At 43.5% G+C, this 144,179-nt stretch overlaps 1 protein-coding gene and 1 long non-coding RNA gene across 2 annotated transcripts; one reads left to right on the plus strand and one right to left on the minus strand.

Moving 5' to 3' along the window:
- The first annotated feature begins 2,752 nt into the window (after positions 1-2,752).
- UBTD2 (ubiquitin domain containing 2) lies at positions 2,753-116,000 on the plus strand. Its single transcript, XM_068272882.1, has 3 exons — positions 2,753-2,923; positions 65,446-65,682; positions 115,203-116,000. The coding sequence occupies exons 1-3, from the start codon at positions 2,854-2,856 to the stop codon at positions 115,598-115,600; spliced, it is 705 nt and encodes a 234-aa protein (XP_068128983.1). The 5' UTR covers positions 2,753-2,853; the 3' UTR covers positions 115,601-116,000.
- Positions 81,478-94,944, minus strand: LOC137561576 (uncharacterized). The gene is made up of 3 exons (XR_011030059.1): positions 94,894-94,944; positions 84,705-84,810; positions 81,478-81,762 (listed from the first exon to the last, which is right to left on the minus strand). It is a non-coding gene; the product is annotated as an uncharacterized lncRNA (long non-coding RNA).
- Positions 116,001-144,179: the final 28,179 nt, after the last annotated feature.

The following is a 144,179-nucleotide window of genomic DNA, read 5'->3' on the forward strand; positions in this document are numbered from 1 at the left end:
GTGTATATATATATATATATATATATATATATTTATATATATATATATATATATATATATATATATATATATATATATATATATATATATATATATATATAATGTTACAGTATACTACATGTTTTTATTACATAGTGAATTATCTGCACTCCAGTCTGGGATTCTCACAGTTTCTCAGCATGTGACAGGCAGCTCCCTCCCTCCTCAGCCTCACAACTTGCATCACAGAAAAGCTAAAACTGAGAGCAGAGGCACTGTCTATGAGGAGTAAACAAAGCACACAGAGCCTGCAGGGGGCGTGCATAACTTATATTCATTACAAAAGAGGCAGCTCCTTCCTCCCTGGGTCGACATAGCTTGACAAAGAAAAGAAGATTAGATATATTACAGAGACAGTGCAACTAGAAAAGGCTGCTGTAATCCAGACCACATTAGAACAGGTATAGGAACTTATAGGATCAGAGAAATAAGGCTGAAAATTGTGTTACAGTCTCTTTAAGTCAGATAAATTAGTGTACATGTTATGTATTAGCAGAGGAGGTTCACAGGACCAGTATAAAGCATCATCTATACATACACTGTATAGTAGAGAACATGCAAAGGATAGAACCTAACCCCATATAGACAAAGTTAGCAGAGTCTATAGATAGCATCATCCATATGTGTACTATATAATTGTCATACTCACCTTCTTAATTCCCAGAAGTGGCGTCCTGTCTCGTGCGTGCGCACGTCTCTGGCTGCAGTATGAAGGCTGTGACTGGGGGCATGCGCATGCGTGCGTGTGACCGAACGCGGCTTTACATATGCATGCGCGGAGTCTTGCATTCTCATCTGCGCACGCGTGGCATGCGTACGTTGGCGCCAATCTGCTGTGCTCACAGTATAAAAGGCCAGTCACCCCCTGTAACAGGTGCTGCTCGTTCTGACAGCTAGTGTTGATTCCTGGTGACTGTCTGTCTGCTGACCAGCCCTGCTCTTCACCTGTTCTCCTGATCTCGACCCGGCCTGCCTGACTACTCTCAATCTGCTTCCCTCAATACTGACTACTCTTGCCTGCTGCCTGCCCTGAACCTTGCTTGGATACTGACTACTCTTGCCTGCCGCCTGCCCTGAACCTTGCCTGGATACTGACTACTCTTGCCTGCCACCTGCCCTGGACCTTGCCTGGATACTGACTACTCTTTCCTGCCGCCTGCCCTGAACCTTGCCTGGATACTGACCACATCTGAAAGCCGCCTACCCTGACCTTTGCAACTCGGAATCTCCTAACTAGGGTGTTGCCGTTCTCCAGACCACTTTGCCGGAGTTATCCTAGGTGTGACCTGGTAAACACTAGGCCGCAACAAGTCCATCATCCCTTGTGGGATGCTCTGGTGAACACCCATGGTCACTTAGATTCCACAAATGGGCAACACTCCGTCTCCAGGTGGAAAGGTCAGGATTTTCAAGGAGGGAATTCCTGAAAGGTCTCCCTCGGCCACGCACAATACAGTATAATAATATGATGAGTACACATAATGCAATTTCCCCTCCGATTGACAGGATCTGACAATTATTTCCAACATGTCCAATCTGCCCCTAAACGATCATACAATTCATATAATATAAAGCCTTATTTTGTTAAATTTATTTACACACTAAGCTGCATGGGGCAGGAGTGCATGCGCCATCCCACCCACATGCACATGTCATCCCATTATACGCCATTCAATTAGTGCCACAACCAATCCTGGAGGCCAATCACAGCAAGGCAGAAGGGGGCGTGTCCAGGGTGGACGGGCACACATAAATACAGTGGACGGGTTAGAAATTATTATTTTTATAGGTGTCTAAAATATTACAAAAGAAAAACTCAGTGGTGTAGCTAAGCAGCTGTGGGCCCCGATGCAAGTTTTACAATGGGCCCCCCCAAGCACTCTATGCATAACATTTGATACTAAAACCTGCTAACGGCAACTACAGTGTGAGAGGTGCAAGAAGGGGATGGGGAACAGTTTGTTAAAGATTACTATTCAAAGTATCTATAGAAGTGATTATTATGAGCACAGGACCAATAGAGAGTTAATACTGTAGTTGAGGGAGGGTTCTCAGGACCCCTCTGGCCCCCATGCGGTCGCTACCCCTGCAACCCCTATTGCTATGCTCTGGAGAAACTACTGAAGACAAAGGGTCAGGGGAAACTGGTCCATGAAATGGTACTGTCCTTCTAAAAAGACAACTGGAGGCTATCTATGTACCTAGATCTCAATTACCTATTCTCACAAAAAATGAGGGTGGAGTTTGGACTCTATAGTATGCTAAGTGCATGCCCATCATTTTAGGACTATAGAGAGCAATGTCAGTTATGTGTCCACTGATGCTATTCACAAAATAAAGGTATTTCCTTACAATTTTAAAAAGTTAAGCCTGTACTGGTGCTGGGAGGGAGGGGGGGTAGCAGTCATTACATTCATTTATTATTTTGCCTGTACAGACTAGACTTGAAAACTGATGAAATACACCAGCTGAGGTGGAATGAGCAGTGGTCTTGGCAGAAGTGAAAGCACATGCTGGGACCCATCCTTCCAACACATCCAATGGGAATAGTGGAAACACAGACAGGCACAGTTTCTGTTCAATAACTACAAGGGAATCAGAGCCGCCTGCGACGTCATCCACACAGCAGGAGGAGGCCGCTGCTACCGTCTCCATTCTGATGGGGAGTGGAGCTTCTGTGACGTCAGCTGCGCGCTCCCGAGCTCTTCTCCTTTGCCCTCCTCGTCCCAGCGCTCGGTGCCGCGCAGCGTGAGCGCGCCCGCCCGTGAGAAGGCTAGAGAGAGATAACGGCCGAGGCTGCCCCCGCCGGCACCCATGGGAGGGTGTGTGGGCACTCACCACGACTCCTCGGGTAGCCTGAACGAGAACTCGGACGGGACCGGAGGTGAGGAAGGAAGGATGGTGTGGAAGAGGAGGAGAGAAAGGGGGAGGAGGGGAGATAGAAAGGGATTCGCTGTTCTTTTGTCTGATACTGGCCCGGTGCAGATCATACCCCCCTGTAGGGATGCCAGGCACAACCAAGATGAGAGCAGCGAAGTGGTGATGGGAAGGGGTGAGGGGACCACATGGAGGGCAGCCCTGCTCTCTGCTCCCCTGCTGGCTGCCTGGCACACAAGTATAGCAGGCTTGGGGGGCACAGGTCAGCTTGGCATAGACATGGGGCATAGGCTGCTCTGTGGAATGGACTATGATCCATATTGAACACCTTTCTATTACACTCACATCCCACTTGGAAGGATGCTGACATGTACAGGTACAATGGAGAGCCACACACTGACAGTCTTTCTGATAGGATTACTGCCAACCAGTCACTTTACAGCTGGGGGCAACACAACTGCTACAGTGTATCAGTCATCACTTGCTACTTCATCTATTCATAAAATGTTACTTTAGTGTTGTTATACAGCTTGAACAATCATGCAATGAGAAAGTTGCATTGTTGCAAGTTTTAATTTGTAGCTTATACAAATGTAATTATGATAAACCTCTCAGGAGACACAAGTTGCAAATTACTATCTTATGGGCTTTAGGTTTCTTTATTTTTTTTTACACAGCAAGATGCACCTACTAATATCAGTGTTTGTCTTTGGCTGTCTTATGTAAATAAGATTTTCATGTCATCTCTATTTTTTTCCTTTTCATTTGTGTTCAGTATAGCAGTGCTTTATGTACACAATATACAAACTGTGTCATTAATATATATTACACTTGAAATTGGTAGAGCCAATTTCATCTTTTAATTAAAATATCACAACCCAATTTATATTGAATGAAATATTCCATATCATTTTCACCAGTGTTACAGTTTTTCCAAAAATGTTGGAGCTAGTCTAGTTTAGGGGACCTAGCAGGAAACCTCAGTATTCAGCTGTGATTGGGTGGACAGCACCCTCTCAAACTGCTAGTTTTCCAATAGGTTGTAGTAAACTACGCCCACACTATTTGCCCAGTCACAACGCTTTGTGCTGTAAGTGTGATTGGAGAGCTGTTGGAGGTTTCCTGCTGGGTACTCTAAAGTAGACTAGCTCCAAATGTTCATGGTCCTCACAGCTTTGGGTTAAAAAAAAAAAATCTCAGATCAGTTTATTTAGGTGCCTCGATCAGCAGACCTCTAATGAATGCTTGTGTTAATCTTCAGAGGTTTAGGGGGCACACAGTTGGTCATTTGGGCGCATGATGCAGTTAGTAGCCGATACGCTACTACATAGTATTAAATGGTTGTAGACAATTGGCTACAGCTATCGATCGTTTGGGCGCCAGATTTCTGAGTTAATGGTAGGCATTACTGGGGGCATGAAGGTTGGGCACATACGGTAGGGGTTAATGTAGGTCATTAGGTAGTGGGCACTCTTTTTAGGCACTTACGGGGAAAGGTTAGGGTTAGGCATTAGGTGTGGAGGTTAGAGATAGGCACGTAGGCTGAAGGGTTAAGGTGAGGACAAGCGCCGGGTAGTGCATAGTAACATTGGTAATATTCATTAACAATATTTTATTATTAGCAGCACCGCCCACAATACGCACTCAAAAAGACCTTACTGTATTTAACATTTTGGAGACCAGAGGAATCGCACACGCCTCCCTTGCCTTTAGACCTAGAACTTCTTGTTTATTCTCACACTCAAATGAATCTGTGCTCATCTCTCAGGGACATTAGACAAGGGCAGGTGCTGAAAAGGTGTGTCCCAATTCAATAACCTGTAAGAATATTTTGGAATGCACATGGTTGATATTGGTATGTCCTGTACATGTGCATTGGGCCCTCTACTTTTTGGCTCGATTGTGCTGCTCAGTATCACCCACATATAATCCAAAACCCAGAAATTTCAGATGTGAAATATGCAAGTTGACACTTGCAGTGGTTATGAGGGATTCATGGCCATAGAGTTTGCTTTTCTCCCCATATTGGGGGCAGAAGTTTGTGTGTTTTTTTTTTTTTGAGGGACCGTGAATGATGAAGGTATACTCTATAAGGGCTGGTTCACACTTACAGCCACAAAAATGCAGTAGCCTAGAGATTGCGATTTTTCGGCAATTGCACTTTGTGAGTTTGTTCGGGTCACAACAGACTTGTTGCGATTGCTCCAAAAATGCCTCATGGACGGTGTTTGCTATTTTATAAAAATTGCAATGCTACAGTCAGAACACTGCCTTTGAAATACATTGTCATAGCTCTTTGCCGATCGCTACTGATCAGCAAAGCGCTGGAGAAAAACAAAAATGCACTCCAGTGTGAACTATCCCTAAAACCCTTCGTACTATTATGTTCCTGCCAGCTGTGCATTCTAGCAAAGTTGGTTATGAAGGTAATTTTTGATTTGTTTTCAAGTACCATTAATTTCGCATTAAGGTTGTGATCATGTGGTCTCTGGTGTAAGGTCTTCCTTCACTTTACTTGATGCTGGAAGATGATCGATAGCAGTGCTACATTACTGGCTTATGACATTCATTCTTGAGTTGTACTGGTTGAGCCAGTGTTGGAGGGGTACCAATTGCTTACACACTATTCCATACATTCGACACAGAGTCCCCCTCCATCACTCACCTCAGTAATCTCCAGTGACAGTCCTGGAGAGTGGTACAGGAAAGTAGGTATTACGATGAGTACCTGTCTCTGTGCACATTGCATTTAGTATTCTTCTCCTGCTTGCCTTGCTTTAACAGTGGACACCTTTAACATCATTCTCCATTTCCTCTTGGGGTGACATGGCGATATGCAGTCATTGCTATGGAGGAAAAAAAAGGTTGTCCTGGTGATCACCCCTCCTGTAGGTGAGGGAATCTTGTTGACTTGTACACTCTTGTGAGGGCATATGGTGGCCAAACTGTATATGACTGGCTGTTGGCTTCTGGGATGAGTGTTTTGCAGTTGAATCTGTGTGTGTGTAAACTTTTGCCAGAGGCATCATGATTTTCTACTTCTTGCTGTGTCTTGCTTTTAGGCACAAATCACATGATTACAACTATGACTGAATCTAAAGGTATAAAATGAGTCAGGGATCACTTTCTTTGTAGTGTTTCAAGAAAACTCATCATCATCATGGGGATGACTGCCGAATCAAATGCCTTGAAAGTGCACACTTACTTGGCCAAATAAATTGATTTTGATGAATGCAAACACAATATACTTTTCATACTGATTTCTATCATATGATTGCAAAGTATAGATAATCCAGAAAATTCTTCCCACCAGGCAAAACGTGTCTGTAAATGCATGCTAAAATGCCAAAGAAATGGAAACAAACTCTTTAGTAAAAAATAATAATAATAATTTTAGAGAACAGATGTAAGGGCTTGTTCACACCTTGAGCGTTTTCGGATTTTTTTAAGCTCCGGCGATGTTTAAAATGGCCCTAAAAACGCTTGTGCAATAAATCCCTATGAGAGTGTTCACATATGAGCGGTTCGATTGCGATCCGCTTGCCCAAAGTGCTGCCTGTACCATTTTCGTGGTGACTTGGCTATAATGGAAGGTATAGGTAAATTGCAAAGCACTTGAAAAAGCGCTTTGTATAGCAATTACCCCAGCGCTTTCATGAATACATTGTATTTATTCATTTCCGGGGGAAAGTGTTCACTTTCTCACTGACGACCAGAAATGAAAAAGAAAATGTTACTGCAAAAGCGCTTATAAAAGCGTAGGGATAGACAATTTTAAAAATTGCTCAGCGCCTGAAGTAGCGCTGGCAATCAATTTATAATGTGAACATAGCCTTAGGCCCGGTTCACGTTAGCGTACCCTGTCCGGATCTGCCGGGCCGGATCCGGACCGTATACTGTATAAACGGAACGTACGACTCCGGACACTTTTCCAACATTTTTTTGGTCCGGCTCATCCGGCCGACGCACCTGGAGCGGAGCCTGACTGCACCATCCGGAATCAGAAAACCAATGGGAAACGGAAGCACAGAACACACTGGCTACAAACACCTGACGTTCTACCCCACTTCCTATGCGTATTCTAGCGGCAATTTTGGATGGGGACACAGTGACTTTTATCATGCTGGAGCTGTTGGCAGTATGTCGTAGGTGGAGGTGAGGCCTATACAGCGGAGGACCTGATTACACAGGTGCACCTTCTGCTGACCTCCCAGACCCCAAAAATTGTATTTATTTCTACTCTCTTTTTGCCAAACGGATCCGGATCGCATCCTGATGTACACCTGATGCAACCTGACCGGATCCGGATCGGAACCGTACGGTTCCGATCCAGTCAGGTCATCCGGTCCGTTTGGCAGAGAAACGCAAGTGTGAACGGGGCCTTAGTGTTGATGTACTTACTTTGACTCCTAGAATAAATTTGATAGGGTATTGGTATTTGTGCTGTTTGTCAAATAAGAAATACAGTAAACAAAGCTTTATTTTTCTGGTTGATGTGCAGATGGGGTAAGTTACATGTGGAAAAATTAGTATGCTAGTTTTGATGAGCAGCCTGAATTGTTTTGACACTGATATGAAAGAGCAACAGGGGAAATCCTGACCTTCTATAAGGCTGAGATTCTCTAAACTTTGTAAAGAGACATCTTGTTGTGTGACAGCTGTGTAGACCTCCTGCTGATCTTTGCTCCAGCACCACCCTGGTGTAACATCCTACATCTGTTCTTTGTCCTGTGCGCACTCAGGCTGCACTTCACTCTCTCACAGTATTGGGCCATCATCACAGTTGCTGCTTTCATCACTGAACTTGCCAATTTTACACCCAACTGTCCAGTATCATTAGGGGCAGATGGACAAGATTGTCATCATTCACAGGTTTCAAGAATCGGCCATTGTTGCCCTTAGTAGCACATGTCCACTGAGTAAGCTGCAACATTTTAGCTTATTTTTCAGTTAGAAACGGAGAAGCGTTAGGTGGTATAAAATATCTAGCCATGTAATGCATGAATGTCATTTTATCTTAAAGGACAACTGTAGTGAGAAGACTATAAAGGCTGCCATATTTATTTCCTTTTAAAGAGACTCTGTAACATCAAAAAGATCCCCTGGGGGGTACTCACCTCGGGTGGGGGAAGCCTCCGGATCCTAATGAGGCTTCCCACGCCGTCCTCTGTCCCACGGGGGTCTCGCTGCAGCCCTCCGAACAGCCGGCTTCAGACCCGACTGTCAGTTCAATATTTACCTTTGCAGGCTCCAGCGGGGGCGCTCTGACGGCTCTCGACTCCGAACTACACGGAAATACCCGATCTCAGTCGGGTCCGCTCTACTGCGCAGGCGCCGACGGCGAACGGGTAGAGCAGACCCGACGGCGAACGGGTATTTCCGTGTAGTTCGGAGCCGACAGCCGTCAGAGCGCCTGCGCAGGAGCCAGGAAGGTAAATATTGACGTCATCTTTCTCGGAGGGCTGCAGGGAGACCCCTGAGGGACGGAGGACGGCGTGGGAAGCCTCATTAGGATCCGGAGGCTTCCCCCACCCGAGGTGAGTACCCCCCAGGGGATCTTTTGACGTTACAAATCCTCTTTAGACAATACCAGTTGCCTGACAGCCCTGCTGATTGATTTTGTTGCTGTAGTGTCTGATTCTCACATCTGAAACAAGCATGCAGCTATTCCAATCTGGTCTGACAATAATGTCAGGAACACCTGAATTGCATATGCTTGTTCATGGTCTATAAAGTGTTAGAGGATCAGCAGGATAGCCAGGTAACTGGTATTGCTTAAAAGGAAATACATATGGCAGCCTCCATATCTCTCATGCTTCATTTGTCCTTTTAAAGGATACCCAAGGTTAACTGACCAATACAAATACAGGCTACAGGCATGTATGGGCAGGAGTCCGCATGCTATCCCTCCCCCCATTCACTGCTGTCCCCCTCCCTTCCTGACTGTGTAAAAGGCCTTGTAAGTCTTCCAAGTTACACAGTATTGTACAAGTGCTCCCACTGCCAGGTGTACCCTGCACATGCACAATGTGAGTCTTTACGTATTGTGCATGCACAGAGCGCTCCTGGCCACGGAAGCACGATCAAGGACATGTGCCATCAGACCAGCGCTTGTGCAGTAGTGTGCAACTCTGCAGACTTGCGGGAGCTTTTATACAGGAATGGAGGGAGACAGCAGTGAATGGGGGAAGCAGAGGACATAAGGACTCCTGCCTTAACATGCCTGTAGCTAGTATCTGTACAAGTCTGTTCACCTCGGGTATCCTTTAAGGATAAACACTAGTTTATTACTAATCTCTGTTCACCTAAAGACTATTTCTGGGATTTTTATTCTTGTATTATTTCTGACTCGTATGTTCTGTACAGACTGGGTGCCCTTAACCCTCTCATACTCATTTAACCCCCTCATACTCATAAGGTCCTCAAATTTAAGGGGTCACATGACCCTACCTCTGAACAAACTGTATCCAGCTTCTTCCCACAGCAGCCTGAGGTGCAGTCCTGGTGGTGTTCCTACTCAAGGCCAATATTTATTGCTACAGCAGCTGTCCCTCTGCTAGTCAGGACTGCTCATATTTCTGCTGTCTCTGGCCTTTGTTTTTGTCTGAAAGTAATGTCATCTGTGTAAAAATCACAGTTCCCCTATGTCACAGTTCTGGAAAGCAGCCATTACATGGCTACATAGTATCCTGTTTTGTCACAGGGAGCTGCATCTAGGAAGGGGGATAGGGGCTGGGGTGTGTTGGCTGCTGTTTGCTTTTCAGGATCAGAGCAGCTGTCACATCAGCCAGTCAGATAATTTCAAACCGTTTTATTGTCTCCGGTCTATAAATCTGAGTGAATCCTTCTGCACAGCCGGAGTGGAGAGCAGTGCAGCTCCATGTCTGTGCAATCCTGTGATAAGTATATCTGGTCAATTGGATGTACCGGTGAGTCATTCCAGCTTGCAAGTAAGTCCTTCTTATTTTTATTGCCCAATGCCAGGCTGCATACAATTTACATTAAATTTGCATGCAAGTAGGAATTATTGCATGTAATTGACCATCACTAGTGATAAGGCTCTGGGTGAGGGTGAAAGTACATTTATATTGGCCATTTCAGTAGCTGTAATAGAAAACCTCATAGGGAAATTCCGTTAATGAGATTGGGTGGACAGCACCCTCTGACTGCTAGGTTTCAGATAGGTTGTAGTAAACTACACCTACACTATTCGGCCAATCACAACACTTCATGCTGTTGACGGTGCTGTGATAGAAGAGTTTCCAATGAGGTTTCCCGCTTGGTCCCCTAAACTAGACTAGTGGTGGGAAGTTTTCACATGCTATGTTCACACACTAGATTTTTCTTGCCTGAAACAATCAATCATAGTATTGTGGGGAAAATCTGGTATGAGTACAGATATGCCCCATACAACTCGTCCAATAGCTGTTTTGGTTCCTGCTCCAAGGTGCTGTCAGACGCCTGCTGCTCATTGTTCCTCTTCTCGAATTCAGAGAACAGGATGGATTGCATAGCATGAAGGCAAGCAGCACATATGTGCTCTGTTATGAAAAATATTTTTTGGTGACATTTTATCACAGGTATATACACAGCTTTTGAGCTTGTTCACACATGTAGCCGTCCTGAGCAATACACACTATTCAGCATTGCATTTATGGGTGCTGCAGCATGATTTTACAAGTAAAAGGGGTCCAACAATCCTGCATAACTAATCATCTTCTGTAGTACATTGCTGGTACAAGATTACCATACAGTCATATACTAATCAATACTTCTCATTTTTTATGATGACCCTGTGCCTTTTATAAAACGCATATGTAAAGTAAGGATATGAGCAATTCTTGTTGTAGCAATGTTGCTATGGATGCTTTAGTTCTAGTAACTTCCTCCTTTGCTTTGGGAGCAATAGTGTGTTTTTTGTGTAGTTTTGTGTGGGGTGGGGCGTTTAACGTCTTGTATTTTGTTTGGTGACAACTGCACTGCAAAGTAAAGTACTATCTCATCCATTCTGAGACAGTGTATCCCTGGACATAGTTCAGTAGGTAAGATAAGATGTATTACAGTATATTTGGAGATCTACTGTATATGCATGGCTTTTAGGGATATTCAGATGCTAGTAATTCCAAGTTGATGCTAATTTTATTCAAATATGCAGTTGTGGCATTTATTTGGTCCATTTTCAAGATGCTTACATTTGCATAAAATGTATATTGACTCTTAAGGTGCCCATACATCAGACGCTGTATGGGCAGATCGACCAAGAGACAGATCTCTCTCTGATCGAATCTGATCGGAGAGAGATCTGTTGCCTGCCCATATACTGTAAGCTGATTCCCGATCAATTTCTGCATGAAAACTCTCGGGAATAGGCTTTGTGACGCCGCCCCTGACGCTTTCTCCCCTCATGGGAAATGTGCCCTATGAAGTATACTTTACCTGTTGGTGTTCTCCACTGGCTCTGTGCTCCATCCACAAACATGAGCCCCATGTGCTTGCCAGCATAACGGTTGCGCCTGTGACGTCACACGCACCCATGCTTGTACTTCTCGGACAGCACGCTATCACTTGACAAAGAACGGTTAATCCGTTTGAAACGGCGTCTGTCCGTTGTGTGGGCAGATTGGGCTGCAATGAAGACGTAACCTATGTCTGAGGGGACCTTCATCCATCGGTATGCAGCAAAGAGCTATTACTACAACTGAGCTATAGTTACATTCTGGAAGTTTCTGGATGTCATGGCGATGTTTTGTTCACAGGTAATATTATTACAAGCTGCGCCCACTAAATTTACTCCGCACACTGTATTGAAGGTATATATGTATAAAAAACTAAGAGTGTTCGCTGTCTGTCAAGTCCCTCTTCTCATAACATGCCACCTGTAAAATCAAGCAAAACTGCACATAGTGTATTACTGTTACAATAACATGATTAAACACCCAAAAAGTGCCAAAGTGCTCCATCAGTGCTCCACTGCAAGTGCCAATAATCCACGATATACCCTTAAGAATTGCACGCTCACCAAATTCAAACCACCTCAAATCCAGGTGGATCTAGAGCTTAGGCTTAACAACCAACGACTCAGCAGCAGTTGAAATACAAGGGTTTTAATCCAATACCAAGGTCCAGCTGCAACAGATAGGGCTGTATAATGTCAGTGAGCAACACACACAAAAAAAACATCTGGAAAACATTAGCTCTCAAAAGAGCTGTTGAGGGGTGCTATTTTAGCAATTACAATCAGCCAGGAGCAAGCCAAGAGCCTAACTAATCCTTCCCTAGGAGAACAAGTCTGCAGCAGCTGTCCCTAGCCTGTCTCTAGCAGGCACTCGTGTCCAAAGGCAAAGTAATTGAGAGAGAAAAATTAAGGTAGTTGTGGTCAGCTTGTCATTCATCTGTGATGGGGCAGAGGATCGGGCATACCTGTTCATACACCTGATTGACAGTCAAAAACAATTGTTCTGGTTATCAAGTGTTTCAACTGCCTGCAGGTACCCGTACTCCCATTGAGGTTTGCCTTCATAAAGCAAACCTGTGACTGGGATGGAGGGGGAGGGGGGGGGGTGGATTGTAATACTATATACACCTTGAGTCCACTGCTGCAACCGCCTGGGATACTCTTCTTTTTTGTGGTTGAATATGTTCAGAATTTCTATTCCCAAACTACCATAGGTCATGCCGGAAGCAACTGTACTCATCACACCCACTTACAATTGTCTTTCTTCCTTGCTCTAATGTAAGTGTTATAAAACAATGTTTCCAGAGAGCCAACCACATTTCAAATCATGTTTGTCAGATGATGAACATGACAATTGTAATCAATTGTATAATTTGTACTGCCATTTGCAGGCATAGTTAAGGTCGGGAAAAGGCCTGTTTTCTTCAGTCAGTGTGTAAAAGGCTTTGGTAAAAGGACTGGCCTTCAAACCATGCAGCTTTTAAATTAGGCTGTGGCTACTCCGAGTGCAAAATAAAGCAAAGGACGGTACATCTGTAAGATGCAAGAACATGGCAGGTCTGGGATAAAGGGAAGAATCTTACATCAATGGCAATAGAAACAAGAATTCCTATACATCACATACTAAAAACAATATTACGAGATATATGGTAGATGGAGATATATACAGAAGAATGTAAAAAGTTGCATTTCTCTGTGGTTTTTGCACTGCCTCTTGTCACTGGCACTCTGTTCTGGAGTGCTACCCTTATATATTAACAGGAGAGAAGGCTCTGGACAGCATAGAGCCTTCCCATTATTGTAGCAATTTGCTCTGCTGCAGCTATTCGACCCACTGAGTTGAAGAGCTCTTCGGAAGTAGTCCTGTTTATGAGTGGTTCAGAAGACAAGCTCTTTCCTAATGGGCATGTGCATTCTGGATTCACTCATGGCGAGTAGGGATGCACTCATCCTCCAAACTACTCAGCAGTTCGAAAAGCTACACCAGAACACAGCACTGAACAGTGAGCTGAACGGAGGTACAGAAAGACTGTAGTTTATTTGATCACTTCAGGTTTGCACAGTTAGTAACGTCTGAAAAACAAAAGGATTTAAAAGGAATAATTACTAATGTTGTTCCTGGTTAATGCACAATCCATTGACTCCTCATGGGGTTTTCCTTTGACATGCATGCTGGTAAACCCAGGAACAGGAAATGAGGGAAAGCAATAAAGACAGGACTGAAATCTCTTTACTGTTTCCCCTCTACAACAAAAGGCTTTGTTTCATGCTGAGTCTGTTTAAGAGATTTACCTTCTTTCAAACAGGAAGTCTGAGACATTCCTACATATAGGCACAAAGAGAACCATAAAATCCCATAAATAATAAACGTGCAATAATAATCCCTTTCCACAATACCCAAGCGAAACCATGATTTTCCTGGAGTTTGAATTTAATCCGTTGAATCAGATGGATTTACATTTAGGTCTTTGACTAACGTTCAGTGGAATTGTGGAAAGATTGATGAAGAACTAAAGGTGGCCATGCAGCAGGTGACTTGGTAGCCAATTGACATTCCGATTCACTTACCATGACCAAATTGGATGCGTCCAATTTCGGGCCAAAATTGGTTGCAAGTATCGATCGGACATGCTGTAAGGTGTCAGGCTGACGTGCTCTATTGGGTGGGCACTGGTAACTGCATGCAACGTCTGGACGAGCAACGAAAGCGACAAAACCCCACCTCAAATACACACGCCCCCACATAGTTGCAGGTGTAACCTGGACACGTGTGACATCACACACGTGCCCACATAAGCCATGTGTACCTCTTAGCACCTTGTTTTGTCTGGAATGAGAGCAATTTTATTTTTTAGTTTAGGTAATCATTCTATGAATCTATTAGGGAAGGTGTGTGTCCGTGTGTGTGTCCGTGTGTGTGTCCGTGTGTGTGTCCGTGTGTGTGTCCGTGTGTGTGTGTCCGTGTGTCCGTGTGTGTGACCGTGTGTGTGTGTGACCCTGAAAGCTTTGTTTTACTAATCAATGAGAATGCATCATCAGATGTATATAAAAAAAAAAATGTGAGTCTGAAGTAGGGATTCAATGAGACATAACTACTTCCTAGCCTTGAGAGCAATTCATCAAATATTCGTTTTTTTTCCTCTTTGAATCACAGTACAATAAACACAAATTACTTTCTCAGCTAAAACATACATATACAAAATACACTTGAAGATGACATACAATAGCAAAATAATGAATGCAGCTACTGGAAATGTCACAGCTACATGACCATGCTTACGGTGTCATTATAACTGATGTGTCTGTAGATAAAAAAAACAAACAATATTAATCCGTCTTTTGGCTCACTTTACTTCAAGTTCATTTTATTTTGTTCAGCTAAACTTTTAACTTTCGACTCAAAATCACATGTTCTTTAAAACCACTAACTACCAACGTGCAGACATAAGTATGCAGCATTTCCCCTCCCTGGGAATTCTGTGTTGCTGCGGATGATGCGGATGATGAACTCAGTGACCGGCTCAATATAATTTCTTCTCTGTAATAATTGTGAACATTTGTGGAGACTTTGTAGTCTAGAGAATACTGAAAAACTGCTCCTGTCTTACAGGGCAGGTAAAAAACAACAAAAAAAAACACCTTTGTTGCAGTCAGTTTGGATAATGGTGCAGAGAGGAGCATCCCGCCCTAGGTAGGTAGATGAGGGATCGTTTGAGGGTTTAAAGCAGACCTGAACTCAGAAGAACTTCCTCTTTGCTCTAAAAGATAAGCAACAGCATAATAGCCCTAGGTATATAGGGGTTTTAATAGGAACAGCATCAGTCTTTATTGTTCAATAGTGCAAAACCTTCTTGATTGCAGTAGTGAAATGTAGACAGTTCATACAAAGATCCCCTATACAGAACCTTAAGCTGCCTGACACTTGTTTCATGGCCAAAAGCAGCTTCCTCAGAGGCACGAATGTATAGCTATCAGTGTAAAAACCAGAGTAAAGAGACTGCAATCTAAGATGCTGAGTGTCCAAGAATAGCACAGAGATGTGCTATCCGCAGTGATCGACTGGAAAGTGCAGAAACGTTTTGGGGTGGAACAATACTGACATATTTTATTTTAAGTTAATTAACAGCATAATAACCTTTAAAGAAAAAACATTTCTTTGTTGCAGCTGATACAAATCCTGTAATAAATCTGCAGTGTGTCTACTTCCTGCTTTCATGTAAGCAGACATAGGGTTAACCTCCTGTGCTTACAAATTAGCTGCTCTGCGAGGCAGACAGCTGGCACAGCTCATAGATCAAATTACAGTTGTGATTAGTCACAAATGAGCTGGTATTAGACACGCTCTTCTCTCTAAATACATACAGGGTGCATTGCTCTGTTTTTCTTCTGTCCTGTGCAATAGTTCAGGTCTGTTTTAAACTTTTACTGATGAGTTGTGGGGAAGGTGTTGACGAGCATAACATTAGATACAGTTGCTCTATTACTAGACAGCTGCTTAAAATATTCAGCCACTAACAATGGAGCACACATTCTCTGTTGCAGTTTATGCTCTGCCAGGCAGTGTAATACCTTTTGACCAAATTCTTGCACTCAGTTGACTACCAAGCAAGGACTTGCCTGTGTCATATATACAAACATTTCATTTATGGATTGTTGAAGTACTTCTGTAAGAAACAAAAGTTAATTTATTTTGTAATGTTTCTCTTTGATCATCTACACCATAATATATCTTATGACTTGAACAAGCCAAACACTCCTGTTACCGATAGGCCTGTGAGCCACATGTTGCTTGCATTTACCTTTGATGCTGCATAGTACAACTACTTAACATGTGGACATGTATATGTTATAATTAAGCTTTCATAGGTATGACGCAATAAAGCCTTGCTCAAAAAGAAATTCCTGGCAGTGTGTACAATTAGGACACCAGCTTTGAACACCAGCAGTTTAGCTCCAATATTTCATACCTTGGTCAGGTAATATCCTGTTCCTGATCAGGATCATCTTGCTTGCGCCATTTCTGTTGTTTGCATTAACACCCGTAGGCTTATAAAAACTCCTGTGGATAGAAAAGGTTTTGCTCACTTTACTCTTAAGAGTCCCGATGCTCTCCAGTTATTTAATTATTTTAGTATTTATATAGCGCCGACGTATTACGCAGTGCTGTACAGAGTATATTGTCTTATCCTTAACTGTCCCTCAGAGGAGATCACAATCTAATCCCTACCATAGTCATATGTCTATGTATGTGTTGTGTAGTGCATGTATCATAGTCTAGGGCTAATTTAGGGAGGAGCCAATTAACTTATCTGTATGTGGGAGGAAACCAGAGTGCCTGGAGGAAACCCACACAGACACTGGGACAACATACAAACTCCTTGCAGATGTCGACCTAGCTGGGATTCGTACCAGGGACCCAGGGCCGCAAGGCGGGAGCGATAACCACTATGCCACCGTGCTTCCCATATCGCCATTATCGCCATTGTTGCTATTTTCACAGCTGTTAAGCTGCCACCTTCTTGAAGGCAGTTGTTGGGGAGTGACCTCTTCAGCAGGCCACTGCTTCACTGCATTTCTGGTCGCATAACTTTGCTTCCCATAGCTCCTGGTAGGTACATGGATAGACATCTTGGAGTTTAGTAGCTATTCTCAACAGCCGCCATAGTGCTAGGAAGACGCTTTACATTTCTGAAGATGCTGACTGACTACAAGTGAGATTTGCAAGGGTGAGGGGTGAGCATCCCCTATTCTATCCAGTCTAAAGGCGGCCACCCACCATACAATTTTTTAAATAACTGTTCAATTTAAGAATTGTAATACATTTTTCTGACTGATTGTAACATTTAAAAAATCTGACCAATGTACCACACACCTATGTTAAATTTTTCCCCAATTATGATAAAAATGATTGGAAACTGACAAAATTGCTAGGGTGTGTATATTAAAACCACCTTAGCGGTAATGACGAGCTCAGCTCATCCATTACCGCCGCAGTGGATATCTCCGGCCCCTGTGGGCCGATTTTGATAATTTTTTTTTAATACACTTTGCTAGCTGCTTGTGGGGTACGATCGCCGCTGAGCGGCGGCGTAAGGAAGCTACCCCCCCCCCCCCCCCGCCTAGACCCCTTGCACAGCCTGGCCAATCAATGCCAGGCTGCTTTGGAGCTAGATCGGACACCCCCCGACGTCGATGACGTCATCCCAATCGTCGCCATGGCGACGAGGGAAGCCAAGCAGAACATCCCATTTACAACAGGATTTTCTGCTTGCTGTGAAAGCCGGCGGCGATCGGACTAGATGGGCAGATGCGCCCCCTATAGTGGTGAATCATGTAGCTAACTTTAAGTTAGCTACAAGGATTCAGAAATAAAAAATAAATTAAAAAACTGTCCGCACGCCACCCTGGCGATTTTAATATAACGCCAGGGTGGTTAATAAATTGACAACCTAACACACACCATACAATCTTTAGAAAGATTGAAGAAAAATACCTGGCATTCCGGATTGATAAAAATCGAAGAAAACGGGAAATCCGATCTGATTTTTCAGTCAAATGGCAAAAAAAGCTTTCGATTTTTTTTTTTTTTTTTTTTTTTTTTTTTTTTTTTTTTTTTTTTCCCCGGGAGATCCAATCGTTTTTATCGAATTCCCGTAAAATCTGATCATTTTATTGTATCGTGTGTGGCCACCTTTAAGAGAAGAAAGGTCTGATACTAAAAAGCTATGTATGGTTCAGAGAAAGTACTACTACAATTTAGCATAACAAACATGCATAGCATTCACATGAAGATACAGTATCAGTCCATGTACTTATCAGATCTGAAGTGCACAGTGATGGTAGCAGGTACCAGGGGGTGCGCAACCTAACGTCCGCTTCCCATTTGAGGTGTCCCACTAGCATGTCTGCTAAATATACAAATCATGTTACTCTATGCCAGGCATGGGCAAACTTGGCCCTCCAGCTGTTAAGGAACTACAAGTCCCACAATGCATTGCAGGAGTCTGACAGCCACAGTCATGCCTCATAAAGGCAAATGCATTGTGGGACTTGTAGTTCCTTAACAGCTGGAGGGCCAAGTTTGCCCATGCCTGCCCTATGCCATGCACTGATGTGGATCAGCCAGTCCAAAACAGTCTGTATGCATATTGGGTTAGTATGGCTCTGTAACATTAGCAGGCTGACACATCATTGCATTCCAATGGTTCTGGAGGTGGTGTTAACTATCAGGGACAACATAGGAATACTTTGCATATTCAGCAGTGATGCATCATGGGGCGTCTCATATGCTCACTCCAACCTGAATAATCATAAGTGCCTTCTTTTTTAAGTAGGCAAAATTCTATTTTACAAAGCATTTTTAGGAAGGATGCTTTGGGTCCTTTTCAGCCCCTTACACATTCCTAGGAGTTATAGTTCACCATGAGCTTTCTGTGCACTCTGTAACTGTAGTCAGACGTGACAGTGTATTTAGAGTGGTAACTAGGAATACACTGTGCAGTCATCTCATGCTCTAATATTTGATGGATATATCATATAATATACAATTATTGCCATAAATCTTTGGACAGAGACAACTTTTTTTTCTAATTTTGGTTCTGCACATTACCACAATGATTTGCATATGAGACAACTCACATGCAGTTAAAGTGCAGAAGTTCAGCTTTAATTCCCTGGGGTGAATGAAGTATTAGAAATTAATATTGTATTGTATCCCTGAAATGAAGGGATTGTGTTTTTAAAAAAAAATGCTTTAGTTGTCCCACATTTTTATGCAATCGGTTTGTTCACACCACTAACTTAAAGCTGAACGTCTGTACTTCAGCTGCATCTGAGTTATTACATTTAGCATTCATTGTGGTAATGTACAGAACCAAAATTAGAATAAACAGTTCTCTGTCCAAATATTTATGGACCTCACCTAACTGTAATATAACATTATATTTTTAAGAACCGTTATGTTTATCAATAAGGTATGTGATGTAGCATCCATTTGAACATCAGAAAGAGGTACAGATATTTTTAACAAGTATAAATAAATGTCATTCATATGCATTGATTACAACAGGACATGAAAAAGGGTTCTTGCAAGGCTCCTCATGTGTTGTGAGGTATTTATGATAAATGGGTAAAACCCCTTGTTTAATTAATCTTTTCATACCTAAAGCAGGCAATACACGCATTTTTACTGGCAGATAAAATCACTCTTATACTGTAGTGATGGGCGAACACCTGGATGTTCGGGTTCGGGAAAGTTCGCCGAACATGGCCGAGATGTTCGGCATGTTCGGGCCGAACCCAGAACTTCCCGAACATCCCGCTTTTGGGGGCCCTATGGGGTCGCAGGCATAAGGGGGGAGCATGCCCCGATCGCGGGGGGGCTAGCGCTCCCCCCTCTGCCCGCTTCCCCATACAAAAGTTTCAGGAAAGTACCTGTGGTAGTGGATGGCCTGGCAGTGGCACTGTGGAGTGAGGAGGAGGAGTCCGGAGAGTGACGTGTTGAGGGAGGCCGGGCAGCGGGCGGTTCAGCGGTAGTACCCTTGTGGTACTTCCGCCCTTTCTCTGACCTCACGCCCGCTGCCTGGCCTCCCTCAACGCGTCACTCTCCGGACTCCTCCTCCTCACTCCACAGTGCCACTGCCAGGCCATCCACTACCGCAGGTACTTTCCTTAAACTTTTGTATGGGGAAGCGGGCAGAGGGGGGAGCGCTAGCGGAGGGGGTGGGGGGAATTTCCGACACCCCCCCCCCCCCCCCCGCGATCGGGGCATGCTCCTCCCTTATGCCTGCGACCCCATAGGGGGGCCGTATTGCGGCATGTTCGGGCGAACAGGGCCCTGTTCGGCCGAACAGGGGCCCTGTTCGGCCCTGTCGGCGGCCATTCAACAGTTCGGGCCGAACCCGAACTTAAAAGGCCGAACACCATCAGGTGTTCGGCCGAACTCGAACATCACCCGAACAGGGTGATGTTCTGCAGAACCCGAACAGTGGCGAACACTGTTCGCCCAACACTATTATGCTGGGCATACACTATACGTTTCTGTGGCTCGATTAGCAGCCGGATCGACTCCCGCCGCATCCCTGTGCGCGCCTGGATTGATTCCCGCGGGCCCTTCCTTATCTTGCGCTCGTTTAGTTCCATTGTCCTGCCCGCGGGTATCGAGCGCGGAACCGGTTCGGCGGGCAATCGGACATGTCGGAACTTATCAATCGAGCCATCAGAGGCTCGATTGATAAGAAAAAACATATAGTGTATGCCTAGCAGTAGGCCTTTTTCACGGTGGGACGTTGCGTTTGATGCAACGTTAAAGTTGCACAACGTGCCCCTAACGCAGCGCATGTAGGTTATGAAATTGGACGTAATTTTGCACTGCGTTGTCTCTTGGTGCGCCATTTTTGTCGCATACTGATGGAACAAAAACGGCGCATGCGTTACATTTAAAAAAAAAAAACGAAAACATTACTGAGCATGTGCAACACACAACGCAGCAAATGTAATGCTAAAAGCACAGCATGCAGCACTCTCTAAATATTGCTACACGTTACACACAACGCAACGTGTGCACTGTGAATGTCTCACAGACTTTGTATTGCTGTGTGTTAGTCTGCATTATAAATTTTTATAACGTGCGACTTTAACGTCCCACTGGGAAAGAGGCCTTAAAGACATGAACATGATACCAGCATAATTTTTAACTACAGCAATTTCTTAATGCCAAATTTGTATTTTTTTTTTTTATTTTTTTTTAAACATAAATACAAAACATACAAACAATCTAAACATTCATCCCCCCACGCCCCCTAAAGGTTCCGTGTGTCCAACAGATAAATAATCCCAGGTGAACGGTCATATCCATTATACATGCTGACACGACCAACCACTTTATATCCAAAAAATATGTGAATCAACATAATCAATCCAGTGTTGCCAGACCAGTCAACATTTATCTTGACAATTGAGCTTGAAATAAGTTAATTTATACCATACCATTGCTTTATTTAGTCTATTACACCATGAAGAGATTGAAGGTAGAGTACCATTTCCCGTCTCCCGTAGAAACCCATCATTTGGACCAAGTTGATACGATGAGAGGAGAGGGTGGAATCTGTATATAGACCAAGTAGAAAAGTAAAAATACAGCAATTTGCCTTCTGAAGAGGAGTATGCATTGCAGTGCCGCCGCATGAGTTGAATAGTGCTGCTAATAGTAAAATATCGATAGTTTAGATTACAGATTTTTTACTATGTACTTCCCAGCAACCATTCTCAGTTGAACCCTCCACTGTAGATGCTTAACCCTAACCACCCCAACCTATTCCCTTACTCGTCTATAACCATGAATTACTATGTAGTAGCCGATTAGCTACTAGCCGCATTTGGCATCCAAATCCCCGCTTGGGCACTCAATTGCCAATTAAATACCACAGGCATCTATTGGCTTGATCAGTCTGAAGAGTACTGTCTGGTGAGAGGCTCTCTTTCCCTTATTTGGAGTCTACCTGAGTCCCTATCCCGTCTCCATAGATCCCAGTCAGTAGAAAGGACGGTTAGTGGCATTTGACCTATAAATGCTTGGAGAGCCTCCAGGACAGCCTACATTTTATTGTATTGCATGTGTGTGTATGCACCTGTTTTTTCATTAACCTTTTAACCTATCTTGCTGGAGTCTATGGCCTAGGTGAACGTTGCACACTTTTGCCACAAACCGTTCTCTCTACATCTATCCAATGATTGCTGGATCAATTGCGATCTTCACTGTTCTCCAACCCCGAGAGAGGACCTTAAAGAGAACCCGAGGTGGGTTTGAAGAATGTTATCTGCATACAGAGGCTGGATCTGCCTATACAGCCCAGCCTCTGTTGCTATCCCAAACCCCCCTAAGGTCCCCCTGCACTCTGCAATCCCTCATAAATTACAGCCACGCTGCTGACAAACAGCTTGTCAGAGCTGGCTGTGTTTATCTCTATAGTGTCAGTCTGCTGCTCTCCCCGCCTCCTGCAGAACTCCAGTCCCCGCCTGCATCCCTTCCCTCCCTGCTGATTGGAGGGAAGGGACGGGGGCAGGGACCGGAGCTATGCAGGAGGCGGGGGAGCAGCTGAGACTGACACTACAGATGTAAACACAGCCTCACAGCACGGCTGTGATTTATGAGGGATTGCAGAGTGCAGGGGGACCTTAGTGGGGTTTGGGATAGCAACAGAGGCTGGGCTGTATAGGCAGATCCAGCCTCTGTATGCAGATAACATTCTTTAAACACACCTCGGGTTCTCTTTAATAAATCTTGGCCAGAGCCACTTGAACAGGGCATATGGATTTAAAATAAATAGAAAATGTAATCTGTCTGAACCCTTCATTACAAAGGGGTTTAAAACAAACAAAAAAAAAAAAAAAAAAAGAGAGGAAAAATACGGTTATGTTTGCCTGGCTTTATAGAAGTAGCTAATGTATTTTACATGTGCTGTTAAAACTGAGAAATTCTGGGTCGCCAACACTTTGGTTGTATTCGACTGGGTCTCATAATCCTTCTGAGGTTAAGGACATCTGGATTAGATGAGAATTGCATTTACTTGAAAAGACTGTAATAACTAGGAACTTGTTTTAGCAAGCTGGTTTAGTGGAATAGATTTTACGCAGTATGAAAAGGATAGCTTTTTTCTTACATTGGAATAAAGCCGAACTCCAGGCTGGAATGTTGTTCCAGTGCTGTGTAAGCAATCAGTGATGGACATTGTTTTATCCCTGCATAGCCGGACTCTATCTGCTTAAAGGTGCTCATCAACAGTACAATTTTTTAATGAAATGCAATCTTTTTTGATGCACTTTTTGAAAGTAATCAGAAGGTGATTCTCGATTGTTCCCATAAACAGGTCGATTAGGGCGTATTTTCTCTTCAGATACGATCATAAAATCCAACTTTCGGATCGTCTGAATTGTCATTTCTAATCAACCAAGGACTGTGGATTTTCACCAAACACTGCGCTGTTTTCTGTACAATTCGATCGTGAATATTGGGTTAAAATGTCACATCTGATTAAAATAATGTACCGTTAATGGGCACCATTTCCCAAGCTGCAAGCTGTAGCCATACATCTGTAGACTTGACCGATCGACCATTAGATTTCATAATTATGGAGACTGATGAAAATCAATGCTGTCAAGAGCGTGCCCGATCAACAATTCCACCAACTGCGAGCTGATCGTATTGATCGCACATGCTAGAAAATCTTGGGGACTATATGTTCAATCGGGTGCGCTACGGTAATGACGTGCGATATATTTACAAACTATGAATGTGATGGATACCCCTGGCCACCCTAATGTAGAAGTTAACCCATCCCCCCCCCACCTATCCTTGTTTTTTTGCATCCTTGTTTCAGATGTGTGACTGAGCACAGCATGACAGCCAGGGGACTAGCATTTTTAATAAAAGAATAAAGATGGAACCCTCTGCATTTCTTTCTCGAGCAGGAATATTTTATTGGCATATAATGCTCAAAGTAGCAATGCAGGTGCATGAGGCAACAGATGTGTGTTTAAGCTAGTGGTCAAAGTGTTTGGCTCCCACCCTCAGATGCTAAGCAAATCTGCTCCACAGATGTCACTTCTGGGTGTCAGGCCACACCTCCCCTTTCATTGCCATCTACTGGAGATGCCGTATGACTTTCCATTATCTCTAGGTAAGGGACGTCACTAAGCCAGGGTGGTATTGTCAGATTAGTTCAGGAAAAAGAATGGGAAGCCAGACAGCAGCACTCTATGAAATTGAAAATGCTTTATTCCACGTTCAGGCCCGGTTCACATTAGCCTAAAAAAATGGTCTGTTTAGTGAACGGTAACAGAACGGATCCTATGATAATTAAAAGGTCTGTTCACATTGCTCTGTCCAAATGGATCTTTTTGGTTCGATCCGCAAGTTTGGCCTGTAGCATTTTTTTTCCGGACTGACTCGCATTGACTGCATGCTATCGAAATGGAGGGTCACCGATGGAAAACAGAGCCTTTTAAAAACTGATTTGTGCTATGGATCAGTTTTTACATGGATCAGTTTGCCATCCATGCCAGTGTGAACTGGGCTTAATAGAGCATTAGGAAGTCCAGAAAGGTGTTTACGATGGACTGGGTAGAGAGCAAGATGGGTGCCTGGGGATGAACAGGGCAGCTAACAGCTGTTTTTGCATCAGCACTTGTTTACAGCTGTGCCGACCAACAACTGTTTTCCATTTATTGTCAGATACTGGTGTTTCCAGTATGTGTAACAGTCAGGGCCGGCGCTACCATAGAGGCAAAGGAGGCAGCTGCCCCAGGGCCGCAGAGCTTGTAGGGGCACCCAGTGGCTACAAGAGGAAAAAAAACATTTTTGAAATCGGCCTTATAGTTTTTGAGAAAATCGATTTTAAAGTTTCGAAGGAAAAAAGTATACTTTTTTAAATGCGGTAAATGTCACTTTTAGTAGCAAACCTAACTGTAGTGTAATTTTACATGCATCAAGCGAATGCGCAATAAATTTCCTGACGGGGTTTCCAGGGGGTCTTTACGCAGCCGCAGCGCTTTGGCCAGGGATCGCTATACAGCTGCAATATGGCTGTATGAAGATCCCTGGCATTTTTTCCTAGTTTCCCCCCAAAAAATTTTATGTTTAGGGTGTGGGGTCCCACCTCCTGAAACTTTTTAACCCCTTCTCCCCCATGCAGGCTGGGATAGCCAGAGTGTGGAGCTCCGACCGATTGGGACTTCACACCCTGACTATACCAGCTGCAAAAAAGGTCCCCTAATGCCGATTTTTGTTCCGGGGTATATTTGGGGGGGGGGGGCAGGTTTATTTTGCCCTGGGGCCCCATTGTTGCTTAAACCGGCCCTGGTAACAAAGGGTTGCTTGTGAAGTGGTGCTCAGCCACCTTGCCACTCATCCTCGCTCTGTTTCTTTCCTGGTGAGGAAAGTGTGGTTTAGGTACAGCTGGAAGGAGCTCAAGGGGTTAGAAAGAGCATCAGGGTCTGAACAAGTGAATGAAACCATATAACTCATAAAGCTGATGACCCACATAGGTGGGTGTGATATAGGTAAAAAATAGTTGTTTAATTTTTCCCTGGATACTGGCTTCAGTTCTGAAGACGTCTTTGTTTTGTAACTGGAAAGAGAATACCAGAGCTAAGACTTGTAGCAGCAGTGGATAACATTGGACTAGGTAAGCAGCAGGCACAGACAGTAGCTTATCGTGCTGGCTGCAATTACAATTGGCCTTCTCATTTTTCTTTTAAGTGGATTTTTAATGTTGAGAGCATTTTATAATAGTATTGCATTGCAGCAGTTGTATGTAAACTCTGAATAGCAGAACTGCAGAGCCTGATTGCTGTTGCAGTAGGCTATTTGTGCTGTTCCTTAAATTCAGCCCTTCCTCATACCATAAAGACTGTCATGACTGCCTAGAAAATGAGTCACAGGGACTCTTCCACCTCTGACAGGTATGAGATGTGCAGCATACAAATGCAGATGTCAGTTAAAGATTAATATGATAAACCTGGGCAAAACTCCACAGCTAAAAAAGGAGCTGACACTAAGGGCTTTCATTTGTAACAAGCATAAAATATGAATGCCTAGGTAGTTATCTGGATACACATACATTTAAAATCCGCAGCTTAAAGTCCTCTTAATTGAGGAAAGTAAGTTTATCTCCCATCTTCATATACTGAAATAAAGAATGATTATAGTAAAAAAAAAAAAAAAAAAAACTTTTAAACCGAGCTACAAAATACACACTATTGACTTTGGAGGCAGTTGTGTGTGTATGTGTATAATAATGCATCGGTCATGGTGTGTAGCTCTGTCTCCCCACTTACTGCTGCTCAGCATCCCGATGAATAAGGTTCAGTGCTTCTAGGGTGCATGCTCGAATCCTAATACAAAATTATGTTTTCTGAATAGCCATGCTGGTAGTTGAAACGCATTGCCAGTACACTAATGGCACCACTTCTGTCTATGGGCCCGATCCAATTCACTTTTTCTCTTGATATTGGTGATATTTTCACATCTTATCAGTAAAATGTCTTTTAAGCCACCAGCAAGCAAGAACATTCCGGCACAACCTTTTCACCTATTTTTTTTGGGTACTTTTTCAATTGTAGAGCGCTGAAACGTTCTTTTTTTTTTAAACAGTAGATGAAACATTTCTGATGTGTGCTACACAGTAGGAATCGAATTTCAATAGATTTGAGAGTGAAATCTATTGAAATTTGATTGAAATGCAGGGTTGCACCATTCGATCCAATGCAACCCTATGGGCCATCAATCGACTGCCAGCAGCCGATCGATCCAGATTTTCCGTCCAGACCGATCGATCAAATCGATGGAAATCGATCTATCTGACGATCGATCATGCTTTCTGCTGCATCGATTTCTAGCCGATTCGATCAAAACTGTCGATGGCTAAAATCGACCAGTGTATGGGCCCCTTAAGTAATTTTTTTGTAGAATAAGAAGAGGGTACCCAAAAAATGTTAAGGGAAAGCAACCAAGTAGGTTGGTGGAGAAAATAAACTTTGATCTTCTTGGGATGCTTGCTTTTTGATGAAAATTAGGGGCACCAGCTGAGCCGGTTGGGGGCTGGGGACCACCAGCTCCCAAATGGTAGTACAACAAAGCAAGTGGTTTAAAAAGGTGCCCAGGCATATATAAATCTGTTTAAAAAAAGTAGGTGGCTTACCTCAAAAAATGATAAATTGCAGTATAAACAACAAGATTTTATTAGACAATGACAACGCATTTTGTGGGCTCAACCCACTTCCTCAGGCCAAGTATTCATGCCAAAACAATAATGCAGCCAAGCTTGAACAGCCAAATATTAAAGCGGACCCAAACCAAACATTTTTTTAATTCAAAATATTTAGTTGCACCACTCTGACACATACAAAAATAAATAAACACTCCTTCAAGCCTATAAGCATTTCAGTGCATGCTTTTCACCCTCCTCTTTGCATAACTAGGGTTATACAGGTGGCAGCCATTAGCAATTCCTTCTTTGCTGAACACCATCTACTCCACCAGTTTGCCGGATTATTTGCCGGCAATATGAAAGGAAGGGAGTGGTTTCTCCAATAAATGTAAAATATTTTATATTTGTCATCATGTAGCTGAAAAAAGGCTGCTATTTATTATTATAATTTAGAAAATAGATTTTATTTCTGAAATCATGTATTTTTAGTTTGGGTCCACTTTAAGTGTGTACATTGATATACTTTTCAGCAAGCTAACTTTATGGTTTTATTATGTAATATTCTAATTTTCTGAGATACTGAATTTGGGGTTTTCAGAGCCTGTAGGCTGTAATCAGAAAAATGAAAATAAATAAATGCTTGAGATATATAACTCTGTGTGTAATCTATATTATATATGAGTTTCACTTTTTTAATTGAATTTAACTTTTTGAGGATTCACGTAGTCCCCAGGTTACAGGTTACATATGTTCTGACTTAAAAACAACCCGCCGATGCAAAGGGCATGCCTCTTGCGTTAATATCACTTTTGCATTAATGAGGCACGGTGACTAACAGCACTGACCGCTGCTATTGCTGCGGAGGGAGGGGATCCTGTACTGTGGCACCTGTACTGGTTAACCTGTACTGCAGGAATCTTTACTGGATAGCCTGTACTGTGGCATCTATACTAGCTAACCCATACTGCGGCACATATACTTGCTAACCTGTACTGTGGCACCTATACTGGCTAACCTGTACTGCGGCACCTATACTGGCTAAACTGTACTGCGGCACCTATACTGGCTAACCTGTACTGCGGCACCTATACTGGCTAACCTGTACTGCGGCACCTATACTGGCTAACCTGTACTGCGGCACCTATACTGGCTAACCTGTACTGCGGCACCTATACTGGCTAACCTGTACTGCGGCACCTATACTGGCTAACCTGTACTGCGGCACCTATACTGGCTAACCTGTACTGCGGCACCTATACTGGCTAACCTGTACTGCGGCACCTATGCTGGCTAACGTGTACTGCGGCACCTATGCTGGCTAACGTGTACTGCGGCACCTATGCTGGCTAACGTGTACTGCGGCACCTATGCTGGCTAACGTGTACTGCGGCACCTATGCTGGCTAACGTGTACTGCGGCACCTGCAGCTATCCCGCGCCATAACGAGGGGTCTTTACCCCCCAAATCCCCTCCGTGGTGCCCGGGGAGCGCTTCCTGTTGAGGCAGAGCTAATGGCTGTAGCCCTGCCTCCATGCGCGTATATCAGCGCGTATCTCCGCCTCTCCCCGCCCCTCTGTCTTCCTTCACTGAGAGGGGTGGGGAAGAGGCGGAGATCTGCCGCTGATAGACACGCATGGAGGCAGGGCTACAGCCGAAAGCTCTGCCTCCATGAGCAGCAAAATCTACGACCAAGTTGGTCGTGGATTTTGCAGGGGGGATTTGTGGGGTAAAGATCCCTCGTTCTGCCGTGGGATAGCGGCGTTTTAGCAGGGGCAAACAGAATATAAAGTAAAAAGCTGTTTTTAAAGTCTCTTCAGAGTCTCTAATTGTAGCCAGTATTAGGAGGCACTGTTACAGGGAGATGGAACACCAGAACAGGAAGAAGTAGTGCACGCGCTGCTGTCTGTGCGCCCGCCGAGGCGTCACACTCTTGCCGCTGTGTTCCCCCCCATAAGCTGGTAATTCGTGATTGTGCATGGTATGATTACCACGCATAATCAAACCGCGGAATACCGCAGCAACCCTAATTTGAAGTCCCCTTCAATCCACATGTAATGCAGGCCTGAAGCCAATCAAGGTACTTCAGATGGTAAGGACAAGTGGCAGGAGTCAGAGCATGACGTTGCAGTGTCTGATCTGCTACACTGCACTTGCGGATCCTTCAGCAGGAAGTTGGAGAAGAGTACCCTGGTTATGTAAACAATGGCCATTTTGGCTCCTGGGAAGAGTTATCGGGTGACACAAATACCAGCCGGGTCACCCCTGAATTACTCCCATTTTTTTTTTTTTTTTTTTTTGAAAGAAAAATCACCCATAGAATTACATTAGCAAGCCCTTTTCCAATCACAAGAGCTTAGAAAAGGTATGCTAGTGGGACCCAGGCCTTAATGCAGGGCTGTGGAGTCGGAGTCGGGCAATTTTTGGTGCCTGGAGTCGGGAAAAAATGCTCCGACTCCGACTCCTAATGAATTTGTAACTGTATTTAAAATAGAAAATATGATAAAATGTTCTATTTCTCAGATAAAAGTCATTAAAAATAATGTATATATACACTATATATACAGTAATAGCTGTGCTCAGTCCACAAAAATGAAATAAACCAATCAAAATTAGTTACTTGTGCTGCTTCAATAAAGCAGTCCCCGTATTTTTAAGGTCAGATATACATATCTGATTGTGACTGTATATATGATGTGTACATCGGAATCTCATATATACTAAATAACATCTATGCTGTAAGTATAAAGCCTGATGTGTAGCCATGTCACTAATAGAGATGGTCAATGAGATGGAAATAATTCTGCATTGATGCTGATTTATGCAAATATATGCACTCCCTTTGCTGATGAAATCAAATAATTTGATATGTTATTAAAATTTGGTTTGGTGACTACAAATTAAAGGGAAACTGAGACGGATGAAAAGTAAAGTTTTATACATACCTGGGGCTTCCTCCAGCCTTCTTCAGGCTAATCAGTCCCTCACTGTCTTCCACCACCCGGATCTTCTGCTATGAGTCCTGGTAATTCAGCCAGTCAGCGCTGTCCGGCCACATGCCGCTCCCACAGCCAGGAACATTCTGCACCTGCGCAATAGTGCTGCACAGGTGTAGTATGCTCCTGGCGGCGGAGTGTGTGCATGCGCACTACGCCTGACTGGCTCAAGTACCTGGACTCATAGCAGAAGATCCAGGTGGTGGAGGAGGACAACGAGGGACTGATTATCCTGAAGGCGGCTGGAGGAAGCCCCAGGTATGTATAAAACTTTAATTTCATCTGTATCAGGTTTACTTTGTTACACAGTAGTACTATACTCTACATATGCACTCCCCACAGAGCTGCAGGGAATCCACTGAGAATGTTGTGCACATTGAACACAGAGGTGTTGTCTGTTTACAATCTCCTCATTCCCCTGCAGAGTACCTGCACATCATTCTTACATGTACCCACACTTACATTGCCTAGGGCCTGATAGATGTTCTTTGTTCCGGTTTGTACCTTTTACAAGTACTCTTACCAAGGACTAGTTTTAGTCTAAAGGGAATAAATATAGTAGTCTACATATCCTTCTCACTTCAGTTGTCTTGTAAAATTCCTAAGCGTTGGCAGTTAAGAGACGAATTTCATGTTACATACTTTTAATCAACAAAATTGTAATATGCAAATTAGAGGAGTCGGAGTCGTGGAGTCGGAGTCGGTGGAATCCTAAACTGAGGAGTCGGAGTCGGTGGATTTTTGGACCGACTCCACAGCCCTGCCTTAATGTTGCTATACAAAGTGGAAGCGATCTTTCAGCACATGATTAGTGTTGAACTAGTTAAAAGAGAAGTGGGTTACAGTGGGATGAGGATGGATTCACAATTGTCTGTTTTTCTGTGTGTTTTCTGCGGCTGCCAGAGAGATACGCAGAGAGCACACTTCTCTTGCGCAGACTGGCCATGACTGGCCGCAGTTACGGAACCTGGTACCAGCGATACAGAAGGCTGAGGACGGCGGCGTGGGAGTGATCTGTGCACATGGGGATGGAGGAAGCCCCAGGTATGTATACAAATTTTAATGTAGATCGTATCTGGTTTCCTTTAAGTTTCCCTAAAAACGTTTACCTAAAAATCATTAGCAGTTTAGTAATGTTTTCTAGAGCTTCACTTTAATTGTACTGCTCATACTCTTCACACAGCAGAAGTCATTCCTGCCTCAAGTGCAGGGTAATCTAGAATAATCTATTAACCATCCATAATTGTCATTTGATCATATAAAGGTTACAACTGTGTTTACAATGTTAATGATATAAATACTGCAATAATTGCTAGTGCCACGACAGAACCTCTTATCTGTTAATGCATTGATTTCCCAGGTGGAAATGTGTGTCTGCAGTTATTAGCAGAGAGTGCAGATATGCTGAATGGAAAGGCTATAAAATCGTTTCTCTGCCAGGCACCATGTTGAGGCCTGGAACCCACTGCAAAACGCAATCGCTAGCGTTTTGTATGAGCAGTTTGTAAGCGATTTCATGAGCGTTTTAGGGAGCGATTTTAAAAATTGTATCATTTTGCCAGCGGTTGTGTAGCGATTAACGATTAGCATTTTAAAGTCTGATTGGTCCTTTCAATTAATTTTCATTTTGTTACAGTGTGCAGTAACTTCAAAACGCTAGCAAAATCGCTCCCTGCAGGTTTTGATGAGCGATTACGCCAGCGATTATATACTGTACATTGAAGCGCAAACGATAACAAAATGCTGCATGTCCTGCGTTTGCGATTTTGCTCATCGCAATCGCTTCTGTGGAATTTGCACCATCCATTTACATTAGCAGAGCATTTAGGGCAATCACTAGCGATTGATCACGCTCCCTAAACGCTCAAAACATCGCTCTAGTGGGTTCCAGCCAGTGGATCCGAGATGAAAAAATACCTATAGCAAGTAACTAAAGTTTAGATGTTTTACACAGCAAAACTAGCTGAAAACAGCTACAACGGTATATGATTTTTTTTTAAATGATCTGTAAAAATTGCAAAAACAAACAAAAATAAATAAATGCACTGTTATAAAAAAATAAATAAAAAGAACACATTTTGCCAAGAGCATGAGCATCCTGTAGTGGGAACTAGCACTTAGGCTATGTTCACATTATAAATCTCCAGCGCTATTTGAAGCACTGAGGATTTATTGCGATTTTTTTTTTTTTTTTTATCATTGCCTTTCTCTGCGCTGAATATTACGGTAGCCTTCTTACATATATCCATTCATGGGTGGTCTGGGCAAGGACTTCCATAAAGTGGATCCGAGACAAACTTTAGCGGGCTTCATTTTTGTGCATCTCACATATATTTTCTGGGGCATTCTTCCCCCCAAATGCTCATTTTTATTATATTAATTGCTCAATAAACAAATAAACTACTAGAGCCCCACCCCCAGCTCTTCCAGCGCCGAGGCGCTTGCAGTTAATTATGGGGTTGAGCTTTGGCGAGGAGGCACGTCACATCTTTGTTTGCATTTGCCTGCCCCACTGTTCACTGACTGGTGGAGGCAGGAAGCTGCTGATTGGTGGAGCCGATCCCGGCTGGAGCGGAGGCAGGAAGCCGCTGTCAGGGGGCCATGGGCAGCGCGCGTTAGCATCCAGCCGATTCCCCTGCATCGTCTCAATCTCCCGCCGCCAGCCGCTACTCTGACCGCATATCAAAGCGACCCGCTGCTTCGCTATGACAGGACAGCGGGTCGCCTATTAGCGCGCATACAGGAAGTCTTCCTGTATGCATGCTGATAGGCAACCCGCTGTCCTTTCATAACGGCGCATCGGGTCGCTTGGATATGCGGTCAGAGTAGCGGCTGGCGGTGGGAGATTGCTACAGTTACAGGGGAAGATAGGAGTATATACTACTGTATAATAAGATGTATATATACAGTGGGTTGCAAAAGTATTCAGCCCCCTTGAAGTTTTCCACATTTTGTCACATTACTGCCACAAACATGAATCAATTTTATTGAAATTCCACATGAAAGACCAACACAAAGTGGTGTACACATGAGAAGTGGAACGAAAATCATACATGATTCCAAACATTTTTTACAAATAAATAACTGCAAAGTAGTGTGTGCATAATTATTCGGCCCCCTTTGATCTGAGTGCAGTCAGTTGCCTATAGTCAGATGAGACCAAAATGGAACTTTTTGGCCAAAATGCAAAACGCTATGTGTGGCGGAAAACGAACACTGCACATCACTCAGAACACACCATCCCCACTGTCAAATATGGTGGAGGCAGCATCATGCTCGGGGGTGCATCTCCTCAGCAGGGGGGAAGCTGGTCAGAGTTGATGGGAAGATGGATGGAGCCAAATACAGGGCAAACTTGGAAGAAAACCTCTTGGAGACTGCAAAAGACTTGAGATTGGGGCGGAGGTTCACCTTCCAGCAGGATAATGACCCTAAACATAAAGCCAGGGCAACAATGGAATGGTTTAAAACAAAACATATCTGTGTTAGAATGGCCCAGTCAAAGTCCAGCTCTAAATCCAATCGAATCTGTGGCAAGATCTGAAAACTGCTGTTCACAAACGCTGTCCATCTAATCTGACTGAGCTAGAGCTGTTTTGCAAAGAACGGGCAAGGATTTCAGTCTCTAGATGTGCAAAGCTGGTAGAGACATATCCTGAAAGGGTGGCAGTTGTAATTGCAGCAAAAGGTGGTTCTACAAAGTATTAACTCAGGGGGCCGAATAATTACGCACACCCCACTTTGCAGTTATTTATTTGTAAAAAAAATGTGTCGAATGATGTATGATTTTCGATCCATTTCTCACATGTACACCACTTTGTATTGGTCTTTCCTTTGGAAATCCAATAAAATTGATGCATGTTTGTGGCAGTAATGTGACAAAATGTGGAAAACTTCAAGGGGGCCGAATACTTTTGCAACCCACTGTATACAGCTCTGTCAGTCAGTGTCACTGTGCCTGTCTGTGTGTGACAGGTGCACATGTAATACCCATCACTGCATATACCTACTAGCTGTTGTTCACTTCAGTGCACCCACCTACCTATGTGAGCGCACACAGTGGGATATACCACCTCATGCATACCTGGTACTGCACCTGTGTGACTGACTGCACATTGTATTAGTCAAGTCAGTGCATACCTTTCACTTCATCCCCCTCCCCCAATATGGCCAAAACAAAAGGCAGAGGCAGGCCACCTGGCAGGTCTGTTCGAGGTCGCGCTGTCGTGATTTTGTGCGGCCCTCGACTAAACTACAGTGTTCAGAAGAAGGCACGTGCCATCAACCCCCAATATTGTCAGGACGTAGTTAACTATTTAACACAGAACACCTCATCTTTCTTAACTTCCGCACGGAAGCGTGACATATCTTCCTCCTCCTGCTCTGATTTGGCACCTCAGTCGGCCACCACTAAAGTGCCATCATCCCAGGGCTCAGCGGTGTGGAAATTTTTTTGTCTGCCTCAGATGAGAGCAATGCCATCTGTACTCTCTGCCACCGAAAATTGAGCCGTGGAAAGACCAAGACCCGCGTAGGGACAACTACCTTACGAAGGCACATGATTACAAAGCACAAACTGCAATGGGATGACCACCTGAGGGAAAGCAGCACACAAAAGCAAATCCACACACCACAGTGAAAGATATGCAATTATTTATCAAACAAGGCGATACCCAAACAGTACCGTGATGTTGAAAGGCAAGTGGTGTCATCTCTGGCACACAGGGTTGGGTCAAGGGACCATCTGACCACGTGGTCTGCAAAGCACGGTCAGGCCTGCCCGAAGACTAAGTCAGTCCGCACACACAGCATCTTTGCCTGCACGCCGTGTGACTGCCTGCCCCAAGACTAAGTTGCTCCCCACACAGCATCTCTGCCTGCAGGTCGCTTGACTGCCTTCTCTGCCACCACCAACAAGGTCCAGGACTCCAGGTGGATTCCTGAATTTTTAAGGCCATAATAATTTTTATGGTGCATGTACATGCCTGTTTAATTTTTCTGGCTGCACTGCGGCTGCAACAACAAAACAAAAGGCATGTACATGTGCCAATTCCCCTTCGTGATCATTACCTTGCTGCGGTGAGGGGGCTTGCGTATCACAATGAAGTAATGACCGCTGGCTATATGAGTGTCTCGGGGCACACCCAAGATAATAAGGTCGTTGCTTCATTGTGGACAGACCAAATTTGATCAGCTGGACAGTCACTGTTCTGTCATTCAGCTACCTTAGCCCGGCGACCATATGGGCTTGAAAACCTCCATGGCCAGCACTCTGGCCATGGTGCGCACCAGTCCAGCACGGCCATCACTACACAAACTGCTGTTTGCAGTGCGTTACACAGTGAGTTTGGTGTGTCAGTGTGAAGCAGTACTCTAATTACACTCCCTGATTGATGTATACACATACAAGATGCTTTAAAGCACTTTAGGCCTCCAATTTAGCATGCAATTTGATTTCGGCCCTTAAAACGCTGCTTTGCGTCAAATCCAGATTTTTCCCTGGGACTTTTGGCATCTATCCCACTCCACCATGTCCCCCTCCAGGTGTTAGACCCCTTGAAACATCTTTTCTATCACTTTTGTGGCCAGCATAAATTGTTCTAGTTTTCCAAGTTCGCCTCCCCATTGAAGTCTATTGCGGTTCGCGAAAGTTCACGCGAACCGAATTTTCGCGGGAGGTTCGAAAATCGGAGGTTTGGGCCATCTCTACCTGACTGGAGTCAATGGTTTGAGGGCGAGTCCACGGCTACTTCATTTTGGCCAATCACTGCTCTAGCTGAGTCTCATGAGTCTACACACACACACACACACACTTACTTTTTTGGGGGAAAAGGTGCGTCTTATGGTCTGAAAGATATGGTCTTTCCTAGGAGAAAACTTGGGCGTAAAAAGTGAATTGGATTGGGCCCATGATGTGAATGTTTGCTTGTCCCCATGAAGGCTGGCATTGCCGAGGACAGTTAAACTTGCGGTGTGGGGTTCTGCAACCAAAACAAAACCAGCCTTTGTAATGGTAGTGTTCTGCAAGAGGAAAGGGAATTTCCTGTTCCTATCCAACAAAGCACCCTTGTCAAATGTTATGGACAAAGGGGTATGTTAATGCCATAGAATGAACTTAGAATCTGGAAGCCATGTGTAATTAAAGGTTCTGTGATATTTCAACCTTTTGGGCCTAGTACACTACACTAGAAAGCTAAGGGGGTGGGGTTAAAATATCTCTTTCTTGGGGTCTCATTCAGATCAGTGTTAAAGAGAGATGTACTGTAGCATTTATTTATTGTATTTATAAAGTACCAACATATTACGCAGCAGTTTGGGAGGTCCAGCAAAAACTCCTTGAAACTCCCACTTTTGCTCCCCCGTTTTGCTATTAGCCACCTCAGTAGTAAGCTCCACTTTCCCTTTAAAGAGGAGCTGTTAGGTATAAGGTCTCAGAGAAAAAAAACACATATATCAGTAGCTAAATATTGGCTGTACTTACATTACATATGCATTTCACTGTCCACGTTTGGATTTCACAGAATTTGTATATAGTATATGCAGAGATGGATGCTCCTGACAGCTCATGGCAGGCTCCATGTTTTTCTGTCAAATGTGTGGTCATGTCCTGCCTGCTTCCTGATCACAGATAAGCTTGTACTAAATAACACAGTGTGCAGTGAATATTAATGAGCCATGTGGCTAGGAACAATAGCTGACTCCTGCAGTGTAGTCTGCCCGAGATTTATCAGTGCTATGCGATTACAAGCTGCTGTAACGTCTCATTAGCAGCCGAGGGGAGAGCCCCAGAATGCTTTGCAGTATGGTATGCGGCTTGCGTCTTTTTAAGAATAACAGACTTGCTGATAAGCACACATCAAAGGTAACTGAGATTTTTATCTTCACTAATTGCTTTTGGGCTTCCTTCTAAACTGTTTAACACAGGAGAATAGAGGTTTAAATTAGCTTCTGCAGCCTGACAGTTACTCTTTAAGGGCTGTAGATTTTTTTTATTTTTTTTTACAGTTCTCACCCTGTAATCATTGGGATTGGCTCACAGTGATCACAAGATCAGGAGCCAATGAAACTGGCTCATGATTGATATATACAACTTGGCTGTTATTAAACAGCTGATTTACGGGCAGTATGTGTGCACAGTAGCAGTGGGAGTGGTTGAAGCCTGTGTAGTTAAATTTACGCTGTGACAGGATTAAACATAATGTAGATTTAACTATGCGCAGATCCAATAGGAAGCATCTCCTGTTTGAATCTCATTAACCATTTCTAGACTGCACCATCCAAAAACTTAAATATCAGCCTGGGCCCAACAGATGCAGTATCCCTTCCCAACTTAATGTTAACCTAAGAAAGTTTTGAATACTGCTCTGCTTTTATCATTGATTATTAAACAGGTCCACAATTATGCAGAGGTTTTGAAGATATATTTATTAAAATAGAGTTTTCACTGGCTACCTTCTGCACCTGCCTGTTTATGGACAGAAATTCACAATAAACTGGGCAACACGACACATTCATTATTATTCCGAAAGCATTGTAGATGTGTGTACATAGCAACAGGACACTTTATCTAGGTCATGGGTCTAGCAGTGAGACCTAGTATGAATCCAGATCTGCTGTTTTTCTGATTGCAAAAGACAGTGAAAGGTACTGTCAGCGGCTACCCGCCTGTCCTGCAGTTCTCAGGCCATTAATCTTTGCTTAAATGTGACATTTTTTTGTGCTGAAAATGTTCTGTAAGCATGCATAGTCTGTGTAGTTGTGAATGGCACATGGCATGGAAAATAAACACTTTTGTGGAATTATCAATATTGCTGGTCAACCTTCCAACTAGTTTAAGTCCAAAGACAAATACGTCTTATTTAGCTGTAACACAGTTCAAGCGATTGAGGAGCTTTAGTGACCTGGTCATGTAGCGCTGAAAAATCAATAGCCTGGCTAAAGGTCCAGGTAGGCTTACACATCATGAAGCTGTGCATAGTGAGGAGAGGTCAGGGAGAGCCTTATTCATCTCTGCTGTTTGTCTGAAATTGCCTAACGCCCATAAGATGTTCTTCTCAGACAAGTCGCACACACAGATGGATTTGTGTGCTCATCACTGCAGTAAAGAAGATTTCTGTCTGGCTGTTTCCACCAGGAGGTAAACAGACCTCCTCTAGGCTATTTTAGTAAAACCAAACCAAAAGAGCAGGCATAAAAGTTAAACAGTTAGCCAGATCAAGCAGGTTAAAATGTAAAATTGCTGTCAACTTGCGTTGTACAAGTTTTTATTTTTATTTTTTTATTTATTTTTTTTAAATTGAAAGTCATAAATAACTGTCTTTCTGATTCAGCTTATGGTTAGCTAGAAGTTTCCAAAAACGTAATTTACACTCAAATTGCACTGTTTAGAAACCGTGACAGCAAGACTCTGTTTGGAAAACAGTTTACAGTGATGTGAAAAACTATTTGCCCCCTTCCTGATTTCTTATTCTTTTGCATATTTGTCACACTTAAATGTTTCTGCTCATCAAAAACCGTTAACTATTAGTCAAAGATAACATAATTGAACACAAAATACAGTTTTAAATGATGGTTTTCAATATTTAGTGAGAAAAAAAACTCAAAACCTACATTGCCCTGTGTGAAAAAGTGATTGCCCTTCTTACTAAAAAATAACTTAACTGTGGTTTATCACACCTGAGTTCAATTTCTGTAGTCACCCCCAGGCCTGATTACTGCCACACCTGTTTCAATCAAGAAATCACATAAATAGGAGCTATCTGACACAGAGAAGTAGACCAAAAGCACCTCAAAAGCTAGACATCATGCCAAGATCCAAAGAAATTCAGGAACAAATGAGAACAAAAGTAATTGAGATCTATCAGCCTGGTAAAGGTTATAAAGCCATTTCTAAAGCTTTGGGACTCCAGCGAACCACAATAGAGCCATTATCCACAAATGGCAAAAACATGGAACAGTGATGAACCTTCCCAGGAGTGGCTGGCCGACCAAAATTACCCCAAGAGCGCAGAGAAAACTCATCCGAGAGGCCACAAAAGACTCCAGGACAACATCTAAAGAACTGCAGGCCTCACTTGCCTCAATTAAGGTTAGTGTTCACGACTCCACCATAAGAAAGAGACTGGGCAAAAACGGCATGCATGGCAGATATCCAAGGCGCAAACCACTTTTAAGCAAAAAGAACATTAAAGAGAATCTGTATTGTTAAAATCGCACAAAAGTAAACATACCAGTGCGTTAGGGGACATCTCCTATTACCCTCTGTCACAATTTCGCCGCTCCTCGCCGCATTAAAAGTGGTTAAAAACAGTTTTAAAAAGTTTGTTTATAAACAAACAAAATGGCCACCAAAACAGGAAGTAGGTTGATGTACTGTATGTCCACACATAGAAAATACAACCATACACAAGCAGGCTGTATACAGCCTTCCTTTTGAATCTCAAGAGATCATTTGTGTGTTTCTTTCTCCCTGCAGTTCTCATGCACTGAAGTTTCAGGCTGCTCTTTTTTCTCCTGCAAACAGCTTTGCCCTTGTCTGTAATTCTTCAGTATGTGAAAGCCCAGCCAGCTCAGAGGACGATTTATCCAGCTTGTAAAAGATAAGAGAGAAGAGAGAAGCTGCTCTAATCTAAATAATACACAGGCAGTGTGCATAGATGGGCCTGGAATGGGGAATTCATAGCAGAACCACAACACTGAAGAACTTGGCAGCCTTCCAGACACAGGCTGACAAGTCTGACAAGGGAAAGATACATTGATTTATTACAGAGACTGTGATAGCAGAAAGTGCTGCAGTAAGCCAGAACACATTAGAATAGCTTTTGGAACTTGTAGGATGATAAAAAACAGGATGCAATTTTTGTTACGGAGTCTCTTTAAAGAGACTCTGTAACGTCAAAAAGATCCCCTGGGGGGCACTCACCTCGGGTGGGGGAAGCCTCCGGATCCTAATGAGGCTTCCCACGCCGTCCTCTGTCCCACGGGGGTCTCGCTGCAGCCCTCCGAACAGCCGGTGACAGAGCCGACTGTCAGTTCAATATTTACCTTTGCAGGCTCCAGCGGGGGCGCTGTGGCTACTTTCCGCTCCGAACTACACGGAAATACCCGATCTCAGTCGGGTCCGCTCTACTGCGCAAGCGCCGGAAACATGCGCCTGCGCAGTAGAGCAGACCCGACGGCGATCGGGTATTTCTGTGTAGTTCGGAGCCGACAGCCGTCAGAGCGCCTGCGCAGGAGCCGGGAAGGTAGATAATGACGTAATCTTGTATGGAGGGCTGCAGCGAGACCCCCGTGGGACAGAGGACGGCGTGGGAAGCCTCATTATGATCCGGAGGCTTCCCCCACCCGAGGTGAGTACCCCCCAGGGGATCTTTTGATGTTACAGATCCTCTTTAAGGCTTGTCTCAATTTCGCTAAAAAACATCTCAATGATTGTAAAGACTTTTGGGAAAATACTTTGTGGACCGACGAGACAAAAGTTGAACTTTTTGGAAGGTGCGTGTCCCGTTACATCTGGCGTAGAAGTAACACAGTATATCAGCAAAAGAACATCATACCAACAGTAAAATATGGTGGTGGTAGTGTGATGGTCTGGGGTTGTTTTGCTGCTTCAGGACCTGGAAGGCTTGCTGTGATAGATGGAATCATGAATTCTACTGTCTACCAAAAAATCCTGAAGGAGAATGTCCGGCCATCTGTTCGTCAACTCAAGCTGAAGCGATCTTGGGTGCTGCAGCAGGACAATAACCCAAAACACACCAGGAAATCCACCTCTGAATGGCTGAAGAAAAACAAAATGAAGACTTTGGAGTGGCCTAGTCAAAGTCCTGACCTGAATCCTATTGAGATGTTGTGGCATGACCTTAAAAAGGCGGCTCATGCTAGAAAACCCTCAAATAAAGCTGAATTACAACAATTCTGCAAAGATGAGTGGGCCAAAATACCTTCAGAGCGCTGTAAAAGACTCGTTGCAAGTTATCGCAAACGCTTGATTGCAGTTATTGCTGCTAAAGGTGGCCCAACCAGTTATTAGGTTCAGGGGGCAATTTCTTTCTCACACAGGCCCATGTAGGTTTTGAGGGTTTTTTTCTCACTAAATAATAATAACCATCATTTAAAACTGCATTTTGTGTTCAATTATGTTATCTTTGACTAATAGTTAACGGTTTTTGATGAGCAGAAACATTTAAGTGTGACAAACATGCAAAAGAATAAGAAATCAGGAAGGGGGCAAATAGTTTTTCACATCACTGTATCCAGAAAATCCTGTATACCTGCATGAGTTATCAACTCCACAGTGCAGACAATATAATCGCATTGGTAATTATATTGTAATGGTACGTTCACATCAGCACATTAGCGATGTTGCGGTGGAATCTGTCGGCATAACACAGTGCATGCACCACGTAACATGCGCGCTTACACGTGTAGGGATGCGTACTTTGCATGCACTGTATGACACATACAGTGCATGCAAAGTACGCATCACTACACGTGTAAGTGCGCATGTTACGTGGTGCATGCACTGTGTTATGCCGACAGATTCCACCGCAACATCGCTAATGTGCTGATGTGAACGTACCATTACACACACCTGATTTATAACATACAATGATGTATATGAACACACCTGACGTATAACACACAATGTGGCTTTTCCCCTCCATAACATTGCAATCCTGCTTTTACAGGATATGCACCACAGCATGTTACTGTAAACATAGCCTCAGTCTCTGTCTTAAAGGGATACTGTAGGGGGTTCGGGGGGAAATGAGTTGAAGTTACCTGGGGCTTCTAATGGTCCCACGCAGGCATCCTGTGCCCACGCAGCCACTCACCGATGCTCTGGCCCCGCCTCTGGTTCACTTCTGGAATTTCAGACTTTAAAGTCTGAAAACCACTGTGCCTGCGTTGCCGTGTCCTCGTTTCCCCGGATGTCACCAGGAGCGCATGGCGCAGGCACAGACCATACTGGGACTTCGCAGTACACTCCTGGTGACATCAGCGGGAGTGCGGACACGGCAACGCAGGCGTAGTGGTTTTTTAGACTTTAAAGACTGAAATTCCAGAAGTGAACCAGAGGCGGGGCCGGAGCATTGGGGAGTGGCTGTGCGGGCACAGGATGTCTGTGGGGGACCATTAGAAGCCCCGGGTAACTTCAACTCCTTTTCCCCTGACCCCCCTACAGTGTCCCTTTAAGGGGCCCATACACCTAACCATTTTCCCGCCGATATACAGCAGATTCGATCACTGTGATCGAATCTGCTGTGAAATCATTGCGCAAACGCTGACAGAACTATAGATTTCCTTCTGAAATCAATCGTTCCCGTCGATTCATCCGTGCGGAAGATTTTTACTCGTTCGCCGGCGGGTCGGGAGTGCGTCGATAGCGGCATTCAAATGTTCGACAAAAACGGCAATACATTACTTGATCCGGCCGGCGCATATCCCCGGTCTCCGCTGTCTTCTTCTCCGAGCTGGGCTCAGAGTCCGGCAGGTTTCACTGAACTTCCTGTCCCGGCAGGAAGTTTAAACAGTAGAGCGCCCTCTACTGTTTAAACTTCCCTCGGCAGGAAGTTCTGTGAAGCCAGCCGGACTCTGAGCCCAACGCGGAGAAGAAGACAGCGGAGACCGGGGATATGCGCCGGCTGGATCAGGTAATGCATGCGGGGGGGGGGGGGGGGCAGGGGATCGGGCGGCAGAGGAAGCTTCACAAATTGTGATCGGTTTCATGCTGAAATCGATTCACAATCTGCAGTAAAGGCAGCCATTCAATCCCTCTCTAATCAGATTCGATCAGAGAGGGATCTATCTGTTGGTCGATCTGATGGCAAATCGACCAGTGTATGGCCACCTTTAGCCTGTTGCTGATCATTAGATAAGTCCTATGTTTAGCTTTGTAGACCTTGTTAGGAATACTGTGGAAAGGTTTTTTTTTTGTTTTTTTTATTTGTTTTGTTTTTTTATTTGTCTTTGGAGGAATGGAAGGGAAGAGTAGAAAACTTAACTCAAAGATATGGATGAGTTACTACAAGTTATTAAGGCTAGTTTTGTATATTGGACAGGAACAATCTGGCCCCTTATCTGTTCAATGTATGCCAAACAGCAATACCGAAGTAATAAGCTAATTGCAAATATTTTCCCTGTTCACAAATTAATGAACAATCTCATTTTATTTGAGTTTTAGGCTCTTTTAGAGCAGTCCTCAACTTTATGGATGACACACACCTCCTCCTTCCCCAATCAGATCGCCTGTGTGCTTCCTGGTAATTTTTTATCCAAATACACCTTCCTGATGCTGAACCCCACCCACACATACACCCTACACCCAGACTTGTCCAACAGTTCCACAATTGCCCCCCCCCCCCCCCCCATGTTATAGCAAGTAACTACATCCCCTGGCACGAGTACATGCAAAAAGGGCGTGGGGGAAAAAAAGGGCGTCGGGGGGGGGGGGGGGGAGGGCATGGGGTGTAAACGATAAGTGGCAATAACATTTATAAGCAATAATGTGTTGTATTTCGTTTACAATAATGTTTTACAAATTAAAAAACATTAAATAATGTGTATGAGTTCGCAAAAACTATAATCTTCCCTATTTTGATAGTGAAACTTATAACAATGTTTGTTAAAAAACTATAATAGATGTATAATAATTATAATTTTATAATATTGTGTATAACCTTCATTTATCGTTTCTTCATGTAATAAAATCTGAAAATATTGTTTGTAACAATGAAAAATAACTGTAATAAAACATTACTAGATATTACTAAGATTTTACTACAACTAAACCTAACCCTGCTCTCACACAGAATCCTCCCTGTACCTATCCCTAACCCCTAGACCCCCCCTCCCCCTGGTGGTGCCTAACCCTAACCACCCCCCTGGTGATGCCTAACCCTAACCTCTCCCCCTGGTGGTGCCTAACCCTAACCACTCACTGGTGCTGCATAACCCTAAAGGGGCCCATACACCTAACGATTTTCCTGCCGATATGCAGCAGATTCGATCACTGTGATCGAATCTGCTGTGAAATCGTTGCGCAAACGTTGACCGAACGATCGATTTCCGACTGAAATCTATCGTTCCTGTCCATACGGAAGATTTCGCTCGATCGCCGGCGGGTCGGGAGTGCGTCGATTGAGCCGTTCGAATGCTCGACGACCGACGCAATACAGCGTCAATACATTACCTGTTCCGCTGGCACGTGTCACAGCTGCTCCTTCTCCGCTGGGCTCCGAGTCCGGCAGGCTTCACTTCTTCCTGTCCCGGCAGGATGTTTAAATAGTAGAGCGCCCTCTACTGTTTAAACTTCCCCGGACAGGAAGTTCAGTGAAGCTGGAGCCAAGCACGGAGAAGAAGACAGCGGAGACCGGGGGACTCGCGCCGGCCGGATCATGTAATGTATGTGGGCGGGCGGCGGCAGCTCCACAGATTGTGATCGGTTTCATGCTAAAATCTATTCACAATCTGTTTGCAGTAAAGGCAGCCATACGATCCCTCTCTGATCAGATTCGATCAGAGAGGGATCTATCTGTTGGTCGACCTGAAGGCAAATCGACCAGTGTATGGCCACCTTAAGACCCCTCTGGTGGTGCCTAACCCTAAGACCCCCCTTAGTGATCACTTTATTGTGTGGATAATAATGTTTTACAAATAGTGACTGTAAAAAAATATTACGATTTACTTACTGATCGCTTTATTATGTGAATAATGTTTTACAAACAGTAAGTCATAACATTTTAAAGGGAACCTTAACTGAGAGTGATATGGATGTTTCCTGTTAAACAATACCAGTTGCCTGGCAGTCTAGCTGATCTGTGGCTGCAATAGTGGCTGAATCACACCCTGAAACAAGCATGCAGCTAATCCAGTCTGACTTCAGTCAGAGCACCTGGTCTGCATGCTTGTTCAGGGGCTGTGGTTAAAAGTATTAGAGACACAGGATCAGCAAGCGATTCAGGCAACTGGTATTATTTTAAAAGGAAAAATCCATATCCTTCTCAGTTTAGGTTCCCTTTAATTAACGTCTAGTTACATGCAATAGATATGTTTAATATATTTGTAAACGTGATTTGTCACAGGCGCAGTTATAAAACGTTAATAATCTCCGGGCGCAGTTATAAAACGTTAATAAGCTCCGGCGCCCTTTTTTCCTGTTCGGCGCCCATTAAACTATATTTATTATGGGAGTGAATGGCGGCGCCCTTTTTGTCCACTAGCTGCCGGCGCCCTTTTTTCTGCTTCCCCCTGGCACACCATGCTCAAAATGGCAGTAAAGAGAATGCAGAGTGTTCTATTAATAAATTACTGCATTCATTTCTGTGTGTAAATGTGTATTTTCATAATATTGGTATGGTATTAAAACAAAAGTGCAAATAGACCTGCACACTGACTGACTCAAAAAAAGTGTGTAAACTTGTCACATTCTTACCTGGATTGCATATTGTAGTGGGTTCCAGGCCTAAAGGAGATCTAGCTGAAAGTATCGGCAGGATGTTTTAGAAATCTGGATAATGTGCACTAGTTAAGGACAGCACCCTTGAAATAGGAGACTGGGGTTCAAATCCTGTCTGGAGCCAGTACCTAAGCAGTAAGTAGTCCTTGGGCAAGACTTTCTAATGTTCCAAGGTGCAACTTTCAATCGCTTTCAGTCCATTAAGAGAAGAGCACAATACATATCACAATACATATAATAAAAGTATTATTAGTATTATTTTTATTTTTAGCACAGCAATTCATAGTGGCAGGACGGGGCAAAAAAACTAGCTTAACTTAGACGTGACAGTGAAATTCCACCTTTAGGAAGAAATCCTATCTTTCAGCCGAACCCTATATATTGCAAAAATTAATGGCAAACATTAGTTTAGCTTGTTTATTTCGATTTGTAAGTACATATAAATCACAGAGTCATTTTATACTGGTAAAAAGACATGTCCTAGTTTGCTGCCAGTTAATGAATTATACAAGCAGCTGAAAACTACAGTATATTTAAAAAAAAAAAACTACTGCTCAGGAGTGGTACGCATTCTTTTTCATAGCTTTGGACTACATTAAGCAGCACAAAGCTAGCAGCAGTTAAAACTTGCACAAGAGAATGACTGCTGCCATCTGCTGTTTTTAGTGTGCATGGTGGTATGCGGGTAAACCAGATCACTCGGCTATTAATCATTCGCCTATTTTAAGGTCACATTTAATGATTTATTGTGGTCTTTAGGTTGAGAGATGGCCTGATTTTTCTTGAGAAGACAGGTTGGGCTTTTAAGCGTTCTGACAAGTTATGTTTATGGTTTTCAGAGTTTGTGTTAATTGTTTGTATTGTAAGCAGAAGATTTGAATGTGTTTGCATTGCCTGTTATGCCCATAGCCGTCATGCTGTGACTTAGAAGCTGAGATGTATTCCACAGCTGGACAGCTTGCAGAGATGGCCGTGTTTGTTCAGTAGCTGCTGATTCTGCAGATTATTGTCATCCACATAATACTCATTTTTTAATTTATTTTTTGTCTGCAAATACTGTTTTGTGTTATTGAAAGTGTAATGGCGGACTCCGGAAAAAGCTCCATTCAGTAAGATTAATACGAACAGTAATGCCAATTTTGGGCCTGCAAGGATTCCAGAATGGTTTTTATTATGGCCTGTGGATTTAATTAGCCGTTTCACACGCTGCACATCCTTCACTAGAGGACCTGTTCACTCCGTAAGCATATGGCTTAGTACATTCTGAATCATACTTGGCATTCTGGATGTATTCTGTAGAGGAAATTAGGAACTATAGGGACCATTAGGATTTTCTGTTTGCCCTATTATTATGAAGGTGATGTTCCAGTGGAATTAGTTTGTTAAAATGGAAGTACTTTGTTGTATTTAAATCTCCCCCACTAAGAGTAAAGTGGACAACCGTAAAAGCTAGCATGCACCTTTTGAAGGTAAAATATCAATACATTGATATTGTTGCGTGCCACAGCTATACTGCCCGCATCATCCTGAGACTAAGGCCCCGTTTATACTTAATCAGTTGATGTGCGTTAGTACGCGTAAGTATGCCTTAGTGCGCGTTTTTTTCCATTGCAGTGCATTGTGACAAAGATTTTAGTTAAAACGCTTTAAGTGTGAAAGGTGGCATAGGAAAACATGGGCATTACTACACAAAGGTGTCATAGGAAAACATGGGCATTACTTTGAAAATCAGTTTTCTTTCCGTTTTAACTGAGAGCAACTGATTACGTGTAAAAGGGCCCTCACCTAAACTCGCACTGTACACAACCTGGCCAGTTTACAGCTAACTGAGGCTGATCTGCAGTTAAATTAATGGTAAAGCAAACCATGTGATCAATTTAGATACTTACCTTGAGAGGGTAAGAGGCTTCTCCGCCCTCCGCCAGGCCATTTCAGAGCTGGGACCCTTAATAGTGCGACCGCACTGTGCCTGCACAGCTGTGCAGGTGGCTCGCGTGAGCACAGCAGCACAGACCCCATTGGGCTTGGCTTTTTCCACCAAAGCCCGAGCAGGTCCGTGTTACGGAAGCAGTAAAAAAGGGTGCATATGGCTAATGGACAAAAAGGGCGCCGCCATAGACTGCAATGCAAAATATCACCTATTGGATGCCCGACAGGAAATTAGGGCGCCCGAGGAATCGTGTTAACAAAAGTTTTCGTTTACAGAACAAGGTTTATTACAAATATCGTTTACAAATTCGTTTTGAGTCTGTGTTTTACTTATTTTAGCATTTTTAAATTTCGCTTTATAGGAGCTTTTACTTTTTTTTTCGTTTTTAAATTTCGCTTTCAGGACTGTAAAAGGTTAATTTTCGTTTACACTTATTTTATCATTTTAAAATTCGTTTTACAACTTTTTGTATTAGAAATTCACAGTTTTTGGTATTAACTGTGTTTTTTAGACTTATAATGCATCGATTATAGTTTTCATATTTATTAACTTACTAATATATTGCTTTTAATATTACCGTTATTTTAAGATTTGTTATGCGTACGTGATGGTAAAGCTATGTATTATAATATATACACACACCTTTTTCTATTTATAATATTAATGCGTACGTGATTGTAAGGCTGACTATTCTAATATATACAGTGTGTGTGTATGTATATATATATATATATATATATATATATATATATATATATATATATATATATATATATATATATATATATATATATATATATATACAGGATCTTCTTAAAAAATGCATATTGTGATAAAGTTCATTATTTTCTGTAATGTACTGATAAACAGTAGACTTTCATATATTTTAGATTCAAATACACACAACTGAAGTAGTTCAAGCCTTTTATTGTTTTAATATTGATGATTTTGGCATACAGCTCATGAAAACCCAAATTTCCTATCTCAAAAAATTAGCATTTTTCATCCGACCAATAAAAGAAGTGTTTTTAAAACAAAAAAAGTCAACCTTCAAATAATTATGTTCAGTTATGCACTTAATACTTGGTCGGGAATCCTTTTGCAGAAATGACTGCTTCAATGCGGCGTGGCATGGAGGCAATCAGCCTGTGGCACTGCTCAGGTGTTATGGAGGCCCAGGATGCTTTCGATAGCGGCCTTAAGCTCATCCAGAGTGTTGGGTCTTGCGTCTCTCAACTTTCTCTTAACAATATCCCACAGATTATCTATGGGGTTCAGGTCAGGAGAGTTGGCAGGCCAATTGAGCACAGTAATACCATGGTCAGTAAACCATTTACCAGTGGTTTTGACACTGTGAGAAGGTGCTAGGTTGTGCTGAAAAATGAAAACTTCATCTCCATAAAGCGGGGGAGAATGACAGCACCAGATGACTCACATTCACCTATTGCGATCCAAGCAAAAGAGGTCCCGTCATCCGGAGCCCATCTGTCTCCTCTAGAGTGCTGCTGCTCTGTTACTACTACTATTACTACTTCCTACTTCCTGTCTGATCTGAGAATCAGGAAGTTCAGAGTGAGCGGCTGCACTGTAGAAGAGACAGATGGGTTTCAGGTGACGTGATCTCTATCGCTTGAATCATGGATAGGTGAGTGAGCATTTGCCATCTGCTGCTATCATTCTTGCTGCAGCTGTGGTTCTCTGTGGGAAGGGAGGGAGGAGTGGGCAGCGGCAGAGTGCACAGTAGCAGGAGGGGGACCTAGGAGGAGAGCCTGGCTCTGAAGACAATCAGCAGTGCACGGCTTCATTTGACAAGACAAGACAAATAACATTTATTTTGCACTTTTCTCCTGGCGGACTCAAAGCGCCAGAGCTGCAGCCACTAGGACGCACCCTGTAGGCAGTAGCAGTGTTAGAGAGACTTGCCTAAGGTCTCCTACTGAATAGGTGCTGGCTTACTGAACAGGCAGAGCCGAGATTCTAACCCTGGTCTCCTGTGTCAGAGGCAGAGCCCTTAAAGGGACTCCGAGCAGTGCCTGTGGGTATGCCTTTAAGCATACCCACAACTAATTACATCCTCACACCTACCAGCATGATGTTAGTAATTATATCCCCCTGGGTTCCTTATATTTCATTGCATTGTGCTGAATCGAGCTGCCGACGTTGGAGAAAAGTCGTCCTGTGTAATACAATTGCCGTGGCTGCGATTTCGATCGCAAAAAAATCTATATCTAAAAGGCATAGGGCGGCATAGTTACTGCACTGCTCAGACTCCCTTTAACCATTATACCATCCAGCCTCCGCTGACAAGATGGCGAGGGCTGGTTTATGTGCTAATGGGGCCCCTTTGACTCTGAATGGGGCCCCAAGCGACTGCTTTTGTTGCCTGGTTGGTAATTCGGCCCTGACTGTGTGATAAACTTTCCATATTACTTTCTCAGTACCGTGGTGACCACGGGTAACGGCCGGGGAATCAGGGTTCGACTCCAGTCTGGAGTGGGAGCCTGAGAAACGGCTACCACCACACATCTAAGGAAGGACCCAACGTGCTGTATAAGTAATGTACCTGCCCTGACCGTGCTTTGCAGACCAGGCATCTGTGGTCAGATGGACCCTTGACCCAACGCTGTGTGCCAGAGATAACACCACTTGCCTTTCAACATCAGGGTACAGTTTGGGTATCGCCTTTTTAGAAAAATAATTGCTGCCTGGTATCTTCAACTGCGATGTCCCAATCGCCACAAATTTTCGGAAGGCCTCAGAGTCCACCTAGCGAGCTAACCGTTCCGCCAAGCCAGTTGTCAGACGCCGGGCAAGGGGGTGACTAGCAGACATTGACGTCTTCCTTTCCAAGATTTCCTTAACTGACACCTGGCTGCTGTGGGCAGAGGAGCAGGAACTGCTACCACCACACATCCAAGGAAGACAGCAGGCACGGCACGCAAGTCCCGACTCAGGGAGGTAGTGACGAAAATAGCAATACAGGAGGACTCTTTCGAGGCCCTGCTGTATAATGATGAGATTAATACACTTGAAATCCTTTAACGAGAATCTGTTATGGAGGGCAAGTCTGCCATCCATTCAAGTGAAAGGTATGCACTGACTGCCAGGTATAATACAATGTGCAGTCACAGATGCAGTGAAGGGTATGCACTGACTGGACTAATACAATGTGCAGTCACACAGATGCAGTAAAAGGTATGCATGGACTGCTGGTATAACAATGTGCAGTCACACAGGTGCAGTGAAAATGGGTGCACTGACTGCTGGTATATAAAACAGCGTGCGGTCACACAGGTGCAGTGAAAAGGTATGCTCGGACTGGTATATAAAATAGCATGCGGTCACACAGGTGCAGTTAAAGTGAGTGTTTACCATTTAAAAAATAAAAGTCGGATACTCACCTAAAGGAGAGGGAAGGCTCGGTCCTAATGAGCCTTCCCTCTCCTCTCCCGGTGCCCGGTACTGCGCAGGATCCCCCGTGGCAGTATTCGACCAGTTCGGTAAAATACTGCCACTTCCGCATGCCGAAGGGAGCCTTTGGAAGCCTTCGGGAGCACTTGGGCTCCCGAAGACGGGCCGCTCCATACTACGCATGTGCGATCACCCTCTATGACGCACTCGCGCGTGCATAGTATGGTGCGGCCCGTCTTCGGAAGCCTGAGTGCTCCCGAAGACCTCCGAAGTCCCTGCGGCGGCGGACGCAAACAGGGGGGCCAGCGCAGCACCGAGGGCACCGGGAGAGGAGAGGGAAGGCTCATTAGGACCGAGCCTTCCCTCTCCTTAGGTGAGTATCTGACTTTATTTTTAATGTGGTACCCATTGGCTTTAAAGGTATGCATGGACTGTTAGTATACAGTGGTGTGAAAAACTATTTGCCCCCTTCCTGATTTCTTATTCTTTTGCATGTTTGTCACACTTAAATGTTTCTGCTCATCAAAAACCGTTAACTATTAGTCAAAGATAACCTAATTCAACACAAAATGCAGTTTTAAATGATGGTTTTTATTATTTAGTGAGAAAAAAAACCTCCAAATCTGCATGGCCCTGTGTGAAAAAGTGATTGCCCCCCCTTAAAAAATAACTTAAAGGTGGTTTATTACACCTGAGTTCAATTTCTGTAGTCACCCCCAGGCCTGATTACTGCCACACCTGTTTCAATCAAGAAATCACTTAAATAGGAGCTATCTGACACAGAGAAGTAGACCAAAAGCACCTCAAAAGCTAGACATCAGGCCAAGATCCAAAGAAATTCAGGAACAAATGAGAACAAAAGTACTGTAATTGAAATCTATCAGTCTGGTAAAGGTTATAAAGCCATTTCTAAAGCTTTGGGACTCCAGCAAACCACAGTGAGAGCCATTATCCACAAATGGCAAACACATGGAACAGTGATGAACCTTCCCAGGAGTGGCCGGCCGACCAAAATTACCCCAAGAGCGCAGAGAAAACTCATCCGAGAGGCCACAAAAGACCCCAGGACAACATCTAAAGAACTTCAGGCCTCACTTGCCTCAATTAAGGTCAGTGTTCACGACTCCACCATAAGAAAGAGACTGGGCAAAAACAGCCTGCATGTCAGATATCCAAGGCGCAAACCACTTTTAAGCAAAAAGAACATTAAGGCTCGTCTCAATTTTGCTTAAAAAAATCTCAATGATTGCCAAGACTTTTGGGAAAATACCTTGTGGACCGACGAGACAAAAGTTGAACTTTTTGGAAGGTGCGTGTCCCGTTACATCTGGCGTAGAAGTAACACAGCATTTCAGCAGAAGAACATCATACCAACAGTAAAATATGGTGGTGGTAGTGTGATGGTCTGGGGTTGTTTTGCTGCTTCAGGACCTGGAAGGCATGCTGTGATAGATGGAACCATGAATTCTACTGTCTGCCAAAAATCCTGAAGGAGAATGTACGGCCATCTGTTCGTCAACTCAAGCTGAAGCGATCTTGGGTGCTGCAGCAGGACAATGACCCAAAACACACCAGCAAATTCACCTCTGAATGGCTGAAGAAAAACAAAATGAAGACTTTGGAGAGGCCTAGTCAAAGTCCTGACCTGAATCCTATTGAGATGTTGTGGCATGACCTTTAAAAAGGCGGTTCATGCTAGAAAACCCTCAAATAAAGCTGAATTACAACAATTCTGCAAAGATGAGTGGGCCAAAATTCCTCCAGAGCGCTGTAAAAGACTCGTTGCAAGTTATCGCAAATGCTTGATTGCAGTTATTGCTGCTAAGGGTGGTCCAACCAGTTATTAGGTTCAGGGGGCAATTTCTTTTTCACACAGGGCCATGTAGGTTTTGAGGGTTTTTTTCTCACTAAATAATAAAAACCATCATTTAAAACTGCATTTTGTGGTCAATTAGGTTATCTTTGACTAATAGTTAACGTTTTTTGATGAGCAGAAACATTTAAGTGTGACAAACATGCAAAAGAATAAGAAATCAGGAAGGGGGCAAATAGTTTTTCACACCACTGTACATACAATGTGCAGCAGTGTCACACTAGGCACTGAATGTGCTGGGCCTGGCACAGTATAGCAATTAGCAAGGGCCAGCTGCGACAGACAGGGCTGTATATGCAGTGTCAGTGGGCCACACAAAAAACAAAACACATCACAAGAACATTAGCTCTCAAAAGGGCTGTTTTGGTGGTGCTTTTCAGCATCAAATATCAGCAAGGAGCAAGCTAACAAGAGCCTAACTAAGCTTTCCCTATGTCTACAGCAACCTCTCTTCCTTCACTCACTAATACAGCAGCACACAGAGTTAAAACATGGCTGACCCTGCTGCCTTATATAAGGGGGGGGGGGGGGGGCTTATTGTCTGCCATGTGTCTGCTTACTGTGATGTAGAGGGTCAAAGTTTAGCCCAATGATGTAGTATAGGGGGCGGGTTGGACTGGCATAAAGTTTGCGATCCGATGTGAACCCACGTTGTTTGCGCGAATAAGTTCGTGTGCGAACAGTTCGGGACATCTCTAATGTTGGTTCTGTACATTACTGCAATTAATTTTTAATGAAACAACTCCGTTGCAGTTGAAGTGCAGACTTTCAGCTTTAACCACCCTGGCGATTTATTAAGATCGCCAGGGCGGCTGCGGGAGGGTTTTTTTTAAATTAAAAAAAAAACTAACTAAACTAAAACTAAAGCCCACTAGAGGGCGCTCCGGTCGCGTCATTCTGATCGGTTCCGGCAATCAGAATTAGCAAGGAAGGCCGCAATGACCGGCCTGCCTTGTTTCGCTTACCTCGTCGCCATAGCGACGAGCGGAGTGACGTCATGGACGTCAGCCGACGTCCTGACGTCAGCCGCCTCCGATCCAGCCCTTAGCGATGGCCGGAACTGATTGGTCCGGCTGCGCAGGGCTCGGGCGGCTGGGGGGACCCTCTTTCGCCGCTGCTCGCGGTGGATCGCCGCAGAGCGGCGGCGATCGGGTAGCACACGCGGCTGGCAAAGTGCCGGCTGCGTGTGCTGCTTTTTATTTGATAAAAATCCTGAGCGGCACCCTCCGGCGGTAATGGACGAGCTGAGCTCGTCCATACCTCTAAGAAGGTTAAAGAACGACTAAAGTAAGGGGGATATGGAGGCTGCCATTTTTGTTTCCTTTGCAGTCCTTCTAGCCCTTTGCCTCTGATACTTTTTTAGCCATAGACCCGGAGCAAGCTTGCAGCAGATCGGATGTTTCTAGCACTTTTGTCTGATCTGACAAGATTAGTTACATGCTGTCTGGTGTGATTCAGACACCACTGCAGCCAAATATACCAGCAGGACTGTCAGGCAACTGGTATTGCTTGTAAGTAAATAAACATGGCAGCCTCCATGGCCCTCTCACTTCAGTTGTCCTTTACTTCAGAGGAGTGAACAAAACCATTGCATAAAAATGTGAGGCAACTAAAGTGATTTTTAACAAAATCTCATTTCAGGGACTCCAAACGTTGCGCAACTAGTACAACCCCCAGTACAGGAGTAACATGAGCAGCTGCTATTGTAACATGCACAACGATACTTGCTTGTTGCAAGTTACTATAGCCACACTTGCGTTACCTATGTACCGCAGGGCAGAATGCATGCTGCACAATTGTTCCCCCTCCCATATCCATAGGGTCAGTACATAACAGTTTTGTATGCAGTAGAGATCTTTACAGAGCACATTCTCTGCAATATAATTAGCATCAACAACTCGATTCTAAAGAGCAACACTAAGGGCTCCAAGTCATTTCATTTTAGTGTGTTTTTTTTTTTCTTCTTTTTTTTTTTTTTATGGTGTAAACCTTTATATTTAACCGTTGGAAGAATAGATAAAGAATAAAGGTAGCCATAACGAGTCAACTTTTTGGGCCAATTGACCTTCTGATTCAATAATTTTTGAAAATCGGAGGAAAATTTGTGCCACAACATGTCCGCCTGATTGATATTTTGATCAGGGCTGTGGAGTCGGTACAAAAATCATCCGACTCCGCCAACTCTGTTTATGAAACCTCCGACTCCAGGTACCCAAAATTGCTCTGACTACTCGACTCAGACTCCCCACAGCCCTGGTTTCGACTGATTGGGACGAAATCTGAGAGGATTAATTGGACATGCGACAAGCCGGTAACACTGTTCGATAACACGATGACCAACATACCCCCGGCAGAATCTCACCTCTTCCACTTAACGATTCCTGGCCTCCACCTTCACCAGGCTCATGTTATGATGTCACATACCCCTGTTGCCACATGGGACAGCGTGTCCCATGTGGCAACAGGGTCATGTGACATAACATGAGCCTGGTGCATGTGGTGCAGACAATCGCGGTGGTGGAGGCCAGGAATCGCATTGGTGGAAATGTGAGATTTTATGGAACACGGGACATTTCTATGCTTGGGGGCCGCCCAAGGGAGGTGGCGGCAGCTCTAGGCTTATTTCTGATAGATTTCATGCTGAAATATTTTTGAAATCTGTGGTGTATAGGCAGGTGACAGATCCCTCTCTGATCAGATTTCATCAGAGCGGTATCTGTCTCATGGTCGATCTGCCCATACATCGCCTGATGTATGGTCACCTTAGAAGTATACCCATGGCAGCATGGTGACAACATGGCAGCAAGACAACAAAAACATTTTATGAAATTTTGAACTTGATAAATAAGCAACACCATGATACACAACCGCAGAACTGATATAGTTATCACTCTATCACAGCTGAGCCGATGGTTCTTCTTCCTTTGACTTTGCAGGATTGTACGTATTCTGAGTGTAGGAACTGTACAATGTCACATTCCCGAGGAAGTCCTCAAAAGTAGGCAAAAGCAACTATTGTTGTAGAAGTTAAATTTTTTGTTAGTTTTTTTAATGTTTGTTTTTTTTTAACTTCTCTTTAATGACACAGCGAGAGAGACAAAAATACATTACAGTTATCATATCAGAGGCCTAGTGCGCACCAGAGCGGTTCGGTCGCGTTTTCAGATCCGATTGCGGATGTGGAAACGCTAGGGTAATGTATTTCAATGGGCTGGTGCACACCAGAGCGGGAGGCGTTTTGCAGAAACTCATACTCCCGGGCTGCTGCAGATTTTGGATTGCGGAGGAGTTTCTGCCTCCAATGTAAAGTATAGGAAAACCGCAAACTGCTCTGAAAAACGGCAGTTCAGAGCGGTTTTGCAGGCGTTTTTGTTACAGAAGCTGTTCAGTAACAGCTTTACTGTAACAATATCGGAAATCTACACCAAAAACGCTTCCCAAAACAGCAAAATGCTAGCTGAAACGCTACAGAAAAATAAGAAAAAGCGTTTCAAAATCTGCTAGCATTTTGCAGATCTGCTAGCGGTTTTTGGTGAGCACCAGGCCAGAGATCACGTTTTTTCCTCACAGCTGGGCCATGAATTTTTATCATACAATAGCTGAACAAGGTAAATTACCCAGCACACTTTTCCAGGAGTCTTTGACATACTGTACATTCAAGGATTGATCACAAAAAGCTAGAAGTCAAATTGGCAGTATGATCCAAAGAAGCTAAAATGAACAGCTCATGAGAGAGAGAGAGAGAGAGAGAGAGAGAACAAACAAAATCGCCTGGAAAGCGTGATTGATACTAAAACGGTTGTAGTTACACATACCAAGTCAGAACATATACCCGTTTTTGCCTTTTTAGATGTGAACGGGGCCTTAAGGGTCTTTAAGTGGTATCACAACACCTTTCAGGGCCCCATCACACATGTGAGTCGCAAAACTGTAGTGCTACACGGGTGATTTTACCATGATTAGGACAGTAAAATCAGTGTACACTCATGATTCAGAGCGATCGCAATCGGCCCTTTTATTAGCACTGCATCGCAATTGCTCCATAATCGCAAGAAAATGCTGCAGGTGACACGTTTTGCAATTGCAGCAGTGAGATCACTGCCATAGGTTTACAATTGCGCTAGCGCTTAAAAAAAGCGTTAGCGCTTCGGCGGTTGGTGGTAATCACTCGCTCGTCGCCCTAGTTTGAATGGGCCCTCAATGTGACGTGACACTAGCATGTGTGGCTAAGATTCCATGCAATACACTAACTGCTAGGCTATATAACCCATGTGATTGGGAATTAAGACTTGAAAGTTGGCACACTCTGATACCAAAGTCATATTGCAAAATGTTCATCTATTTTGTGATTTATTTTAGTCTATCATTTCAGATGATGCTGTGAGGTCCTGGGCCAGCTGGGGATATTTTACTTGCTTCCATCTGTTCCCAGTATTGCTCTGCCATCCCTCAGCCTCAGCAGACAGGGGAGTCCCATCTATGTTTTCACTGCTAGCTCTTTGGAATTAACGTTATGGCATTAAAGCAGCAGAACTTTGTGCTTGTTCTGGACCACTTTTACAGTCTGAATTCTTTAATTCTTTTTTTTTTTTTTCTTTTTTTTTTCACGTGTATTGATTGATTGTGGCATGAAGACTCTATAAACACTTTTCTTGGTTTTGTTTTCTGACAATGCACTTTGTTAATGCAAAGTCTTGTGGCCCCCCCATACAACTTTATGGTGCTGGCTGAGTCAGGTAATGTCCATGGGATGCTGCACTTCATTTTTAATCTGCATAGCCAAACTTTTGCCAACTATTAACGCCTCTGTGGCCCTGCTTGCATGGTTGGTTATACTAAAATTGCTGAACTTGACACAACAGCAGTCATTTGGTGAAACAAATCCTAGTGAATATGTAGTTCAGCAAAAAAATTTTGAAAAATCGTGATCGTGGCTATTTTGCTGTGATTTTACCACAATTTTAAAGTGTACCTGAGACAGTCAAAATAAAAAAAAATATACATACCTCTGGGGCTTCCTCCAGCTCCCTTCAGGCTGATCAGTCCTTCGCTGTCTTCCCAGTCCACCTGGACCCTCCGGTAGGAGGAACGGTAATTCCATCATTCAGCGCAGTCGGGTCGTGCTCGCTCCCCCGTAATGCTACCGTGGCCGGGAGCATTCTGCACCTTTGCAGTAGCACTGTGGACACGCAGAACTCTCCCAGCGATGGGAGTGCGATGGGGTGGCTGGGCCGTGCACGCGCAGTGCGCAGCGTCTAGCAGAATTACCGGGCTGAATTGTGGAGGATCCAGGTGGTGCAGGAGAACTGTGAGGGACCGAGCAGCCTCAAGGTATCAATTTTTTTAATCATCTCAGGTTTACTTTAATACAAGTCAATAGGAGCGTTTTTTTTTTTTTTTTTTTTTTTTTTTATGAAAACTGATCAAAAAGTGCTTGGTGTGTCTCTGCTCTTACACAGATTCCCTTTATAATCTGTACATTTGTATAGCGCTTTTCTGCTGTCGGACTCGATGCATTCCAGAGCTGCAGCCACTGGAACACGCTCAAGAGGCCACCCTGCAATGTTAGGGAGTCTTGCCTTGAACTCCTTACTGAATAGGTACTGACCCTAGCCAGGATTTGAACCCTGGTCTCCCATATCAAAGGCAGTGCCCTTAACCTGTACACTGTCCAGCCACTTCTTTAACCAATCTGTTCATTAAAACATGCAGAGGCCACTTATTAATACATTTTGAATAACTAGTAACCATCCAACACATTTTTGCTGCACACGAAGTGGCACAGACGGAGCAGTGCTTTTCGGCGCTGCTAGATTTAGGTGCAGCCGGCGCCACCATAGGAATCACAACTGAGCAGCGCTCAGTGAGTAACGTCAGCGCCGTCAGAAGACGGAGCCGAGGTTGCTTAAACACCATAATTCAACCTTCAGCAATCGCTGTGCCGAATTATATCATTCCCCCACTATCAATTGCGGCCCGGAGGGGGAATAGTAATTAATACGGCCCGAACTTGTGCAAAAGCAGGATCAGCCATTTACCGGCTGTATCCTGCGCCCAAGTCTACCGGCGCCGATTTCATATGTATGCAGCACAGTGGCTATCCTCCATTGAGACAAGGGCACTCTGCAACAGGGGAGCCTTTGCTGTTTTGTAAGGCAAACTCCCAGAGTTGAAAGACACATGGCCTGGTATCCGTGCTGTTGGTCAATGAGATCCTAATAATTCGGCTTCCATTCAAATACAGTGTAAATTGTATGCAGCTTGGAATTTGTACCCCAAATGCATTTCTGGCCATTTTTTATTGACCCAACTTCAAGCTGCATACAGCCCATGCCCACCAGTATTAGTGCCTCGTTAACCATCTCTGCAGTAAAGGAGGTTTCACGGAAACCCTGCCCATACCTAAATTAGAGTGAAAGCAGAATGTGCGGTCTGCTGTTGAAGATACATTCCTAGTCGTTGTACTGCTAGACCTGATATGATGTTCCAGGGACATTGGTGTCTAGCATTAGTAAAATATGGACACAGCAATATATGTAATAATCTTATGCAGATCTTAATTTGGCTAGCATATTGCTGGATTTTTGCATGAGGGGTCACTTGCAGAGTTCCTCTAACAGGATCTGTGAAATTGCTTAAAATGTGTGTATTTACATTACATTTACTACAGTGTGTCTCTGTGTTACCCTTGCTATAAAATCCCTGGCCTATTCAGCATAGAAGACGTTAACAAACCCTCAGCTGTATATTTAGTCTTGGATCAGCAAGCGTGTTTGATGAAGAATTATAGATCTGTAAAGAATGGAGATAGTGATCTGGTAACAGCTTTCCTGTTGCAGAATTTACTGTCAGAGCGGCTCTATGCATGTCAGCAGGGGAGTTCTGGTTAATAAAATATTTAAAATACGTGTGACCTTCTGTTGTGGTGCATTAAAGCATGCTGTGGCTCTGACCCTCTTTTCAAATGAAAGTAGGCTCTTTCAGTGCTCTGATTTGGCTGAGGTGTAAAGAGGTCCAGCGTCCCAAGTCCTTTGTGTGCATATTTCTTTGGATCTTATCTGTGTGTACTGAGCCTATGAAGTACATAATAGGGTTACTTCAGTGAAAACTGCATGAGAAAATAGTTTGATTCAGAGATATGTTGAGGAGAATGATATGCAGAACACTGCTGCTGTTTAAGCTATGGTCACACAGTAGATCTCTTCACCCAAAACAGTGTTTTGGGATCACCTCGTGCCGGTCTAGCAGAGGTGTACAAAGTAACCTGGAATTCAGGAGTCAGTCTATCTTATTCTGGAGCCACAGGACATTTTTAGGAAGCAGTTACGCTGCCATACAGTGTCTTCCAAAGCTGTGTACACCTCCATTTTTTGTAAATATTTTATTATATCTTTTCATGGGACAATACTGAGGATATGATACTTTGATACAATGTTAACAGTGTAAATTTGCTGTCTCATCAAAATAGTTCACCACACAGCCTTTAAAGGGACACTTAAGTCAAACAAAAAAAATGAGTTTTACTCACCTAGGGCTTCCAATAGCCCCCTGCAGCTGTCCGGTGCCATCGCCATCTCCCTCCGATCCTCCTGGCCCCGCCGGCAGCCACTTCCTGTTTCGGTGACAGGAGCTGACAGGCTGGGGACGCGAGTGATTTTTCGCGTTTCCAGACACATTAGCACCCTCTATGCTGCTATATGGTATATAATATATGCTATAGCAGCATAGATGGCGCTATTGTGGCCAGGAACGCGAAGAATCACTCGCGTCCCCAGCCTGTCAGCTCCTGTCACCGAAACAGGAAGTGGCTGCCGGCGGGGCCAGAAGGATCGAAGGGAGATGGCGAGGGCACCGGACAGCTGCAGGGGGCTATTGGAAGCCCCAGGTAAGTAAAACTCATTTTTTTTTTTACTTAAGTGTCCCTTTAAAGAGACTCTGTAACAAATTTCTCAGCCTTAGTTCTTCTATCCTATAAGTTCCTATGCCTGTTCTAATGTGCTCTGGCTTACTGCAGCCTTTCCTAATTGCACTGTCTCTGTAATAAATCTTATCTCCTTTTCTCTGTCATGTCTGTCGGGCTAAGGCTTGAATGTGTGGAATGTGCAGGGCTGCTTGTGATTGGATAGAAGCGATACACACCCTCTGCAGGCCCCCTGCACACTCTGTATGTCTCACACACTCTGTTTATGTGAGCCTATCACAAGCTGGTTAGTTTGTTTAACACTGCCTAAAACTGTTAATTACAAGCCAGGATTGCAGCAGAGAGTGGCAGAAACAGCACAGAGGGGCACAGGAGAAAATAAGGAATAGAATGGTATGCTTTTTAGCGTAAGAATATTATAGTACAGATTCTCTTTAATGTCAAAACCTCTGGCAACAGAAGTGAGTACACCCATAAGTATAGAATGTATGTAGATCCAGCATGAACAATACCTCTTTGCTTACCTTAGTTAGCCTTGCCCAAAGATGGATTAAAAAGAAATGGGGCCCTAGGCAAGGTAGTAGTTTTGGGTCTCCCTCATGGTCCTTTTGAAAATCTGAGGTGAAAAAGCGGTCAGGAAGTGGCAGTTGGACCCCTTTACACCCACTAGGCCCCGGGCACCTGCTTAGGTTGCCTTATGAATGATCCTGCTCTGGCTTTGCCTCATGTCGGGTATCTTGTAATGTGATGGATGGTTTCAGTAACCAACAGGGCTTCTCGGGATACCAGCTCCCCTTTCCACATGCTGTATTACATTTTTGTCACTATTGAAAATCTAGACATGCAGTTTTCACTGTAGGTATTCTTTCAGTTATATAATTTTATAATCCTATAATCTGTTTAAGGACCTGTTTGCTTTGAGGTTGATTTATGTAATTTGGAGTTGAAGGACCAAAACTGTGTGTGAACATATATTAAGTAATGATAAACTGAACTTTCTTGTATAAAATAGGCTTCTGTAAACCTCCCCCCTCCCCCTTACATATTGCTTATACTATATCCAGCTTCCTGCTCATCTGAGAATGGCCGTAAACTCATCCTGCATCCTTCAAATTAATTATTTGCCTATTTGTACCGGTGGACAAGACAGGACTGTTACATACAAGTTGGGTGTACCTAGTGCTATTATTTATTTCTATGTACTGTATTGCATGGTGGTGCTGACTTCAAATATACAATTTGCCTGCCAACTATTCCTCATCTGCTTTTAAATAAACTCTGGCAATGACCGATTTATTTATGTATTTTTTTTGTTTTTTTAAAGCAGACAGTGGCTTCTGTCTTTGGGTTGAATCTGCTTATTGGACATGTTACAATATAAACTTTGTAGCTGTTCCCACCTGTGACACTGTAGCAGATAAGATAGTTTCTGTGCAAACTCTGTAATTTCTTCTACATTGTATAACATTAGCACTAAGTCTAGCTTGAGATTTTATAGCCCATACAAATCTATCCTGTGAAACACGAACAATGAAAAATGTATACATATATAACCTTTGCACGGCTGTTTTCATGCATACTGAACTAAAACATTCCCATCCGCATGCAGTGCAATAGATGTGATAACGTGTATTGTCCACCAACATGTAGCATTAGATGTGAATAGGGCCATTGATTAAAAAGGGTTGGCAGTGGTAATCGATTTTTGCATTACATTAACATTGTCAGCATCACATAAAGTGCATACGAGCCCTTACACAGAATTACTTCAGGTATAAAGACTTGCTTACTCAAATCATCTGAACTCCGATGTAAGAAAATCCATTAAAAACATGTTAAACCTATATTTATATACATCTAGTAGGAGTACAGTTTCCTCTTATCTCCTGCACAGCAGCGTACATTTGGGTAGCACTTTACTGCCCTCCCTCTCACCACACACTTCATTTTACAGCTTATGCCCTTCATTAGAGGAATTGACATTTCGTGAATTTTCTCTTCAGTAATTAAAAGCGATTTAAGCGTAATATAAATAATATGAAATGCTGTAGCCTGGCTTTGGACAGTGCCCAGCATGGCTTCTTGTATTATGGTCTGTAAAGAAACCTTGCAGACGGGTTGCCTTGCAAGAGCTCTTTCCTGTGAGGAATTCTTATCCTGTCATCCTTCAGTCTTAAATGTAGCTAGCAATTACTAGAGCTGCTGCTTTCAGCACATCTAGATGTGTTTCATATTTTATTGTAGTCACATTTTACCCCAGCCATTCTGACACAAGTAGAAGGGAGGACTGCTGTTCCAGACTACAGTGCTAGAAGCTCCAATTTGCTTTTACATAAGTTTACATGAACCTGAACCAAAGTGCCATCCTCTTTATCCCAGCTCTGCCATGTTCCTCATAGCTATAAAGGTGGCTACTAATGGTACAATTGTTAGCCAAGAATTGTTCGATTCTACAAGTGATCGTTCGGCAGTTTTGTTTTTCGGAAAAATTGTTCTATTATCGGTTGTGATGGACAGGAAGTACAGATTGGTTAGTTGAGGAAATAATTGATGTATTATGACTTTTTATTTCCGATCACATTTATCTAATTGCTCAAACGATTCTTCAGTAAAAATTAGTGGCGACCATAAGATTGTTTTAATAGTTTACGGTGTCATCTCACTGATGTGCAAATAACTGATTGATGTAATGGCAACCTTTGAGAACTGGCTCACAACAAAAGATAATTCAGAAGAGCTGACACATACATACATGTAGGTTGTTTTACCAGCTCATAATTCATCAATCATTGCCCGGGAAAGCAAGCGAATGATCATCTGTCTAAAGGCACATTAATGGTACATTATTTTCCTCTGATGCAATCATACGATCGGATATGCGGGATCTTAAGTAATCGGAGGGTAATTATCGATTGTTCCCATAAATGGGTCAATATGGGCGCTTTCTCGCTTCAGATATGATTGCCAACATTCTGTCTGACAAAATTCTGTATTCCAATCGATCAAAGAATAATTTCACCATTTTCTCCACATAATGTGTGGTTTTCTGTACAATTTGATTGTAAAAATCTGATCGAATTATTGCATCTGAGTAAAATATTGTACTATTAATGTGCACCAGCTTGCCAGTCAAATTAAATTGATCCTTTTAAAATATTCAGACTATTTTTTTTTTATTTTTTTTTACTCTCTTACGATTGTTTTAAAATCATTAATTCTACAAAAAGACATTAAAATTCTAGGCGCATGGCCAGCATTTGGCTACAGTCAGGGTTAGTGATCAAGCTAAAGTGGACCTGAACTCTTGCACAGGACAGAAGGAAAACCAAGAGAAATGCACCCTGTATGTATTTAGAGAGTTTAGCCTGTCTAATTCCTCATCTGTGACTAATCACCACTGTAATTTGATCTCTTCAGCTGTGTCAGCTCAGGAATCTCCTCTGCCTTGGCAGAGCAGCTAATTTGTAAACACAGGATGTTAATATGTCTGCTTCTATGAAAGCAGGAAGTAGAAATACTGAAGATTTATGGCAGGATTTGTATCGGCTGTAACAAATAAATGTTTTTCCTTTAACCACTTAAGGACCGCAGCATCTTTGGAAGATCTGTGCTGCATGGGCTCTTCAGCCCCCAGCACAGATCAGGTGGCAGGCAGGGCGATCAGATTCCCCCCCCCCCTTTTTTTCCCCACTAGAGGGATGTCCTGTTGGGGGGGTCTGATCGCTGCCGGCTATTTGTGTGTAGCGGGGGGCGCCTCAAAGCCCCCCCTCCGCAGCGCTAGTCCCCCCTCCCTCTCCTTCACAATATTCCCTATCAGATGGCGGCGATCCCCGGCCAATCAGAGGCCGGGCATCGCCGGTCTCTTTTACGGCGCTGCTGTGACAGCAGCGCCGTAAAATGTAAACACCGGGGATTATGTCCCTATCGGCGGTAGCTGGTCGTTAAGTCGTTAAAGGTTATTATGATGTTGCATATCTTTAAGAGCAGAGAGGAAGTTCTGAGTTCAGGTCCAGTTTAATGAGGGGGTCGCAATAAGTGTTTGGGTCGGTGTTCGCGTTAAGCCTCGTGCACATCATGACGGGCAGATGGCCGTACGTTCAGAACACAACGCGTACAACTGCACGCCATTTGCGTTTCCATGTGTTGCGTGGCTGATTCCATTCAGTGAAGTGAATGGGTCAGCCGTGCGTTTTCCCAAAACATGTGTGCAGCAGTACGTTTGCTCATCGCTACTGATGTTTGTGTGTATCTGCCTCCGCATGCATTGACGAAATACGGACAGCAATGTGTCTAATGTGAACCAAGGCCTTAGGCTTACATTGACTGTTTAAGTTGAGGGAGGAGAAACAATGAGGGTATTGCTGCATAAGGCTAGTTCATATTTTCGTATATTTCAGATACTACTTGAAGCAAAATCTTTGCCCCCAGAACTGGTAGATACTGCTGCTGGGAAACTGTACACTGCCAAGGAATCACTGCACAGTGGACTTCAGGATTTTAAACGGAGGATTTTACAACTAGAAAATATTTGTCACAGTAGACTGAAATGTTCTCATTTTTTATTTGTACTGGAATGAATACTGTGATCCTTTTGTGAAGAATGAACATGCTGGAACCTTGTAAATTCTGCTGTCACATACATCTCATATTTGGATCTTGCTTTGATGTTTTCATGCGCCTCAGATGACATAAAGCTTGTTGTTTATGCTTTGTTATTGGGTGCTTATTGCATGTAAATATTTCATACTAAAGCATACACCATCTCTTTTCATGTTCTAGTGGCCTTAGGACGTAATCAACCTTTGAAGAAAGATAAACCTAAATGGAAAAGTGATTACCCTATGACAGATGGACAGTTACGCAGCAAACGGGATGAATTCTGGGATACTGCACCGGCATTTGAAGGGCGTAAAGAGATTTGGGATGCTTTGAAGGCCGCCGCACATGCTTTTGAAAGCAATGACCATGAACTGGCCCAGGCAATCATTGATGGTGCAAGTATAACATTACCACATGGTAGGTCTGTTTCTCCAGAATTTAATAACTAATAAAAGGATTACTTGTTCACTTTTTGAGAAGCTGCACATGATCTCACAGGGGATTTACCTTTCAGATTTCTACTCTATTCACTTGAGATAAGGGAGAATTGGAAGTTCTCTGTTCCTTATATCATCAGACGCTAAAGATTTAGAAGACACAGGTGATGAGTAAGAAGGCTATTTAACCACTTAATCACAAGCTGACTTATAAAAATGTCCTGCTAGAGCCTCTTCATGGCTCCAGGACGTTTTTATAAAGGCCGTGTTGCGGCGACAGTTCCCCCGTGTGTATGATGCGCGCGCCCCGAACCGTCGCCCGTCGGAGCTGTCGCCAGGCGATTGACATGTTCAATCGCCGGCTACAGTCGTCGCCGCAACCTCGCCGGAACTGTCGCTAGCCCCGCATGTGTATGCGGGCTAGCGACAGCTACCCACACACACCACATGGAGCTTCCGGCAGGGGGGAGGAAACTCGGCTACAGCTTCCGCCGCATCGCTAATCCCTCTGCTGCCGTGTGGATGCAGAGGGATTTGGCGACGAGCTGTCTCCGAACTGCCGCCGAACTGTCGCGCACACGCTCCCGTGTGCGGCGACAGCTACAATTGTACCCCCGTGGGTACTTAGCTTTAGTCAGACAGTGCTGCCGCCGCTGTGCATGTGCATTCCCGTGCACGTGAAAATAGTGGGAAAAAAAACACCAAAGAAAAAATACACCTTTATTTCCGATTTACTATATTGTCACCATACTTTGTACTAGGGACATAATTAAAATGTTGTGATAACCAGAACAAATGGGCAGATAAAATGTGTGGGTTGTATGCACAGTAGCAGTGTTTATATTAAAGAAAATCTATAACGAAAAAACCTCCCCTGGGGGGTTCTCACCTCGGGTGGGGGAAGCCTCAGGATCCTATTGAGGCTTTCCCCATCCTCCTCAGTCCCGCAGCGGCGAAAATCCTGCCGGAGCAGCGGCGATGTAAATATTTACCTCCGTGGCTCCAGCGCAGGTGCAGCATGCGCTCTCTTCCCTTTAAAATGCATAGAAAATAAAGTAATTACTGAAAACAAATATCAACCCCAAAAAGCCCAATTGGTGGTGGGAAAAACAAGATAAAGATCACTTCATTGTGATTAGTAGTGATTAGGGTATTGGCAAATGAAATGGAGGAGCACTGAAAGGTGAAAATCACTTGTCCGTTAGGGTAAAAACCCCTTTGGAAAAATCAGACGTGTGTATGTACCTTAACAATTTCCCTAGTTTAACCACTTCACCCCAAACGACCGGTTGTTTAGACGTCAAATCGGGCATGTGTACAAATGATAGTTCATATTTATACTTGCCAACTGGAGTTAGCAGACAAAGTCTAAGCAATCAAGACTGAAGTCAGATTACCACATTGTAAATTGCTGAGCCATACAAGAAGTCTTCCTTTAGTCCAGTAAATAGATTTTTGCAGTCATGTCATTGTTAGAGGGTCTCCAGAGTCTAGGCATGCAGGCTTTTGGGTTTGATTTTTAGAGATACAGGTTTAATCATGTGAATTTTAGCACTATGGGTAGATAACCCTAAAAGGGCAAAAAACAAAACAAAAAAAACCTGAAATGTACATAAACAACAAACTATGGAATAAAGTTAGTTACATAAGTAGTGTGTGACAGCAATAGATCCTTCTCAGATCAGCGAATATGAATAGTTTGAATAACGTTTTCTAATTTGCATATTGACCTTTGTCATAAGCACTGTTTGGGAAGCATTTTGTATATTATTTTTCCTTTACAGTGGGTTTGGAGATATCCAAATCCCAAGCATGCAGCCATGGGCGTCCGCAGAAAATTTTCCAGGGGGGGGGCAAAAAGGCAGGGAAGAAGTGGTGCGGCGCAAATTTTTGAGAAGATGTGTGCGCCAAAAACCTGAGGGTCATGTTGCGTGGCGCGCCGCGCCTAAAAATGTGTGCAGCCATGGACCAGAATGTGGGTGTGGCCATGGGTGGTGACAAATTTTCATTAACTTAGCAATGTGGGACATTAGATTAGGACAGTGGTGGCGAAACTTTTGGAGGCCGAGTGCCCAAAATGTAACCCAAAAGTCACTTTATCTATCGCAAAGTGGCAACAGCAATTTAAACTTCATACAAACGTTTTAACTCATACATGAACATTATGGAAAGTCCAAGTTGAAAATAAACTGTGAAGATAAACAATTTCATCCATCCTTCTCCTGAAAAATGTATTCCATTTTTTAGAACCTCCCAGTTTTATTTTTTTGTTTTAAAAAGCTAAAAAGTAGGTTTAATGCTATTGTCTCATAGGATGATGATTCAGCTTTTCCCAGAGGCCCCCAACAAAACAAATTTAGCAATCATGAGGCCCCCAACAAATCATCAGGCTCCCAACAAGACAAATTCAGCAATCATGATGCCCCCAACAAATCATGAGACCCCCAACAATACATTCAGCAACCATGAGGCCCCCAACAAATCATGAGACCCCCAACAATACATTCAGCAATCTTGAGGCCCCCAAAAAATCATGAGGCCTTCAACAAGACGAATTCAGCAATCATGAGGCCCCCAACAAGACAAATTTAGCAATCATGAGGCCCCCAACAAATCATCAGGCTCCCAACAATACATTCAGCAATCATGAGGCCCCCAACAAATCATGAGACCCCCAACAATACATTCAGCAATCTTGAGGCCCCCCCAAAAATCATGAGGCCTTCAACAAGACGAATTCAGCAATCATGAGGCACATACATAGACAGCATTTCACATAAATAGGCAGAATGCCCCCTTAATATGGTAGACACCTCTCACCTGGCTTCTCAATTCTCCTCTACTGGCTGCTGTGCCTGGCAATACTGTTTTTGGCTGCATTGAGGATGACGTGCGGGCTGAAAGGCCTTGCATAATGCTGTGGCCAGGCTGGCTGGCGGTGATGCTGTGGCTGGGTTGGCTGGCGGTGATGCTGGGCTGTGCTTGGCTGGTTGAAGTAAATGCTGCCCCCTAGTTTAGGTAGCGCCAGGAACCCCCAGGTTAGGAAGTGACAAGGACCCCCCCCCAGTAAAGTAGTGACAGGGACCCCCAGTAAGGTAGTGACAGGGACCCCCAGTAAGGTAGTGACAGGGGACCCACAGGTTAGGAAGTGACAGGGGACCCCCAGGTTAGGGAGTGACAGGGACCCCTTTAGGCAGTGAGTGACAGGGACCCCTTTAGGCAGTGAGTGACAGGGAGCCCCTTTAGGCAGCGAGTGACAGGGACCCCTTAAGGCAGCTAGTGACATTGACCCCCTTTAGGCAGCGAGTGACAGGGACCCCCTTTAGGCAGTGAGTGACAGGGACCCCTTTAGGCAGTGAGTGACAGGGAGCCCCTTTAGGCAGTGAGTGACAGGGAGCCCCTTTAGGCAGTGAGTGACAGCCTGACAGGGAGCCCATTTGAGCAGTGAGTGACAGGGAGCCCATTTGAGCAGTGAGTGACAGGGAGCCCCTTTAGGCAGCGAGTGACAGGGACCCCTTTAGGCAGCGGGTGACAGGGACCCCTTTAGGCAGCGGGTGACAGGGACCCCTTTAGGCAGCGATTGACGGACCCCCCTTTAGGCAGTGAGTGACAGGGATCGCTTTAGGCAGTGAGTGACAGGGAGCCCCTTTAGCTAGTGAGTGACAGGGAGCCCCTTTAGTTAGAGTGACAGGGAGCCCCTTTAGGCAGCGAGTGACAGGGAGCCCCTTTAGGCAGCCAGTGACAGGGAGCCCCTTTAGGCAGCGGGTGACAGGGAGCCCCTTTAGGCAGCGGGTGACAGGGAGCCCCTTTAGGCAGCGGGTGACAGGGAGCCCCTCTAGGCAGCGGGTGACGGACCCCCATTTAGGCAGTGAGTGACAGGTGCTCCCTCTCTCTAGCCTCCGCTCTTCCCCCCCCCCCCCCCCCACCTTGCAGCAACTTCAGACCTCGATCAGCGGCGACCCGACCAGTAAGAGCGGGCGCCTGACGCACACGCTCTATATGCAGAATTGAGGTCACTTCCGCATATCAGTGCGGGCGCTGGGTCCTAGCGCCCTCACTATTAGTCGCCGCGGCGCCGCCTGATCGAGGTCTGACGCGGCGGCCATGAGGGGGTGAGCGGCGGCTACAGGGGGGTGAGCGGCGGCCAGGGGGGGTAGCGGGCAGCCAGGGGGAGGCAGCGGCACCCCCCTGGCTCTATGTGCGGACGCCCATGCATGCAGCTGAATTAATCTATTGGCGCAGCACTGTCTTATTCATTCTCTACTTATCCCCTTCAGATCTGATTTTGATCTCACAGGGATCTATCTGGCGGTCGAATTTGGTGGCCTTAAGTGTATAGCCACCTTAACCTCCTTGCCGGTCTAAATGCCCCGGCAAGGAGGCAGCACAGCACTTTTTTTTTTTTTTTTTAATTTTTTTTAAATCATGTAGCGAGCCCAGGGCTCGCTACATGATAGCCGCTGAGCAGCGGCAGCTCCGCAGCCACTCCGATCGCTTCCGGCGATCAGAGTAAGCAGAAAATCCCGTTCAGAACGGGATTTCCTGCTGGGCTTCCCCGGTCGCCATGGTGACGGGGCGGGATGACGTCACCGACGTCATCGGGAATCCCGGGCCACCCCTCAGCGCTGCCTGTCCCTGATTGGCCAGGCTGCGCAAGGGGTCTGGAGGGGGAGGCGGCGCGATAGCGGCGGATCGGCTGCGAGCGGCGGCGATCTGATGTTACAAGCAGCTAGCAAAGTGCTAGCTGCTTGTAAAAAAAAAAAAAAAAATATGCAAATCGTCCCAGCGGGGCTTGAGAAATCCTCCTGCGCAGGTTACCCCGAACTGAGTTCGGGATAACCGGCAAGGAGGTTAAGAAGCTAACTATTATTAACCAAAAAACAATATACATTCCTTTTTCTGAAGTTCAAATTGCTTTAAATCTGAATAACCGATTCTGTCATGGGGTTTTGTATCTATTATTATCTACTGTAAATGAGTTTGTAAAATAGTTTAGAGTTAGTAGAAAAATAAGGTATAACTACATGTGCAGCTACCACTTGTCTCGGGCGTGTTACTTTAAATCATGTTTCTGTAAGTTAACGTATTATCTGTCCAGATATGTTTGCTTACTGAGGCTTTCCTGTAACAAGAAAACATTCTTGAGGTCAGCAAGCGTAAAATAGAATCGTTTTACCATTACCATCTGGCCATACACTTGTTTAGGAGCACGCATTTGCCTTTTCTCATGTTCACAGACAAGCACATGTAACTGGATAGTCTCTAGCTGACCACACACAAACTTGGTGGTATCTGCATAACTCTGTATTTTTGTCCATAAATGATGGAAATCATAGGTACTGCCCATCTCAATGACATAACAAGGTTGTGGTCATTAAAGGGATGGAAGCTTTATATATTTTCAGAGTGATTTGCATCCTATATGTCCAGAATTAAAACAGTAACTATCCCAAGTGTAAAATAAGCACATGTACACATCGGCACATATGCAATTAACTTTTTCTCCGGAGTTTTCTCTGAGGAGATATCTTTTAATCTTCTATTTAAAATAACTTTTCAACACTTTGGAGGTGGTAAACTTGGCCTATAAAAATTGGATGTGTGTATACACCCTTATATGCATAGATCAGATAAGTGGCAATGAGGCTCAGTATTTGTGCATTGAGATGGCAGAAGCACACATGCCTAGAAATATGAGAGAGTTTGACATCTCTCAGTAATGTATATTTCTGAATGAATGATCTCTATCTAATTTCTGTAGAAAATATGTAGGAATAGTTTTGGTAGGAGCCAGTTGAGTGCGCTGACGCCGTGGGAAAAGATAGAACACCTTTAAAAACTCATCCAAACACATGGAAAATATGCAAACTACACAGCGATGGCAATATGCAAACTAATGAGGCTGGAAAGTAGATAATGCAGCATTTGGAGTCCAGCATATAAACATGTGCCAGGCTCACTGTATACACTCTGAAAGATATCACTTCATCATTCAGATATTGCTCTCATTTTCCTGTTCTACTAGGCTGCTTGAGTATTTAATATGCTAGACCAGGGGTTCTCAAACTGGGTGCTGCGGCACCCTGGTGCGCCTCATGCCCCTTTCAGGGGTGCCTCAGCATGCATCCCCGTCTTTTATGCAATACCATCAGGTAATGCAACCGCACATTGATATACAATTACCTGCTAGTTAACCTTGTAGTCCCCGCAACCATGGTTGAAGTTGAGCATGAGAGGAATCGTGGTGCCTAATATACAGTAGTTTGTTATGGAAGGCACCATCAAGTGTATCCACTCTGATCCAATTTGATCAACCAGAAGATCGTTTTGAAGGTAAAATTGGATCATTAGTGGGCACCATTACTCAAAGACAGCTGTTATGGGTGCTGTGTAGGTGACGGGTAAAAGTCATGAAAGTATAAATGAAGGCCTGTTGGCAAAGGCCATTTGTGAATAATCTCTTTACCGCTGTCATTATATTTTTTAGGGAAGATCTGTTGACTGGTATCCAAATTACTAGATTAGAGCACATCTAGTAACTATGCTAAACCGCTGCCACCTCTTGCTCAGGAACTATTTCATTTGATATATTTCAATCCAGAGTTCGGCTGCACTGTAGCCCAACTCTGGTGAACTACTGCTCCCAGCATGGATGCCGCTGCAGCGCTATTTTTTATCTGGGAACACAACACTGGGAACACAACACCCATACACACACACACACACACACACACACACACACACACACACACACCACACACACACGCGTAACTTTTTACACACACACACACACACACACACACACACACACACACACGTAACTTTTTACACACACACACACGTAACTATTTACACACACACACGTAACTATTTACACACACACACACGTAACTATTTACACACACACACACACACACACACACACACACACACACACACACACACACACACACACACACACACACACACACACACACACACACACACACGTAACTATTTACACACACACACATGTAACTTTTCACCTATAGGTATTTCACTATTTTTATAATTTTTCCCTTCCCAGCCGCCACCATGGCAGGCTTTCTAAACTTTAAGTTTATTCTTCAGGCATTATACAGAACTGGGTCAGAATATTGCTAAGCTTGCAATCAGGGCCGTGCAGAGGGTCCTTAAGTGGGGGTGCTTACATTTAAAGAAGGGGCCTGGCAACGCCTTCCCCCGCATACCCCCCCCCCCTCCTTGTTTCTGGCTAGGGGAGTATTGGTTGTCATGTGGGTGCTGAAGGCAGATGCTGGGTGCCATGTGGGTTCTGGGTGTGAGTACAGAGTGTCATGTGGGTTCTGGCTATGTTTGGGTATCGAGTGTCATGCTGGTGTTGATTGCAAGTACTTAGTGCCATGTAAGATCTGGGTGCATGTACTGGATGTCATGTGGGTGCTGGGTGCAGTTACTGGATGTGACATGGGTGCGAATACTTGGCGCCATGCCTGTACTGGGTGCTGGCTATGGGTGGGCTTTGGGCATCACATGAGTTTTAAATGCAGGTACTTTGGGTGCGGGTACGGGTTAAGTGGGTGCTTGGTGCAGGTAGTGGGGTCCATGTGGAAGCTGTGCGCAGGTGTGAGTACTGGGTGCAATTTTAGGCCTGGGTGCAGATACTTGGGGCTCGATTCACAAAGTGGTGATAACCCAGTTAAAGACTTTAGGCGTGATAACCATTTTTATCATGCCTAAACTCAGTTTAGGCATGATAAGTTTAGGCATGATAAGTTTAGGCATGATAAGTTTAGGTGTGATAAGTTTAGGCATGCTAAGTTTAGATAAGTTTATTACGCGCGCAAAATCCCGCACGCAAAGCAGCGCCATTAAACTCTATGCAAAGTGCACCAGACTTTGCTAGCGCAAAACTTTTGATCAGCTGTGCACTGCGGTGCTAACCCAGTTGGTGCTTAAACTTATCACGCCTAAAAACTTATCACACCTAAACTTATCATGCCTAAACTTATCACACCTAAACTTATCACACCTAAACTTATCATGCCTAAACAGAGTTTAGGTGTGATAAAGGGCTTTTCACCACGGCGCTAACTGTTAGCACCGCTTTGTGAATCAGGCCCCTGGTGTCATGTGAGTGTGAGTACTGGATGCCAGCTATGAGGGGAAGGGGTGGATTCAAGGAAAAATAGAGGTCAGAGTGGGTGCTGCAGGAAGGGGCAAGGCCGTGCAGAGGATCCTCAAGGGGGTGGTGCTCAAATTTGAAATCGATAAATTGTGCTAAATTGTGTATGTAATACCCTCTCTCCGGAAAGCATAAGGCAGTCTTAACCCCCCCCCCCCCCCCCAAAACACACACCTTTATAGCAGCATCAGGCAGGCTTTGTGCCTCCTTCCAACCAACTCTTTTGGTGCCACCACCCTCAAATCAGCAGTGATAGGTGCCCACTGTTAGGGTGTGGGTTAGAGTGAGCACAGTGGAGGCACAGGTTCACCTTTCATTACTGGGACCTCTGTCCCTCTTGATCAGCACCCAAGCTTTTTTTCATGCAAAGAAGAAGTGGTTACCAATATGCAGTGGTTGCTAAGCATTAGTAGATGCAAAACTACAGTCTGTGCCAAGCTGCTGTCGGTACCAAGGTCCAGTTTGTATTGGGTGTTTATTTGCAGTGGGTGCTATCCAGAATTGGGTGCTGAATGAGTAGCAGATGGTGATAAACAATAGTGGGTGCCATGTGAGTGCTAATTGGTACAGGGAGCCATGTGAGTGTTGGACATGAGTGAGTAGGGAGTGCCATGCGTGGTCTGGATGTGTGCCATGGGAGGGTACTGTGTCTCATATGGGTTCAGACCAAGGATGGGTACTGGGTACTATTTGGGTGCTGGTCATGGACTGGTACTAGGTGCATATAATGGCTTTGTAACTTGGTGATGTGTGAGTACTGTGCCATGTGGGTGTTGATTATGGGGGTATGTGGGTCTTAGGTGCAAATACTGAGTGCCAAGTGAGTACTGGGAGTGAGTACATGGTGACATATGGGTGATGGGTGCTGGCTAGTGGGGTATTTGTTGTCATGTGGGTGCTAAAGGCAGATGCTGGGTGCCATGTGGGTTCTGGGTGCTGGCACAGGGTGTCATGTGGATTCTGGCAGTATGGGTGTGTATCAACCATTATGTAGGTGTTGATGTAGGTGTTGATTGCAGGTACTCAGTCCCTTTACATGTGGTTAAATCATGTAAAGCTTGTATTCCCTTTCTGTTGTTTAAAAAGCAGCTCTGAGTTTGTTTATTTGCCCTTGGCATAGCTTATCAGACAGTAATTGGTTCCTCACATCCAGCCATGGCCCAGCATACTTGACCCTGGGCTCTGTTTCCAAATGTTCTATCATGCTTTAGAGGTCTGTAGGGTGGTTTTTGCATATAAATGAGTCACATTTGGCTCTAGACCAGCTTTATTGGATTGAAGAGAAATTAAATTGTAAACAGGATATATAGTGTATGGCAGCACAAGCTGTTTAAATGGAGTGAGGCATGAACCAGAGCGAGCATCTTCCCTGCGCCCCGTCGTAATGTCACAAATTACATTGGCAAATAGCGTTAACGTGGCACAGATTGAATCTGCTGCTGACAATTTTGGAGGAAATTGTTCCTGTCATTTCCAAAAGTAACAAGTATGATAAATGTGATCTTCAGCAAACTTTATTTTCCTGGCGAATTTGTCAGATGTTGCTTTTTACATTGCAGCGCAGCTTTCATCAAAGGTTGTTCTGAATGCTCAGGGCCTGATTGGATTTTTGCTTCTGTCTGTAATTAATGGACCAAACAGGTTGAAATAAAAGGGCTTTTTTTTTTTTTTTTTTTTTTTTTTTTTTTTTATAGTGCAGGCCTAAGAAAGCAAATGTATACATTAGGCAAGTATAGAGCGACTTTATGCTTAAAGTACATGTTCATACTGGTCATGCCTGAAATATCTTGGAATACACTTTTTTTTTTGAGGGACTGTCTGTACTGGTAATGAACTGTTCATCAGAAGTGTTGGTGTTATAATTCCGGACTGTGTGGTTTGGCAAATGGTGCTGAATGCATCTTTAGGCAGCGGGTGACAGGGAGCCCCTCTAGGCAGCGGGTGACGGACCCCCATTTAGGCAGTGAGTGACAGGTGCTCCCTCTCTCTAGCCTCCGCTCTTCCCCCCCCCCCCCCCCCCACCTTGCAGCAACTTCAGACCTCGATCAGCGGCGACCCGACCAGTAAGAGCGGGCGCCTGACGCACACGCTCTATATGCAGAATTGAGGTCACTTCCGCATATCAGTGCGGGCGCTGGGTCCTAGCGCCCTCACTATTAGTCGCCGCGGCGCCGCCTGATCGAGGTCTGACGCGGCGGCCATGAGGGGGTGAGCGGCGGCTACAGGGGGGTGAGCGGCGGCCAGGGGGGGTAGCGGGCAGCCAGGGGGAGGCAGCGGCACCCCCCTGGCTCTATGTGCGGACGCCCATGCATGCAGCTGAATTAATCTATTGGCGCAGCACTGTCTTATTCATTCTCTACTTATCCCCTTCAGATCTGATTTTGATCTCACAGGGATCTATCTGGCGGTCGAATTTGGTGGCCTTAAGTGTATAGCCACCTTAACCTCCTTGCCGGTCTAAATGCCCCGGCAAGGAGGCAGCACAGCACTTTTTTTTTTTTTTTTTAATTTTTTTTAAATCATGTAGCGAGCCCAGGGCTCGCTACATGATAGCCGCTGAGCAGCGGCAGCTCCGCAGCCACTCCGATCGCTTCCGGCGATCAGAGTAAGCAGAAAATCCCGTTCAGAACGGGATTTCCTGCTGGGCTTCCCCGGTCGCCATGGTGACGGGGCGGGATGACGTCACCGACGTCATCGGGAATCCCGGGCCACCCCTCAGCGCTGCCTGTCCCTGATTGGCCAGGCTGCGCAAGGGGTCTGGAGGGGGAGGCGGCGCGATAGCGGCGGATCGGCTGCGAGCGGCGGCGATCTGATGTTACAAGCAGCTAGCAAAGTGCTAGCTGCTTGTAAAAAAAAAAAAAAAAATATGCAAATCGTCCCAGCGGGGCTTGAGAAATCCTCCTGCGCAGGTTACCCCGAACTGAGTTCGGGATAACCGGCAAGGAGGTTAAGAAGCTAACTATTATTAACCAAAAAACAATATACATTCCTTTTTCTGAAGTTCAAATTGCTTTAAATCTGAATAACCGATTCTGTCATGGGGTTTTGTATCTATTATTATCTACTGTAAATGAGTTTGTAAAATAGTTTAGAGTTAGTAGAAAAATAAGGTATAACTACATGTGCAGCTACCACTTGTCTCGGGCGTGTTACTTTAAATCATGTTTCTGTAAGTTAACGTATTATCTGTCCAGATAAGTTTGCTTACTGAGGCTTTCCTGTAACAAGAAAACATTCTTGAGGTCAGCAAGCGTAAAATAGAATCGTTTTACCATTACCATCTGGCCATACACTTGTTTAGGAGCACGCATTTGCCTTTTCTCATGTTCACAGACAAGCACATGTAACTGGATAGTCTCTAGCTGACCACACACAAACTTGGTGGTATCTGCATAACTCTGTATTTTTGTCCATAAATGATGGAAATCATAGGTACTGCCCATCTCAATGACATAACAAGGTTGTGGTCATTAAAGGGATGGAAGCTTTATATATTTTCAGAGTGATTTGCATCCTATATGTCCAGAATTAAAACAGTAACTATCCCAAGTGTAAAATAAGCACATGTACACATCGGCACATATGCAATTAACTTTTTCTCCGGAGTTTTCTCTGAGGAGATATCTTTTAATCTTCTATTTAAAATAACTTTTCAACACTTTGGAGGTGGTAAACTTGGCCTATAAAAATTGGATGTGTGTATACACCCTTATATGCATAGATCAGATAAGTGGCAATGAGGCTCAGTATTTGTGCATTGAGATGGCAGAAGCACACATGCCTAGAAATATGAGAGAGTTTGACATCTCTCAGTAATGTATATTTCTGAATGAATGATCTCTATCTAATTTCTGTAGAAAATATGTAGGAATAGTTTTGGTAGGAGCCAGTTGAGTGCGCTGACGCCGTGGGAAAAGATAGAACACCTTTAAAAACTCATCCAAACACATGGAAAATATGCAAACTACACAGCGATGGCAATATGCAAACTAATGAGGCTGGAAAGTAGATAATGCAGCATTTGGAGTCCAGCATATAAACATGTGCCAGGCTCACTGTATACACTCTGAAAGATATCACTTCATCATTCAGATATTGCTCTCATTTTCCTGTTCTACTAGGCTGCTTGAGTATTTAATATGCTAGACCAGGGGTTCTCAAACTGGGTGCTGCGGCACCCTGGTGCGCCTCATGCCCCTTTCAGGGGTGCCTCAGCATGCATCCCCGTCTTTTATGCAATACCATCAGGTAATGCAACCGCACATTGATATACAATTACCTGCTAGTTAACCTTGTAGTCCCCGCAACCATGGTTGAAGTTGAGCATGAGAGGAATCGTGGTGCCTAATATACAGTAGTTTGTTATGGAAGGCACCATCAAGTGTATCCACTCTGATCCAATTTGATCAACCAGAAGATCGTTTTGAAGGTAAAATTGGATCATTAGTGGGCACCATTACTCAAAGACAGCTGTTATGGGTGCTGTGTAGGTGACGGGTAAAAGTCATGAAAGTATAAATGAAGGCCTGTTGGCAAAGGCCATTTGTGAATAATCTCTTTACCGCTGTCATTATATTTTTTAGGGAAGATCTGTTGACTGGTATCCAAATTACTAGATTAGAGCACATCTAGTAACTATGCTAAACCGCTGCCACCTCTTGCTCAGGAACTATTTCATTTGATATATTTCAATCCAGAGTTCGGCTGCACTGTAGCCCAACTCTGGTGAACTACTGCTCCCAGCATGGATGCCGCTGCAGCGCTATTTTTTATCTGGGAACACAACACTGGGAACACAACACCCATACACACACACACACACACACACACACACACACACACACACCACACACACACGCGTAACTTTTTACACACACACACACACACACACACACACACACACACACACACACACACGTAACTTTACACACACACACACGTAACTATTTACACACACACACGTAACTATTTACACACACACACACGTAACTATTTACACACACACACACACACACACACACACACACACACACACACACACACACACACACACACACACACACACACACGTAACTATTTACACACACACACATGTAACTTTTCACCTATAGGTATTTCACTATTTTTATAATTTTTCCCTTCCCAGCCGCCACCATGGCAGGCTTTCTAAACTTTAAGTTTATTCTTCAGGCATTATACAGAACTGGGTCAGAATATTGCTAAGCTTGCAATCAGGGCCGTGCAGAGGGTCCTTAAGTGGGGGTGCTTACATTTAAAGAAGGGGCCTGGCAACGCCTTCCCCCGCATACCCCCCCCCCCTCCTTGTTTCTGGCTAGGGGAGTATTGGTTGTCATGTGGGTGCTGAAGGCAGATGCTGGGTGCCATGTGGGTTCTGGGTGTGAGTACAGAGTGTCATGTGGGTTCTGGCTATGTTTGGGTATCGAGTGTCATGCTGGTGTTGATTGCAAGTACTTAGTGCCATGTAAGATCTGGGTGCATGTACTGGATGTCATGTGGGTGCTGGGTGCAGTTACTGGATGTGACATGGGTGCGAATACTTGGCGCCATGCCTGTACTGGGTGCTGGCTATGGGTGGGCTTTGGGCATCACATGAGTTTTAAATGCAGGTACTTTGGGTGCGGGTACGGGTTAAGTGGGTGCTTGGTGCAGGTAGTGGGGTCCATGTGGAAGCTGTGCGCAGGTGTGAGTACTGGGTGCAATTTTAGGCCTGGGTGCAGATACTTGGGGCTCGATTCACAAAGTGGTGATAACCCAGTTAAAGACTTTAGGCGTGATAACCATTTTTATCATGCCTAAACTCAGTTTAGGCATGATAAGTTTAGGCATGATAAGTTTAGGCATGATAAGTTTAGGTGTGATAAGTTTAGGCATGCTAAGTTTAGATAAGTTTATTACGCGCGCAAAATCCCGCACGCAAAGCAGCGCCATTAAACTCTATGCAAAGTGCACCAGACTTTGCTAGCGCAAAACTTTTGATCAGCTGTGCACTGCGGTGCTAACCCAGTTGGTGCTTAAACTTATCACGCCTAAAAACTTATCACACCTAAACTTATCATGCCTAAACTTATCACACCTAAACTTATCACACCTAAACTTATCATGCCTAAACAGAGTTTAGGTGTGATAAAGGGCTTTTCACCACGGCGCTAACTGTTAGCACCGCTTTGTGAATCAGGCCCCTGGTGTCATGTGAGTGTGAGTACTGGATGCCAGCTATGAGGGGAAGGGGTGGATTCAAGGAAAAATAGAGGTCAGAGTGGGTGCTGCAGGAAGGGGCAAGGCCGTGCAGAGGATCCTCAAGGGGGTGGTGCTCAAATTTGAAATCGATAAATTGTGCTAAATTGTGTATGTAATACCCTCTCTCCGGAAAGCATAAGGCAGTCTTAACCCCCCCCCCCCCCAAAACACACACCTTTATAGCAGCATCAGGCAGGCTTTGTGCCTCCTTCCAACCAACTCTTTTGGTGCCACCACCCTCAAATCAGCAGTGATAGGTGCCCACTGTTAGGGTGTGGGTTAGAGTGAGCACAGTGGAGGCACAGGTTCACCTTTCATTACTGGGACCTCTGTCCCTCTTGATCAGCACCCAAGCTTTTTTTCATGCAAAGAAGAAGTGGTTACCAATATGCAGTGGTTGCTAAGCATTAGTAGATGCAAAACTACAGTCTGTGCCAAGCTGCTGTCGGTACCAAGGTCCAGTTTGTATTGGGTGTTTATTTGCAGTGGGTGCTATCCAGAATTGGGTGCTGAATGAGTAGCAGATGGTGATAAACAATAGTGGGTGCCATGTGAGTGCTAATTGGTACAGGGAGCCATGTGAGTGTTGGACATGAGTGAGTAGGGAGTGCCATGCGTGGTCTGGATGTGTGCCATGGGAGGGTACTGTGTCTCATATGGGTTCAGACCAAGGATGGGTACTGGGTACTATTTGGGTGCTGGTCATGGACTGGTACTAGGTGCATATAATGGCTTTGTAACTTGGTGATGTGTGAGTACTGTGCCATGTGGGTGTTGATTATGGGGGTATGTGGGTCTTAGGTGCAAATACTGAGTGCCAAGTGAGTACTGGGAGTGAGTACATGGTGACATATGGGTGATGGGTGCTGGCTAGTGGGGTATTTGTTGTCATGTGGGTGCTAAAGGCAGATGCTGGGTGCCATGTGGGTTCTGGGTGCTGGCACAGGGTGTCATGTGGATTCTGGCAGTATGGGTGTGTATCAACCATTATGTAGGTGTTGATGTAGGTGTTGATTGCAGGTACTCAGTCCCTTTACATGTGGTTAAATCATGTAAAGCTTGTATTCCCTTTCTGTTGTTTAAAAAGCAGCTCTGAGTTTGTTTATTTGCCCTTGGCATAGCTTATCAGACAGTAATTGGTTCCTCACATCCAGCCATGGCCCAGCATACTTGACCCTGGGCTCTGTTTCCAAATGTTCTATCATGCTTTAGAGGTCTGTAGGGTGGTTTTTGCATATAAATGAGTCACATTTGGCTCTAGACCAGCTTTATTGGATTGAAGAGAAATTAAATTGTAAACAGGATATATAGTGTATGGCAGCACAAGCTGTTTAAATGGAGTGAGGCATGAACCAGAGCGAGCATCTTCCCTGCGCCCCGTCGTAATGTCACAAATTACATTGGCAAATAGCGTTAACGTGGCACAGATTGAATCTGCTGCTGACAATTTTGGAGGAAATTGTTCCTGTCATTTCCAAAAGTAACAAGTATGATAAATGTGATCTTCAGCAAACTTTATTTTCCTGGCGAATTTGTCAGATGTTGCTTTTTACATTGCAGCGCAGCTTTCATCAAAGGTTGTTCTGAATGCTCAGGGCCTGATTGGATTTTTGCTTCTGTCTGTAATTAATGGACCAAACAGGTTGAAATAAAAGGGCTTTTTTTTTTTTTTTTTTTTTTTTTTTTTTTTTTATAGTGCAGGCCTAAGAAAGCAAATGTATACATTAGGCAAGTATAGAGCGACTTTATGCTTAAAGTACATGTTCATACTGGTCATGCCTGAAATATCTTGGAATACACTTTTTTTTTTGAGGGACTGTCTGTACTGGTAATGAACTGTTCATCAGAAGTGTTGGTGTTATAATTCCGGACTGTGTGGTTTGGCAAATGGTGCTGAATGCATCTGTTTAAAGTAAGTGGGATTATAATAAATAAATAAAAAAAATTCTAACTGATCCGGGTGGGCTGATCCAGATGAGGTAGCCACAATCCCCGCTGCTCCTCGACGCTGGAAGAGCTGCTCTGTGTGTCTCGCACACATAGCAGCCTGCAGAGAGGCAGAGCTGACCAATGGCAGCTAGGGAAGACCTGCAGGATCGTCCCCCGTGGGCGTTTTAAGCAGGCATTACCTCTCCTCCCTTCTCCTTGAGATTGGCAACAAATATGTGTGGTCCATTTCGTGGGGTGATAGTGGGGGGGGGGGGGGTTGAGTGACGTGTTCTGCAGCAGGGAACATGCTGTGTCCCATCTGTCCCCACACTATTCAAACCCTCCCTACCCCCCGCAACACCTCGGGTACACTTTATGGACCAAACCAAGTGGTCCCAAATTCCAACACTAATTATCAATGACCAAAGTATGATTAAAAAAAAAAAGCATTATAAATGTAGCAATCAAATTTAAAAAAAATGGCAATCTGTTTTTCCCTTGGCGTTTTATAAATGGGCTAACGTGAGTACTTCGGGTTTAAGTATCTGTGAATGCACAGCTCAGTAACTGTGTGCATGAAACCTCAGCAAACCTCTCCCCAGCAACAGTGACACTTGGTGTCCTTGTCTAGGTGTAGGTTATGCAGTCGCTTGGGCCACATTGTACTGCTACTGATGCTTGTGCTGTTTCAGCTGAAGCTTGCTCATTATATGCCTTAGGAAAAAAAAGAGATTGCAAGAACTAGCACATTTTAAACTACTGGCTAGAGACTCTGATCCATTAATAAATGTTAAGGACGCCTCTTTTATGTCGGACACTTTCTGATGTTTTTTTGCACAGGTCTGAAACAATTGCTCTGTACATTGCATTGCTCGGGTCTTTTTCTTTTCTTGTGGCATTGTGTGAGATATACCTTTCTACTCATTTTATTTAGCTGTAATGTTATTTACTGCAAAAGGATCCAGGGTTCTGTTAACTTTGTATAGAGGAAGCAATTGCTTTTGTGCAGAGCAGAGCAATGGACTATCCTGTCCTTCTGCCAAATGACTGCAATGAGCACATGTCCAATAGCCTGCAGTGTTTAATTCTTCTCAATTCCAACAGCCTGTGAGAATTAGATGTGTTTACCTTTTCATGCAGCTAGGAGGCAAAAGCCAGACATCTAATTTACTCTTATTTTCAAAGTGGAGAAAAAAAGTTTGGTAGTGACCGTTATTTTGTTGCTATGACACTTGGTATAATTCGTACTGGAGCAGATATATCAAAACCACAAGGAAAATCAGAGCAAAACAAGTGCAAAAGTCAAACCATTGCTCAGAGCGACCAATCACGATCTTTGGTCTGGCCATCTGCTTCAAGTTGTACAATTTTCCTTCACATTTTTGGATAAATCTGCCCGAGTACTTATCGTACGTCATGTGTGACTTGAGGCAGATTTCAGTTGCTCTCTTTTGGATGCATTTATAAAGGTTGTTGTGTTACGACATTAACGATGTTGTATTACAAAAGGGACTCAGAGTTGTAAAATTAAAAAGATTTTATACATACCTGGGGCTTCCTCCAACCCCATCTGCTCCAATCGCTTCCACGCTGCTGTCCTCTGCTGCCCGCAGCTTCGGGAAATGGGTCACGTCACTTACGTCAGTCGCGGCCAGCTACGCAGGAGAAGTGCGCCCTCTACGTATCTCTCCAGTGGCTGCTGGAGAGATACGCAAACAGCACACTTCTCTTACGTTAGACTGGCTCCGACTAACGGAAGTGACGGGACCCCGTTCCCGAAGCTTCGGGCAGTTGAAGACGGCGGCGTGTGAGCGATCGGAGCGGATGGGGCTGGAGAAAGCCCCAGGTATGTATACAATCTTTATAATTTTACAACTCTGGTACACTTTAAGTGTGTGAAACTGTGAGTAGACCCTAACCATCACATTTAAAGGGAACCTGAGAGGAGAAGCGTTTCAGGTTCCATACTTACCTGGTGCTTCTTTAAGCCCCCTTAAGGCTGCTCGTCCCTCTGTCTCCCCGCGTGGCTACGGTCCCTGGCAATTCAGCCCAAAAGCCAGGCCGAGTCACTCTTCATTGCTCATGCATTCCCGTCCCTAAGATAGTACTGTGCAGGCGCAGATTACTCCCAAGGATGGGAGCACGTCGGAGGAGCGCATGCACGACGAAGTGCAACTCGGGCAGGCTTTCGGGCTTAAGGAAGCCCCAGGTTACACTCCTCGTCTCAGGTACACTTTAAGGTCGTTAATTGAAGTCAAACTTCACTTTCATTATAAAAAAGAAAAATGAAATAGTCTTGCTAAAAAAGTAATTCCAAAATGTAATGTTAAAACATATGTGCAGCCTCTCCATTAGTAAACCCCTCTTCAATATGCAGCAACCCCTCTTCCATGTCAAGTGCCCCCTTCAGCTGCAGACATCTAAGGCTGGGGCCTTTGTTTCCCCTCCAGAAACCTAGCTTGATTGTTCAGGGTATTATCAGTGGTACAGAACACCCAGTAGCTCCCGCTTGCCTACATGAGTAATTGGCTACACCGAGCAGGAAGTGTCCAAACACACCTGGACTCATCCTCTGACTACTATTCAACAAACTTGTGCATTACTGTGAGGTACCACATGAAATGGCTGTTTACCTTTGCATATAAAAGTAAGGTAGGTATAGTGACCGAAATAAAGGTTGCCAAACGTCCATTCAGGATCTAATCTTGTAAATCTGAACTGATGGAACCATTTATTTTTCTAAAAAAAAAGGAGGGAAAAAAGTGAATTCCCTCTTGTAAATATTGGGTGAAACATGGCTTAAAGGTACATGTAGAGTGTCGAGGAAATATCACTTTAGACGAGTAATGATAATCACATTATGGAAAGAATGAACACCAATCGCCACTCCACCAAACTAGCCATGAGCAGGACCATGGGCAGCCAAGCCCCATAAACACTGTAGAAATGAAGGAAGATCCGCTACATTGGCATAACAAAAGTCTGATCTTTAGTGAAAAATAAGTAAGCTGGACATGCATGTTAGCTAATGATGCATGTCCTTGCATGCCCAGCTTACTTATTTTTCACTAAAGATCAGACTTTTGTTATGCCAGTGAAGCGGATCTTCCTTCCTTTCTATAATGCTAATCACACATATAGGCAAGTTCTCCTCATAAACACAATTTCACACCTATAATATGTTTACATATATGAAGCTCTTCTAGTAGGGATGTTTAAATTCAGGTCATTCTAAAGTTCACCTCCAAAATGCGTCATTTGAGCCTAACTAAAGAAACCCAAATACTGCTGACATTCAGGTTCCTATCTTCATTTAGGTAGGTAACTGTCAGTTTTCAACACCCCCCATTGCCTGTAGTGAAAGCTAGGTGTGTATTTTAGTCCAGTAGTTATTGGAGCTCTGCACATCATGGCAGATAAATCATTCAGGTATAGATTCTCCCCTCACTAAAGCTATGTCCCCCCTTTTTGTGCCTGCAATGAGTGTTGGTGTGTACTTTAGTCCAGTAGTTATTGGAGCTCTGCACATCTATGCAAAAAATAATTCAGGTATGAGTTTTGAAAGTGCTGCCATTCCTCCTGCTGTATGAACTGTCAGTTTTCAGCCTTTGCGATCTGGGTCGATATGCATTTTTATTCACATCTAACAGAAGTGTGAAAATGCAGTTCAATTCAGATATCAACAAATATAAACTGGCAATAGACAAAATGGAAACCAGGGAAATTAATTTCAGCAGATACCATTTGCACCTCACTGGAATGAGAATCAGAATATGGGGACTAATTCAGCTGAACTGAACTGACAAAAGTTCAACCAACATTAGTCAGTGGGAGGGATTGAGGGTCAAGTCAAAGTGCTCCAAAGTCTGTAAATGAGAGGGGCAAAACTGTCACAGGCACAAATTGAGTTGTTACCTGTTTTAAAAATAGAATATTAACTGTAGCTAAATAAAAAAATGAAAAATTGAAGGAATACATTTCAGGTAATATTTGTACTCTATGCAGGGCCGGATTTACCATAAGGCACTGTAGCCATGTGCCTATAGGCACCTGATGATGGAAAGGTGGCCCACTCCCCTCCCCAAGTGCCTCCCTCCCTCCTTCCCTATGCAGAGTCCTGATGAGATAGTGAATAAGAGATTAATGAATCTGCTCTCGGCATTCAACTGACGAGATCTCCCTTCAGTCAGGGGCACCTCTAATACTTGGGGACACCTCTAACTACTTAATATTGAGGTTCCTTTACTTGGGGGCAACTCTAGCTACTTAATGTTGAGGGTACATCTGGCTACCTAATACTAAGGGGCACCTGTAGCTACCTACACCAGGTAAGGGAAGTAAGGGAGAAGTGACAGCTGGGGCAGCCAGCACACCTGAGGTGCAGTTTGGTGGGGGTTTGTAGGTTTTTGGAGGGCGAAGTTGAGGGTGCCAGGACATTTGTGCCTATAGGCTCCTCTGAGCTAAATCTGGGCCTGACTCTGTCTAATACAGAAAAACTTCATGGAGGAGTGCTTTGTGCCAGTGTCAGTACAAGAGGAGGGGCATGATAATTTACAGAATGTGCCCAGTAATAGGACGCTGGGTTCTTTGGGTGAGAATTTCATATTTATGGAAACCTGTTTTTGAAACTAGAGGCTGTAGGGAAATATGGAATATGTCTTCTTGTGCTGGCAGCATACCCTCAATTCCTATTTTAGGAGTTCACACATGAATACAGTATAGCAGTGTTTTACTAGGAAGATTTCAGCAGTAGACATGGTGATCTTCAGCATCTGTATGGATGACTTAGATGACAACAAGATGTACAGTCTTGGCTGACATGCTAGTGATAATAACTTCATGATGAATAATGGGTCTCACTTAGTAAGTTCAGAGACACGGAGTTACAACCAGGACTGGGAGCACATCTAAGGAATCTGATAGTGGACAATGACAAAACTCTTGGCTGTTTAATTAAAACGTGCGCCAAGAGTAAGCTAGACATAACAATTTCAGTAATGGACGGCCAAAGTAATTGTTTTAAATACAGAAGTTTCGGACAGTGTTTCCGCCCTCTCCTTGGAGATTTGCCAAGCAGAGTTTCCTGCCATTTGGAGAGGGGAGCAGGAGTAGGAATGAGCGGCTGGCACCTGCGTCACGAAATTCTAATGATTACGTATGGTTTTCTAGCACGTCTAATTGCTAACAAGCAATCGGTGAACATCACGTGACCACTTCTCTACACACTTTTTACCATCCCAAACCATCACAAACAATTGTCTCTTGTAACTAAAGTGGATATATAATTTCAAAACGTTTCCCACTTTTAGTGTGACCTATAACCTGTGCTATTCAATTGAAAAACAAAACTTTAAACGTGGCCAAACACAATACAATAAAATGATCTGATAAAAACGATCGGATTTTCGAAAAGATCGAAAGCTTTTTTTTTTTTTTTTTAAATTCAAGTAGTAAAAAACGGATAGGATTTCCTGTTTTTATCCCATAAAAGTCTATCCGGACTGCTGGATTTTTCTGATCAATTTTTATGAAAATTGAATGGTGTGTGGTGGATTGTCAATTTCCTTATTTATACTTCCGAGCAATTTTCTCAGAGTTTTCAATCATTTTTTTCATAATTGGGTAAAAATTTACCACACGTGTGTGGTACATTAAGCTGGCCACTAATCGTCCAATTTGTAGCGAAAAATTGTTCGAGCGATCAGAAATTCTGATCAGATTGGTTGTAAATAATCTCCATTGGTGGACACAATCGATTATGAACAAGTGAAAAAAATGTCGCCCGAATGAATTTTCGTCGAACGAAAATTTGGATTTTCTTGGTGGTCGTGATAGATAGGAAGCAATGATTGGTTAGTTGATGGTGTAGTGAACGATTTTTCGTCCGATCAGAATTTCTGATCGCTCGAACGATTTTTCACTAGAAATTGGACCGTTAGTGGCCAGCTTAAGTCAGATTTTTTAAAATGTTACAATCAATCAGAAAAATGTATTGCAATTCTTGAATTGAAAAGATATTTAAAAAAATTGCATGGTGTGTGACCACCTTTAGTGGAAGCAAAAAAAAAAAAAAAACCCTGGGTGCATACTGTAAGTGTGCCTGTCCTTACATTTAATATTTTGTTCAAGCACCTTTTGATTTAATTACATCAATCAGCACCACAGAAAATGTTGGCATTATATATGATAATAATAATAATTCCACCTTCTTGGGTAGGAGTCTGTCAGCATGACATCTTGACTTGGCAATATTTGCCCACTCTTCCTTGCAAAAGCTTTCCAAATTTGTCAGATTGCAAGGGCAACTCAGAGTACAGTTTTGAATAGAAGGGTAACTGTTTAGCTTGGCTAGAGCCCCAGACAAATGCCATTCTCTGGGCAAATGTAATCTGCCTCCCCCTTTGAACTGTGCTACCTGACGTGATCTCCCATAACTCGCAAGAAACCACCCCAAAGCTCACATCGCCAAGCAGGGGTGCTGTGCTGTGCTATTGAGAAGCCTCTCCTCCAGCAGCAATGTAGAAGGGCTTATTGGGTACATTTTAATGCGTCTATTCCTAAACATACAAATATGGAAAGGATTAACAAGGATTCTTGATCTTTACTCAGGCACATCCTAAAGACCCATACATTTGGGCATCTTTAAAGGAATACTGTAGGGGCGTCGGGGGAAAATGAGTTGAACTTACCCGGGTCTTCTAATGGTCCCCCGCAGACATCCTGTGCCCAAGCAGCCACTCACCGATGCTCTGGCCCCGCCTCCGGTTCACTTCTGGAATTTCAGCCTTTAAAGTCTGAAAACCACTGCGCCTGTGTTGCCATGTCCTCGCTCCCGCTGATGTCACCAGGAGCGTACTGCGCAGGCACAGACCATACTGGGCTTGTGCTATACACTCCTGGTGACGTCAGTGGGAGCGAGGACATAGCAACGCAGGCACAGTGGTTTTCAGACTTTAAAGGCTGAAATTCCAAAAGTGAACCGGAGGCGGGGCCAGAGCATCGGTGAGTGGCTGCTTGGGCACAGGATGTCTGCGGGGGACCATTAGAAGACCCGGGTAAGTTCAACTCATCCCCCCCCCCCCCCCACCCCCCACAGTATTCCTTTAAGGGAAGCTCTGTTGCCTGGCAGGAATTAGTCCATGACCACTTGGGTGAGCTTACCCTGTACAGACGCTTCATCAGCCTCCAGGCTAGCGACATGTCTGTTGGAATGGGGGAGGGGGGGGGGGTGAAGGGAGAATGAGAACATTCCCCTGGGTGTGGGAAAACAATGTGGTAGTGCCGTGCTCGGGTATCGAGCATCGCTAAAGATCTTTGACATCGGCTGCTGTACACACGCTGGTCTGACACTCGATTCACAGTTATGGTGGTCCTTATTGTCACAGACTAGTTCAGACCAGTGTGTGTACATAGCTGCAAAAGGTCAGTAAAAATACTGACCAGGTGGTATCTCACTCCAAGTAGGTTACATAAGTTTTATCCACACACTAGCTCTCTATGTTGGAGGTGCAATAAAGAAACCGGTACTCTATTACATATTTTTTGGAATTGCGAAGCTATACAGCTCTTATAGTGTGGTGTGAAGTCCAAAAATATATTAAAATCCTCACTGATGGGGAACCTTCTCCAGATCCCTCCTATTACCTTCTTCCTAAACCGTATAAAAAATGTAAAAGATCCCTATCCAGACATTTTAATCCAAGCGGCTAGAATTATAATAGCCAGACATTGGAAAACCACAAAGACACCCACGATCCAGGAATGGATTAATGAGCTAAAATATATCTACCAAATGGAATCTCTGACACATACTATCTATGGTAGGGAGGAGGCGTTCTCTGCCACATGGATACACTGGAACATCTTCCTAGAATCCGATGAATATAAACAAATACCACATGACTCTTCTTAACAATTTCTACTGCCATGCATGGCTGATAGTCTACCTCATCTACCCCTCGTGTTTGGGTTCCAACATGCGATAACACCCTACTTAGGTTTGTACTTATGATATGGGACAAGCTGGGTTGGGTTCGGCAGGGATCTCCTTCCTCTTTGGCCTTCTATTTTCTTCTTTCCCCTTTCTCTTGGGTTCTAGTGGAACCGGGGCTCTCTAGGATCTCAACCATCTTTAACTATTAACTATTCTCCTTCCCACTCTCTTATTTTCCTGAGATAATATTGGTGTAATGTGCTACATTTTCTCAGCCAATTCTATGTTAATATATTTCATGTGATTACATCTTTTCTTAGCATTAATACTTAAAACCCACCTTTCCCGGGACAACAATAGTCGTGCACCCTTTATGGTCTGTTTCGAGCCCATATAATAACGCTCCCGATTTCAGGTTCCTTTTGCTTAATGTATTTTAATATTTGTAAAACTTTATGCTTACTTATTGGCTGTATTGTATATACTTCTCCTATCGCACTAAGTAAAGAATCTTTAAAGAGAACCCGAGGTGGGTTTGAAGAATATTATCTGCATACAGAGGCTGGATCTGCCTATACAGCCCAGCCTTTGTTGCTATCCCAAACCCCCCTAAGGTCCCCCTGCACTCTGCAATCCCTCATAAATCACAGCCATGCTGCTGACAAACAGCTTGTCAGAGCTGGCTGTGTTTATCTCTATAGTGTCAGTCTGCTGCTCTCCCCGCCTCCTGCAGAACTCTAGTCCCCGCCTGCATCCCTTCCCTCCCTGCTGATTGGAGGGAAGTGACAGGGGCAGGGACCGGAGCTATGCAGGAGGCGGGGGAGCAGCTGAGACTGACACTACAGAAGTAAACACAGCCTCACAGCACGGCTGTGATTTATGAGGGATTGCAGAGTGCAGGGGGACCTTAGGGGGGTTTGGGATAGCAACAGAGGCTGGGCTGTATAGGCAGATCCAGCCTCTGTATGCAGATAACATTCTTTAAACACACCTCGGGTTCTCTTTAAAAAAAGGAAAAAAATCAGTATTCCATTTTTCAAACATTACAGTGGACCCAAATTAAAAATACAAGATTTCAGAAATAAAATCTATTTTCTAAATTATAATAATAGCAGCCTTTTTTCAGCTGCATGATGACAAATATAAAATATTTTACATTTATTGGAGGAACCACTCCCTTTCTTTCATGTTGCCGGGACAAAATCAGGCAGACTGGTGGAGGAGATAAAAAAACAAAAACAAAACAGGCTGCCTCTGATGATGTCACAGGGGAGGTGATCTCAGCTTGTGTGAGATTTCACATAGACGATGTCTCTATGAAGGAGGGTAGCTGATGACAAACGCACCCATGATCTAAAATCTCCTACTAAGCTCAGAAGTAATGGCTGCCACCTGTATAACCCTAGTTATGAAAAGAGAAGGGTGAAAAGCATGCACTGAAATGCTCATAGGCTTAAAGGAGTGTTTATTTATCTTTGTATGTGTCAGAGTGGTGCAAGTGCAACTAAATATTTTGAATTAAAAAAAAAATGTTTGGTTTGTTTTTACTTTTGTATGTGAGAGTCTAGTTAAAAATTATATTGGCTCCCACCAGTACTCCAACAAATTAGAACTAGAGTTGTTCCTCTTATGCTGCTGCTGGCCAAAATTGTAACTACCGGTACTCATAATCTCTGAATAATCACGGAATACAGGCCCTTGCCAGCAGTCTTGATAGACACATAAACATGCTATGTAGTTTACATTGTATGTATATGCTATGTAGTTTACATTACCTTGAATGTAGCACATGTACTGCTAGTCATTATGTTGATTTATTTGGTTCTACATAGGCATAGTTTCTGTGGGAAGGCTGTAGTCTATTGGCCCCTCACTATATAGTGTGTATACTGTCATTAACAGTTATTTGTATGATTATTTTATTTGACAGTTGCAGGAACAGAAATTGTGAAAAAATAGACATTAATAAAATACGCAATTATACTTTATATTTGCTAAAGTATATTATCTCCTTGCAAAATGTGTTTTCCAGGGAATGTTCTAATGTGGGAAAGAGAAAAATTAAATCTGAGTAAGGTTATTTTTTTTCTTTATTTTGTAGTAAATAAATGGGCACACTTACTAGCCAACCTTTTATCTAGGGCTCTTGTCCACTAGCAGCGATTTGCAGTGTGATTGCGATGGGACTGTGGCCTTTTGTCCACATAGCATATGCTTGAACCCATTTGGGTCTGTAGCTCATTACCAGCCGCTTCTCATAAATACAAGCCGTGATGCACAATACAAAAAGCACAGGCATATAAAACGTGACATTTATCAACAATCTCTACAGCGTTGTTGGACATAAATGCTTATTTCATAACTTGGGTTAGCCTACTTCTTTAAAAAAAAATCAGTTCATATACCTCTGTATAAACCTGCAAGCTGTCAAATGCTTGCATTAACTAAAACAGATGAAAATGTAATTGGAATACATAATGCATATTAAAAAAAATAGCCTACATTGGTGTGAGGAGCACTTCTCTGTTTACTCACTAGAACCTGGCCTACAAAATAGATGCAGTAACTCCAACCCATCTGTTCTCACTATACCCCTTGTAGAGGCTGTCTTATTATCACCTTCACAATCGCTACTTTTACCTTTTTGGTTTTTACTAAAAAAAGTAATATTCCTAAGAGGAAAGGGTAGTACTTCCAAATTGTGCCAGCGTAGTGGCCATTGAGTAGTGGGTGTCATATACATCATACAAATGCCAGGGAATCTTTTTCTATATATTTTTGCACAGACTTTTTTCTTCAGTTGGCTGTACCTGTGAGTATTTTTAATGCTTTACAATTGTCTCCTCTGTTGTTGAAATGCTTGCCTTCCCTTCATACCTCTCATAAACCTTATGTGGTCTGTTTCATCCACTTCTGCCTCGGTCTCCTTATCGGGGGGTCGTTTGAGGCTGTCTGTTACAATGCACAGCAGACATGAGCTCCATTTTCCCTAGGAAAAGCTGTGTTTTGCATATTAATGTGGTGAAGTTTTGTTTCTGCCGGGTCTCTAAAACCGAAAACTTAGAAAGCATCCAGGTATCTGAGTGCTCAGTACACGTAGCTAAAGGTGACAGGTTTTCTTTAATCGCTACTTCCAGGCATTCATCACAACATTAAGCTTGCTGAGCTGTGTTGACAACGTCAGTATTGCTTGCTGCAAATTATAAACAGTGTCTGAATCTTAATGTCATACTGCTGAAATTCTAACCTTGGGGCGTTGTGGTCGTAAAATATTTTTAACACAAGACAGAATACATGTGCATCAAAGACCCTTGACCATGTCTAAAGACTCTGTGTGATGGTCCAGACATTTTACCAATTTATATTTTATGTGCATAATCTGTTTTTTTTTTTTTTTTTAGGTTCCCTTTTGATGCTTTAGTCAAGGTATACACATGAGATAACAGTTGCCTGGTCCCAAACTGGCCATAATGCAATGTGTGCAGCAAACATTACTGGTTAACTATTGTTAGGCAAATGATCAGTATGTAAAGATCTGTCCTTACTGGGCTGTCTCTCCAGAATAAGAGGCATGTGCCCCCTCCTCCACCAACAGACCTATGTAAAAGTATGAGTGCCTTTTGTCTTGATTACTGTTGGCACAGAAGTGCGTAGTCTTTTCCTATGGTTCTGTCCTCGTTCTCCAACCTATGCAGCATTCCAGAGGTAGGGGAGGAGCTGAACTATCAGAAGAGCTTGGCTGCATGGGGGGGGGGGGGGGGGGCGGCAGGCAGGGTGTTAACAATGTACTTTGTCTCTGATAACCTGCTAATTGTCAATGTAGCACATGCTTAAAGGGATACTGTAGGGGGTCGGGGGAAAATGAGCTGAACTTACCCGGGGCTTCCAATGGTCCCCCGCAGACATCCTGTGTTGGCACAGCCACTCACCGATGCTCCGGCCCCGCCTCCGGTTCACTTCTGGAATTTCTGACTTTAAAGTCAGAAAACCACTGCGCCTGCACGCCCGTGTCCTCGCTCCCGCTGATGTCACCAGGAGTGTACTGCGCAGACACAGACCATACTGGGCCTGCGCTGTGCGCTCTTGATGACATCAGCGGGATCGAGGACACGGCAACGCAGGCGCAGTGGTTTTCAGACTTTAAAGTCTGAAATTCCAGAAGTGAACCGGAGGCGGGGCCGGAGCATCGGTGAGTGGCTGCGCCAACACAGGATGTCTGAGAAGGACCGTTAGAAGCCCCGGGTAAGTTCAACTCATTTTCCCCTGACCCCCCTACAGTATCCCTTTAAGCTCAGAGAAACTGGCAGCCGAATCCAAGTCAGAATGTCTAACAGTGTTGGTAGCACAGATAAAGCAGGTATCACAAGCTATATTGGGCCTCTTGTAAAAAATCCATCTATGTGTTTTATATGTGGGTATAGATCTTCCACCCGCTGAGTACAATGCGCAAGCTGCTGAGCTGCTGAGCTATTGAATTGTGTATTTTCTGTGTCCCTTCATTTTTCATGCAGCTGTGTGTATTATGTGCTGACTGTTGTACAGCACCACAGAAGACATTGCTGTTATAGAATTCAATCATTATTCTAATATCTATATGCATAGCTGGGCTGAAATGCATCACCACTTAGCTGACCATGGCTTAGACCTCTTCAATAAAAGCCATTAAAAGATTATTTCCTGTTTACCTGTATATCCATTCACTATCAACAGTTTGCTATGCCAGAAAACTTCTATTTTACTTTTTTTTTTGACCCTTCACTATTTACTGTAAAGGGTTAAATAAATAACACAAATATTTTGTGTGTGTTTTATGGTAAACTAGAAAAAAGGCCCACCCCTTAAAAAACGGGCGCTAGGCCACAGCCACTAAACCCCGGCAACGTGCATACCGAAGCGTCCTGCTCACCCGTCTCCCACCAGTGCCTACAGGGAGATGTTGCTTGCTTGGCAGTTGGAAAAAGCTGTTATTTCCCACAATGCAATGAGGTTCTCAGACAGCAAACTGTCAAGTCTGGAAGCACGGACACACACACACAGGGAAAGGACACATGGGGTTTTATTATATAGGATAGGTAGGGATTAAAATATATAATATATAAATGTATCTGCATATGTCACACCTAAATTCATATTTCATATTAAATTTACACTGACACTGGTACTTTTGCAGGCTTGGTGTTTGGATTGAACTGAACTTCTGTTTTTGTTACCGAAGAAGTACAAAAGTCACAGTCTTAGTTTATTTATTACTTACAATATATAACTGCAACTTGTGGTGCCAAAACCATTACAGGGACAGTACAAGCACAAGTAATCCCTTAGGCATCGTTCACATCAATTAGCGCAGATGGCCGTGCCATTGGAAAAGCAACACGTACCATTGCACGCCATCTGTGCCGCTATGGGTCAGCGCTGCAATTCCTGAAAAATGCATGCAGCAGTGCGATAGCGCATCACACTGCTGCACAGCACATATGATGGGAACATCAGAAGTGGTGTCTATGCACTTCTACTGTTCTTGCGTGTTGCACACTATATGCACTGCCGAAATGCGCACGGCAGCGCGCATAATAGGAACGAGGCCTCAAGGTGCCCATAGTGATGATGGGCAGATTCGACCAAGAGATGGATCTCTCTGATCGAATCTGGTTGGAGAGAGATCTGTCAGCTACCCATACACCCCATCCGCCAATTCACAATTGATTTCAGCATTAAATTTTGCAGGAATCTGCCTAGTGACGCCGCCTCTTTGCCTCACCACCCCTGGTGCTTCCCCATAGTGTAAAATGTGCCCGTTCATGAATACTTTATCTGTCGGTGTCCGCCGCTGGCTCCTGACATCACATCTGCCCACATTACGCTGGCAACTACCGTATGTGGGGCACGTGTATGTGAGAAAGAGGGCGGAGACGGCCAGTGGCGAACGCCAACAGGTAAAGTATTTGTGCATAGGCACCGGGCAGGGGGGCACATTGCGCACTAGGGGACATCGCCGGATTCGCTGCTTGTCCTGATATCACGTGCCCTTAGCGCCACACACCTAATTGAGCATGTTGAAATTGGTTGCATCGATGATTGGGCATGCTCTCGGCAGCACCATTTTCATCTGATTTGATTCTAATAATTGAACTGGATGGTCGATCTGCTGCCAAGTCACCTTACGTATGACAACCTTTTTTTTATTCTCCACTAGCAGTCTAGCTAATTGATACTCATTATGCTGAAGAACAGCACACAACTTCAGCTAAACACTTAAATAATTAACATCTACATAATGACTGTCAATTAGTTAGTCTGTTGACTGGAGTAAGTGCATTACCTGTGCTTCTGACTGCTAAGTATCGCCTTCACTCATTAGATCTTCTAGAATGCAAGAAGGTCTCTAGGTAAAGCTGCTGTTATTATTGTTAACATTATTTTTAGGTTATTACATAACATGAGTAATAATGCTTACAGAAATCGTATCCTACTACTAAACTAACCTGATAATCTTTCCTAATGATGGCAGTAATGTTGCTCTGAGAAACATAAACTCTACAGGCAGCCATACACTATTAGATGGATGGTAGATCCAGCTATAGTGAGACTACATTCTTTGCTGCCTCATGCACAATCCTGTATGTTTTCTTTTCTTTTCTTTTTAACCCATTACATCATGTAAAGGATAACTATACCTTTAAGGCTAATTTCACATAGTGTGGTGTGATTGCCATGCGGCAGGAGAGCCTGGGACAGGACAATCTCCTCCTCACTTCCCCACCATGGCCCCATGTATATTACCCTGAGGCAGAGTGTGGCGACAGGGTAATATGAGTAGCACTGCACCGTGATGTGCACACTGCTAGACAGGAAGTACATCACTGGATTACCATCTCTGCACGTGTGTCGCGCCACTACCGTGATCGCTCATACACACTTTCCGCTGCACCATAGACTTGCATTATTGCATAATACATGCAGTAGGCCAAATCATGCAGCAACACACTGCAAAGTTAGAGATGGGCTTGCAGCAATTTCGCTACTTACGCTGCACCGCATCGCAATGCAATAATGTGTCTCCATAGACCTACTTACACATACCAAGACGCATGGGATGCTCGAAGTGTAAAAGTAGCCTTAAAGAAAACCTGAACTGAAAATTAAGTCAAAATAAGCATACACAAGTCATACTTACCTTCCATGTAGTCTACTCCTCAGTGTCTTTCTCCTGTCCCACGTCCTGTTTGTTCACTGTGATCAAGGGAATTTTCTGTCCTCCATTTTGAAAATGGCCATTACCCATAACCGCTTTCTGGGCAGCACACAGTTAAACCGTAACATCACCCACTTGAGCCATAGGCAGACATGGACATTACCTGGTACATCAGTTGTCCTCTCAGCTATTACTGACAGCAACTGATATATTTCAGTTCTGACAAAATATTGTCAGAACTGGAAGGGATCACTGTAAGAAGAAAATGGTGAGCTTCTGAGAGGAACTGATGGCAAGGTAACTATGTAATGTTCATTTGAAGTTACCTCATGTGTTTATTTTAAATATTTTTTACTCAGTACAGGTTCTCTTTAAAGGACAACTGTAATGAGAGGGATTGGGAGGCTGCCATATTTATTTCCTTTTAAACAATATAATTTGCCTTCCAGCCCTGGTGATCTATTTGGCTGCAGTAGTGTCTGAATAATACCAGAAACAAGCATGCAGATAATCTTATCAGATCTGACAATGATGTCGTAAACACCTGATCTGCTGCATGCTTGTCCGGGGTCTATGGCTAAACGTATTAGAGGCAGAGAATCAACAGGACAGCCAGGCAACAGGTATTGGTAAAAAAAAAAAAAATACTGTATCTTTTGGACTATGACTCATTTTTTTCTCCCCCAAAAGTAGGGAAAAAAAGTCACTGCGTCTTACAGTCCAACTGCAGGGAGTTCCTGACTTGTGAACACCTGCCGATACTAACCTCCAACCTGCCGCAATTTGGGGGACTCCCTATACTGTGTCCATGCACAGGAGGACACAGGGTGACAAAAAGGGGCATAGAGGAGGACACCAGGAGGGTAGAGGTACCGGAGTACACAGGGAGACACAAGGGGACATGAGACACAAAGGGTACATAATCCACAAGATGCCCCTTTACCATGGATGCCCCAGGTTAAGTATATATTTTTCCCCCTGGTTTTTGACCTCTAAACCTAGGTGTGTCTTATGGTCAGGAGCATCTTATAGTCCAAAAAATAATATCGCAGCCTCCATATCCATCTCGTTAGAGTTGTCCTTTAAGAAAAGGCCAGAATATGATGAGGTTTTCTGATTTCTTGGCCAATTCAAAATTTGTGGAAAGTCACCTATGACCAGACTCTTGCAGTGAGGACTTTCTGGATTTATTCCAGATACTCTTGCTGTGGTGGCACACAGGCAACTGCGTTATCAATTCAACAAGCTTATACTGTACAGAAACACAGATATAGAATGTGCCATAAGTACTTCCTGTGTTAATATAGTCCAAAATGTAACTATTCTTACTGTAAAGAGCCATTCCCTAAATAGAATAGTTTATCCTAGCTTGTCTATATATTGAGCCTTTATCATCACTCCTCCCATCAGATCCTGAAGAACCACCACACTGTGCCTGTTGTTATTGATTGAATCCTGCTCCAGCTTTCTTTAGTGCCTTAATAAGGGTAAAGCAAGATGATCCCCTTGCTTCCTCTTCCAGCACCCTCTACTCCTGCTTGCCCACATCTCTCCCCCTCCCAATCCCCTTCCCAACCCTTGGTCTATATGTGCTGGCAGATCACATGGTCAGAAATGCTGTTGGAGACTATATGACCGGGATGCTGGAGGAGAAAGGAAGATTGCGTTGCTGGAACCTGTACAGGTGAGTTAACTCTCACCACTGTAGTATCGGACCATTTCTCAGTGCCTGAGACAGCTAGCTTGGTTGCCTTGTGGGTAATCTGTCTCATTGGCTTTCCACTGTGAAACTGACCTGATATATACTATACACAATTAACCCAAGTATCTTCTTATTCACATTCTGCTCTCCTTAGCTGCCTGTACTCTGACTTCTACTACTGAAAAGCACTTTTATGTTGGCTCATTCATTACATATCAAAGAAGGCTGTTGCACATGAAATTAAGCAAAAAGCTTTCTTAACTGATGGTATTTAACAGGTTGGGAATTCACTTAAAGTGAACCTCCGGACTAAAAATCTACTCGGCAGAACTGAAACGGCTTGGTGTTTCTTTAACAGTTTCACAGCATCAGAACTTTTTTTTTCCTTACCAAAGCATCATTTTTAGCTGCATTTTTAGCTAAGCTCCACCCATCAAAGAAAAAAAGCCCGGGCTTTTTTTCCCTGATGCTGTGCAGAGCATGATGGGATTTCCTATGTTGTTGTTCACGTTGCCTAGCAACTGGGAGAGGTGCTCAGGACACAGGACAGTTGGAACTGTGTCTCATGCTCCCTGTCACCTCCTTTCAACCAAAAAGATGGCTTCCATCATGAAATCAAACATTTGCCTGCTCTTTTAAAACAGGGTGGGTAAGATTATATTACCGATCTATTTTAATTAACATAACTGATAATACTTAATGACAGTATGTTTGTTTAGGCTGGAGTTTCTCTTTAACTGAAGTGAGCTCAGGCAGTTTTATTTGAGTCAGTTAAACCTGATAGGAGCTGAAGGATGGCAAAAGAAAGGGAAAAATGAAGGTATGTAAACAGGTTAAATAGCAGTTATGTATATATTAGGCAGAATGAAGATTAAACACTTGACCAATATGTATTTGTGATCGGTTCTCTTGCCGTATTTCATCTTTCGGCATGGCACCCTTAAAATGTAATTTGTCAGCGCAGTGCTGCCTGCAACTTTCAGTGCTTCCTGCAGAGAGCCCAGATGGTAGTGCTCCATAGGACTGCTGCCGCAGTGCCTTCAATTGAATTGGTTAAACAGACTCGGTTAAATGACTATTCCTTGCATTCTCTGTTAGCAGAAGGCCACACCTCCCCACTGAATGCAAACATTTCTTTAATCACAGACATTTCTACATTTTAGACGTAAACGTTTATTTTCTGTTGAAAATTCAAGTTTTTCATTTCTGCAGCTTAGTCACTTAAGAGTGAATGTGAGAACTAAATGAGAGAGGAGACAAATATAAACCCTAAGGAACGTGCTTTAGGCACTGAAATCACATAAACAATAAATGTTATCAACATTTATTGTTCAATCAGGCAGAGAAATGGTCAGAGACATTGGAGTAAAATGATTAGTTCTGTTTTGCTCATTTTAACTTTTTAGGAAGCAAGAGGTCAAGAAATAGGATATAGCAGACAACCAATCAGGAACACATCCAAAGCCAAAGTTGAGGTATGGGGAGGTACAGCTGTATATCATCTGTGTATAAGTGGTATTGAAAACCAATGAGTTTACATTATTAAGTTGCTGTGACCATTCATGTAGATTGAAAAGAGGAGGGGGCCAAAAACAGAGCCCTGTGGTACTGCCACATACATAGGATGTGGGGAAGACATATCATCTCAGTAAGAGACTGTGAAAGACCTTCCAGAGAGATAGGAAGATATCCAGGAGAGAGCAAGGCCCTATATACCTAGTGAAGAAAGGATCTGGAGGAGTGAGTTGTGGTCAACGGAATCAAATGCAGAGGACAGATCAAGAGGGAGAAGCTTGGCAGCAACAGAATTTTTGTCAACAGGAATGTTAAAATCACCCATGATAATGGTAGGGTTTTCAGAGGACAGGACCTGGAGAAGCCATACACTTATGTACTTACATCTGTATCAAAATATTGGTCCTGGGACATGTGTTCCTCATGCTAATGGACATGAAGCAGAATTATACATATATTTTGGGCTAGGTAAACAGTGAATTCCAGCCACTGTTAATATCAATTACTCCTTTAGGCTACTTGCACACTAAGACGTTGCGTTAGGTGCACGTTATGCGACCTTAACGTGGCACCTAACGCGACGCTTGGTGCTCTTCTATGTGGACGTCAGAGTGAGCCGCGTTGTGCAGCTCACTCTGGCGTCCGTGATGCCGTGATGCGTACTCTTGTGCGCATGCGGCATCACGTGGTCCCGCCGGCCAATCACCGCACAGAGCGGCCGCTCCAGGAAGTGAACACTGCACGTCACAACGTGCAGTGAATATTAATTAGCCATGTGCCCGGCCGCTCTCCGCTCCTCCCCAACATGACTGCGCATGTGCAGACAGTCTAACACGGCTTAAGCCGCTGTAACGCCGTAGCATGCTGCACTTTCGGGAGAACGTGCAGCGTTACATGTAACGCAACGTGGGCTGTGTGAACAGCCCACTTGTGTTACATTGCTGTGCGTTGGGGGAGCGTTACAGGCGCGCCTGTAACGTCCCTGTGTGTAAGCAGCCTTAGAATAAGAATTAATAGAACAAAAGGCAGCCTATTAGCTGAGAGCAAGTCAATATGCTAAGTATTATTGTCTCCTGCTCCTCACTACTTTCCTCATGCAGTTGGCTGTAGGATAGCTAAATGCTTATGGAATAAAAGCTGGAGAGCTTGATTCTGTCATCATTGGCAGCCAGCACTTCGCCATTGTCTGCGTGCACAGCTCCTTGCCAGATTGCAAAGACGGTGAAGATTCCCAGCAGTGAAAATACTGTGCAGACTTGCATTGTGGGAATTCTTTTTATTTAAAATATTTTAGCAGTAGTTAGAGATGTTCATACATTTTGTGAGTGCAGTGCAGTTTTCTTCTTTTCATACATTTTGTGAGTGCAGTGCAGTTTTCTTCTTTTCATACATTTTGTGAGTGCAGTACAGTTTTCTTCTTTTCATACATTTGTGAGTGCAGTGCGGTTTTCTTCTTTTATACATTTGTGAGTGCAGTGCGGTTTTCTTCTTTTATGCATTTGTGAGTGCAGTGCGGTTTTCTTCTTTTATGCATTTGTGAGTGCAGTGCGGTTTTCTTCTTTTATGCATTTGTGAGTGCAGTGCGGTTTTCTTCTTTTATGCATTTGTGAGTGCAGTACAGTTTTCTTCTTTTCATACATTTGTGAGTGCAGTGCGGTTTTCTTCTTTTATACATTTGTGAGTGCAGTGCGGTTTTCTTCTTTTATGCATTTGTGAGTGCAGTGCGGTTTTCTTCTTTTATGCATTTGTGAGTGCAGTGCGGTTTTCTTCTTTTATGCATTTGTGAGTGCAGTGCAGTTTTCTTCTTTTCATAAATTTTGTGAGTGCAGTGCAGTTTTCTTCTTTTCATACATTTTTGAGTGCAGTGCAGTTTTCTTCTTTTCATAAATTTTGTGAGTGCAGTGCAGTTTTCTTCTTTTCATAAATTTTGTGAGTGCAGTGCAGTTTTCTTCTTTTCATACATTTGTGAGTGCAGTGCAGTTTTCTGCTTTTCATACATTTGTGAGTGCAGTGCGGTTTTCTTCTTTTATGCATTTGTGAGTGCAGTGCGGTTTTCTTCTTTTATGCATTTGTGAGTGCAGTGCGGTTTTCTTCTTTTATGCATTTGTGAGTGCAGTGCGGTTTTCTTCTTTTATGCATTTGTGAGTGCAGTACAGTTTTCTTCTTTTCATACATTTGTGAGTGCAGTGCGGTTTTCTTCTTTTATACATTTGTGAGTGCAGTGCGGTTTTCTTCTTTTATGCATTTGTGAGTGCAGTGCGGTTTTCTTCTTTTATGCATTTGTGAGTGCAGTGCGGTTTTCTTCTTTTATGCATTTGTGAGTGCAGTGCGGTTTTCTTCTTTTATGCATTTGTGAGTGCAGTGCAGTTTTCTTCTTTTCATAAATTTTGTGAGTGCAGTGCAGTTTTCTTCTTTTCATACATTTTTGAGTGCAGTGCAGTTTTCTTCTTTTCATACGTTTGTGAGTGCAGTGCAGTTTTCTTCTTTTCATACATTTTGTGAGTGCAGTGCAGTTTTCTGCTTTTCATACATTTTGTGAGTGCAGTGCAGTTTTCTTCTTTTCATACATTTTGTGAGTGCAGTGCAGTTTTCTTCTTTTCATACATTTTTGAGTGCAGTGCAGTTTTCTTCTTTTCATACGTTTGTGAGTGCAGTGCAGTTTTCTTCTTTTCATACATTTTGTGAGTGCAGTGCAGTTTTCTTCTTTTCATACATTTTGTGAGTGCAGTGCAGTTTTCTTCTTTTCATACATTTTGTGAGTGCAGTGCAGTTTTCTTCTTTTCATACATTTTGTGAGTGCAGTGCAGGTTTTTTCTTTTCGTACATTTTGTGAGTGCAGTGCAGTTTTCTTCTTTTCATACAGTTTGTGAGTGCAGTGCAGTTTTCTTTTTTTCATACATTTTGCAGTGCAGTTTTCTTCTTTTCATACATTCATATGCCGCCCTCTGACACTTTCCAGCTGCTTTCACAGTAAGACGTTACAGGCGCACCCCACCGCACAGTAATGAAAAATCAATGGGCTGTTAACAGTGCCCACGTTGCGTTACATTGTAACGCTGCACCTCAAGATAACGTACTGTATGCAGTACTTTATACGCGGCTATGCCGCGTTAGACTGCTTACACATGCTCAGTAATGTTGGGGAGGAGGGGAGAGCGGCCAGGCACATGGCTAATTGATATTCATTGCACGGTGTGACGTGCAGTGTTTACTTCCTGGAGCTGCTGCTCTGTGCGGCGATTGGTTGGCGGGACCACGTGATGCCGCATGCATCCAAGAGTGCGCATCACGGCATCATGGACGCCAGAGTGAGCTGCACAACGCGGCTCAGTCTGATGTCCACATCCAGCACCACCAGGCGTTGCGTTAGGGGCACGTTATGCGACCATAACGTCCCCTAAGACGCAACGTCCTGGTGGGAAAGTAGCCTTAATGTAGTCCTCTCCCAGATTAATGAGACTCCACATTGTTCTGCGGTGGCTGGATAGTGTAATGGTTAAGGGCTCTGCCTCTGATACAGGAGACCAGGGTTCGAATCTTGGCTCTGCCCGTTCAGTAAGCCAGCACCTATTCAGTAGGAGTCTCCTTAACACTGCTACTGCCTATAGAGCGCATCCTAGTGACTGCAACTCTGGCGCTTTGAGTCCGCCAGGAGAAAAGTGCGATATAAATGTTCTGTGTTTGTTTGTTTCTGCTATTCAATAAAAGTGAATGCCAAGCAGAGGGCTAAATATACAGCATATCTGAAATATGTGCACACGTGTAACATCTGCTAAGGTTTGTAACTCTGTCCCTGGCAAGTGCTGTAGTCTGCAAATCCTGTTCTGTGCCCTCCTCTTTTACTTTCATGTACTGGAAAAATACAGCCTGGACAAAGCCACTCCCCCACTTACTGCATACTGCAAATCAGCCACTAACTCCTGAGCTGCTCATCCTGCTCTGTACATCTCACACCCACTGCTTCTTACATTAAAGAAAACCTGAACTGAAAATTAAAAGACAAAATAAACATACACAAGTCATACTTACCTCCTGTGTAGTCTACTCCTCAATCTCTTTCTCCTCCCCTGCGCCCTGTTTGTCCACTGTGATCAAGGGAATTCTCCGTCCTCCATTTTGAAAATGTCCATTACCCCTTAAGAGCTTCCTGGTCAGCACACTGTTAAACTGTAACATCTGTAACATCGCCCACTTGAGCCATAGCCATAGCAAACATGGACATTAACTGGCACATCCGTTGTCCTCTCAGCTGTAACTGACAGCAACTGATATATTTCAGTTCTGACAAAATGTTGTCAGAACTGGAAGGGATAATGTCAGAAGAAAATGGTGAGCTTCTGAGAGAAACGGATGACAAGCTAACTATGTAATGTTCATTTGAAGTTACCTCATGTGTTAAGTTAAAATAATTTTACTCAGTACAGGTTCCCTTTAAGGTTGGTACTGCTGAGAAACAGATTTTTAAAGTGAAATTACAGTCTGGCATATGATACAATAAAAATCTGTCTCCCATCTCCTTACTGTACATACAGTATAATTATTCTGCTTCCCTTTATTTCAAAGTAATGTCATTTGTGCAAAAATAAAAAATCAGTTCCTCATGCTGGAACTGCCCATTGCGTGATTACCTCATATCCTGTTCAGTCAGAGGGAGTTGAGTGTGGGGAGAAAATAAAGCTGTCTGCCTTTTACAATCAGTGCAGCTGTCACATCAACCAACCAGATACAGTCCCTTCTTTGCTTCTGCAATCTATACAGCAGAGAAAACTCCCCTGCAGAGCTAAAGCTAAATGTAATGCAGTTGCCTGTCAACACAATCGTGATATGTCCAGGGTAGTAAAAATAACCATGTATTAGCATTTTCAGGCACATTTTTTCTTACTAGTTATAATAGTGTGCAAATATCTTACAGCAGAGGGAAGTTTTCAACATAATTCCACTTTAAAGTGGACCCAAAGTAAAAATTCAAGTTGCTGTTAGTTGAATAAAGATTACATTTTATAATGTGCATAGTAAGTCCTCTTTCAGATGTGAGGCTTAACTGCACGGTTATCAGGTTATCTGCCGCCCATGAGCACCACACAGCTGCAATGACACGCAGCCGAGTGATAGAGTTTGTAATGTAACGTGTCAGAACTTGACACGCGATGGCGTTACTACGCAGCAGACATGCCATGTCTTAACACGGCTGTGGCAACGCTCAAATATGACTTCATGGGGGGACCACCTGTCCAGCGCCAGGACCGATCGCTAACAAGTGACCAGTCAGTGCACGGGAGCAGCTGACAGATACTGTTATGAAAGAGGCCTTATAAGTAAATTGGAAATTCATTGTACAATCCGTGTTTTTCAAAATGCTGTTGAACACAAAAGTGATTAAAAGCACTTGTGCTGTGAACCAGCTCTAAGCGACCCCTTGCAGTGGTTTGTCCATCCAGAAGCTGGGTAGAGCACCACCTGAAGTGACAGAGGTCCTGGCTGCACTTCTTAGTGAGCAGCCTTACATACCAGGCTTACTGTAATTAACTGCAGCTTGCTTTTCATGTTTATTTCCAGCACACATATGGCATGGGAATAATTAAGGGGGAAAAATCCACAAATTGGGAAACATTTAGAAAGAATGCAAAGGCTGTTTTTCTTTAACAGGCCACACCAAGTCATAGCTGCAAATGAAAGCACTTAATTCCAGGCTAAAAAAGTAACCAGATGCCCGTTTCTCTGTGATTATTTGTACATGGTGAAAGGCGAATAGTCACCAGAGATTCTTCTGCCTGCCGCTCCTGCCTTGGACTGCCAGGCAAGGTCCAGGAGGCCGAAGCTGGAAGCACACTTGCCTGTCAGTTTTCTGCACACATTTTTCTGCATACTATGCGTGTCTGTATGTTGGAGAATGCCCATGTTTTTTTTTACACAAGCTAATGCAATTGATAGAGAAAATGCACGCAGTGCTTCGCATTCAGGCCAGAAACCCACTAGGAGATTTTTCTGAGCGTTTTGAAAACTCTAATGTAATGCTATGGGTGTGATCCCACTTGAGCTATGTGATTTTATAAAAATCCCCCATAGCATTGCAGTCCCGGGAGCAAGAGCTTTTTCAAATCATTAGCGATTAGAAATTGCTCCTAGTGGGTTTCTGGACTCAGGTGTTCTTTAGCCTATTAAATAACGTTGGTTCTCAGTTTTTGTTTGCAGAAAATGAACACAAAGGGCCTGATTCATCAAGCTGCGCTACTAAAGCAGCGCAGCTTAATAAGCAGTAGTGTGCGCTATGCACACCTTACATAGCAGCACTTGCTTCCATGTATGGAACGCGTGCCTTCCCTTAGTTACACACATTGCTTCTTTAGCAACACATGTAACTTTCAATGCGGGCCACCGCGATACTTCACTAATAGCCGCTAATATGACAATTAACATGCAGCGCAGCTTGATGAATCAGGCCCTAAGTATGCTCCCAGCCTAAAGGTGACTACACATATCCTATACATTAGCTGCTGTGAAAACAACCTGCACGTTTTTCCACATACAAAGTCGCATAATGGTGTGCAGAAAACTCATGCGGAAAAATGTATACAGAAAACTGGCAGGCAAGTTCTTCACCCTGACACAGGGAACACAGGAATGTGGTGCTAAACAACGCCTTCCAAGGTTGCCTCAAATGACAGGGTAAATCAGTATCAGAATGCAGCATTCACATAAACAATGGTACATGGGCATCGCTTAACGACAAGCGCCACGGCTGGTGGTTACCTTTTGTAGGAGAAGCCTGTGTGAACCAGCCCTTATTGTGAAAGCTGTCCTGAGTTGCACTCCGCTATTAGTAAGGAGGATGGTCATTAAGATGCTAATAATTTTGAATTGATGCCAATTTTATGCAAAGGTGAGGTTAGCATTTGCAAACATTTGCTTAAAGTTAGCATAACATCTGTATTGATTCTAATTTATTAGCATCTCATTAACCATGCCTATCAAGGTGGCCATATAACATTCAACCAAAACTTTTTTTTTTTTTTCAGTTTATCAAAATGATTGAGTGAATAAAAAATGTGTACATATATTTTTAAGTTGGAAAAATTGACCAAAGCTCCTGATTTTACCCAAATCTGTTGGCCGTGGGGGAAAATGTTGAACAATTTTAAGAAAAAATTTAATAGTGGATGGCGTATTGGATTGAATTTTTTTCAAACAATCAATCAAGAAAATTGATTAAATTTAAAAGATCCATTTGAAATTATAAGTTGTATGATGTATGGCCAAATTTTTAGGGCCCTTTCACACGCTGTCCATTGCGTTGCCTTGCAATGGACAACATCATTGCAACACAACGCATTGATCTTCCTATGGGGCTTTCCCGTTGATTGCTGTACAGCCATTCCCGACACAGTAACACACAGAAGGCTGTTGATGAACCAGTTAATGCATGCATTTACAGTGGCAGTAGGGCATGCTTTCATTGTACTGTATGCCTCACCATATGGACTCGTCGCTACTGAGCGATGCAACTTTTCAACTATGTTGCGCTGCAACGTCATCATAACACAACTTGTTCAGTGTGAAAAGGATGGGTGTTATTTCTCCACACCTCATACACGTAGACAGCACCCCTATGGATTTGTGGGATCGCTCCTCCCTGTGGAATGAATGCGTCATTGCAGTACTTTTTCCAAACCAGTCGGTGTGCAGGAATGCATTGGTTTCCCTTCTCAATGAGTTACCGCATTCTTTAACAAATGTTGGAAAATTACCGACTGAAGTATGACCATGTTCACATTCACAATGTTTTCCACCTGAAATTGTTGGTAAAAAAAAGTGATGAAATTAAAGTAACATGTTAGTTAAAAAATAGTTATTTTAGCATTAAATTTCCCCCAAAAAATTGAATTCATAATGAAAAAAGAGCGCATTGTTTTATTTTTAATTACAGATTATTATTTTTTTGTCACCTGTAAGTCTCTATTGCTATTTTTCACTTCACATCCAATTACATGTAGTCTAGAGCCTGTTGAGCTGTGTTTGCAGAAAATTATATTTTACGCACTTATTCCGACATGTTGCCACACTATTTTACTGACCTTTACTAGAACTCGGTATAATGTTGTGAATATGGAAATAAAATTGCCCATTTATGGTGGCGGTAATTTACCGACCTAAATTTCATTACCACACATGGTATTGTGAATGGAGGCCATTAAAGGGTACCTGAAAAGACCATTAAGGAATAAATCTAATAATATGGTGCAGTCCTCTTTAGATGAAAGCAATTTCGGCCTGGTTCACTACGGCATGGATGGAAAACCGATTCGTGGAACGGACCAGTTTTTAAAGGTATCTGTTTTCCATCCTTGACTTTATGTTTCGTTAGCGCGCGGTCAATGCAATCTGGAAAAATTGCTGCAGACCCAAACTTGTGGTCTGTTCAGCAGAACGGATCTAACGGTTCCATTCGAACACAGCAATGTGATTGGATCCTAATGATAAACATAGGGTCCTTTCCATTACAGTTCGGTGAACTGAACATTTTTTTGTCCGATGTGAACCAGACCTAAAAGGTATTTGGCAGTTGCTTTGCTCCAGCGTTGATCATTTTTCCTGTTCTTCACTAATATTGTATTTCAGGGAAGCCAAATACCTTTGATCACCTTCTTTCCTTCGTTCAACTCACACATGCTCAGTACAAGTATGATTGTTCACAGCCATGTCTGGGCTATGGGAGTAGGGCTGGAGGCCTAAAGACTTCCAGAAGAATGGATGAGTACGGGAGCCACACTGGTGTAAACAGGGACTGTAGGAAGGTAAGTTAAAGGACCACTATAGCAAAAAAAGTAAGCAGTTAAAATCTGACAGAACCAACAGGTTTTGGACTAGTCCAGCTCCTCATGGGTATTCACAGGGTGTTCTTGTTTTTCAAAAGCCTTTCCTGAATAGCAGTTGCTCAGTCCAGCTGCCAAAATAGTAAGATACCAGCCAGCCTCCCTACTTAATATTTTTGCAATAGGACTGAGACACTGCCGTTCAGGGTACCCCCCATGAGATGACTAGTCCAAAATATGTCAGATTTTAACTGCTTACTTTTTTTTTTTTGCTATAGTTGTCCTTTAAAGTTAAGGGGACAGCACCACATTATTAGATTTAAGGGTGAATATCAGGGTAAGTTTGCTTTACGTTTCTAGGATACTGGGATTTTTTACACCAAGCCAATTACCATTCCAGTGACTTCCAACAAGTTTTCTTACAGAGCTCTTGCACCTGCAGTCTGAAACAGAAGGATATTCAGTGGCATTCAGTTACAAAATGGCTTTTGCAGTGATGACATTAGATGATTGAAGTACAGAGCAGCAAACCTTCAAGTTTGATCAATATTCTCTGTTTTTGTATCATGCGCCAAAAGCTTGTCTCGGGGTTAATCTGAAGCCTGATTATCTGTTTACTTTGTAAGTTAAGCAGTTTCCTATCTAAGGTGTTGTTTTACAAAGCCTAGGGGATGTGATTATGGGAATCATTATGGCTAATTACTGTTCTGAAGAAAGAGGTCACTGGACACGCACAGAGGATGCATAATAACCACAGGCCCAGTGCTTGCCTATCTTCCATATCATGCTAAGACAGCATGAAGCTGTGCCAGCTGACGCCATTAAAAAAAGAGAGAGAGGGAGAAACACTCTTACATTTTTAATGAGGACCAGCTGAGAAACATGTGCAAAATAACAGTTAAATGGCTATTGGAAGTGCTTATGCTTGAGAACTTGGCGGATTAGAATAGAACATTTGCTAGGTTTTTGTGCTCCACTTGCAGGCCAGACTTGGCACTACAGGAACTGAGAAAATTCTTGCAAACAAAGCACTTTCAAGTAGAGATCATCAATTTTAGACAGTTATGTATCCCCTTCCAAATGTAAAAGAAAACAGTGTGTGCCAAACTAATGAATACAGAAATTGAGAGAGGAATCAAGCTGATATAAGACTGTAGGTGAATCTGCTCCTCTCACTAAGCTGACATAATATTTCTCTGTTTATAGAGTATAATTTCTGTAGAATGATTTTCAGCATGAAGATTTCTGATCTGACCTTTGTGCTCAGGGCAGTGTCTTATGACCATTTGTCAGGCTGAAGATTTGAGTGCACATTCATCTTGCTGAAATGCTGAACAGGTCTCTTTTACACTTTGCGTTGTGTTACCCTTTCTGCATACAGGTTAGCGCAGCAGCAATGAAAGTCTATAAGGCCTAGTACACCTCCTGCGTCGCGTTGCGCCACAACTTTCCAAATTGCAGCTGACCCGCCACAAAGTCAAGAGCGCGTTGCCTTCGGATTTCTGCAGCAACACAGCGTGGCGGAATGCATGGAAGTCTATGGGCGAGGCAGAAATTGTAAATAAGTTGGGGGTGAGGTATGCATGTGCGGAAGAATGCAAATACGACGGGGAGGCTGGGAGTCCCAGTGATGTACTTCCTGTCCAGCAGGGAGCACGTTGCTGGGCGAGGGGCGGCATGCATATGACCCTGTCGGGACACTCTTCCACAGGGTCATATAAGAAATTGTTTATGTGATGGGAGCAGAGCATCGCAACGCAAGCCCATTGGCCAGGTGTAAAACCAGCCTAAACGAATTTGGTGCAAGTTCACTGTAGATTGTACTTTCCAGTCAGTAAAGCTCCATCAGTATATTTAGAGAATATCCTGATGAGCAACATCTGTGCCCCTTACACTCAGCACTGGCCGTGCAGGAGGCAGATCTGCTCTCTCCACTGCTCCTTTAAGACCTGTTTTAGACAGACGGCTGAACTGCGCACTTCTCTGGCAATTCAGCACCACTTCTGCCAGCTAAGAGTGCAATTAAATTGCAGCAGCATTTGTTACCCCAGTCACGTCCGTGTTTGATATACAGAGGAGTTACCCAACAGCAGAAAAGAAATGCAGCAAGTTGCATCTGAGAATGGCCACACTCAGATGGGACTCATAGGGGGAAGCTGCCCATCCACTGCCCATGCTAAATGCTAGCAGGCATCCAGTCGGTTAATGGTAGAAGCTGACAGGTTGTATTCTCCACCTTCAGCCTTCCATGTGAAAGAGGCCTTGGGATACGTTCACAGTGGTGCTTTACAGTGCGGCATAACTGCCACAATGTAACTCAGCTTGTCGCAATGCACCACCTAACCATGTAAACCCACGTAAACATGGAGAGAACAGACGAGTCATGTCCTGAACTAGGGACATTTGCACTGCAAGGCTATCCACTATGCCATATGATGGCACTGCAATCATAATTTCTAATGCCATTATAATTTCTAATGCTCAGGATTAAATGGTTAAATTGCACTTAAAGGAATACTGTAGGGGGGTCGGGGGAAAATGAGTTGAACTTACCCGGGGCTTCTAATGGTCCCCCGCAGACATCCTGTGCTCGCAGAGCCACTCACCGATGCTCCGGCCCCGCCTCCGGTTCACTTCTGGAATTTCTGACTTTAAATTCTGAAAACCACTGTGCCTGCGTTGCCGTGTCCTCACTCCCGCTGATGTCACCAGGAGTGTACTGCGCAGGCCCAGTATGATCTGTGCCTGCGCTGTACACTTCTGGTGACATTAGTGGGAGCGAGGACACGACAAATCGGGCGCAGTGGTTTTCAGACTTTAAAGTTTGAAATTCCAGAAGTGAACCGGAGGCGGGGCCGGAGCATTGGTGAGTGGCTGCGAGGGCACAGGATGTCTGCGGGGGACCATTAGAAGCCCCGAAAAAGTTCAATTTATTTTCTCCCGACCCCCCCCCCCCCCCCCCCTTACAGTATTCCTTCAAGCATTATGTTTCACTGTATGGAAACTGCCACACCAAAGTGCAATAGTGAATACTTGATACCTTAAGGCAGGGGTGTCAAACTCAAAAAGATGAAGGTCTGAAATTGAAAACTTATACCAGGTCAAAGGCCACAAGTCATATTTAATCCGCCGCCCCCATTTAGGTAGGTGCCCCCAGTATAGTGAGAGGTTACCCTGCTCTGTTTTCCAATGCCGGGATCTTCCTTCAGTCAAAGTCACATCTAGCTACTTAGTACTGAGGGTACCTCTATCTACCATATACTTAGGGGCACCCTAATATTCAGGGTCCTTCTGGCTCCCTAATACTAAGGGGCACTTGTAGTTACTTATGTCAGGCAAGTGAAGTAAAGGCTGGGACAGCTAGCACCCTTTCGGTGCAGTTCGGCGGGGGTTGTAGTTTCTTGGAGGGCGAAGTCTAGGGTGCCAGGACATCTGTGCCTACAGGCTATTGTGAGGTTAATCCAGGCCTGCCTTTTAAGCAATACCAGTTGCTTGGTTGTCCTGCTGATCCTCTGCCTCTAATACTGTGTTTCTATGGAAACAAGACAGTGTCTTATATTCATTTTTGCTCCAGAAAATATGCTAAGGCTTATTTTCAGAGGATGTCTTCTATTTTTATGAAGTGGTACTTTAACCCTGCACTGATTTTGCTTGGGATGCCCCAACTGCAGTTTACTGATATTTGCAGATTGCCACAGAGTCGAGGAGCAGAGTGAGTGGCCAGCTTTAGCAGTTATAGTTCTTGAGGTGGCTGCGCATAATGATGATGATGCATCAGGAAGTGTCTCTGAGCTGAACATTTTCTGTTCCCTTCTTGGCTTATTTTCGGGGTAGGGCTTATATTTTGAGCATGCTCAAAATGGCAACAAAGGCTTATTTTGGGGTAAACAGGGTACTTTCAGCCATAGACCCTGAACAATCATATGCAGATCAGGTATCTCTGACAATATTGTCAGAACTGACAAGATTTAGCTGCATGCTTGTTTCTGATGTACTCCAGACAACAACATTTTTGGGGATACACAGCCCCCTCCTTTTTGTCAAAGCTATTAGGACTTGTTCACATCTAGGGCATTTCCGCCTTTTTTAAGCGCTGGCTATTTTCAGAAACGCTTGTGCAATGATTCCCTATGAAAGTGTTCACATCTGAGCGGTTCCATTCGATCCGCTCACTAAAGCACTGCCTATACCATTTTTGGGGCAAAATGCCTCAATGGAAGGTATAGGGAAATCGCAAAACGCTTGAGAAAGCGCTTTGTATAGCGATTTCCACAGAGCTTTTCAGAATAATTACATTGTATTTATTCTTTTTCGGGTCAAAGAGTTCACTTCCTGACTTGCTTCAGGAAGTAAACAAGCAAATCGCTTAGAAAAGCGCTTTACAAAAATAGTAACACGCAGGTAAGCGCCAGGAGGCGCTAAAAAAGATTCACAAAATCGAAAAACGCTGGCATCAGCAATTGCGATTTTAGATGTGAACAAAGCCTTAATGTAAATACCAGGCTAGCTGCTCCCAGTCTGTATTCCTTGGTTTGCATGGTAAGTTTATGCATATGATTTGCATTTGTTTTGAATGCAATGTGTGTAGTTAGTCTATTAGAGGTGCTGCATACATGGGCTGTTAGTCTTTTCAGAGCTGACCTGTTGTAGGATGCACTGGCCTCTTTCCTTGCTGTCTATCAAATGTAAGTTACACATTTATGCCCAGCTGCTCCTAGGTTTATACATAAGGTTTTTGGGCCATTTTAACCATAGATTCGGGTCTCTTCCCAGGGGGATAACCTTACCGCGGTGGAAGAGTCCAGTACGTGATATTTTGCATGCAAACTATTAAAGGGGTTCTCTTGCATGTTTTTAAAAACAAAAACTGACACTTACTTTGGGCTTCTATTGGCCCCCTGCAGCTGTAATGTCCCACGCTGTCCTCCTCCGATGCTCCTTTCCCCGCCGCCGACACCGGTCTAATTATTCCGCGCAGCCACAGTTCTATTTGTCTACTTAGACAAATAATTAGACTGGTGTCGGCGGTGGGGAACGAAGCATCGGAGGAGGACGGTTCTGGACATTACAGCTGCAGGGGGCTGATAGAAGCCTCAGGTAAGTGCCAGTTTTTGTTTTTTAAAACATGCAAGAGAACCCCTTTAAGGAAGCTAATATCCTCCATAGTGTAAATAAATGCATTTGTTTGGATGCAAGGTGTGCATTTAGCCTGTTAGAGACGGAGCACTGAGCAATTAACCATTCAAATGCGGTATGTCTAATGTTTTTGGGTTGCGAAACCCCCCTCCTTTGTACTGCAGCCAGATAGATCAGCAGGGCTGATAGGCAACTGGTATTGTTTAAAAGGAAACAAATATGGCAGCCTCCATATCACTCCCACCTCCGGTTCACTTCAAGTCATTTGAAGGATGTTACTTTCTGAGTAACATCTTCCTGTGTAGGAAGCACATACAGAATCAACCAGTGCTGGCTTCTCTTCCATTTACACAGAGCACATTGGTGACATCTGGTGGTCAAACCACCGTCATACTTTTCCAGCTACCAGTCAATCCTACTCAATGGAAATGTGTAGCTGGATACTGTTTACAATGGTTCTCTGTCACTGCACATATTGACATTGGTTCTTTCTCAAATTCGAGTCATGCAACAAATGGAAGGGTGCAGGGCCCATGTACTTTGTACACCCAGTGTTCTTCATTAGCTGGATTAAGAATAAAAAACATCTTCCCTGCTGTGTGCTTCCTTCGTAAACCAGGAAATGCTTACGACCCATGTCAGGTTTTTATTGTTTGCCCCCCCAATGTTAGCAATCAGGATTAGGGAGTGAAAGGTTTCCAGTGGAGACATAGACAGCAATAAAGACCAGACTGAGGCGCTGTTTCTTCTCTACACCTTTAGCTACACGATTTCTAAATCTTCTCTTTGGTCTACTAGGTGATAATTACTCTAACAAATGTTTATCTGTTCCTTTTCTCCAAGGTGCCCTTACTGAGTGCTACGATGAACTGGGAAACCGTTACCAGCTACCTGTTTACTGCCTTGCTCCTCCCATTAACATGATTGAGGAGAAAAGTGACACAGAAACTTTGGACATCCCTGAGCCACCTCCTAATTCTGGCCATGAATGCCAGCTGCGACTCCGCCTATCCACAGGCAAGGACCTGAGGCTGCTGGTACGCAGCACGGACACTGTATATCATATGAAGCGGCGGCTTCACACCACAGAGGGGGTGGAGCCTGCTAGTCAGCGCTGGTTCTTTTCTGGCCGGCCTCTGACAGATAAAATGAGACTGGAGGAGCTGAAGATTCCTAAGGACTACGTAGTACAAGTTATAGTGAGCCAACCTGTTCCAAATCCCACACCAGTTGAGAATTGACCATCTCAGACATGCACACCGTCCTTCTCTTTACTGAAGTCACTCCTTGCTATGTTTGTACTCGGCCTGTAACTTTTTCTCCTCCTTTTTTTTTTTTTTTTCCCTTTTTCTTTTTTAAACTTCCACTAGGTATTGAGTCCTGAGCTGTCAGAGCAATGGAAGACATTGCAGGCCTCTTTGGCAGCACAGGATTTTGTAGCGGGTTCAATGGACATGTGACTGCAGAAGGAAGAGCCGGGCCTTCCTCTGACGTCCTGGGGGGAATCAAGTTGTATTTCTTAATACTTCAAACAGACTTTTTATAACATCAGGAAAACTATCTTTTTTATCTGTTCTATAAAGGTTTGGACTGTATGTGGAGTATTTAGCATTGCACTTTTAAAAAAAAAAAAAAACGAAAAAAAAAAAAACAATGAAAAATTGAAACAACCAAACGTTTGTCAGTTTTATTTTGATTTCCTTGAAGTAAAGTGAAACCATACACAGGTATATAAACCACAGGGGAGTAAAAGTTCACCATAAGTCTGGTCTTGCTATGATCAGTAGCTCAAAGGATACATCAGAGCTCCCCCCCAAAATGAGATCTACTTACCTGGGGCTTCTTCCAGCCCCTAGCAGCCGATATGTACCTTGCTGCAGGTCCAGTGTCCAGGGATCCCCTCCGTTCCGACGTGGCAAGGTCGGCATCTACTGCACCTGCACAAGCGCCGCTGGTGATCGAGCTCACGGGGTCTGAAGCGTTTTGTGCAGGCACAAATACTGTGCAGAGCACTACAGACCACGTGAGCGTGATTACCAGCGGCGCAGTAGATGCTGACCTGGTGAAGTCAGCATCTGGATCGGAGGGGATCCCAGGGCACCAGAGCTAAGGCGAGGGACATATCGGCTGCCAGGGGCTGAAGGAAGCCCTTGGTAAGTAGATCTCATTTTTTGGGTGGAAGTTCGAATGTATCCTGTTAGTTGAAAAGCTGATTTATTTATTTTTTTTGTACGGGTGCTAGAAATGCATGGTGTGTACTGAGGTTTTCAAGAATGCAAGGAACGCTTTGTTAGTAATGCAGCTTATTTCTCTTAAAGGGGAACTGAAGTAAGAGGTATACGGAGGCTGCCATATTTATTTCTTTTTAATCAATGCCTGGCAGCACTTCTGGTCTATTTCTCTGCAGTAGTATCTGAATAACACCAGAAACAAGCATGCAGCTAGTCTTGTCAGATCTGACTTTAAAGTCTGAAACACCTGATCTGCTGCAGGCTTGTTCAAGGGCTATGGCTAATAGTATTAGAGGCAGAGGATCAGCAGGGCTGCCAGGCAACTGGTATTGCTTCAAAGGAAACATGGCAGCCTCCATATACCTCTCTATTCAGTTCCCCTTTAAAGTAGCACTATAGTGACATCCAGTAGAATGCAATTTCCTGGTTTCAGCATCAGAAACACTTCCTATATCTATATATTACTGTATATTGAATTTAGCCCTGCCCTCCCATTGATGTTTAGCCTAGGTTGATACAATAAGCAATCATGATGAAAATCTGCGCAGCATGTAAATAAGCTAATCCAATCTTGAAAGCATGGGATTGGTCCAATTTCAAGCTGCATCAACTTATTTGCATATCTCTAGCCTCCAACTTTTAAAGGTGCATACACACATTTGATGGATGTCGCCCATTGGGCATCATGACCCGATCACTTTGGGTGACATTGCTGGGCCGGGCTGGGAGCGGAGATTGCGTGACATCACGTGGCGGACAGGGAAACGGCATGCACAATACAATGGAACGTCGCTGGGAGTGAGTTGATCTGCTGGGTGGGTGGATGGATGTGGGTCAGGGGCCTCTGTACACATGCATGTTTATCGGCTGAGGTGGTCATTACCGGCTGCCTCAGACGACTTTTATCAAGCATGTGTACGAGGCTTTACAGTGGAGTTAAGTGCAATAAACCATATAAAGAAGAACTGGAGAAGCAACAGCCATGAATACCATAGGCAATCATACCTTTATTCCAAAAACCAAAAACAGAACCAAAAAGCAGTAAAAAAAAATGTACTGCTTTTGACTCATAATTCCAGACAGAAATGCACCGCCAGGGAGGTTAAGCCACCAGAAAGCAAGAAATTACTCCGAATAATTTTGACAGTACTTCTTAAAAACTTTTTGGTATTTTTTCAGTTGCAGAGTGCTACAAAGTTATTAACAGGAGATGAAAATTATCTCCAAGGAAAAAACTTAGAAAAAGTGAATTGCATATGGGTCAACTGCAGCAGTCTAGGGTTAAAGCTAAACTCCAGTAATTCAGCAAATTACAGTGACTCTTTTCTTTTCGAAGTACAAGAAGGGCATCCGTACATCCAATTGACATCACATGTTGATGAAAATGAAGCAGAATTTTTGGATGCAAGAGTATTCAAGGAAGAGAATAAATTGTGTATTGATTTTTATGTAAAAAGTACAGATCGGAATACCATAAGTTTCATCCCACTGCCCTTATGAAAGCCATACCTAAGTCCCAATTATTGCGATTTGACAGGATTGTGTCCGAACCATTGATGAAAGAAAAAAGGTTGACTAAGATGAAGTGTGATTTCAGGAGAAAAAGGTTATCCCCATGACGTTTTGAATCAGAGGGGAGGAGAGACTATAAGAAATGTGTTGGTGGTATAATCCCGCTAGTCACTAAATTCAGTCCTGCTGCAAATAAGATCAGAAGTACTGTATGTATAGTGATGAAAAGATGGCATATGTTGGGTGCTGGTTTAAATAAATTCCAGAATTCTGTAATCCCCCACTTTTTTTTCATTTAGGAGTGCTCCAACAGTAAGGGGGATAGGTTGATCAAGTCTGACATACTGTAGTTTCCTGAATGCAGACTAGGGATAGTAGTAGAAAAGGGACATTCCCTTGTGTGAGCTGTGCTCAGTGCAATAACGTATTGAAGGGAAGACTCTCGCTCCAGGAGTAGTAAACTGTTCCTTATTCATGGATGCTGTGACTAGGGATGATCAGTGGCATGCAAAACAATTCTCCTTGCATTCAAATAGTCTGTAAAGCAGCATGAACTTGGACCAATAAAAATTGACAGCAAATGATTAAGATTTCTCCAATTTCAGGCTGGATATGATTTACATAAAATTTGAATGCCAGGAAAAATTATTTGCATCTCATTGATCTCATCTCATAGCTATGAGTAAAGTACAACATTTGCAGTGTACAGCATTGAGTGCCCTTGTGGGCTGCTATACATGGTGATGACCACTCAGAAGGTTATGTCCCATAAATCCTCTATACATAATGGTCATATTGGTCTAGCTGTCCCTGCAAATTTTTCAGAAGGGAATCCTACAGTTTCACAACTTCGCTTCCAGATTATTGATCATGTTCCAACATTAAAGAAAGGTAGTGATAGAGCTAAATTGCTATTGAAAAAGCAAACCCAATGGATTAAGAAAAATTAGATTACTTTAAGTTGTGTATTAACATCTATTGGTATGAACAATACCACCATCTAGTGGTCAAATAGTATATTACTTTTTATCTATAACTTTCAAATTGTTAATTTTAAGGTTTCTCAGATTCTTATTGCCGATGGTCATATGTAACCAGCAGTCCCAGTCAACCACCAAAATCACCGGAAAAACTCAGTGGTAAAGGACAACTTCTTAGGCTGTTTGTGGGCTCTGCTGTGCTTAAAAGACTGTGTTCCATCACTCCCCAAAGGTTAATATACAGTACTTACAATTACTGTATGTTAACATTTTATACAGAATTAATGGAATGTATCCGGCTTCAGCCAATCCTGGTCGGTGCCAGATAACCGAGACGCTACTGTATAATGACTATATAAAATTGTGTTATTAATCAGCTAGAAAATACAACTACTGAAACAACATTCCTATATATGATATATATATACAAAAATGCTGGAAAAGATACATCCTTCTGATATTTGTGCCAATCCCTAATCACTAAGCTCTAATGGCTAACCCTAACAAATATCTCTCCAGTGTGCAATGTTTACTATGTAAGATAGCTGTAACATGAAGCATGGTGGCGTAGTGTATAGCACTCTCGCCTTGCAGCGCTGGGTCCCTGGGTTCAAATCCCAGACAGGGCACTATCTGCACAGAGTTTGGATGTTCTCCCCATGTCTGCATGGTTTTCCTCCCACATCCCAAAAACATACAGATAAGTTAATTGGCTTCCCCTAAATTGGCCCTAGACTATGATTCATACACTACACGACATATACACATGACTATGGTAGGGATACGATTGTGAGCTCCTCTGAGGGACAGTCAACTGAAAGTACAATATATACTGTACTGTACAGTGCTGCGTAAGATGTCAGTGCTATGTAAATACTACAAAATATTAGCTATAACCCCTTGCTAATTTTAACACAGGCCTCAATAAACTGATTTTGCACTGGATTTTTTTTTGTAATACCCTACTGACAATTTGCACATAGAAAACAAGAACATATGCACATGAGGGGCAACATACTGAAAGAGTGGCTAATGCACATGGGAAGCTGCACACAGAAGGGGGGATGATCCACATTTGGAGGCTGCAAATGGAAGAGGAATGTTTCTGTTTCCTGCAGTCACGAAACAATACAAGGTGGTGGAGGAAGGGGGGGTTTGCAACATTACAATACCCCTTCCATTCTCTTCCTACAGACTGGCGAGATATAATACTTCAATGAACCCCTTTTGCATTTTCAATATCTCTGCATAGATATAACTTTAAACTCTGATTTTTGGTTAAAAACAGTCTAAACAGACAAATGAGTGCAAAACATTATGCTTGTTGTTTTTCTTTTTATTGAGGAAAATGACATTTTTAATTGAGGAAAATGACGTGCGTGGCAAAAGAATGAGAATGTTTGATCTCAGTAACGAGTGTGCCACCCTTGGGCTGCAATAACTGCCGCTAAGCATTTCCTGTTACTGTCTGGCGTGAGGACGAAACGCGCGTAGGGCGGAGCTAAGCATCTGACGTCGTGAGGACAGCGCACGGACCGGCCGGTCAAGCAAGAGGCGCACGCAAGTGAACCCTGCGACTGAAGGAGGAGGCGGCGGCAACGGGAGAACGTGAGTGTGGCAGACACACACCCGGGAGCCAGGCGGATGGGCATTGGCAGCTCACTGTATTTGATATGCGCAGACTGCTTCTGAACGCGTAAGTGAGATTCTGTATTGCGCACAGAGGCACTGTCAACAGTATTACGCTATATGCGTTTCTTTCTTCTGTTTTTATGTTTTATGAGTGAATTTTAACGGAGAAAATAAATCAAAAGTCCCTACAAGAGGCTTTTTGCATACTACTGAGGATCGTGTTGTTGATTGGAATAACAAAAAGCGCTGTTTCCACCTAATAAAGAGGTGGGATACATCTAGTGAGCAGTGTGGCATGCAGTGTGGTGGATTGGCACTTGTCACAGGTGTAGATACAGAGACACAGGTTTTCAGTGATTTAATTGTATTGCTGCTTGAACTATATTACCCTATGTAGAGATCTTTCCCTTGCAGGAACAAGGTTTTCTGATATCTGTAAAACCCACCTGACAGTTGAGGTGGGAAGATCTGGAGCAAGTTTTTCTGAGATGCGCGAGACCCACCTGATAACTGAGGTGGAGAGAATCTGGTGAGCATATATTAACAAGGGGTGAGGGAGACAGATGTGATTCACCACCCGGGGAGCACAAAGCACGAGTGATCTGTAGGTGGTGCAATATTGTGAACGACAGGATTGAACAATATTACCCTATGCGGAGTCTTTTTTATGATTACAGGAATGGAGAGCGCGGCAGTTTAATTGAATTTTGTTATCCAAGAACTGGACTTTCTGCAGCGAACCCATTTGACTGTTAACTGTACTAAGTGGTAACCAGTATGTGAACTTTGGCGCAGTGTTTGTTTGAAACAGTCCTGACTATTGGTTTGGAGGAATTTTACACCATTTTTCCTTACGGTTTCCCAGCACACTACTGTTAGGATGTGATATTAGTTCTGTACTAATGAGAGAGGTATGGAGGCTGCCATATTTATTTTTATTCCATGCCAGTCATCTGGCTGTCCTGCTAATCTTTTGGCATCAGCAATGTCTGAATTACACCCATGAAGCAAGCATGCTGTCAGTGCAGACAGACTTGAAGGGGACCTGAAGCGAGACGTATATAGAGGCTGCCATATTTATTGCCTTTAAAACAACAATTGCCAGGCAGCCCTCCTGATCTATTTGGCTACAATACTGTCTGAATTACACCAGAAACAAGCATACAGCTAATCTTGTCAGATCTGACAATAATGTCAGAAACTTGATCTGCTGCATGCTTGTTCAGGGTCTATGGCTGAAAGTATTAGAGGTAGAGGATCAGCAGGATAGCCAGGCAAGTGGTATTGCTTAAAAGGAAATGCATATGCCTTATGCCTCTCACTTCAGGTGTCAGGGTACCTGATCTGCATACTCATTCTGAGCCAGTGGCTTAGAAGTATTAGAGGTAGATGATCGATCACCAGGGCAACTGGTTATATGTATATATTAAAGGAAATAAATATGGCAGCTTCTATATCTTTCTTAATACAGGATTACTTTATCAGTGGAATAACAATAGTGGATTAAGAAGTTGTGACATTAGCTTGGCCCCTAGGACAGAGGGCCCACTTAGTTCTCCTTCAGCCACTGAATGAGCTTTTAATTGGTGCTGTAGTAGTAATTGTCACCTCTATTTGTCCTTTGACCACTCTTTGCTATGATAAAATGACTCCCCTATCCATGTTTACACCTCTCTCGTGCTGCAGTAGTCCTTTTTAGAGTAGTTGGAATAATGCCATTCTTTTATATACAAAGTGCTGAGGTTTGGAAGAGTAGCATTTGTACTGGCGCCTGGTCTCTGTAGCTACACCACTTATATTTACATTTAGGAAATTACTGATTCCCGTATAAATCTCAGCTTGGAAATCTGCTGTGTCCATTGGGGCTAACAAGGTTTATTTTCATTACATTTATCAATGTTCGGAAAAAAGTATTGTTTCACCTTCTGTTTCTGTGGGCTGCAGTGACCTCCCACCACTTGCTGCAATGTGGATAATAATGCAGTGAAATCAAAGAGTTAAACTGCTGCTTTAAAGTTCCATAGATCTATCTCATTAACCAAAACAATAGTCATTTGACATCTGTTGCTGTTTTGTCTTCCATTTTCCGTTGTTGCATAAAGAGTAAGTCTTCATATTGCAGCATGAGGAGTTTTAATAGAGCTGCCTTATAAAACCATTGAGCAAAATAGCATCTGGCTACTTTATACCAGGAGGACCTTTATAGAAAAAGAGTGAAGCATCCTGGTAATGACTCTAATCACAGGATATTTATAATCCCAGCAATGTTATGCATTTCTGCATGAATGGCACTGAGACGTTGCTGTCTTTACTCCACAAGGAGTTTAAGCAAGCTGTGTAGCTGGAATAGGTGAGCTTCTAGGCAATACAAAACTGTATTCCTAGGACTCTAGCCTTCCTAACTAGAAAAGAGGACTAAAAACAACCATAGGTTTGGGTTTTTATAATGTATGTTATGTAGAATGTATCGTAATTTACAATGCGCAACGTTCTGTGCTTTGCAAGTAAACTATTTTGCATTACTGTATATACTCGCATATAAGCCGACCCATGTATATGCCAAGGTACTCCCTTTTCCCTCAGAAACCAGGAAAAAGTGATTGAGCTCCTTCCCCAATATAGCCCCCTCCACAGTAGCCAGATGTTCCCCCAGTACAAGTCAGCCCCCCTCCCCATAGCCAGATGTGCCCTAGGATCATACAGCTGTGTCTCGAGAAGCCACTAGATGGCATCATAGATATGAGACACAGCGATTGTCACAAAAAGAACCCCTGATCATTGCACCGCTGACATGTTGCATGCTCCGCTCCGCAAGCCAGGGGACACAGGTAGTATTGAGCAGCACACTCTGCCCACCATGTTGCAGGGGATGGGGAGGCACGGACACAGCAGGGAGCAAACTGGTAAGAGCAGGATCACTAGTGCACAATCCTTACGTTCCTCTGCCAGTAACAAAACCCGCTCAACCATGCATTATGCTCCACTGACTCGTGTGTAAGCCGAGGGGGTAACGTGCACATTTTTTATGCTGAAAAATTAGACTTGTATGCGAGTGTATATAGTATTCCTATGTATTACTTGCCTGGCTGGTTTTGTAAAACTGACTTCCTGTGCTAATTTCAGATGCTGCTTGGTTAAACTGCAGTCTGTGAGTTATCCAGTATCCCCCCTTACAAATATCACCTACATAAGTAGTCATAGAAGTGTTGGAATGGGGCACAAGGCTGTTTTTTTCTGTAAACTTAGCTAATCACCTGATTTTACCTAACTCCTTTCTATACTGAGCAGAGAAGAACTTATGAACTGTAGTTGAATTACTGGCCACAAAGAGGCAAGTGTACAATCTTATACATAAAAAAATGAAGGGTTGAACAATGGAAGGACAGAAACAGCCTAACATACAGTATCTTCAGTCTCCACCCAAGACATGTTTTACCTGCAGCAGCAACAAAGCAAGGATTTCTGTAGTAAATTAATCCCTTATGTATGCTTAGTACAGTGTAGCTGCTGTATCTCCTAGCACAGGATAGCAACCAATGTGGCTGTGTATGCACACAGGCTTCTCTGTTTGCTCCACTGATAATCAAAACTGAGGTCAGTCATGCAAGTAGTAACAGAGCAACAACGTGAAATCAGATTATTTTTTATTTATTTACTGGATATGGTGCCAACATCTTCTGTAGCGCTGTAAAGGGTACAAAACAGATAATAGTGAGGACCATAGATACACACAGTACAATCAGGACATCTAGCGACCTAAATACAAAATACATACTGTACATTCTTCATGCATGTTTTAAAACATCACCAATATTGGTACCTGTTCATTTAATGAAGTACAGCAGAAACAGGAAACACAAGGGGGAGGGGAGTCCCTGTCCCTGCCCCTGTCCTCACAAGATTACAACTCAGAGGGTGATAGTGTGTAGACACTAAGTTATGACATATTATAAGATTCACTGAAGAAGTGGGTTTGAAGGTTTCCAGCCTTGGAACATGATGGACAAGTTGTGGTAGAGTTACAAAGGAGAAGTGACATCCATGAGAAGTTCTGGATTCGAGAGTGAGAGGGGGTGACAAGGCTAGAGGACAGGAAGGTAGAGGGTAGGAGTGATACTTCAGGGTGGAATGGTATTTAGAGATAACTGAGAACATGTATGGATGATACAGCTTATGGAGAGCTTTGTATGATAAGAGTAAGAGTTTGAACTGGACTGAACCTGAATGATTATCTGGATAATTGGCAGCCAGTGAAAGGACTGACAGAGAGGGGCAACATCAGAAGAATGGGAGGACCGGTCGATGAAAATTCAGTAGAGACTGGTGGGGTCCCCGTATGTTTTTTTTGGTAGGCCGCAGAGTAGTAGTAGTCAAGGTGGGAAATAATTAAGGTGAGCACAAACATTTTAGTAGCCTCTTGTGTGTTTTATCCCCCTATACATTCCTAGTAGTTTGGGTCACCCTGAGCTGCTTGGTTACTCTGTTGTACTGGTCCAAGCCCTATTTCATACAGCCTTTTCAATCCCTGACGACGTAGTGATGAGGACCAAAAGTCCTAAACAGGCTGTCTACATGTGGGTTTGATATGGCTGTGTAAAACTTAAAGCTATAGGCTTGCTATACACCAGTGGTTCTGGATGCTTGCTTTGCTTAAAGGGAAAGTTCAGGGAGGGGATTAAAAAAAACAAAAAAAAACATTTCCACTTACCTGGGGCTTCCTCCAGCCCGTGGCAGGCAGGAGGTGCCCTCGCCGCCGCTCCGCAGGCTCCCGGTGGTCTCCGGTGCCCGGCCCGACCTGGCCAGGCCGGCTGCCAGGTCGGGCTCTTCTGCGCTCCATTTCCTGGCACTTCTGCGTCCCACGCCGGCGCGCTGACGTCATCGGACGTCCGCCGGGCTGTACTGCGCAGGCGCAGTAGTTCTGCGTATGCGCAGTACAGCCTGGCGGACGTCCGATGACGTCAGCGCGCCGGCGTGGGACGCAGAAGTGCCAGGAAATGGAGCGCAGAAGAGCCCGACCTGGCAGCTGGCCTGGCCAGGTCGGGCACCTGAGACCACCGGGAGCCTGCGGAGCGGCGGCGAGGGCACCTCCTGCCTGCCACGGGCTGGAGGAAGCCCCAGGTAAGTGGAAATTTTTTTTTTTTAATCCCCTCCCTGAACCTTCCCTTTAACAAAGGTGACAAGGGATAATTTGCATATTTAGTAGTAGTGCATTGTGGGCAACTACAAATGTTCACTTATAACTGAATTATTGCAAATTTCCTTCTGTTTTAAGAAGGCAATTACACCAAGTTGTGTGAAGAAGGAACACATTTTGAAAATATTTCTAGATTGAAGTAGCAGGTGGTACTTCAATCTAGAGCTCATAGTCAAATATTACCCACAGCAGGCATTAGAAGTTGAGTGTTTTCTATACTTATAGTAACTACAGCGAGGGAAATATCACAATGTCCAATATTTATTTTTACAGTAAATCATATTCTTTTTTTTTTTACTCATTTAATGTAAACATATTTCTGTGTCCATTTTACCCTCACTAGGTTTTAGGAAACAGGATGGCATGAATGCAGAAATAGCAGAAAAACAGTCAGAGAATCAAGATAATAGTGTAGAGAGGTCAGAAGCTGAGAGAGAGAGATTTGGGTATTATCATCCTAGAGTTGATACTGAAGACCAAATAGAGCATAGTATTGGTCCCAGGCCATGAGTGTACATGGAGAAGAGCAGGGGTCTAAGAAAGAAACCTTGTGCAATACAGTAACAAAACAGCCTAATCGTGTGTGGAATGTGGAGACAGATGCTGCCACTCAGTGGAAATGGGGCCTAACACTGAGAGAAATGTCTTAGGCTAGTCTGGGTTATAGAAAAGACCACACAAAGAAAATGTCACCTAGCAAGGATACTTTTATTGGCATTTGTTTGTGCAGGAATGCACTTATCCTTTAGGCAACTTTTATACCTGTAGGTGAAACCTGCAATGCATTACCCTATTTTACAGCAAGGGGCAGCAAAAGCAATGAGTCTATGGAGACTTTCACACCTAATGTGGTCCGTTGCTATGCGCCGGAAGTATCCAATCTTGGCAGCACCGATTTTCATCCCGGATGGTTGACATCAGCAGGACTGCCAGTCAACTAGTATGGTTTAAAAGGAAATAAATGTCAGCCACCATATCCCTCTTAGTTCAAGTGTGCTTTAAAGATCCATTCACGCCGCACACATTGTATTTTTACAAATATGATAAATAAATAGCAGCACACTACCCACAACTTGGCATGTTGTCTCCTCACACATTGGGCTTGATTCACTAAACTGTGATAACTCAAATATCACACCTTATCAACAATATCACACCTTATCAAAGTTAACACGCCTAATCAAAGTAGCATAGCGAGTGCTACAAACTTATGCCCGCTAATTGGCAATGGCACTCGTCATCTCCTGAGCCCCTGCGGGGTCGTAGCGCTCGCTATGCTACTCTGATAAGGCGTGTTAACGTTGATAAGGTGTGATATTTGAGTTATCACGGTTTAGTGAATCCAGCCCCTTAAATGTTACAACGTGCAATATCATTTTTTTTCTTAGTCCTTGCACATGATAATTAAAATGACTGCAGAACACACACATAATTCTTTGCAAACTACACAGCAGGCACCAATTTTTATAGCTTTAGAAATTTAGAATTCATAATAAACCAGTTATATTTGCAGGGAAAACACTGAAAGAACCAGTTCAATTACATTATTAACTGTGACTGGAGTATTTCTTTAAAGCACATCCCTTCCTCTGATTTTCTGGCTACACTGTTCAATAGAGGCTAAATTGCCATGTGTTAAAACTCCTTACATTCAGAATTTCTCCTGCCTTACAAGTACGGTAATTAGGAACACATGATGCACAAATGCTTGCATGATCAGCAAAACAGCAGCCAAAATGTGTTTATTATTATAACTGGAATAATTAATAACTCCTTGTCACTTATATTGCAATTGTCACAAATATTGCTTTTCTTATTTGTACAATGCAACTAGCAGTTATGTGCTGCAACCTATAACGTCAGAAGTTACCTGACAGCAGATTCCGCTATGAGAAAAACCAGGGATGGAACTAGAAATCACCCCCTGCAAAAATGTGGATGCGCCCCCCCCCCCCCCTCCCCCGCTCAGGGCCGTTTTGAGGGGCAGTAGGGGTCGCAGCATGAGGAGAGTGCATGGCTGCACATCGGTGGGGAGGGGGGCACTCCCCCTCTCCCCTCAGCATGCTCCTTTCCTGCAATTATCAGTGGCAGCGGGCGGCAGAAGGAACAAATACCTCCATCCACCGTGGATGTCCGATCTCTAAGTGCCTCACACTACTTCCTGTTTAAACAGGAAGTAGCATCAGACACTTAGAGAGCGGAACCTCTGGCGCATGGAACACATGGAGGTATAGGTATGTGTTCCTCCCTGCCGTCTGCTGCCACCAATAATTGCAGGAGAGGAGCGCCCTGAGGGGAGAGCCTGAGGTGAGGGAGGGGGTAATACAATACAATACAATAACATTTCTATAGCGCTTTTCTCCCATAGGACTCAAAGCGCTTAGGCCCTCTCAGATTCAGTAATTAGTAGGATGAAGTATTCACACAACAAAAGTTATATTTCTGCAAATGCCAAACTGAACAGGTGGGTTTTCAGTCTGGATTTAAACACGTCCAGGGATGGAGCTGTCCTGATCTGTTGAGGTAAGGAGTTCCAAAACTTAGGGGCAGCATGACAGAAGGCTCTGGGACCAAACGTTTCCAAGTGGACTCTGGGTATGACTAGATTATTAGAACCTGTTGATCTGAGAATGCGGGGATTGCTACGTAGCTGCAACATATCTTTCATGTATCCAGGGCCTAGATTATTCAGGGATTTAAATGTCAGTAGGCCGATCTTGAATAGGACCCTCCATTCTATAGGTAGCCAGTGAAGGGAGTGCAGGACTGGCGTTATGTGGCAGTGACGGGGTTGGTTGGTTAGCAGTCTGGCAGCAGTATTCTGTATCAGCTGTAGACGGTACAAGGCCTTTTTTGGAAGGCCAGTGTAGAGAGCGCTGATGTGTGGCCATGCTCTCTTCTCATGTCGAGACCCCTCCTACCCACCAAAAAGGCCCTGAGCGGGACTCCTCCCCCCCCCCAGCAAGTGCAGGGGTTGCACCCTCCCCCCCCCCCCCCCCCCCCCCCCATTGTTATGCCCCTGAGAAAAACACTCTAATAGCTGCAGCTCTAAAGAGAGTCCTGCAATCCCCCAATTAAATGAATAAAAGTGCAGCCCTCAGTATAGAAGACTACTGTATGTCAGCATTACCATCAAAGCAATGTTGAAGGTCGAGAAGGTCAACTATGCACCCATCAGCTAAACTGCCAATACAGTGCCCTGTACCCTGCTTTATACAGTGTACACTGCCCTACAGACTCCTTTATTCAGTATACATTGCCCTCTACCCTCAGTTATACTGCACAGACTGCCTTGCACCTTCCTTTATACTGGTAGCACTGCCCTTAATTATACTATGTATCCTGCACTGTACCCTCCATTATATTGTATACACTGACCTTCATGATATTATACACCATGCTCTGTATCTTATTCTTTACACACTGTTCTGTGAACGCCATTATAATGTACACACTGCATTATACTCGCCATTATACAGTATACCCTTCTGTATAACCTTTATTTTAATCTATAATCTAACATACCCTCCACTAAAACCTGCTACGATTTACAGTACAAACAGGGCCTTGGTTGTACAGCAACAGAGGCATGAAACTTTCCCCAAACAACACTGCTGCTTGGGACATATACGGCTTACTCTGCTATGAATGGCATTATTGCCTGTGGGATTCCATTTTTGATGATTTGGAATTATCCATGTGCACAACTTTGATGGACTTGCATAGCTGCATGGGAGTAATCTCCTTTTTTCAGTATTAATAGTCAGAGATACAGTGACTAATAGGCTTGTTGCTGAAGTATGTGTTTAGATGCACACAGGGTTTTTAATATAACCATTGCAGAGAGTTTGCGGTGTGAGTGGAATGTATGAGTGTGGGCTGATGGTGGCCGGATCAACCACCATTTCTGGTTTTAATTTTTTTTAATCTTTTTTGATATAATAAAATTATGATATTTTAATAGAAACAATTTTGCGTGGTGTTGCTTGGGGTATACGCCCTCCTTACTTCTTCTCCAAGGTTTTTGCATTATTTTAATCTATAATCTAACATACCCTCCACTAAAACCTGCTACGATTTACAGCACAAACAGGGCCTTGGTTGTACAGCAATAGAGGCATGAAACTGTAACCAGGAACACAAGGAGCATCACCACTATAATGCTGAAAGAAATATGGTGGCCTAAATGTGCTCTCCACAACAGACAGCAGTATTAAGTAACCTCAGCCTACAATCACTACACTGCATCAAAGAGAGATTTCTAACCGATATCACTGATATCTATTAAAAATCTATGTCTAGTTTGTGGAAGGATTCAATCCGATTCTGAGATGGAATCAATCTTTTGATCACATCTAGTGCTCATCTACTGGTGGGCACATTAAAGTACCACTAAACCGAGAAAGGGTTTACTGCTCTTAGTGCATTTTGTGAATGTTGCTGTGATGTATGTCACAGCACCATTCTCTCAGTCCAGTGCCCCCAGGGGTCCCCACAGTAGACAGCCGATATCGTCGACTGACTAGAACATTGAATATGGGTGGGTAGAAAGTGGCAGTTTTAGTCCCTAGGAACGCTACATTAATTACATAGGGTATTTAACATGCATTTAAGACTGCCTTTTATATTATTTTTGTACCTACAAAAGTGGACTGTAAGATCCAGTGGGGACAAAGTCTGATGAGAATAAAAGTCTGATGTGAATAGTTTTATGCACTCTGTGGAATGTGCCAGTTCCACATAAGCAAATATAAAAAACAAAGAACAGAAACTAACTATTATAGTCACATAAAAAATTAAAAAGGGAGTAGAGGAGTATATGAGGGTTGTTTATATACATACTTCCACAGCATGATCATTTGCACGTAGCAACTATCATCTCTGTGCTGAAAGTGCCTGTACAATTTCCCATCCTCTGGCCATAGAATAACAAAAGTGGGGCAGCACGGTGGCGTAGTGGTTAGTATTACAAGGGGCACATCTTGTCTTCCTTACCACAGGCAGTAACACATTAGACTATATTGACTGACAAATAAGCTACACAGAATCCAAAAGGCCTCTTGAAATAAAGCATCCAACGGTTAGTAGTATGTTTGAATAATGGGGAGAGAGAACCTGGAGTCCGGTGGGCATCCTGGGCAGCACAGTGGCGTAGTGTTTAGCGCTCTCGCCTTGCAGTGCTGGGTCCCCAGTTTAAATCCCAGCCAGGTCAACATCTGCAAGGAGTTTTTTGCCTGTTCTCCCCATATCTGCTTGGGTTTCCTCCAGGCCCTCCGCTTTCCTCCCACATTCCAAAAACATACAGATAAGTTAATTGGCTTCCCCTAAAATTGGCCCTAGACCATGATACATGCACTACACAATACATACATACACATATGACTATGGTAGCGACTAGACTGTGAGCCCCTCTGAGGGACAGTTAGTGACAAGACTATATACTCTGTTCAGCGCTGCGTAATAAGTCGGCGCTATAAAGAAAAGTTTGGTTCTGGCCGATGCAGTATGAATCTACGTCCAGCAGGTAGTGCTGCGAACCTGACTGGACGTAGATGGAGATTCAACATCCTGATGAACCACGTGTCCTCACCGCTCTGAACCCGCTGCAAGGACATGTGCGGCTAGGACTGCACCGGCGCAGTGGCTTGCAGCATTAAAGTTGCAAATACCGGAAGCGAGCTGTGGCAAAAGACCAGAGGATCGTTTTCTCCCAGCGCAAATGCAGGACGCCTGCGGTAGGCCGGTGGAAGTAAGTTAAACTTTTTCTTTTTTGGGTTACAGTACTCGTTTAAAAAGTGAAACTCAAATATTGTATAGATTCATTACACACAGAGTGATATATTTCAAGTGTTTCTTTCTTGCTTTCTTTTTACTGAATATGGCCTAAAGGTATGAAAACCCAACCTAGGCACTGGTGGATGAAGGGCTCTCCGCTACAGCAGAGTCTAACATGGAACTTTATTGTGAGTGGCAGTAACATAGGAAAAAAGTAATTTACATTGCATGCATTTTACTCTGGAATATGTATGTGTACACATGTATTTTATATTTTAGAGTTTGTTTGTTTTTAAAGTGGTTCTTTAACGATCTTTGCCAAAACTTCTGCCCAGTTGGGCTTGCACATTGCTGTGTTATTTCATTCCTAACCTGTTTTGATTCTGATACTGCTGTTCTGCCTGGCTGGGTGCCTTCAGATCAGTTTTTCACCTACATTGCAATTCAACAAAGAATAGCACACACTTGGACTGCAGACTTCTTCAACACTGTACCGGGTTTCAGAATTTAACAAATTGGCTGCCAGTTCCCCCAGGGGTCAGATTGTTTGGGCAATCAAGGCTGTAATCAGGGGCATAACTAGAAATCACTGGGTCCCACTGCGAAACATTGGATGCCCCCCCCCCCCCCCCTGTTGTTGCTGGAGGGGGGAGCGCTGATGGTAGCCTGAGGTGGGGGGGTGGAGACGGCCCTCCCTTCCCGGTGCTGTTTGTGCCTGCTGCTCCCCCTTCCTGCGCTGTGCCCCCTCCTGCCCCTAAAAATGCCCCAGAGCCAGGGCCCCCCTGCGCTGCATCCTTTGCAGGTGCTATGGTTACTCTTCTGACTGTAATATATAATAGCCATCTTGCTAAAACACTACAGTGGTATAAGCATCATTACAAAGAGCCAAATCAGCCGGAAAACTTAAAGTACGCTAGAGGTATTACATTTCTACTATATCCCTTTACATAGATCTTTATTTCACTCAAAGAGCATGTGCCAATACAGCATTATAACCTAAAGGATTTTAATAGATGATTTATTTCCTTATTTATTTATGGATTGAGGACAGAACAGATGAGTCTGCATTAGACTAGACTGAGATTGAAACCAGTTGTTTGTTTGGAATCTATTAATGTTGTACATTCTAATTCTGTTATGTCATCAACATGATGAATTATAAGCACATGTAATTCCATATGCAAATGTGATGAACATACAGACAGTACACATTATATATTTTTGTCAATGTAACTTTCAGATATTACTGTAATATTCAGAAACGAATTCTGTGATGACACACTTCTGTCATACCAGATAAAGAATGTAAAGCACACCTGAAGGCTGAAGCAATTTAAAGAGACACTGAAGCGAAAAAAAAGATGATATTATGATTTGTATGTGTAGCACAGCTAAGAAAAAAAACATTAAGATCAGATACATCAGTCTAATTGTTTCCAGTACAGGAAGAGTTGAGAAACTCCAGTTGTTATCTCTATGCAAACAAGCCATTAAGCTCTCCGACTAAGTTAAGGCCCATACACACGTCGGATTTTTCTGAACGACGGGTCGTTTGAACGTCCCGTCGTTCAGTCATTCGCACGCGGAATCAGACGTGTGTACGGACTATCGTTCGCGTGATAAGACTGGTTTCCAGCGGATCGTTGGAAACCAGTCTTATCACCAGAACGATAGTCTGTACACACGTCGGATTTGACGTGCGAACGACTGAACGACGGAACGTTCAAACGACGGGTCGTTCGCAAAAATTCGACGTGTGTATGGGCCTTTAGTCGTGGAGAGGGCTGTTATCTGACTTTTATTATCTCAACTGTAATTGAACTGTTTACTTTTCCTCTGCTAGAGGAGAGTGTTGTGTAATCTGCACATATTATAGAGTGATGCAATGTTAGAAAAAACACTATATACCTGAAAATAAAAATATGAGAATATTTTCTTTGCTGCTAATCTTCTAGTAATTATTCATAGTACACAACCAATTCATTATATCATATATTTTTTTTCGCTTCAGTGTCTCTTTAAAAGTAAAAAAAAAGTAACTACCTCAGTAGCTGGAAGCCTTTGGATTGTCTAGTGGCATCCAGGACATTTGCAGTGCCCACTGCTCCACACTGACGTATGGGTTTCACACTGACATATTTGTCATATGTCAGTGTGAAACCCATGGTCTGCTGCTCTCTTCAGGCTGGTTATAGGTGAGTGGTGAGTAACTGATAACATTTGTAAGACAAGAAAGATGGCACCAGCGCTGGATATACAGTACTGTACAAATAAGCAGTACTGTATATCCAGGAATAATGAGGAATAATGTGAACATAAACAAAAGAGGATGCAGCGTTACCACTTCCACTTTGCAATCACTGATAAATGTGTAATCACTGATGTGGTCCTCCCACAGGACTGTACGCACTCCCAGGTATCCCTTCCCTTGTTAGTGATGGTGCTCCTGGTAGCCTGTGGAAAGCAGTACAGCCTAATTTCACTTGTAGTCCAGATCAGAGGGGGCCTACTCGCTGCAAAACAAAGGAGAGTGGAGAGGAGAGTGCTAAGTGCCGCTCGCGGAGGTATCGGAGCCACTCACATTACAGATGCGAGTGGCTTATAATGATTATTATTATTATTTAGTATTTATATAGCGCTGACATATTACGCAGCGCTGTACAGTGTATATATATATATATATATATATATATATATATATATATATATATATATTGTCTTGTCACTAACTGTCCCTCAAAGGAGCTCACAATCTAATCCCTACCATTGCCATATGTCTATATTATGTAGTGTAAGTACTGTAGTTTTTAGGGCCAATTTTGAGGGGGAGCCAATTAACTTATCTGTATGTATTTGGAATGTAGGAGGAAACCAGAGTGCCCGGAGGAAACCCACGCAGACACGGAGAGAACATACAAACTCTTTGCAGATAGTGCCCTGGCTGGGATTCGAACCAGGGACCCAGCGCTGCAAGGCGAGAGAGCTAACCACTACGCCACCGTGCTGCCCATATTGGCTGGAATGATTGGCTGGAAGTGCTTGTACTGTACCTCCAGTGGAAGGACAGAGTTGGTACTTTGCAGCAGAGAATGTACCAGGGCATGCTGGGAAATTTCTAGGACAATTTCTGATAAACTAAAGTTCTGATATAGTAAACCACTTTTCCTGGTCCCTTGGAGTTTTTGACAAGATTATACCATATAATGCAGGTTCTCTTTAACCTCTGGCCTCCCTATCAGCTAGTTTCTGATAGAAGGAAGGACTGTATTGTATATGCACATAAAAAAAAAAAAAAAAAAAAACAGGCTAATATACAGTAATGCTTTCCATTAATACTTGCAGTGTTTAAAACCAGATTAAAAACAGTGAGTTTCTCTCAACAAGACTGAGGCTGGGTGCACACATGGCTGTGCGTGAAAGAGCGAGTTTTCTGCCATGTGCTTTTTCTTTGTGTGCGCTTTTGGTGCGTTTGCGTTAGCTTTTTTTTTTGCCTTCATATGTGTTTTTCAAGGGGCTTGGGTGCGTTTTTATGCATTTGCAGTTCGCAAATGCGTTTTCCATGAATTTTTATATTGCATTTTATGCAAGTCACTAGGAAGACAACAGGAAGCGTAAATACATCGCAAGCAAAAAAAAAAAAAAAAAAAAAAAAAACATGGAAAATGCATAACATTGCGGTACCATTGACTTTCATTATGTGAGTTTTTGAAAATTATGCAACAAAACCAGTGTTTTTAAAAACGCATGTTTCAAAACGCATACAAAACACGTGTTTTTTATATGCGGTTTTTTATGCGGCCCATTGACCTGCATTAGCGGCTAAAAAGCTGTATTTTCCGCAACGCTAGCGTTTCTGCTATGTGTGTTCCTAGCCTGAAATTTCTCTCGAAGAGCTGTTTGAGAAATAAACCCAGTTGTAATCTGAAAACCTACCAACAGAGGGTCTTACACTTAAAAAGAGAAAGCCTCATATGCTTCAACAGCACCAAGTCAGTTCAACAATGTATTTCCTGCTTTGAGATGAGATTCTGCGTGGTCATAGAACTTTGATGTACAGTAGTGACGAATAAACAAGTAATCCAGAGAGCTACATTAAAACAAGCCCAGTAAATTCAGTGCTGTACAAACCAGTGTGACTTGAAGTGGGATTATTATTTAGTATTTATATAGTACCGTCATCTTCCACATACCTTTACAGAATATTTATAGTCATGTCACTAACTGTCCCTCAGAGGAGGTCACAATCCCTACCATAGTCTTATGTCCATTGTAACCTAGGGGCAATTTTTTCAATTTTTAGGGGGAAGTCAATTAACCTATCTGTATGTTTTTGGGATGTGGGAGGAAACTGGAGTGCTTGGTGGAAACCCACACAGACACAGGGAGAATATTCCGTGCAGATAGTGCCCCGGCTTGGGCTGAGCGGACTAATGGTGGCCATACACAATATTTTATATATATATATTTTTATTTTTATTTTTTTTCAATTCAACAATTACAATCATTTTTTTATGATGGATTGTAACATTTAAAAATTCTGACCAACGCATCATACATATTTCCCAATTATAAAAAAAAAAAAAAGATTATTTAAAAGTCTGAAGAATTTGCTTGGGTCTTTTAGGTCTTTTTCACAGTGGGACGATGTGTTTGATGCGACTTTAAGGTTGCATAACGTGCCCCTAATGCAATGCATTGAAAGACTATAACTTGGACGTTATCTTTAGCCCTGCGTTTGGTGCGGCGTTTTCGTTGCACAGTGATGGAACGAAAACGCGCATGCGTTACATAAAAGAAAAAACATTACTGAGCATGTGCAACACACACAACGCAGCAGATTTATTACTAAACGCACAGCATGCAGCACTGTCTAAATATTGCTACACATTACACACAACGCAACGTGCGCACTGTGAATGTTGCACAGACTTAGTATTGCTGTGCGTCAGTCCACGTTAAAACATTTTTCTAACGTGCAACTTTAACGTCGCACTGTGAAAGAGGCCTTAATCAAGAAATTGACAATTTATGCTGCACCATTCAATTTTCATAAAAATGGATCTGAAAAATCAGCCACTACCGATCGATATTTATAGATAAAATGAAAAAAAAATTTGATTGGATTACTCGCTCAAATAAAAAAAATTGTTTAATTTTTCTCTGGGTCCCAGTGCAAGTTTTACATTGGGCCCCCCAAGCCCTCTGATGAGGTGCAACAAAACCTGCCAAGGACAACCACAGTGTTAGAGGTGCAAGAAGGGGATGGAGAACAGTTTGTTAATGATAACTACCATTCAAGGCATCTACAGAAGTGATAATTTATTATAAGCCCAGGACCAATAGAGAAATAATACGACCGTTGAGGGAGGGCCCTATGGGACCCCACTGGCCCAAGAGCCCTAGTGTGGTCCAGGCCTCTGCAACCCCTATTGCTACATCACTGCACTTTGGTAAAAGAGGAATAGGGTGGCCACTTTATGCAGAATTTTAAAGTAGAGCAACTTGACTAATTCCAGCACGCCTTGATACTGATCACATCACATGTACCTTCAAAAAGAACCTGGTAGATGTAATTGTACAATTGTACAGTGGCTTGCAAAAGTATTCGGCCCCCTTGAAGTTTTCCACATTTTGTCACATTACTGCCACAAACATGAATCAATGTTATTGGAATTCCACATGCAAGACCAATACAAAGTGGTGTACACGTGAGAAGTGGAACGAAAATCATACATTATTCCAAACATTTTTTACAAATAAATAACTGCAAAGTGGGGTGTGCGTAATTATTCAGCCCCGAGTCAATACTTTGTAGAACCACCTTTTGCTGCAATTACAGCTGCCAGTCTTTTAGGGTATGTCTCTAACAGCTTTGCACATCTAGAGACTGAAATCCTTGCCCATTCTTCTTTGCAAAACAGCTCCAGCTCAGTCAGATTAGGTGGACAGCATTTGTGAACAGCAGTTTTCAGATCTTGCCACAGATTCTCGATTGGATTTAGTTCTGGACTTTGACTGGGCCATTCTAACACATGGATATGCTTTGTTTTAAACTATTCCATTGTTGCCCTGGCTTCATCTTTAGGGTCGACGTCCTGCTGGAAGGTGAACCTCCGCCCCAGTCTCAAGTCTTCTGCAGACTCCAAGAGGTTTTCTTCCAAGATTGCCCTGTATTTGGCTCCATCCATCTTCCCATCAACTTTGACCAGCTTCCCTGGCCCTGCCGAAGAGAAGCAACCCCAGAGCATGAAACTGCCACCACCATATTTGACAGTGGGGATGGTGTGTTTTTAGTGATGTGCAGTGTTAGTTTTCTGCCACACATAGCGTTTTGCATTTTGGCCAAAAAGTTCCATTTTGGTCTCATCCGACCAGAGCACCTTCTTCCACATGTTTGCTGTGTCCCCCACATGGCTTGTGGAAAACTGGAAACGGGACTTCTTATGCTTTTCTCTTAGCAATGGCTTCTTGTCACTCTTCCATAAGAGCCAACTTTGTGCAGTGCACAACTAATAGTTGTCCTATGGGCAGATTCCCCCACCTGAGCTGTAGATCTCTGCAGCTTGTCCAGAGTCACCATGGGCCTCTTGACTGCATTTCTGATCAGCGCTCTCCTTGTTCGGCCTGTGAGTTTAAGTACACAGCCTTGTCTTGGTAGGTTTACAGTTGTGCCATACTCCTTCCATTTCTGAATGATGACTTGAACAGTGCTCCGTGGGATGTTCAAGGCTTTGGAAATCTTTTTGTAGCCTAAGCCTGCTTTAAATGTCTCAATAACTTTATCCCTGACCTGTCTGGTGTGTTCTTTGGACTTCATGGTGTTGTTGCTCCCAATATTCTCTTAGACAACCTCTGAGGCTGTCACAGAGCAGCTGTAGTTGTACTGGCATTAGATTACACATAGGTGCACTCTATTTAGTCATTAGCACTCATCAGGCAATGTCTATGGGCAACTGACTGCACTCAGACCAAAGGGGGCTGAATAATTACACACACCCCACTTTGCAGTTATTTATTTGTAAAAAATGTTTGTAATCATGTATGATTTTCGTTCCACTTCTCACGTGTACACCACTTTGTATTGGTCTTTCACATGGAATTCCAATAAAATTGATTCATGTTTGTGGCAGTAATGTGACAAAATGTGGAAAACTTCAAGGGGGCCGAATACTTTTGCAAGCCACTGTATAGTTACTCTATCAGTCAGCCGGAGTCTATGTAAATAGCACTCTGGCTAGTTGGTCTATGTAACATGGTGTTGCGGTCAGTTGGTCTGTGTAAAATGGCACTGTGGTCAGTTGGTGTATGTAACATGCACTGTGGTCAGTTGGTCTGTAACAATGTACTGTCATCAGTTGGTCTATGTAACAATGCACTGTGGTCAGCTTGTCTATGTAGCATGCACTGTGTCCTTTTGGTTTATGTAACATGTCATTGTGGTCAGTTAATCGATGTAAAATTGCACTGTGGTCATATAATAAATGTAACATGGCACCATGGTCAGTTGGTCTATGTAACATGGCACCATGGTCAGTTGGTCTATGTAACATGGCACCATTGTCAGTTGGTCTATGTAACATGGCACCATGGTCAGTTGGTCTATGTAACATGGCACCATGGTCAGTTGGTCTATGTAACATGGCAACATGGTCAGTTGGTCTGTCACATGGCACCATGGTCAGTTGGTCTATGTAACATGGCACCATGGTCAGTTGGTCTATGTAACATGGCACCATGGTCAGTTGGTCTATGTAACATGGCACCATGGTCAGTTGGTCTATGTAACATGGCACCATGGTCAGTTGGTCTATGTAACATGGCACCATGGTCAGTTGGTCTATGTAACATGGCACCATGGTCAGTAGGTCTGTGTGACATGACCTTGAAGTGACTTGTTCTCCGCAGCATGGCACTGGGATCACATAGTCTCTGTAAAGCACAATGAGTAGGGTGGCCCAGTATCTACCACCTGGCCAGAGCAATATACATAACTGATGCTAAAACTGTTGCCACATGGCCCCATGTCATCTAGTTGTATCTTGATAAAATCGGAAAGTATGCAATACTATAATACTGTAGCTTTATATACTGTATATATGATAAATCACTGTAGGCAGTGTTCACTCTTTTCAAAGCTCCAAACTGATGTCAACCTAAATATTGTGAAATCAGAGCAGACTGAATGGAGTTAGTCATAGAAGGTCTTGCAAAACTTTTTCCAACAATCACTCCTCTGTCTTCTTCTGACTACCCACCAAACCTGAACTGCTTCATATGTAGAGCTTGCTATCTCAGCCACACCTTTGCCAAAAATCATACATCGACTGTACTTTCAGGGTTTATTTAAGGTCCTTTATTATTTTAACCAAGTGACAGTAATTTACTTTTGCAACGGTCTGAGGCTGTAATTTATTTATTTATGGTGCTAGTTGAAATGGTTCCAACATTTTCCGATTTCACCCCTTTAGCTCATCTGTAAAAAGCAGAAGCAATTCCTGCTGTCACTCTGTTTCATTACCATGCTACTTTCAGTGTGAAATGCATTTTGCTAATGGGTTATCATAAACAGGAAAGAACTGTTCATGTTCCACTCTCAGTATTTTGCATTATTTTATGGCACCCTGGGACAGGCATAAGCTATTGTTTTCTGTCTTTCTGTAGGTGGCAAAATATGCCCTTTTATGAACATTTACCTTCTTGCCATGTCACTCTGCTGAGATGGACTTTATTGAAATGACAACTAAAATGACAGGGATATCAAGGCTGCCATATTTATTTCCTTTTAAACTATGCAAATTGCCTGGCTGTCTTGCTGATCCTCTGCCTACATTTTCCTTTTGTGCATGCAAAAATGCATAGAAAATCAACATGGGTTCGTTGTAAGAGTCCTTTTACACTGGCCATGTTTTGATCACATTTTCGTATTGTACACAATTTGCAGAGTAGGTAAGCAATCTCTTAACTGTTTTTAATCCTTTTTAATTATTTAACTATTTTATCTTTTTGGGAGGACCTTCTTCTCCCTTCATGCTATTGACAAGGACTGTTTGTGGGAATGGGCCTGGCAGAAATGCATGGGGTTGATCAACCCATTCTTCCTCTCTATCTACTTCTCTTCCTTTCTCCTCATCACTCCCAATTATTTTATTATATCACAATGAAGCCACACCAATAACGCAACCACATCTTGAAAATGAAGTAACATGTTCCAGATGCCAGATAGGCCATTCATGATGTCACAAGAATTGCTAGGATAGGAAAGGTATTTGAGGCCTAGAGTACAATAGGATGAACCAACAGTTATGAGAAGAGAGGTCTGTGCCACAGAAACCAGAAGGATGAAGAAGCAGCTAAGGTATGAGGGGCTTGATCCATAGAGACCAGAAGGATGAGGCCTGGACCTGAGAAAGAAGAAGAATGAAGGAACAGCTGTGATAGGAGAGGCCTGGTACCCAGATACCAGAAGGGTGCAGAAGTGGCTGTGAAAGGAAAGGCCTGGACCTCAGAGAACAGGATGGAGGAACTGCTTCGGTGAGCAGATAACACATGAAGGAAGTGGTAAATCTGGATGTACCAGATAGGCATGATTTTATACTTTACTCTCGTCCAAACCCAGCTACCATTCCTACCTTACTCTACCCTGTGGTGCCCTTTCCCTACACTTCCCTTGCGCTAGTTCCCAACTCCTTCCTTGTACCCTTATCCTAACCAGCTACCATGTGACCCTCTCCTACCCTTCATTGTGGCCCTTCCCTACTCCCTGCCCTATCCATTCCCTACTCTGTGCACTTCCCATACACCACCCTGTGCCCCTACCCTACATTGTGCTCATTCCCTACTCTATTCCAATTCAATCCTTTGCACGTTGCTACGTTTAAGCTGACAGCTGCCACCCCATAAAAGGTGGCCATACACTTATGATTGCCATTTGGTTTGTCAAAACAACTGATTTCTCTCTCCTCTCTGATTGGAATGGATTCAGAAAGAAATCAATTCCTACTGCACACGACATATTGATTTTCAATAGATCCCAGCTGGGTCGCTGAGAAGGCCGGGTGAGAGCAGAACTGCGGCGAGAGACACAGGGACTTCTAGGGTCCTCAGGCAAGTAAAGATGCATTTTTTTTTTGGCAAGTAAAGAAGCATTGTTTTTTTTGGGGGGGGGGGAGTTCATGTATTCATTAAGCTCTTCTGCCCAAAAACATCATATGGACTGCTTATTGTGAAGAAAATGCTCGTTAGGATCCCCCGGGAGATGAGTTGAAATGCCCGCTGTGCACACTGCTCTGCATAGAACCTCCGGCAGCTACCCCGACTGTAGGTTGGGGTTACTGCTTTGAGCTGCGGTTTTCCGCCCCGACTGTAGCTCGGGGTTACCGCCAAGGAGGTTAAGGGCCACTGCAGCTGAATTGCACTGATTATCCCTGCACTTGAATAATTCAGAATCACAGCCTTTTGAAATCAATAATATGCTTCTGAATTGCGTGCTGGGAAAAAAATGCTGTCTACTGCAGTTTTTCACACAACATATCCGAGCCTTGAACAGCTATAGCGATTCAGATATGAGTACACATCAGCACTGGTGCCGTGTCCATTTCCAAAATATAATTAAAAAGCGTGCTCCACACCCCCTTCACTGATCCGCTGAACGGCCCGGTAAAATCCATGATTTGGCTAAGTTGCGTTCTACTGCTCATGCACTGACCCGGCAGTGCGCCTCCTAGATTGTGCTCCTGTGGCCAGGAACATTCTGCACATGCGTGGTTATGAACTTAATAAACTTAGCATGCGCAGAACGCTCCCACTCACAGGAGCGCAATCAAGGAGTGAGCCAGCGGGTTAGCACATGCGCAGTAGTGCGCGACTTAGCTGAATTGCGGACTTTACTGGGCTGCACAGTGGATCAACAAAGGGGACTGAGAGTACAGTTAGGGGTCTACAAGACTATGGGGCTGAAGGAGACCTCAGGTAAGTGAAAGCACACTCTTCAATATCCGTTTAGCCAATCACATTGATTCAACCCTCTGGTCTCTATTGAATCAACCCTCTGCATTTTCTAGAGGCTAACAACTAGCTCTGCATAAAAAACAGAGACTAAAAAATGTGAACTGCCCTTTCATCACTTCTAAAAAGTAATAAATGGTAAGTAGTGTTAACTGAAGACCTTGGATGGGACATAAAATAAAACAAGGACTAAAACAGCAACTGACCAAAGAGCTGTTCAAAAATGGGTATTTCAGTCACATTTAGGCTATGTTCACAGTGGGGCGTTGCTAATGCAGGATTGCAACACAATGGAGGGGAAAAGTGGCATTGCACATTATAAGTGCGGTGTGATGCACAAACGTATGGTTCACTGCACCTGTTAACACGCACTACTTGCAAGGCATTATGCCAACAGATTCCACCACGCCGCTAACACAACGTCAACGTACCATTTTAATATAATTGCATGCTGTTAACAATGCAATTATATTGTCCAATAAAACGGACTACTTTGAATATAGCCAAACTGCAGGAACTAGTAAGCTCACCAACCATGTATACCATGGTCGCCGAATCCTGTTCTACCTGACACTATACCCACTGTACAACATTTATAAAGGGTACTGTCATGGTGTGTACACCTCATCCAATTCTGATTTGCAAATGTTGCCACTTCATGTAGCATGAGTGCCAAAAGATTTTGAATACTATGAGCAGATTGTGTAGGTAAGCTGTACTCATTTTCAATTTGGCATTTGCGTTTTCTGCACAGTAAAACAGATTTAGGGCTGGTGCACTGCACACCAAGAGCGCTTCTGAGCGCTTGGCTACTGAAACCCTGTATTTTTCTAAAATTGCGAACACGCTGCATGTAGCATTTTTTGGAGTGATTCAGCTTGAGTGAATGAGCAAAAACGCTCATTCATTCAAAAATCGCTCTGAAAATCGCTTCACAAAATCACTATGGCAAATTGCTAAGCGCAGTCGATTTTGGTGTGCACTAGCCCTAAAATGGAGAACTGATGTTAATCAGTGGGCTAGTTCAGACTTGAATGCAGAAAAAAAACTCACATCCTGCAGCATAATTTTGCACATTTTGTCAGTTTTCTCTGTGTGCATTTTTATGTATACAAACGCAGATGGTGTGCAGAAAACACGTCCCGAAAAACACGACCAGAAAATTGTAAGACAAGTGTGACCCCTGCCTTAGGCAGGTAACACACTAGCTGCGATTGTGCGAGTTTTGGCACTGACAGCAAAACATGCACGGTTTCACAGGCTATTGAAGTATATGGTGCCGCAAACGAAAAATTGTGGAGCAAACAGCAAAACGTTTGCGAAAAAGAGATCACAAAACTGAACGCACTGTTGATGGAGACCTGGGAATCGCGGGAAAAAACTGCCCCATTTGTGTGTTCACTCTCTGAGGCCTAGTTCACACTATAAAAACCGCTATCGCAATGCGCTTAGTGATTTTGCAAAGCGATTTTTAAAGTAATGTGCGTTTTTC

The sequence above is a fragment of the Hyperolius riggenbachi genome, chromosome 3, assembly GCF_040937935.1.
Source record: "Hyperolius riggenbachi isolate aHypRig1 chromosome 3, aHypRig1.pri, whole genome shotgun sequence".
Taxonomy (NCBI): domain Eukaryota; kingdom Metazoa; phylum Chordata; class Amphibia; order Anura; family Hyperoliidae; genus Hyperolius; species Hyperolius riggenbachi.

Coding starts and splice junctions, on each gene's coding strand:
- UBTD2 (XM_068272882.1), top strand. CDS start 2,854: ATGGGAGGGTGTGTGGGCACTCACCACGACTCCTCGGGTAGCCTGAAC. Junction 2,924..65,445: donor GAACTCGGACGGGACCGGAG/GTGAGGAAGGAA, acceptor TTCATGTTCTAG/TGGCCTTAGGACGTAATCAA. Junction 65,683..115,202: donor AAGTATAACATTACCACATG/GTAGGTCTGTTT, acceptor CTTTTCTCCAAG/GTGCCCTTACTGAGTGCTAC.